At 38.7% G+C, this 112,500-nt stretch overlaps 6 protein-coding genes and 1 pseudogene across 6 annotated transcripts; 2 read left to right on the forward strand and 5 right to left on the reverse strand.

The window, feature by feature from the left end:
- Positions 1 to 30,999: 30,999 nt before the first annotated feature.
- Positions 31,000 to 32,257, reverse strand: LOC149016084 (uncharacterized). Its single transcript, XM_089156671.1, has 2 exons — positions 31,381 to 32,257; positions 31,000 to 31,244 (listed from the first exon to the last, which is right to left on the reverse strand). Exons 1-2 carry the CDS (start codon positions 32,255 to 32,257, stop codon positions 31,000 to 31,002), a joined length of 1,122 nt encoding a protein of 373 aa, XP_089012797.1.
- A 4,491-nt stretch (positions 32,258 to 36,748) lies between these two features.
- LOC149016085 (Tetratricopeptide repeat (TPR)-like superfamily protein) lies at positions 36,749 to 58,434 on the reverse strand. Its single transcript, XM_089157223.1, has 3 exons — positions 58,070 to 58,434; positions 53,271 to 53,629; positions 36,749 to 38,678 (listed from the first exon to the last, which is right to left on the reverse strand). The coding sequence occupies exons 2-3, from the start codon at positions 53,490 to 53,492 to the stop codon at positions 37,434 to 37,436; spliced, it is 1,467 nt and encodes a 488-aa protein (XP_089013349.1). The 5' UTR covers positions 53,493 to 53,629; positions 58,070 to 58,434; the 3' UTR covers positions 36,749 to 37,433.
- LOC149016086 (putative xyloglucan 6-xylosyltransferase 3 pseudogene) lies at positions 39,806 to 50,321 on the reverse strand (annotated as a pseudogene).
- Positions 58,435 to 66,693: 8,259 nt separating the features above from the next.
- LOC149016087 (syntaxin-52-like) lies at positions 66,694 to 77,000 on the forward strand. The gene is made up of 5 exons (XM_089157224.1): positions 66,694 to 67,034; positions 70,332 to 70,554; positions 76,193 to 76,395; positions 76,532 to 76,632; positions 76,749 to 77,000. The coding sequence occupies exons 2-5, from the start codon at positions 70,337 to 70,339 to the stop codon at positions 76,842 to 76,844; spliced, it is 618 nt and encodes a 205-aa protein (XP_089013350.1). The 5' UTR covers positions 66,694 to 67,034; positions 70,332 to 70,336; the 3' UTR covers positions 76,845 to 77,000.
- A 4,218-nt stretch (positions 77,001 to 81,218) lies between these two features.
- LOC149016088 (syntaxin-52-like) lies at positions 81,219 to 92,787 on the forward strand. The gene is made up of 6 exons (XM_089157225.1): positions 81,219 to 81,553; positions 84,850 to 85,072; positions 90,698 to 90,900; positions 91,035 to 91,135; positions 91,252 to 91,296; positions 92,288 to 92,787. The coding sequence occupies exons 2-6, from the start codon at positions 84,855 to 84,857 to the stop codon at positions 92,417 to 92,419; spliced, it is 699 nt and encodes a 232-aa protein (XP_089013351.1). The 5' UTR covers positions 81,219 to 81,553; positions 84,850 to 84,854; the 3' UTR covers positions 92,420 to 92,787.
- A 24-nt stretch (positions 92,788 to 92,811) lies between these two features.
- Positions 92,812 to 93,397, reverse strand: LOC149016089 (putative calcium-binding protein CML29). The gene has a single exon (XM_089157226.1). The coding sequence runs from the start codon at positions 93,384 to 93,386 to the stop codon at positions 92,910 to 92,912; it is 477 nt and encodes a 158-aa protein (XP_089013352.1). The 5' UTR covers positions 93,387 to 93,397; the 3' UTR covers positions 92,812 to 92,909.
- Positions 93,398 to 104,063: 10,666 nt separating this feature from the next.
- Positions 104,064 to 109,129, reverse strand: LOC149016090 (nitrate reductase [NAD(P)H]-like). The gene is made up of 4 exons (XM_089157228.1): positions 108,013 to 109,129; positions 107,714 to 107,854; positions 107,271 to 107,506; positions 104,064 to 105,779 (listed from the first exon to the last, which is right to left on the reverse strand). Exons 1-4 carry the CDS (start codon positions 108,965 to 108,967, stop codon positions 104,532 to 104,534), a joined length of 2,580 nt encoding a protein of 859 aa, XP_089013354.1. The 5' UTR covers positions 108,968 to 109,129; the 3' UTR covers positions 104,064 to 104,531.
- Positions 109,130 to 112,500: the final 3,371 nt, after the last annotated feature.

Below are 112,500 nucleotides of genomic sequence, written 5' to 3' on the forward strand. Positions count from 1 at the left end.
TTTATACGTGTTGTGCCAAGAGTCCAACTTGACCTTGAATCTCTTTCACGATATTTTCCACTTCCTCTACCCTCTGCTCCATTCGCCTTTACCATTCCCCCGGAATCGATGGCTTTGATGCCAAATTGATAAGACCCTAATCTCAAAAAACAATGAATAAGTTCACTCACAACGATAATAGCAACATTGAATAAAATAATCTCTACACAAAACACACTACTAGCAGGAGGTGAATCCTACGACTACCCAAGAGCTACCCAAGAGCAATAGCTCTCACTTAAACTTCCCCAATAACTCCAAAAACTGTCCCCTCTACTATTCCTTCCCCTATTTATAGCAATTACGTTCCTACAAGCATTAGTTAACGAATCATCCCAATTTGAATAGGACTCTTCAAATCTAATTCTAAAAAGTAATTCGAATAGGACTCTTCGAATCTAATCCTAAATGTAATATGACTCTTCAAATCTTCCAATCGTTTCCTTCCCTAGATTTTAGGGATTTGCTTTCCACGTTGTCGAGTGTAGACTCGTGATACAAGGGGCTTATCAATTGATCTTGTTGCTTATTCCTTAAAATTCATTACAAATCCATTACACAGTTATTGATGTAATCCACCACATCCATTACACAATTATTGATGGTGCCAACACTTCTTGTCACTTTTTATAAAAACAACACCAAAATCATATATGAGGGAGCTTAGAGTTTAGGACTTTACAAAAGACTAGGACTAGTATGGGGTTCATATTGGTCTGCTGTGAGGGGGATTTGTTGCTGGGTTTGGGGGAAAATCTAATGGCCAACAAGGCTAATAAACTAAGGTTCAAATGGGTAGTCAGTAAACAAAGAAACTGGTAAGGGGAAAAGGAAGAGGGAAGAGAGAAGGATCGAGTGAGGACTGTCTATGTGGTCAAGTTACTCAATCCTCGCCCAACTTCAGCAGCTTGGATATGAATCACCAAGGAGTGTTACTTGGATATTTGTTCACCAAGTCAGACAGGATATTACACAAAACCAGTCCCACAATGGAGAAGGTGGCATCAATAGCAGCAGCAGCAGCAGCTCTGGCAAACGGCAATAATTCTAATATTCGTCTGTCCTCTACCCAACCATGATAGGGGTTGAATAGGGCCCTTGAGAGCCAATTACAACTTACAAGAGTCCAGTAATAGAAATTTTTAACTCTTGCCTAGGACTGAGAAGCTAACATTCAGAGAATTAAAACCAACTCAAAATAAAACATAACTCCAGCCTACATGCATGAAGCATGAAGGGTCCTAACACAAACTAAAAAAATATTATTAACGAACTAAGTCCTGACATTACACACCACACCAGTCCCATAATAGAGAAGAAGGCATCAACAACAGCAGCCTCGGCAAACAACAATAATTCTAATATTTCAATTATTCTCCCCTCGATGGGGGTTTAAATAAGGGCTTGAAAGCCAAATTACAAGCAAAACTCCAGTAGTAGGAACTTTTAACTCTTTACAACCTAGGATTCACAAGCATTTAGGGAATTTAAACTAACACAAAACAGAACATAACTCCACTACATGTATAAGCATGAAGGGTCCTAATACACACTAATAGGCATACTGCCCTTGGCTTACATTGGACCATCATATGAACTAAATTAAACAAAATAAAAGAAGTTAAATTCAGAAGTATTAAAAGATGATTAAAAAGAAAGGTAGTATAAACACAATCATAAGTTAAGCAAAACATAATTCATAAAAACATATTATAATATGAGAAGTATAGATTCAGTCACAGCTAAGATCAAGTTGCCAGCAGAGTTAACTGGATCAGTATAATACTTATAAGAATTTTTTGAATGAAGTGCAAAATCAATAACATTATAAGAATTGTCAAATATAAGATGAAGAACAGCAGAATCATATTTTTTCAAAATCCAATCAAACTCCAAAAAATGTAGAAAAATTTACAAGCATTCAACCTCATATCCGATGCATAATCATATAAACCGACACTAGCGAGATGTTTCTCATTAACACCGAAGCAGGAAAAGATTTATGTAGTGCCTGGTATTTTGATGAGCTATTGATGATATAGTGATAAGCATGCATTTACCATTATTTATTTGATTTAATTCCCCATACTTATTTAATTAAAGAGAGCTAATTGAGTATTTTTGTGTATTTTTCAAGAATAAGGAGATTTTGGATATTAGAAATAATATGGAGTAAAGTTGGCAAATATATTAGATATTGGTGGATTTTAAATCATGGCATTCAATCTTGCTTCCCAAGAAATCATGAAAAGTGAGATCTTAGCCAAATTGGAAATAGGTGGAGGTCTAAGGAACAAAATTGGTAATAAATCTGAAAATCGGGTAAACAAACCTACCTTCAGTATTTTGGGCATATCTCTCTCTTATGAGCTTGGATTTCAATGATTCAAGATGCTGTGAAACGATATTGAAAATATCTACAACTTTCCAGTTTTGAGTTTTTCCAAATTCTGAAAGAATAAAGGTCAAATCGACGGGTAAAGAGAGGGAATTCATGGTGTGCGGGAGACATAAAAGACAAGCCAACCACAGAAAAGAGGACGGCGAATGCGGCTCTCATCTCTCATTGCTGAAGAAGAAGACCACATCTCTCTCTCTCCCTCCCTATGTTTCATCTTTATTTTTCTTATGAACTTTGTAGTAATGAGTAGCTAGTTCCTTTTCTTTGGGATGTAGATGAACCATGCTTATTTCATTAATTTGATTGTTTTATCTCTTCTAGTTGATTGTGTTTGAGTTTGGCCAAAGATGTTTTATAGCTCAGCGAACTAAGCGTGCCAAGCTTCCGCGAAGGACGATAGTCTTGCGAAGATAGGGCATACCTAGGAAGACCATCCCTAATTTGCTTTGAAGTATAGAATTATATCGGTTAGGGAAAAGCATTGGGGATTCGAAATCCCAAAGATCTTCACATATTCAAAGTTAACGTTTTACATTAGTGATATGGAGAGTTTATGATCAGACCGGGTTTTTACCGGGGGGGCGGCCCCCGCCCCGGGGGGGGGGGGAGAAAAGCGGCCCCGCGCGGGGGGGGCGGGGGGGGGGGGGGGGTTGGAGAAAAAGAGCGTATTCGGCTACAAGCGTGCCCTAATCTTACTTATGGATTAGGGTAATCACCCTGATGATGGCAGACTCAAACTGACGGCTACGGATAATCATTATCAAAGGGATAACTATCGCATAACCTAACGGTTATCTCAGGAGTCCTCTACTAGCCCAAACTAGTAGAAGTCTATCACTCAACGGATCTCACTGATGAAATCCAACGACTACCCGAAGAAGGCTCAAGTGCATCCAACGAAGGAGATTCGAAGGTACACTCTATATAAACCTCACTACCATACAAGGTGAGGGACGGATCAATCGATCAAAAAGAATACTATCTGAGACTCAGGTTCAGATACATACTGATAGACTTAGACTATCAGCGATCTGCTATCTAGATCACCTTTCCCGTTTCTTCATTCATTAGCTCTGTGCTTCTAGCAGAGCCGTTTGTGATTAAGTTCATCAACTGACTTAGCCTTCGGAGGTGGACTCCCGACCCCAGCGGTCGGGCCACATCTGACGCTTTCGCTTTGCAGACATCACGTGGAGATCCAAGGGCTGAGCAGATTTTGGACGCATCATTTGGCGCCGTCTGTGGGAAAGACTTGAAAAGCCATGGTGACTAGATCAGCAGCCGCTGCACAACGCAATTCCGGTGTTCAAATACCTGGAGTGAATAATCCAGATATTCCCCAGGAAAGCCAAAATCCTATCGAAGTGGATGATGGCCAGGGAGGACGTAATCCTCCTCCTGATACAATCAAAGATCAATTGGATCAGGTAAAGATTCAACTCTTGGAGGTGAGCCAAGCACTCCGCGTGCTCACCAGACGAGTGGTTCTACCACAAGAGCCTGATCAACGCGATTCAGGGAGACGTGCATTGCCACGTGACCAGAGAATGGCTGAAGACCGGAATGTTGATCAGAATTTCCGTGAAGGAGACCGAGGACTTCGGAGGATCGATGATCAACCGAGGCGAGGCGATCGGTTCGACAGACCGCAAGAGAGTACAACTGATTCAAATACAAGGTTGGATACAGGGGTAAGAACTCACTCACCCACTGTCAGAAGAACCGTTCGTGATGATCGAGCAGTTCATGACGAGAGGAATGTTCGGGAAGGACGGGCTGTTCGTGATGATAGAGTAGCACGGGATGATCGTGTTAATCGAGGTCGTGATCATATTGCTGAAGATCACCCGACCCAGATTGATCAAGAATTGGCCAACATCAATGAGAAATTAGGGCGCTTGGCTAAGGGAAGAATAATCGAGGATATTTACTCGGTCATTCGGAAGACTCCTTTTGTTGAGCCAATTGCGGGATATCGGTTTCCCCATAACTTCCGCGTTTGCCTACCTTCTCAACATTCGATGGCTCCGGAGATCCAACAGCTCACATCGGCTATTACCAATGAATCATGGCGGTTTGTAATTCGATGAAATTTTATGCTGGTTTTTGGTTCATCTCTAATCGGAGCAAAGCACAAAAGTGGTTTTCTAACCTCCCCTCCCGGAAGGATCGTAAACTTTGACGAACTGGCTCGCCAATTCATAGGACGATTCCAGAGTGGGATACAGGTCAAGAAAACGGAGGAAACCTTGTTTACTATTAAACAAGGAAAGAACGAATCGATCGGAGAGTTTCCCGAAAAGATTTAACAAAGTGACGATGGAGATAGAAAACTTGGATGAACAAGTAGCCGTAACCGCTCTATTAACGAGACTCACTAATCGGAAACTCCCGGAGTTATTACTACAGGATATACCCACGACTTATGCCGAGTTGGTACAGAGATGCCGTAAGCGTGCTGAAGTCATGGAGATTCTAGATGCGCGCCAAGGAGATAATAAAGTATCCAATAAGGAACAAAAGGCTCCCGAGAAGGTATGTAAGCCAAAGAAGAATGTTCGCGATCGGGTTGGAAAATCCCAGCCTTGGCGCCCAAAGATCCCCCGTAGAAGTGAGTACACTCCATTGAATGCTCCTCGGGCTGATATTTTGAATATCCTCAAAAGAAAAATATTTTGAAGTGGCCGCCTAAAATTCTTTTGAAACCCGGAGAGCAAAGCAGATCGGGAAAAGTATTGCCGATTCCACAAGGACTATGGTCATTATACTAATGACTGTCGTCATCCGAAGGCGGATATTGAGAGATTGATATCTCAGTGGACATCCATCCAGCTTTGTTAGCAGGAGAAGGGAGGAGCCACGTGGGCCACGTGCGGCTGCTCCAAAAAGGGATCGTTCGGTTAGTTCAGAACGATCGAGGGAGGCCCCAAAGTCTAAAAAAGGCAAGGAGGTGATTGAAGCTGCTACTCGGTCACCGATCCTTATCATCTTCGGGGGACCAGAGCCCGAATCATTCCGGAGTCTGAAAACAAAATCCAAATTTGTTGGAGCCGAAGAGGCGCAGAAGCGGAAAAAGCTGAATGGTGAAGATTCTATCACCTTTAGCGAAGAAGACGAAAGAGACGTTTGTTTACCTCATGATGATGCTATAGTCATCAAGGTAGAGATTGCACGGCGAGAAGTGCATAGAGTTTTGATTGATACAGTGGTCCGCAGCTGACCTAATTTCCTACGAAGTGTATCAAAAATTGAAGGTGGATCAGACTTGATGAAACCTTCATCTACACACCTATATGGCTTTGCGGTGGTCATCTCAGCAGAGCGGAAGGATCGGTTTAGTTGGATTTATCCATTGGAAGTTTTCCTAAGGAAACAACTGTCCGAATCAATTTTTTGGTGGTTCGAGAACTACCAGCCTATAATATGATTCTCGGGCGACCATCTTTATCCAAGATAGGTGCTATTGTTTCGACAAAACACTCGAAGATAAAATTCCCGATCGATATGGGAATTGGTCAAGTCTCCTCTGACCAGAAGATCTCTCGGCAGTGTTATGTTGCCTACTTAAAAGACAAGGAGGGTCCGAGGAAGGTAACTGCCCTCCCCATAGAAGTTCGAGATGATCGGGAAGAGACTGAGATGTAAAGGCCCGAACCAGTGGAGAAACTGGAGCAAATCCAGCTGTGTACCAAAGATGAGAAAACGATTACTTATATCGGATCTGAACAGCTGGAAGAGTTTAAAGATGAGTTGAAGTATTTTCTTCAACAGAATAAGGATGTATTCGCATGGTCTCGCCAAGGATATGCTCGGGATCGATCGGGCCATTGCAGAGCACAAACTCGGATAGACCCTAAGGCGAAACCCAAGTGATACGTAAAAGAAGAAATTTCTCTATTGAAAAGTATGAAGCCGTTCGGAGCGAAGTTGAAAAACTTAAGAATTCTGGTTTCATAGAACCAATCGAGTGCCCAACTTGGTTGGCCAACGTGGTGATGGTGAAAAAGGCGAATGGGAAGTGGAGGATGTGTACAGTACTCACACAGATCTAAACAAAGCTTGCCCAAAAGATTGCTACCCGCTGCCTCGGATTGACCTCTTGATAGATGCGATCGCAGGATATGAAACTTTAAGTTTCATGGATGCCTACTCAGGGTATAATCAGATCCTTATGAATAAGGAGGATGAGAAGTATACGGCTTTCATGACTGATCGTGAGAGCTATTATTACAAGGTCATGCCTTTTGGCCTAAAAAATGCAGGAGCAACATATCAGAGGGCCGTCAACAAGATTTTCAAAGAGCTGATAGGAAAGAATGTTGAAGCATATGTTGACGATATGCTGGTGAAAAGCTTTACAAAAGCAAATCACATTGCAAATTTGATCGAGGTTTTCTCAAGATCGAGGAAGCATCAAATGAGGTTGAACCCGTAAAAATGTGCCTTTGGAGTCTCCTCGGGCAAATTTTTGGGTTTCATGGTATCACAGAGGGGAATTGAGGCTAATCCTGCCAAAATACAAGCTCTGATTGATATGGAGGCTCCCAAAACCGTTCGGGATGTACAATGTTTGACAGGGAGAGTTGTCGCTTTAAATTGATTTATCTCCAAGTCCGGAGAAAAATGTTTGCCTTTTTTCAAGGCACTTAAAGACTTGAAGGGCAGTAAGGAAGCAAAGTGGATCGAAGAGTGCCGTAAAGCTTTTGAGGAATTAAAAGAAGCACTTGGACAACCACCGATCCCGTCTGTGCCGGAGAAGGGGGAAATATTACAGCTATATCTAGCGACATCCCTTTCAGGCGGTCAGGGCAAGACTTGTTCGGGAGAAAGATAAGAAACAAGTGGCCGATTTACTATGTAAGCCACGTGTTGCTAGATGCGGAGACGAGATATTCGCAGATTGAGAAGCAGTGCTCGGCTCTCATGATGGCCGCCAGAAGCTAAGGCCATATTTTCGTGCTCATCCAATTGAGGTATTTACAACTTTTCCTCTTAGTAAAGTTCTTAACAAACCCGATTTGTCCGGAAGGATGGTATCCCGGTCGGTTGAGCTCAGCCGAGTTCCAAGTGAGCTTTAAGCCCGGAACCGCAATCAAAGCTCGTGCATTAGCCGACTTTGTAGTAGAAACTACCGCACCATGGAACCCACCATTGAGGATCCCATTATACCAACCACTTGGGAGGTATATGTGGATGGTTCGAGTAATAAAGATGGAGCAAAGCGCTGGAATTCTATTAAAAAGTCCAGCAGATTTATTATTCGATATGCTTTGAGATTCGCATTTGATGCAAGTAATAACGGCGGAATATGAGGCCTCGATAGCAGGACTTCGGTTGTCAAAAGCATTAGCTATTGCAGATGTTACTATTTATAGTGACTCTCACTTATAGTCAACCAAGTCCAGGGGGAAGTATGGCATTAAAGAACCACGCTTGCAAAAATATCGGGAGATAGTGCAGGCATTTCAAAACCAATTTCGGAATTTGAAGATATCTCGATTTCGAGGAATGAAAATTCAGGGCAAGATGAGCTATCCCGACTAGCCAATGCCAAGGAAAAGAATCTAGACCCTTCGGTCTACATTGAAGAGATAACTTTTCCAAGTTATCATGAGAAAGAAATTTCTTATATTGAAGCTGTAACGTTGTCGGATGGATCCAATAATCGAGTATCTAAGGGATGACAAGTTACCCGAGGACCCAAAGAGAGGCAAGGTTGATCAAGATTCGATCAGCTAGATTTGTCATTCGTAATGGGAGACTATACAAAAGATCTTATGCTGGACCCCTTATGAGATGTATAGGCCCCGAAGGAGCAAAATCAGCTTTGGCTGAAGTTCATGAAGGAATTTGTGGAGCTCACATGGGTGGCCGAGCCCCCGGCCCACAAAATTCTAAGACTTGGGTTATATTGGCCTAAGATCCAAGAGGCTGCTATGGACTACGTTCGTCGATGTAGTAACTCACAAATTCATGCTACAAAGATCGAAGCGCCCGACGGAAACTATGACTTCAATTCTAAATCCCATTCCCTTTGCAATGTGGGGAATTGATATCATGGGCAAATTCACCAAGGCATCAGCGGACGGGAATATCTCGATAGTAGCAATTGATTACTTCACAAAATGGGTAGAAGCGTGCAATCGGGCGACAATTATCGAGAAAAAGTGGAGAAATTCGTGCTTGAATCAATCATATATCGCTTTGGGATTCCAAAGATTATTGTCACCGATCATGGTACTCGGCTCGATCGTCCACAATTTGAGCAATTCTGTGGAACATATATGATCGAGCATCGTATGTCCTCGTGGCATACCCCCAAAGCAATGGCCAGGTAGAGGTTACTAACCTAACGCTACAGGAAGGAATAAAGAGAAGACTCGAAGCTGACAAAGCTTCTTGGGTCGAAGAACTACATAATGTACTGTGGGCTTATAGAACTACGGTTCGAACACCTACAGGAGAAACTCCATTCAGGTTGGCATATGGATCCGAAGCATTAGCACCATTGGAGATAATGGCGGGGACATTACGGGATCGTGAGTTCGAGGAAAAAGCAAATGAACAAGGACTGCTTGATAGTCTTGATTTGTTGGACGAAGTTCGGGCAAAGGCAATAGCACGAACTCAACATTATCAAAGAAGGATAGCGTCTCATTATAATACTCGAGTGAAGAATCGTCGGTACTTAGCCGGAGATCTGGTGTTGAGAAACACCCTAGCTTCCGACCCGCGTCACCAAAGAAAGTTGGACCCTTCCTGGGAAGGACCTTATATGGTTGTGAAACCGGTCGGTTCGAGAGCTTACGAGCTGAAGAACATCAATTCCCAGAAAGAGTTGGATCATTTGTGGAATGCTAGGCATCTCAAAAAGTTTTATCCTTGAGGATGATTTCAATTTTGTTCACGATATAATCATTTTCAACTCAATCAATGCAATTTTTGGCTTTCAACAAACTATCTTTTGATTGGGGGGCATCATACACCACATTCAAGAACAAGATCCAACTATAAGGCATTGGATGAAAATTTGTATGGGTCCTTCAACACTTCAACACTTATGGAAATTTTTCGAACTTTCTTAAGTCGGGGCATCGGATGAAAATCCGAGTGAGTTCCTTTTGCAAGGCGTCGGTTTGAAACCCGAGTGAGTTCCTTCGAGACTTATTGAATTTTTGAATTATCCTTAAGAAAAGGCATCGGTTTAAAACCCGAGTGAGTTCCTTCTCAGACTTATTGTATTTCTCCGGAAATCCTTAAGTATAAGGCATCGGTTTAAAACCCAAGTGAGTTCCTTCTCGGACTTATTGTATTTCTCCGGAAATCCTTAAGTAAAGGCATGGTTTGGCACAACTAAGACCTAATACAACGGCGATTCAAGTGGCTAGCAAAGTTCAAGATAAAGTAATTTCTTATTTCTTCAGAAGATCCAAAGAGGCCAGTATCAAGACAATTACAAGAGCTGGATACAATCTTCGATCAAAAGAAGAAAGTCATTACAGGTGACTGTTAACAAGTTATACAAGATCGACGCGACTTTGCTAGAACAAACATATGAGTCAACCATTGGTGGGGAGTCAAGGAAAAGAAGAGAAGAAATGAGGATTACAAAAATATTTCGGTATGCATAAAATCCTCCGCAATTTCATACTCTTTGTCCTTAGTCCAGAGAAGAATGGTCCTCGACCAAACTCGCATTCAAGACAAGCTCGTCATAATTGACTTCTTCCAGCGGAGAATAAACAGAGAATCTTCCAGATATTGCATAATATCCGGATCGGAAGGTGGAGGATCAATCTTATCCTTGGTCCAGTCGGGAGGAGGAATACCCGTGTCGGTAAATACTTCAGGATGGCAAACAAAGCATCGTAGGGAGTCGTATCAAAATGAGGATCTTTCCTTAATATTGATTCCCATACTTCGTTCTCACCATCCCGAGACGCCCGCAAGTTATAAGCATTCAAGCATATCAACAAAAGGCTTACCGTGTAAATACTTGAAGACGCAGCTCTGCGAACATCGCTTGGAAGGGATTCGGGCAAAGGAACGACAGCCTTGCCTTTCGGGTAACGTTTCAGATCCTTTGGCTCGACTTTCCAACTGTTCGCTCCAGCCACCGGATCTTCTTCCCTAGCATCATCCAAGTCCGACCGAAGACGACCAATCATCGAATTTTTTCTCCCCGCCACCTCCCAAGCTAGATTCCGAAGGCGAGCAATCTCAACATCTTTGGCTTCAGAGATTTCCCGAAGCCTAGAAACTTCATTGCTCAACCTACCGAGTCTAGTAACCGCTTCCACTTGGTTGTGGAAGTTACCAAGTAAGACTCCCGCAAACAACTTCCGAGTTAGCGAGGAGCAGAAAAGTAATTTTTCAAAATCAGAGGATAATGAAGAAAAACTTACATCACCAAAGTGACTTCGTAAAAACTTCATCCGGAAGTTTGGAAAGAACCGTGCTCTCGTAAGTCATTCGAGCAGCAAGACACCATTCCAACGCTCACGTTAAACTCGTTTGACACTAATTCAAAGCGAAGGATGAGAAGGATGAACTACACCAAGCAAAGGATGAGCTTCATCACTTGTCACCCGACGGCGCTTCCTAGTGGCAAAATCCTCCAACTCAGAAGGAGAGGAGGAGGATGCCAAACAAGCACTAGAGTTAGAAATAGGAGCAGCACCTGCTGGGACCGCACCTTCATCAGACGCCAACATAGTTGCCTCGGATGCCCGACGAGTCTCCTTCGGGGGTGCACCAACAAAGCTCACCAGCCTGGAGCGCCGGCAGCACCATCGGCAACGGAGTGATCAAGATCTTCCGGGAAGGACGAGCGATCACTTCGGCAAAGGAGGCGCAGGGACGGCAGCAATAGAAGCTGCAGGAATCGACTTGAAGATTCACCGCCGATAGCCGCCTTATGCTTGGAGGATTCACTAGCTGAAACCACCGCACTGGCCCCAACCACCACCGACGGAACGCTTTTCTTGCAAGATTTCACTCTGATAAAGTTCAGGTTGATCTTGGGAGCCACTATGCAAAACAACAAAAAAAAAAAACAAGCAGTATTAGTACCGAAATAAACGACAACAACAGCGGGGAAACCCTAGTTTTCTACAGCTTCTGACAAACCAACAAAATAAACCCCAAGTATAACACGGGGGGCTTTTTGGGGGGGGGGGGGGGGGGAAGAGGGAAAAAAAAAAACTCACTCATAGATAGAAAGAGAGATCGGGGGGGGGGGGGAAGGGGGAAAGGAGAAGGGGGGGAAGAAGGGAGGGCAGCCTTGGGACTTTTACCAAAATAAAATCGGGGAGGAGGAGAGGAGCTGGAGGGACGATACAAACCAAGGAATAAAACAAGGTATAAGGCGAGTACGGGGGGGGGGGGGGGGGGGGGGGGGAGGAAAGAAAAAAGGGGGGGGGGGGGGGGGGGGGGGGGGGGGGGGGGGGGGGGGGGGGGGGGGAAGGGGGGGGGGGGGGGGGGGGGGGGGGGGGGGGGGGGGGGGGGGGGGGGGGGGGGGGCTAATATATCCATTGCCGGTTTGTACCGGTCAAACCAATCTCAATCGGGTTCAATTGAGAGATAAAGCTAAGATGATCGAAGACGTCCAAAGAGGAGCAATGATCTGATGGCCATGATTTAAAGAGTATTATAAGCGGGAAAGCCAGTATAAAAGCGAGGGAAGATCCGTGAGAAGGTAAGTCTCTAGAATCAACCAAAACTCTAAGCTCACTCTGATTGAACTCCATTACTAGCATTCCTAAAGCTCTAGAGAGAGCTCTGTGATCACCATTGACACCATACTGACTAGATCGTCGGAGACGAGACGCCGATCAAGACGATCGTGTCCGTTTCTTACTGTGATTCTGTTTTCTTTCAGGAGTGAGAGGTTGATTGATCAAGGAGCAAACCAGATCGAATCAGATCTGAGGAGTTCGGTGCGAGAAACTTCGGTTCAAGGCGATTGACAAAAGTAGCACCAACATTTGGCGCCGTCTGTGGGAATTCAAGTCAGAACAGAAGCTATGGCTCAATCACCTGAGCGAGAGGGGGAATTACCGATAGAAATGGCGGAAACAAGCCAGAGGGAGCCAAGGAGAGTAAATCCAAAAAGAAGAGCGAGAGAAGTGGTTCCGATGCCGCAAATTCCAGTTGATGCAAACTCGACAAAGGCAGAGAATGCTGGAAGATCATTCTCCATCTCGTCCAACTGATCAGTTTGAAAGGCAAGAGAAACAATTAGCAGATACATTGGCGACATCTCGTCCAGAGTTAGATCCAAATCTAATTGCTGAGCGGTTTGAGAGCATGCAGCATCAAATACTGGAGACACAAAATCTAATGAGAACCTTCATCAAGAAGATCGGAGTACATCCTGAGGAGAGAGTTCCGGTTTTGTCAGTTGGAAGATCTCGAACTCTTTCCCGAGCAAAAGCGACTTCTGTCCCAAACTCTCGAGTTCAAAAATCAGGAGGAAGTCGAAGGAGATCATTTCTCAAGGAAGGATCGTGGAGAAAGTGCAGATCCAAACTATATTCCACTAGAGACTGAAGATCGAGAATCGTCCAGAGATGATCAATTGAGTCATATCTGGAGCAAAAAAAGCAGGAGCGTTGGGAATTGGAGAGATAAGAGAGAAACAGAAGATCAGAGATTGCAGATCTGAAGTTTATGGATCGGAAATCAGCAAAAGATTTCGCGTCCTCGATGATCAGATCCAACGATTGGTGAATAAAGATGGCGGAGAAAATGCTCGAGGAAATAATGAACCGGAATCCATTTGCTAAAGATATTATGTCAGCACCATTGCCGCGCAATTTTAAACTTCCGACATTCACGATGTACGATGGAAGTACAGATCCAATGGAGCACCGGGCTCGGCTTCAACTCGTTATGATGCTAGCAGTAACTCGATATTTTAAAGTGTCGCTCATTTCCATCTTCCCCGAAAGGATCCGCAACGACCTGGTTCTTCAGCTTATTGCCGACTCCATTAAGGATTTTAAGGATTTGACGAAAGTATTCTTGTCAAGATTCCAAAGTAGCATGAAAAGCAAGAAATCGTTGATAACTTGGCCGCAATCCGCCAAAAATCGGGAGAATCAGTTCAAATTATATGAAGAGATTCAATCAGAGTCAATTCAAATTAAAAATTTGAATGAGGCTTCGCTATGCTCGAGGCCTAACAGATGAACATCTTCTCGAATTCCCGATTATGAATAAACCAAAGCAAACATAGCAGAATTGACGACTCATCAGAATCGGATGCAAATATGAAAGACATTCTCCAAGCAAGAAAAGAAACCGATAGCAAGGGGGAGTTAAAAGAAAAGATGATGGAGTTGTGAAATCTGATCGGAGAGATCAGAGAGAACGAAGGAACAAGCAGGAGCTTTTCAAGAAATATTCCTGATCGTCAATACGTAAGGGATATTCCCAAACCATTCCAAGAAAACTACACTCCTCTCAACGTAAGAAGATCGGAAATTTGATGCAAATTCAGCACCAGTGGATTTATGAAATGGCCATTACCTATGATAGCAAAGGCGGATGAAAGGAATCCGAATAAATTCTGTAGATATCACAAAGATCATGGTCATGATACCGATGACTGCAGAATTCTAAAACATGAAATTGAACGACTGATCAACCAAGGAAGATTAGATCAAGATGTTCAAAAAAGAAATGGGGGAAACAGAAGAAATGTTGCTGATCAGCCGAGAAGGTGGAACAATCGAACACCAAGCAAGAGAAGAACAAGCCAAGGGAGATTTTCAAGATAACTCTCCGAGAGGAAAATACTAAACAAGCAGAAAATCGGCAGATTCAACAGAAGCTAAGGCCCCCGTCATGACCATCCTGGGAAGTTTGGACTTAAATTCAATTTCAAAATCTAAGGCTCATGCCGGTATGTGAATTTCGTTGAATCTCATGTTATTCCTAGAAGAATCAAAATGATGAAGGAAATAGTCTTCACGGAGGAAGAAATGGAAGGAATTCAAGAACCACACGATGACGCAGCTTGTGATAGTCATTGAGGTGGCTAACAGAGATATTCATAGAGTTCGGTAGACACAGGATCATCTGTAGACATCATGTCTTACGAAGCTTTTCAACGATTGAAGTTGGATACGGTCAAGATAAAACCTTGCAAGACAAGACTATTTGGATTTTCTCCGGAGAGTCTACTTCGGTAGAGGGAACTGTGGAACTAACGATAACACTTGGAACACATCCACAAACGGTAACTACAGCTACCAAATTTTTGTTAATAAAAAGTCTATCAAAGATACAATATAATTCTCGGGAGACCAACGTTGAATACTATTGGTGCAATAATTTCGACAAGACATTTGAAAGTCAAATTTCCAACAGGAAGTGGCATTGGAGAATGCAAATCGGATCAGAAAACTTCAAGGCAAAGCTACACAACTTTTTTGAAGGACTCGAAAGCACAAGGTAAGGCACTTGCCTTTCATCGTTGAAGCTACGTATAATAGAGATGAGGAAAAAATTCAAAGAGGTGAACCAAAGAGAAAAGCTAGAAAAAATTTGTTTTGATTTGGAGAATCCGGAAAAAGGGACCATGATAGGAGCTGATCGTAAGCATCGAGGATAAGGAACAATTGAAAGAATTTCTCCAAAGAAAACGCAGATGTCTTTGCCTGGTCAAGCACAAGACATGCCAGTGTTTAAGCAGTGGAGGTAGCAGAGCATTGTTTATGGATAGATAAATCTATCAAACCAAAGAAAGGCGAGAGACGAAGGAATTTCTCATCGGAAAAGCATGATGCAATTAAGGTTGAAGTGGACAAACTTAAGAAATCTGAGTTCATTGAGCAAATCGAGTGCCCAAGGTGGTTAGCAAATGTGGTAATGGTGAAAAAAACATAATGGAAAATGGCGAATGTGTGTAGATTACACTGATTTGAACAAGGCATGTCCCAAGGATTGCTATCCTTTGCCACTGAATCGATCAGCTAATCGATGCCACATCGAGTCAAGCAGATGTTGAGTTTTATGGATGCTTATTCAAGTTATAATCAAATTCTTATGAAAAAGGAGGATCAACCTCACACGGCATTCATGACCAATCGGGAAAGCTATTGTTATAAAGTTATGCCTTTTGGGTTAAAAAATGCTGGTGCAACATACCAAAGGGCAATGAACAAGCTGGTCATTGATCAAATTGGAAGAAATATGGAGGTTTATGTAGATGATCTTCTTGTAAAAAGTCAATTTAAATCTGATCATCTCGCTGATCCGAGAGAATGCTTTGATGTATTGAGGAGAAATGGAATGAGACTCAATCCCGAGAAGTGTGCATTTGGAGTTTCATCTCGTAAATTCCTAGGTTTCATGGTCACACAGAGGGGCATTGAAGCAAATCCGAAAAAATTAGGGCTATCTTAAATATGACGGCTCCTCAAAGAAGATGAAGGAAATTCAAAGCTTAACAGAAGAGTTGCAGCATTAAGTAGATTTATATCCAGATCAGGAGATAAGTGTGCACCATTCTTCAAGGCTTTGAAGAATCTAAATGCACTCAACGAATTCAAATGGTCAGAGGACTGTCAAAATTCATTTGAAGAGCTGAAGAGGAGGTTGACCAGTCCACCAGTTTTATCTCGACCAAAGCCCGGGGAAAGCTTGCAGATATATCTATCTTCTTCAAAGGCGGCGGTAAGCGCGGTGTTAATCCGGGAGGAAGGTACTGTCCAAAATCCTATCTACTTTGTAAGCCATACATTGTTAGATGCAGAATCTAGATATCCTGAATTTGAGAAACAAAGCTTCGCCTTAATAATAGCAGCCAGAAGCTCCGGCCCTATTTTCAAGCTCATCCAATTATCGTTCTTACTAACTCGGCCTTTAAAGAAAATACCGCATAAACCTGATCCGCAGAGAAGAATGGTATCATGGGCAGAGAGTTAATAGAACATGATATAGATTATAGACCTAGAACTGCAATAAAGGCACAAGTTTTGGCTGATTTTATTGCTGAAAGTATTTCATCACCAGAGGAGGAAAAAGATTCTAGTAAGGTATCTTCTATATGGACCTTGCATGTAGATGGGTCAAGTCATTCGCAGGGATCGGGAGCGGGAGTGATTTTACAAAGTCCGTTCGGATTTGTAATTCAAAATGCACTTCGGTTTAATTTTCATGCTTCAAACAATGAAGCAGAATATGAAGCTCTTATTGCAGGATTACGACTAGCTAGATCTCTCTGTGTTCAAAGCATCGAAGTAAAAAGTGATTCAGAACTGGTGGTCGGCCAAGTCACGGGAGCGTATGGTGCGAAAGATGATCGAATGGTCAGCTATCTTAGAAAAAGTATCACAATGTAAGGAGTGGTTCGCACAATTCTCAGCCACAAGGATATCTCGAAATCAAAACAATGAAGCAGATTCTCTGGCAAAATTGGCATCCGCAAAGTCTGTTTCTATTCCACAAACTGTATATTATGAGGAGCTAGATATTCCGGCATATTCAGAGCCAGAGATAATGGAAATTGATGCAGAGATATCTTGGATGGATCCTATTATGCAATATCTAAAAGATGGTATTCTTCCTGAAGATAGAGAAAAGGCCAGAATCGTGGAAAAGAAGAGCTGTCAAAGTTTATTCTAAAAAATGAGTTATTATATAAAAGAACAGTTTCGGGCCATTGTTGAAATGTTTGGGACCCTCTCGATGCTCTTTTATGCCTCTATTTGAAGTTCATGAAGGAATTTGTGGAAACCACTTAGGTGGGAAAGCTTTGGCATATAAAATTTTAAGACAAGGATTTTATTGGCCACGAATGCAATCCGAGGCAATTGAGTATGTAAGAAGGTGTCATCAATGCCGATTCATGCACCAATTCAGTGAGCCAGCCAAGAGAGCAACTAACATCAATTCTTAATCCTCTCCCATTTGCTATGTGGGGTATGGATTTGTTGGGACCTTTTCCTGTTGCAGCTGGAGGGAAAAAGTTTGTAGTGGCTGCAATCGATTATTTTACGAAATGGGTAGAAGTAGAAGCCTTGGCAACAACTACCACGAGTCAAATTGAAAAGTTCTTCAGAAATCATGTCATATTCAGATATGGCCTACCAAAGATTCTACCGACCGATCACGGACCACAATTTGACAATGAGAGATTCAAGGAATTTCGTGCAGATTATCATATTGAGTGCAAACACTCATCCGTAGCATATCCTCAATGCAATGGCCAAATTGAGGTAACAAACAGAACACTTTTGCAGGGGATAAAAAAGAGACTGGATGAAGCGCATAGTTTGTGGATTGATGAACTACCTCATGTATTATGGGCATATAGGACTACGGTCAGGACCCCAACAGGTGAAACACCCTTCAGACTGGCGTATGGATCAGAAGCATTGGCTCCCAGGGGAAGTTATGGTGGGATCAAATAGATATGAAGGATTTGATCCAATAACTAATGAAGAGGGACTACGGGCAAACCTCGAATTTTTAGATGAAGTCAGAGAAAAGGCCTTATACCGTAATATGGAATATCAAAGGAGAACAGCAACGTATTATAATGCTCGAATCAAACATAAATCTTTCAGAGTAGGAGATTTGGTTTTGAGGAAAAAATCAGCATCAGATCCAAGGAACTGTGGAAAGTTTTCTGCAAACTGGGAAGGACCATATGTGGTAACAAAAATTGTGAGCAAAAACACATACTGGCTGAAGGACTCTCATGGAAGTTGTTTGAAACGACCGTGGAATGTAGTTCACCTTAAGAAATATTATCAGTAGAAAGAATTTTCTGGTATTCTTGGAGAATGCATTTTATTAAACGTGGTCATCCAAAGTTTCTTTCTCGTTATTAAACCAAGAGGCATCTATGCGAACCAGTTTCTTTTGATCAAGCCATATCAACGCTGATCCAGGATCATTCTTTTGAGGATGATCCCGACTTCCAAAGTCAGACCCAAGTGGTCAGCCTTCCGAGGCCTGGTCATTCTTTCCGAAGCTGATCACGGATCATTCCGTACCGAGGATGATCCCGACTCTTCGTGAGTTAGGCTCAAGTAGCCAGCCTTCCGAGGCGTGATTATGCTAGCTGATCCGGATCATTCCGTACCGAGGGTGATCCCGACTCTTCGTGAGTTAGGCTCAAGTAGCCAGCCTTCCGAGGCCTGGTCATGCTTTCCGAAGCTGATCATGGATCATTCCGTACCGAGGATGATCCCGACTCTTCGTGAGTTAGGCTCAAGTAGCCAGCCTTTCGAGGCCTGGTCATGCTTTCCGAAGCTGATCACGGATCATTCCGTACCGAGGGTGATCCCGACTTTACATAAGTCAGGCTCAGGTAGCCAGGTCACGCTAAGCTAATCACGGATCATTCCTTTCGTGAGGGTGATCCCGGATTGTTCCTTCCGAGGAATGATCCCGACTTTCCGAAGTCAGACCCAAGTGGTCAGCCTTCCGAGGCCAGGTCATGCTTTCCGAAGCTGATCACGGATCATTCCGTACCGAGGGTGATCCCGACTTTCCGAAGTCAGGCTCCAGTAGCCATCTTTCTAAGACAACATTTGGATCGAGTACGACGGAATTAATCAGTAAAATAACTCAAAGATCAGGTATTAAATCAACATCTCAAGCTATCTGATCAGGTATTAAAAATCCTTTTAAATACTTTTTCATCAGAGGTATTTCAGCAGTATATATAATATAAAAATATAATCACAATAGAAGGAGGGAAGAAAATTTCATTCACATAAAAGTTGAACAAGTTAAAAAAAAAAAAAAAAAAAAAAAAAAAAAAACTCATATGCAAAAGAGGTAGGCAAGAAAGAAAAAGGTAAGTCCATAAAGCAAAAAGAGTGTTTTCTTCATATGTGTGATTTTGTAGATGGATCAACATCTGTAGCATTATCAGACGGATCAACATCAACAGCATCATTAGCAGCAATATCTTCATCTCCTTGAGCAGGTAAGTTATCATCATCATTATCATCTGAACCACTAGCAGAATGATCTGGGCCAGAGCTGGAGGAGTCACTCATATCATTATCAGAATCATCTTCTGATGAACAATCAGAATTGGGATGCTTCAAATTCCTAAGATCAAAAAAGGTTCTAGAAGGGAGAAACTCTGGAGGTAACAACTTGAAATCTAAACCAGGATGAGTCTTAAGGATCTCTGAAAAAATTTGGTCAGAGCAGTCCTTTACCATATTTTTGCAAAACCCTAGGAAAGTCGGATTATCTCCAACTTCCTTCATAGAGGAGGTAACCGAGTTTAAAACTATCTGGCTCTCATTTTGTATTCTTCTCTTTTCAATTTCAAACTGTTTCCTCTCTGCCTCTAAGTCTTCATGCAGCAAAGTTTTAAATTTTAAAGTTTCATCCAGGAGTGCATGAAGGTTTTCTTTCTCCTTAGAAACCAAATTAAAGGAAGCATTGAGATTATCCTTTTCTGCTGTTATCTCATCGAGCCTTGACTCCAAACCATTACTCTTATCTTCCAAAGCAGACTTCTCCAGCAGAATTGAACTGAAAGCTTTCACATGATATTCTTGTGCCAACTCTAAAGCAGTATTTAGCTTCTCAATCTCATCAAACTTCTCCTGGAGTTCATTCTTTTCCTTCTCAATACTTTGTGACCAGACCAAAGCTCTGGTCAGCTTTCCTTTAAAATCTTCTCTTTCACCTGTGGCAATTTTGGCCCTGTCAAGGGCATCATCCTTTAACATTTTAAGTTGAAAAAGCTCATTCCTATGATTCAAAACGGCTTCTCTCAACATAGAAACTTCTTCCTGCAATTCAGACACAATGGTCGAGCAAATTTCATAATCATTATGCAAACTATCAAGATCATTCATCAAATCTATTTCTCGAACTCAATTCTTTGTTAATTTTCTCTCACGAAGATCCCAATTTTCTTCGAAGATCCTGTACCTCATTAACCAATTCGAAGTTCTTCTTGATTAGTTCATCATTTTCCTGAGACAAAGTTTTTTCTCTCTCCAACACTTCAGAAAATGCATTGAAGGCAGCTCCAAAACATCTGTTTATCAATCAATATATACGTATATATTAAAGACAATATAAATAATCAGATCAAAAGTAAATTAGTTCTAAATAAATAAAAAAAAGAGGTCTAATTCTTACCCCCACCCATGAGAATAAAGATCAAAATCAGACATCCGTGCAGTATTCTTCTTGTCACGAGGGATTCTGCCTTTTGTACCCCATTCTCTGGCAGCCTCCCAATTACAGTGGGTTGTGTGATTTTCTTTTAAAAACCACTCAGGGTGGAAAGGATTCCCGGAATCAGCATTGCTCATGGTATCATCAACCTGATCAGGGGCTGGTTGGAGATCAGCTATCTCAAGAATATTCTCAGGATTAACATTCACTGCAGCATCATTTGAACCAGTCTGCATGATGATATTTTCTTGGTCTTCATGACCGACATGAGGGTCAATTACCACGAGGGCTTCAGGAGGGACAGGATTATTCTCCCGGGAGAACTACTTCATGAATTCCATGGGAAACATTTTGGTTATTGTCCTCCAAGGGAGGAACATCTTCATTACTTTTCTCGGGAGGGGAACATTAATATACTGGAGGAGCAAGAACATCGATATCTGGGGACAGCAACATCCAACACAGGGATGGATAAAGGTAAAACGGAAATGGAAATTTCATTCACACGATCCTCGGCAACAACATCCAAGGGAGAGATAGGAACATCAACATTTTCATCACATAATTGATCGGCTATTTCTTCAATAATACCACCTGCAGCATGTGTTAGTATGTCTTCAGCAATTTTCTTCAGGTGGTCAGAAGAATAGTCAAATAAATCCTTACCTTGACCTTCGTCCTCAACCATTTTTTCTGGGAAGACGGAAGTATCATGAGGAATTTCTTCACATGGATTATCTTCAACAGTAGGAACTTCTATGGGGGCAGTATGAATTTCTTTTCTTCTTTTCTTCTTCTTCTTTGAGCCAGACGGGCCCTGGTCAGAGACTGGACCTGTAGACCTAAGTCTACATCTCAGTGTATTGGAGGTTCTGGAGGTCCTCATCTTGGGACCAGGGATTTCACTTGCAACTGTTTTCACAATTTGCACATCAACATCTTCTCGATGGCACTTTTCGGAGCCGGGGTAGTTTTCTCTTGATCAGGGGAATCTCTCTTAGCAGTTTTTCTCTTCGAAGGATGACGGGCAGTGTGTTTTCTTTTCTTGGAGGGTTTAATAACCCTAGAATCAGACTTCTTTTCCTCTGAAACACTTCTCCGTAGGTCAGCAACATTAAGGATGGGACGAGCAATTACTTCTGATGGCAAAAATATATGATAATGAGTAAGGATTACAAAAAGATAGAAAGGTAAACAATAGTTATTATCTTTACCTGGAAAAAGGCCGTGACTAATGAGACCTGCATCTGTCTTCAACTTGGCCGCATCTATGGGAGTTCCAGTCGGAATCATACTCCAGGTTATTCGGTCATATTCAGTAAGCACAGGACGTACTTTTAGAGGAGATAAGGATTCCAAGGAATGAAGACACCATCGAGACCGGAAGTTTGGATTTGGAATAGCGCAGAAGAAGTATTTTTCCCGCCATTGCTTATTGTCATGGGGAATGGAAGAATCAATGAAAATTTTGGATTCTCTTCCCAGTTCACCCAAAATGCAGGTTCTTCTGGCAAAATGAAGATATCCGCGTTCGCGGGATACTTTCAAGGTGTAATAATTTCTGAAGAGATCAACAGACGGGACACGATTCATCTAAAGAATAAACGCAAAAAAACAGTAAACCAGCCTCCAACTATTTGGAGTAAGCTGAGAAGGACAGACATGATAATAGTCCAATAAAGATTGAACTACGGGAATCAGCGGGATTCTAAAACCTGAATCAAGGTGATCAAGGTAGATGGTGATAACACCAGGATCAACTGAGTAAGGATGGTCGGAGGAGTCGGGAACCCATACTCTAGCATCAGAAGGAAAATGGTAACTTTCCAAATAAGAATCCAGGTGAGATTTCTTTATTTTAGTGGGATACCATTCAGGACCGGCATGCTTTGGGTCCATTTTTTCTCTGGACATGTTGACAGGAGTATAAGGAAGGATGGCTTTGTCATGAGCATACGGGACCGGTTTCCAGTCTGAAGGATTATGTTGAGAAGAGGAAGAAGCACCAGACACATTTTTCATTTGCTCTCTATTTGGAGGTATATCAGGTTGGGAAGAGATACTAGGTACTGAAGGATTGGAAGCAGGATCCATGGTGGAGATAAGAAAGGAAGAAGAAGGAAATTGAAAAGGTAAAATCTGAAAAGGAGTAATAAAGGAGTTAGCAGATAGGTATGTTGGTGTTCGCGAAGAAGAAGCAGTACGGAAAGGAAAAGGCGACAGTTGACAGATATATATAAAGAATGAGAGAGGATTTCTTGAAAGGAGGGGGAAATACACGATGGTCCAAAATCAATGGTCATTACCTTTCGTAACCGACGCGTGGGATTAATCGGCTAACACATGAAAAACATCAGTTGAAAAGAATGAAGATGATGTGTGAAAGGGCAAGGGAACAATATGATGGCAATGCATGGGAAAGAGACGAAGTCAGTGATCAGGCGGCGGTAACGTTAAGGAAGTTAAAAAGTTATATTTGAAAATTCAGAAAAGATCGACAAGACAAGTGATTTCAACGGTTTTAAGATAATTTGGGGGCTGAGTACAGTAATATAATTTCAACCAATACAAAGGACATGATTTCATGAGAGATATGATTATAAGCAGATTTTCAAGATAATGATGATATGATACGATAACTCGTCATCAAGGTTTTGAAGAAACCGAGGATTACCTGGGGAAAAGGCGTAATAGCTGGACAAGGAATACTGTGTGATTTTGATGAAAAGGATAAAACCTCCTGACCAGAGTCTCATACAAGTTCGACCTGATCAGCAGGCTTGGGGGCTTATGTTGTAACTAATATATCCATTGCCGGTTCATACCGGTCAAACCAACCTCAACCGGGTTCAATTGAGAGATAAAGGTAAGATGATCGAAGACGTCCAAAGAGGAGCAATGATCTGATGGCCATGATTGAAAGAGTATTATAAGCGGGAAAGCCAGTATAAAAGCGAGGGAAGATCCGTAAGAAGGTAAGTCTCTGAAATCAGCCAGAACTCTAAGCTGATTCTGATTGAACTCCATTACTAGCATTTTAGAAGCTCCGTAGAGCTCTGAAGACACCATCGACACTATACTGACTAGACCGTCGGAGACGAGACGCCAATCAAAACGATCGGCTCCGTTTCTTACCGTAATTCAGTTTCTTTCAGGAGTGAGAGGTTGATTGATCGAAGAGCAAACCAGATCGAATCAGATCTGGGGGGTTGGGGGGGGGAGAAGGGGGGGGGGGGGGGGGGGGGAAAAAAAAAAAAACATATATGACAAACGGTCACATAAGAATATTACTTGGAACAGGTCTATCTAGTTACGAGCTGACTCAATCTAATTTTGACGAGTTTTACCAAATGTTCAGTTGATATATAAATCTAATAACTAATTATCATGCTATATATATATGTGATATATTCATCCCTTCACCTGATTAATATTTTTTCAATACCCTTGTGCACATATTTATAATTTTGTACACAAATCTAAAAATTACTTAATTATCTTTTTTTCCAATATGACTACTCGTGCATATGCAGGTCGAAGTTTACTTGTCATATGAAGAATAATCAATCAGATTGTACTTTAGCCAATAGGATCTCAACCTGATTAGAGGTTCAACCTGACCAAGTAGGATCTCAACCTGAGTCGGTATTCAACTCTAGCCTAAACTTGAAAGGAACCAGAAATAAATGGGGTTAGAATCAGACAGATCACACACAAGATCTGCTCCATCTTATGTATTAAATTACAAAATTTACATGGTAGAAGAGATTGATTTGCTGCTTAAACTTCACTCGTTTCAATATAAATGTGTTTCTTGGTCATGTCTTACATTTAGCATTAATTATTTTGAGAAAAATGTTGTTTTCTGTTGAAATTTGTTGAGGAATCTGCACAAACACTTGAAAGGTTGTTGTAATCACAACACTTTGTCAGAGCTGAAACGTACCAGAGGTACTTTCTTTAAGGTATTTAGACACCCCGATTTGTGCAATACGGGTACCAATTGTGTCTTCACCCCAAGATCAATCAGGCAAACCTTTAAGGTTGCACCCCAGAAAGGTTACTTAAGGTGTAATCAGGTTATGAGAGTGAGAGTGAGAGTGAGAGAGAGAGAGAGAGAGAGGGAAGGAGAAAATTTAGAGTTAAAAATGAACTCGAAAATAGGTTTATATAGAGCCCTAAAGGCTGTGGGTGAAATGATAAAGTCAACTCTCTTTGTGAGGGTACCTATTCAGCTCAACTCTCTATAGGAAAGTACTTATCCAGCTAACATCCCTAAAAGAAAATGCCTCTCTCTAATGACATCTCCATGTTTTCACCCAGCAGTGGACTTTTTAGATTAGGGCCCATGACAAAATGGGCCTCCGGATCAAGGCCTATGACCCAAGTCCCAAGTCATATAGAATTATTAATATTAATATTAATATATATCTATATAACCATAACTGTGTCAGAACAGGGTTTAGGCTTTGTTTGCGTCACACAGAGTTCGATCCTTAACCCCAAAATAATATTACATAGGTCATTAATATAAATGAGATAAACAGGTCCTTTCAGCCCAATGTAGGACTAAAGTTTCCATTATAAAAACTATAGGATAAAATCATAAAAGACATAATTAAAACATATATTTATATAAAAAATATAAAATAATAAATATAATAGCAAATTGTACTGGCACCTCAAAATAGAGGTCTTAAAGCACTAATACCCCCACTTCATGTTTAAAAAGCACAGAGACCCCAAAATTGAATTTTCATTAGATATATTTGTCTAATTTATCATTGAAAACATTTTAGGCACTGTTTATTATAGGGATTTTTTTAAAAAAAAAAAAATAATTTTTTTTTTTTTATAAATTATATATATATAAAAAATAAAAAAAAAAAATTTTTTTTTTTTTTTTTTCTTTACATAAAAAAAAGTGGGGTTGGCTTTTTGTGTGGGTGTTGCCCCCCCTCCCCTCCTTCCTTGGGGGGGGGGCGGGTCACTGTGGAATTAGGTTCTGTAGAATCATATTCGTAAAAAAAAACTGTTTGGTTACCCTGATTCTGGAAAGTGAATCTATCTGAAAAACCATTTGGTTACCTTGATTCTGAAAGTGAATCTGTCTGAAAAACTGTTTGGTTACCCTGATTCTGAAAGTGAATCTGTTTGAAAAACTGTTTGGTTACCCTGATTCTGTGAGTAGATTCAACTTTGAATCACTTTGAACAACCATTTATTACTTGGGTTGAGGGCTAATGATATGACAATTTTTTTCTTTAATTTGGATACATTTTTTTCCCTGTTAAGTATAATATATAATTTTATATAAGTGTAACTACATAATATAAAACATGGCAAGACCAAAACTTTATGAGAGTACCAACCACCACCACCAACACTTCAAGTCTTTGGATCCAATGTTGCATGATATTGCACTTCTAAAATGTTTATAGTTGGTGAGAATATAAATATGGCTAAGAAGATTAAGTAAAAAATGTTTGTAGAGAAAAAGTGATTCAACCAAATTGAAGAATGTCCACGAAAGAAAGCCATCAATGGAGATCTCTTGGAAGATCCAATTAATAGTGATGGATGTAAATCTTTGGCAAATCTTGAGTTTTGATATATCACACCAGTTTTCTTTTATGGAGACCTCACAAATGCTTTGGAAAAAAAAAACCCTCTTGACGTTCTATAGATTATGACTGAATTACATTCCAATACTTAACCTTTTAAGTGGGTAAATGAATATTTTCTTTACTCATCTTTTCTTCTTAGAAGTTAGACCTTGCTTGAAACTGCTCACCCACCACTGGAAACTTGCTCTGTTAGTGATTACCGCTCTTATCTTTCTCTCTCTTATCCTTCTCTCGCCATAAATCACCCACCCAAAACCCTTCAAAGTTATAAAAAAAAAAAAAAACGTGCATGCAATCTTTGATATTGCACTAAATAGATATTATTGATGTGATTATCATAGAGCAGCTAAGTTGGTCTCATTTAGAGCTCAATATAATCTTATACAAAGACTTGTTATGGTAATCTCATCTTCTCTGAAATTTGAATGCCCTATACAATTTTTGTAGGGCATCGGAAACACCAATAGCAACATTTATCACAACAACAGCAAGCAACAACAACCGGCAACTGAGAAATACTAATGTACCCTTACAATACATGTTGAAAAGACAAATGTTTTTACCTATTTGTTGCAAACAAAAATACATAACAAGAAAGTAAAAAAACCCACACACATAAGAACAAGAATCCATGATACAACATTGTGATTCGATTTGACATAATTTCAATGTGCATGATATCAGTAGGGGCTCGGCACGCAACACCCAAATTCTTCTTGTTGATGTCATACGATGCTGAAGCTGTAGAACCCTCATCCATTGTATGAATCTCAGACATATTATCTAGCCAAATAAAAGAATTTGGATGGTTACTACCACTTGGGCACCTATAAAATCTTCGACCTGGATTTTTCCTAGTTCTTGAAGTCATTAGGATCATCCTTCCTTGCCTACAATAGCACAATGGAGGCTGTTGTTCCATTCCAGTTGAAGTTTGATCTTCACAATAGTAACCACCCATCACTTCACCTGTAAAACAAATCCAGTTGGTATATATCAAATAAAAAATATTTTAAATGGAGAATCTCTAGGCTGTAAGCTGAAAATATATTAAATAAAGTTTTTGATGTTCTATTTTCTTAATAAACTAGGTGATCCCTGCCACTAGCATGACATAAAACACGGAGAAAGAAAATGTTTTTGGAACTCTCAATCCATTCAACTGGTGGGGATGCCATATATAGAATCGAGGCCTTAATGGGGCTGGCTAGTTAAAATTTCAAAGCAAATTGATGGTTAGATTGGGAAAACCAAGCAAGGACAGAAACAGAAACTATACACCCAGAATTAGAAACTTGAGAGAAAAATAACTAGAATTCGCAGTCGCAAGTGGCTGGTTGGGTGAGCACCAGTCTTGAACTGAATCCAGATTGGAAGGAGTGCAACAACATACTAATAATTGTAGATTATTTGGCCATAGGTTAGAGATAAATGCATGTCTGCTCTGTGGGACACAATGGATGGAATACGAATCATATGCAAGTAATATAAAGCCTGTTGAATATCAGTGAGGAACAAAACAGAGATAGATATAATGGTGAGTAGAGATCAAAGTCTCCCAAAATAGATCTACGTTGGATGAGGAAGCTTGTTAGGAAACACTACATGGTAAAGGAACAAAGAGAAAAGAAGAAGATGTGAAGATGGAAATCAATAATGTCCAAAGGTCCATCTATGGGTATAGCAAAAGCTTCACCAGTTAGGAGCAGCTGATTCACCACAGCAGTCCACACTCATGTATGGCATAGATTCTCAAATATCCAATTTGTGGACAAGTGAGCCCTTTCTCTTAATCTATTGTTAATTTGTACATGGTACATCAGTTCTTAGTAGCTGTCACAATAAGGGGGAATGTCTGTTGTACTATGAGTTACTAGCTAAGTCTTAGAATTCCCTAATAATCTGTTTGCTCTCCTATAAATAGAACAAAGCGTCACCACAATAGACAAGTTGAATCTTTTGTGGTTCAGAATATCTCCTTCTCCAGTGTTTTCTGTTCTCTTCTCTGTCTTCCACTCTGCAAGTGATGGTGTCTGATCCTGATTAATTACAGGGGTATCATAACCAATCCTTGATAGTGGTTCTGAGAGTTGTCCAACGTTTCTGGTTTTTAGTGTAAATCCTCCAGCTATGTTTTGACTTCGCATTTCTGAAACTCTATTTGATTGAACAAGAACAAATAGCTTGTCAGAAGATTGATTTGTATGAAAATTATAACTGCTACTGCTGAAGTGAAAATAAAACATGTAAGCTTGGTCTTCATATCAGAAAGAATTCGAGTGGAGACTAAATCAAGGATCAATGAGGATCAATGAGGATATATCACCAATACCTAACCCCTCACACTGATAACAAACAGCATACCTTAGCTTTAACAACAACAGACACCATCTCTTTAAAGTAAAATACTTATGTGGCCCTTCCAACTTCTGCATGTAACAAGAGAGGTTCACATGATGTTTGTAATTCTCATTCCCTTCCAGCATAACTTCTGCATTGGCAGGGGATGTTCACATGATATTTGTAATTCTCATGCTCTTCCTCAAAAAGAATACATCCAGCAGAAAGTTAAGGCATGAGAACTGAAATCTAGGAGCAACCAATCTATATGATCTTTTACAGAACACGTGGGTATGCAAGCTCATCAGAAAACCCTACTACAGAAACGGCTAAAAATAAGAACTGCCACAAGAAAATGTTTTATCTGGAAAACCAGGAACATGAGTTTAGATCTCAGAATAGATACCCTTAACCCTGGGCAAATTCTTCCGTCTCATTAAAGAATGGGAAGAAATTACATGTTTAAATGACTAATTCACCCATTCACCCATTCACCAATACCTAACCCCCCACACTGATAACAAACAACATACCTTAGTACACACAGAAATCACTCAACAACCATTACAATTTTCACATGAGGATATATCTTAAGCTCCACTTTGCAAAGAATGTATTGGCAGGTGAGGCAATAGATACCAACAAAGGAATAGGAGTTTATGATTCTAACTTACTGAGCACCACCTTGTTGTTATGGCAAGACATGAAAAAACTAAGCAGTATAGCATAACCAAAGTCATAGCTATTTCTCTTTGACAGAAAGATACAGAACAGTCATCAATATCAATTGGTCTTCATTTAAATAAACACCTAAATAAAACCCAACTACCACTGCCATGAAGGAAAAAGGTAACAGCATAGTTGTCATAACAAGTAATTAAATATCCACATAGTTTTGTACCCGAAATGAAAAAATATCCACATAGTTGAGCTGGACCCAACTAAGTAAAATGTTAATACCCTAAATTAAAGCTTAAAGTCATGTTATCAAAACATCATGATTGTTGGGGTGATTCAATAGCACTAAACATCAGCCATATTTATCTAAGAAGTACTTGATGACGCTTGGCCTAGCCTCCTCTTTCTCTGAAAGTAGTGCATTCCTAAACCGGATGTGATTTCCGAAGAGGTCTTTTGCACGCAGCCGAGTCTCGAAGTCAAGATCTGCTGCATTAATGGCATTTTGTAGAAGTTCATCCTTGTCTTCAGCCTTCTCAGCAGAGCCTTCTCGCGGCAAAGCAGCGCAGCAGCCTTCTCATGGGAAAGTTTCACCATGTCTATGAAAGCAGCAGAGATATTCTCCAAGGGAGCCAATGCTTTATCAACTGCAGTTTTCTTCTTCTTCTTGTGGGAATCATGAGACTGCTCATCACCTCTTGGCCTACCTCGAGAACGACTACTCTCATGTGGTGTAGATTGGGTACATGACATGTCAGGTGTAGTAGTCCGAGGCTGAAAACTGGAGTTGCCAATGTCATTGTCATCCAATTGGATGTTGAACTCATAGGCTTCATGTGAATTCAGGTGGGAGTCATTGAAGTAGTCTGTAGCTGTTCCAGCTTCAGTGCCAGTTGCCATCTCATTACCTAGGGCTGCAGCAACCTCTAAGTGAATGGGACGCACTGAATGGTCCTTCCAGTATTTTTGCTCCTTCTACAAATACAAATTATACATTTTCAACTTTGAATCAACTATATTAAAACTTCACATTCACTCACTTTTTTCTTCTAATGTGCATAGCAGCGAGGAAAGTGTTTTAATCTATAAAAATTGATGGTTTGTCAATATAGTTGTTACCTTAACTTCAGACCAAAAATGTGGGGCAGCTTCAAACCTCTTCTCACTTGGATTCCATCCAAGTCCACTTTGTTTTTGCAAGTCTGATAATGCTCGCAACCTAGTTTTCCAAATCCTAAAATGGTTGCGGCATTGCTCCCAATCATAATTCGAGCCATGCTTTTCAGATATTTGTCTACTAATTCCCAACCAATGCTCTTTTCTGAGTCCATTGTCTCCTGCCCTACCACTGCCATGAATTTGTAGGAAAAACTCTAGTAATGAAAGAGACACCTCTATAGGCCATGAGGCTATGTCTCTTCCTCTTGAATTTGATGTATTTTGAGACTCCATCTGGTAAAATCATAATTGAGGGACAAAAGTAAATACATATGATGCATTGCTAGTTATGATCAATCAAATACATATGGTACAAACATAATTGCAGCAATCATATGATGACACTAGTATTCATGATCAGTTGCAATTCTAACATTTGAAGCTAACATTTGAAGCAATCAAAACGGAGACATGAAATAATACCACAAAGTTTGAGACAAAGTAAAACAAAATAAGGTACAATCCAAAGTCAAACTCAAATAGTTGGAGTCATACAAATTGAAGTACAATAAAAATTTAATCATTTCATTCTGACTCAGTCTCTGATCCCATGTCTTCATCATCTGCAGCATTTGTTGTTGCATATGCATTCCACATCTGTATTGCCAAGTCATTCCGGAATGCTTCTGCATCGAATGACTCTGCATGATTCTCTTCATCTTCATCAGAATCACTACTTTCCTCATCTTCCTCCAACGTGGTGCGAGAAGAGGAAGCGGTTGTTGGCCCCGACCCCTCCCTCGACTCCCGAGCAAGCCATTCCTCCTCTTCTTCCAATGAGTTGTGGTTTAAAATGTGGTTGTGAAGCAAGTACACAAGCTATCACAATCTTAACTTGAGTTCTGAAAGGAAACTCCGCTCGAGTTGCCAATATCTTAAAGCGACTCTTCAACAAACTAAAAGCACCTTCAATGACGTGGCGTAACCTTGCGTGCCTCAAGTTAAACAACTCCTTTTCATTTTTGGGTCTTAGATTTCCCCTCTTCCATTCCTTCAGATGGTACCTAACATTTCGATATGGCCTCAAAAAACCTCTTTGGTTGGCAAAACCAGCATCAGCAAGATAGAATTTACCATTTGGAACAACTAATCTTCCATCTCCTTCTCTATGGAGAGCATCATCCAAAATGCGGGAGTCACATGCAGACCCTTCCCAACCAGCAAGTATATACGTGAATTTTTTGTCATGGTCGCATGCAGCTAAAATGTTTTGTGTAATAAGACCCTTCCTATCTCGAAACCTCCTATGTTTTTCAACAGGTACCCAAGCTGGTATATGAGATCCATCAATGGCTCCAACGCAATCTTTGAAGAATGGGTAGAAGCTGTGATGGTTACCTGCTATCTTCGGATGTGTGGTGAGACTAGGGGGTTTTAAAAGCAACGGGTGCAGTTTCATCATTGCATTTAACACTTTATTAAAGTGTCGACTCACTGTCTCCCCAGAATGCCCAAAATGGCTCTTTAAAGTTGAATTTTTAATGTGGTGTCCAAGACAATGTAGAAACATCGTTACTTGTTCCTCAACTAACACCAATTTGTTGTCTTCTAAGTGCCCCGTCGTACGCAATAAATTCACCAAGTGGTAAAAGGATCTTTGGCTCATTCTTGTTTCTGAACGACATGTATTCTCGGTGCCACCAATAAAACGTTGGGTTTCAAGAAACCCACGTCGGGCATCTACTCGATATGGTTGCCTCTCACCATATGTTATTCTAATATATTCAATGATTGTGAGAACTGATGTTGCCACCATAAGAAGTATCAAGTCATCGTCATTCATGTTGATCTAGGTGAGGGTGCCTTATCTAAATTTATGCCCTGAAATAGATGACCCACCAACAAGATTGAATACCTTATTAATAGCAAAACATACAGATTAATAACCATTCAATCAAAATCAACCAATCCACCAATGATAAACTCATATAGTCCCCAGCATTGACAATAAAACCATCCATCCATTCCCCCCCCCCCATCAATAAATAAGAACTGAAACTGCATATCCCAATTAAAATAAAAGAACACAAGTCATTCGTTTGATTCCTGAATTTCAAATTAGATATAAAACTCAACTGCCAACACATAGCTCCGACAAGTCAAGTAACATGGCTAATGAATTGATACAAAACCACAAGTAAAACAAGCAAAACAGATGCATAGTGTTTTGTTGAAAGTATGAAAATATGTATACATGGTCTTCTAATTTCTTGGCTACGTACGTAAGACTCTAGAGCAAGCTACTGATCAGATAATGAGCTAGCTTAATTATACGCAGATCTATACCCGCAAAACCCACTTTAATTTATATGCTCAAATAAGATTTTATTATGTACGGTCTTTGGTACGCGAGCATCCACTTACTTTGTTCTCCAACATCTGTATTAGAAAGCAGCAGCAGCTAGGAATATATATGTTATTAATAGAATTTATGTATGTTAATTAAGGTAAAGGACACATATTAATCATGGGTTTCTTTTCCGGATTACAGAAGATGACCCATGTGTGGTTTTCAAATCTTATCCCAAAACCCACCCTTGTAATTCAAGCTTTCTAGTGATGTATGGTTTAAACCAATTGTCTATATATAGAGAGTCTCTCCTTGTTTGGAAAACTCATTAATTCATCTGCTGCTTTGATAGCTAGCTAGCTACAGAAGTTACAAGTTCGGCAATTACATAATTTTAAGTGTGAGGAGCCAAAAAAATATGGAGAGTACCCGCAAGCAGAAAGGTTTCATGGGAGGTAAGCTTCTCATCAAGTCTTTGTTCAACAAAACAGATGCATAGCCAAGGGATATTATTGTTTAGAAATAAGTCAAAAACCCTTCATTAAGAAACAAAAGAGATGGCCATTCTTCTGGATTTTGCATGTATAAGAAGGAAGATTAGTTCCACATCTAATCAAGTCTGTGAACCATAATGAGCCAACAGGAGTCAACAGAACTCATTAAATTGGATTTCTTAAACTTATGCAAGTAGGGGAATAAATTATGCAGGAGCCAAAGTAAGTGTCCTAAAGACCATGTGCAGAAATGATGCTGTAGACAATTAAAAGGAAGAAGCAGAGGGTTCAAATCCAGTGTACATCCTTTCAATGAACACAAACATTAAACACTTCTCTTTATGTATAATCTCTTATAAGTAAATAAATTTCCACTGAAGCAAATAGAGCCTCAAGTGATCGAAAGCACAGTTAACACCTATCATATTTGACAATGGTGACTGAAACAAAAGCAATAACCCCTTTGTTAATATTTATACTGATAAATCAAGTGTTATTACCATAGAACTCTAATAAGAACGTTAATGAATCTCTGTTGCTGTTGTGTATGTGATACTAAAAGAATTTATAAGCGAATGCAGCATCCATATTGAGAAAAAAATAGTTGTGCCAATATACAGGCAGGAGATTGTCAACCCGTCCTGCACTAATCAAGTACACCATATAATCAAATACAGCCAAGATTGAATCAGGATAACAAATCTTCTTGCAAACAGAGAATTAATGATCAGACATCAATCACCTAATACCTAAGTGAGCTCATTATTCAAGGCTTACAGATAAATGATTCACCAAACCCATTGATCTCACATCACTTAAGCTTGTTCCATTCCCATTTTCAGAGGGAAAGGGAGGGGGGAAGATATGAAGCAAATATTTCAGTCAGAGCAAATTTCCATCATAAATCATGTTATCACCTATCAATACAAAATGAAATAAAAGATGCAACCGCAAGCCAAAACCAAACAATGGATCGGATAACAGGACATTAGAGCTTAACAAAGAATAAATCATAGATTGCAGTGACGGCATATAAGAGAGAGATGTTACCTTTTTGTAGAAATGGGTGTGAATGAAGCTTAGAAGAAAAAAAACCAATGGAGCTCAACGAAAGACCAGTGCTCGACGACGAAACGGAAGCCGTAGCAGAGATGAAGAGGTGTTGAGACAAGCTGAGCCCTCGAAGCTGGAGATCAACAAGCTGCTCGCCGATGACGATGACGGAACGGAAGCCCTAGCAGAGACGAAGAGGTGTTGATCAAATTTGTTGTACAATGACTCAATAACATGAACCTCTTACCTATAAGACTCACAAACCTTACAGAACCATGCAAGAGAAGCGTGAATCTTCACTACAGAAATCACCAAAACACACAGAAGAAGAAGAGAAAAAACCCCTAGAAACAACACCCTAAACCCTTCAGTGCACAAGATTTTTTTCCCCAACAGGAAAAGCGATGAAAATGAAAATGAAAATGATCCAAACAACTGGGTACTATACTCTCTTCAATCAGAATAACTTGAAAAAGGAGACCCGGAAATGATGATCCAGGCAAGTTGGCTGCTCGACGATGACGATGACGATGACTGAACCGAAGCCCTAGCAGAGACGACGATGACGATGACGGAACCGAAGCCCTAGCAGAGACGACGATGACGATGACGGAACGGAAGTCCTACCAGAGACGAAGAGGTGTTGATCAAATTTGAGACCTCGAAGCTGGAGATCAACAACCTGCTCGATGATGACGATGACGGAACGGAAGCCCTAGCAGAGAAGAAGAGGTGTTGAGGATCCTTTCACGACAAAAGTGATTCTGAAAGTGAGTCGATGTTATTTATACCCCCGCTTCAAAACGATGAGTCTATTTGGAAACCACCTCAAGAGGTGGTTTCCAGTGGATTTCATTTTTTTAGGCAAAAACGTGGATCCGAGCTGATTCATGATCCCCTTAGAATCGGACTCATTTTTAAACCAAACGCGTTTTTTTGTTGGACTCATGATTCCCTGGAATTAGATTCCAGGGAAAAGGGGACCCAACGCCCCCCAAGGGGTTTTTTTGGGGGGGGGGGAATAAATCAAAAAAAAAAAAAAAAAAAAAAAAAATACAAAAAAAACGGGGGGGCGGGTGGGGGGGGGGCGCGGGGGGGGGAAGAAAAAAAATAAAAAAAAAAAAAAAATTAAATAAGAAAGGGGGCGGCCCTCGGGGCCCCCCCCCCCCTTTTGGGGGTTTTATTAATTTTTATTGCCTCCCCAAATCTTACTCAAAACAAACTATGTCAACATCCTTCATCATCAACCATCAGTGAATTGACTGGCTGAACTTCCCAGATGCTGCATATGTCCGGATCAAAGCTTCAAAGACCTCACTACCAAAGGAAACCTCAGCTTTGTTTAGAATCTCAACAAAACCTTCACCACCCTCGACATCCCTCTGCTGCTCAAAATGTGTCATGATAGTATGAATGGTCTCTTGCGATGGGACCCACTTACCACCATCCCCACTTCTAGTAGAAATACAAAATGCGAGATAGGGAGGACTGTCGGGTAGAGACCTTGATCATTAAGAAACAAGGTAGTCGAGATTTTGACCGAGATGTGCGATTCGACGACTCTAAATCTCGCTGAACAATTCAACGCATTTATGGCACTCAATTGAAGCAAGATCGGTAGAAATAGCATTGACAACACAATCAATGGAGTATTAAATGAGAATAATTAAGTAATTTAACTGTCAAAGTGCAATATAGTCATTTCTTGACTTACTTAACAGAATTTTAGTTTAAAACCTAACCATGCATAACTTGTAAATTAATAAGTGGATGACATGTATTTTAAGCCATAACGAGAAACCCAGAGTTTTTTTTTTTTTGGTAGAAAAGCTTCATTAAGGAAGGGCAAAGGCCAAGGTTGAGGAATACAACCAAGGAGAGGAGATATGCCAAAATGTCGAGCCCGAAATCGACAAGGCCTTCCGGGCTAGATCGTGAGCAACAAGATGTAAATTTTTGAAAATGTTTTGAGGAAAGTGGTTCACCTAAATTCAAGAAAAAAACCTGAATAATGATTGTTTTCAATGATCTTATGCCCCTCTTGTCTTATGGGGGAATTCTTTCTCCTCTCTTCTTTCCTCTCGTCCTTTTCGTTTAATAAAGAGGCTTTGCTCTTCATTTTTCTTTTTTTTCTTTTTTTTCTTTTTTTCCTGTTTCAGTTTTGTTTTGTTCTTCTTTTTATATCAGAACGATGCATAGAAAAGAGATCATAGAGTTAAATTTCTTGATGATAATAATCAGACTCTGCTTGAGCCAGTAGGATCTCAACCTGAGTAGAGATTTAACTTGCCTAACCCTGAAATTTAAATAAATAAATAAATAAAATTTAGACAGATTCCATATACGATCTGCTCCATTTTAGGTACTAAATCATGACATAAACATAGTAGAAGAGATTCCATTGCTGCTTACCCTGCAATCTTTCAATATGAAAATGTGTTTTCTACCTGGAACACATTAACCTTTTTTCAGTGGAGAACAAAGCCGACAACTTAAATATTGATCCCTAATTACAGGAATTTTAGCAGAAGGAAAGCCAAGCAAGTATCACAAGGGAGAAAAGAATCTTGTCAATAAACAACTCAAAGTTGGTACGAACTACAAAGATGATGAACAGCCCTCTACAAAGCTCATTTGTTAAGAAGTCCTCAAGAGGTTGGGCACAAGGAAAGCCATCCAAAGATCATATCCTTCATCTTCATAGCAGTTAACATATGCGAGCTCAATCATATATTGAACTCAGCTAGTTCTCACCAACCATATTTGCCAACAAACCCTCGCTGCAATTGCATTCCAAAACTGTCCTAAAGGACCCAGATTGAACAAATGAACAATCTCTTTCAAAACCAATACACCAACTCAAACCCCCCCAAAACCAGTCAGGTTTTATCTAGTTGGAATTAACTCAGAGTAGCACCAATTATGAAAAGTCACTGTTTGAGCCAATTCAAGTGTACATCAAAACCCTTTTGACCTTCACATGATCAAAGTCAAGTACAATGAAGGTAAATCTTATTATCAAAAGACAAACACAAAATGCTTACTAACAAGAAATTCAGGATCGCCGGAAAAACTTCTAAAAATCTGGATATAACATTGATCCTCAGTTGCCTCACCAAATCTTACTCTGGGCAAACTATCTCAAGCAAATGCTTAGTTTTCTCACTGACTTCAACATTCTCCATCTTCAACCGCCGGCGCATCGATTGGCTGGTCTTTCCAGAGGCTGCATATGTCCGGATCAAAGATTCAAAGACCTCACTATCAAGTGAAACCTCAGCCTTATTCAGATTCTCAAGAAAACCTTCAGCACCCTCAACATCCCTCTGCTGCTCAAAATGTGACATTATAGCATGAATGGTCCCTTGCGACGGGACCCACTTGCCACCATCCCCACTTCCAATAGAAATAGCATTGCCAACACAATCAATAGCCAATGCCATCTCTCCATTCTTCAAATAGTAATTCAAAAATATTTCCCAAGTCTTAGCATTAGGCTTTGCACCTCTCCTTCTGGTTTGCTCTTGAAGTTCTTTGGCCTTATCTAGCATTCCTTCTTTGGTATAGGCTCCTATTAGAACATTTGCAATCCTGATATCATATGCAGAGCATCCACACTCCCATTCATGGAAAGTTTTTTCAGCACCTGGCAAATCATTTAACTTCACCAAGACCTGGATCATATTCAGATAACTTATATTTGCTGTTTTTGGAAAGGCCAGCCTCAAAGAACGCCAAACCCGATATACTTCAATCAGATTCCCAGTTCGACCATACAGAGTGATCAGGTACTGAAAGGCAGAAAGATTCTGGTGTGCATTTAACTTCTCCAGTTGCTTTAGCGCTTTTTCTGCCTTCTCAATCTGCCCAGCATCAATATAAATTGAGGCTAGATTGCTATATGTCGTCCAATCTCGAGCAACACGGCTATCCTCCTTCATCTCCTCAACAACCCTCTCAACACCATAGATGTCATTGACAGCAGCAAGAGCCCTCATCCAAACATTGTATGTGAATGAATCAGGCTTGACGTTGTTTTCCTTCATTTCCTGTATTACAACAGGGATTTTATCATGTTGCCCAGTTTTCGTGTACAGGGTCATCAAGCTGTTGTAGGCCATGGAGGTTGAAGCAAACTTAAGTTCCTTCATCTTTTCCATAAGAGCTTCTGCTTTTTCTGTCATTAATTCCTTGCAGTAACAGTTAAGAAGGGCACCATAGCAAAGGTAGTTCTTTGACTCTTCAGGAAGATTTACGAAGTAGTTTTCTGCAGCAGCAACATCTTTGGCTTTAGCGACAATATCTAAATGGATAGCCTGATCACTGACTGTTGGGCTCATGCCTCTTCTGTGCATGGCTTCTGAAAGCTACATGGCAACAATCAAAGTTAAACAGTAAAAATTGAAACTAGTAAACTGTGAAACAACAGAGAGCAAAGACACTGAGAGATATGAAATAAATGGTCTGGAAACATACTTGTGACAATAGACCTATGCAAAATAAAGTAGGAATTCCAAAAATAAATAAAAAAAGCACATCATATCCTTTAATGCAAATCTCAGAAAAACGAAACGAAATAATTGCAACCTTTGGCAAGTAAAATCAGTTCGGTATGCTCCAGGCAGTACACCCAAATAAGCAAAAACATGTTTTCATACAATAGGCTCCATTAGCCATTCTTGTCCTCAACCAGAGCAATTTGCCAGTGAAACAAGGAAACTTAGGCCCTAGGAATTGACATTTGTTGAATATTCTTCGACCAATTATCAGAACACTTTCTCAATGCACCATGCATGTCTGGGACAGCTTCTGGACAGCAAAACAAACCAAAGTTGTTAGTTTTGAGCTGCCTCCCACCTCATACATCACAAATAAACCCCTTCTACTCCAGGTTCTTAGCTTTTGACATCGAGGAAGAGGTAATTATCCAAAACCAATTGTTGCCTATCAGCCCTGGACTCCAGAAGCATAAGCACCAGAAATCTGTAAAAGAAGAATAAAACTTGCACATAGTACAGCCCCATCAATTGATTCCTTCCTAATAAAATTCTGTCCAATATGAATGTCCCACTGCTGATCTAATGCGACGAAAAACCCCAAAAGGAAAAGGCCAAGATGCTGAACAGCCCCACATTACCCCTTTGAAGTACCCCAAGGAGGCAATTGCAATTGGCACAGATAACAGAAACAAAATGTGTTCGACAATTGACTGTACAAGGCTCCTGCTACTGCAAGTTCTCAGAGGGGCAACAGCATGCAGCCTTTCTCGTTCTGTGGAGAGGCTATCTCCATGCATTCAGATCCCCAACCTGTTGCTTGCACTGACACAACTTACTGCTGGGCCAAGGCTTGCCCCCTAAGAGGTCATGAGTTCAACTCTCCTTGGGGACTAACCCCCCCCCCCCCCCCCCCCCCCCCAAAAAAGAAAAAAGAAAAAAAGCAATTTAAGTACTCCAGCTAAAAGGACCAAAACAACTCTCTTCTATCCCTCAATAAAAGGCAACCTCCTACTCCCAGTCAGTCATCACAAAAGTAAATTAACTTCTCTATGGAGGGGTTAGCCATGGCCCTATTTGCCCCACTCTCGCCTTAATGTCTCTATGATTGCTAACTCCATTGCAATCCATGGTCCAGCTAATAGTGTGCCCTCCATAGAAACCTCCCTCTTGCCCCAAGTTAAGCCAAATTCCAAAATCTTGTCACTGGGAAAAGCATGACTCACAATAAACTCTAAAATTAATTAAAACCATAACTTTCTGGCAAGGGAGCATTCAAGCAGTGACGTTAAACAAAATTCTAGAAGTCATAACATGCAAAGAACTAGAGATGAGATTGATAAAGAGACTTGAAGTTCTGTGAGTATACTTATCGTCCTTCTTATCTCTAAGTAATAAGACTCCACCACCCCAAGCAAAATATGTGATGGTTGCTATGACTGTATTACCTATTAATTTCTTTTGCCATGCATGCATCATCCAACGATTTCATGTGATGGTTGCGATGACTCTATTACCCATTCAGCTGGATGTGCTGCAGTAGGACTTAGTCAATCTCACTTTCGTTTTGTTTTGATAAACTGTGGCTCTATCTGCAGGGAACATGCTGGTTCCTAACATCAAAAGCATTCTCCAAGGGGTTCAGCATTGGTGTACCAACGTGTTGGCAAAATGAGATGTAAACTGAGGGATTCTAAAGCTGGATGGCCTCTAGAGTAGTTTGATATTCTGTTATCTATATCATCTTTATTCAAGTTGTTGTCTGTAACCCTTACCTCTAAAGATACAGGCACCGTTGCTCATGGAACAAAATTCGACAGAAATTAACGAAATTTCAGTCAAAATGTCTGCACTTTTCTAAATCGAAACGAAATACAAGGATAGGAACATAAAGTGTCCCATATCATATCGTATCAACCGGTATTTCGGTCAATACGATACAATCATACAATACTTCGACCGATACTATATCGAGCCGAAACGACACAATGGTAAGTTATAAAATGTCCATTTTCAAGCTAATTTTCTACCTATCGTCATTTTCAGCCATTTCGAGCAATATTGCCTTACAGTTTTGACCCTATTCTGATTTTTATTTTTTTTTATTTCTTTTGTTTTCATCCTTCTTTTCACCTAATTTCTACAACTCCATTTCATTCAAACACTAGATTTGCTCCTCCATTTGTGCATTTCTCAAATCTTGCAAGGTGAGTAACCAACTTCCTCATCTTTTAATTTTTATTTTGTGTGTGCCTTAAATCTTCTTGGATTGCTTCCAAGTTTAAGTATGTTTACTTTAGAGTGTTGATCTATGAATTTGTAGTGTCAAAATTAATTTTTTAATCTTCTTACTATTTTTTTATTTTTCTGTTATTAAAAATTATTTGTAAATTATGTATATTACTAAAAATTTATATGTATAGTAGATGTATGAGCTTCAAATTAATGTATGTGAGAGTTAAGATACCATATTACTGTGATGGTGTTGAATCATTTTTTCCTGTTAATTATGTAATTTTAGTGTATATAATATATATTTAAATCATTTAAAATAGGGGAGTATTAGTGGAAGCATGTATGCAATTCTTGGAGCATGTTGTAGAGCTTTTTAAGATAGTGAGTATTTCATATATTTTTAAATTATTTATCTATTAAAAAATATTTATATTTTTTTTTATATTTAAAAATAGGAGGTTATTACTAGAAGCATGTATGTAATTTTTGAAGCATAATGTGGAGCTTTTCAAAATACTTAGTATGTATTTCTTGTATCAGGCACTCTCTTTCAAAGGTGTCAAACATAGCTTTGGTAACACCAGAGGCCACTGACAGCTGATAGGAGGAAAAGCGAGTGTAATTAGTGCAAGAAACAAATAGGCGGAGGTGGGGCCACTAGACTGAAGGTGCATCTAGTTGGTGGAAACAGGGATGTAGTAGGGTGTCAAAAGGTGCCCGCAGAGGTCAAGAAGGCAATGGCCTCATATACTAGTGGGGGAAAGCAAAAGAGGAAAGAGAAGAGAACACAGAGGTAGGAGTTCGAGGATGCATGCTTAGATGACCTTCCAGATCCCGAGGATTATGGTCTAGATGAGTCAGGAGAGTATGGATGTGACCTTGACCCAGAGGCCGAACAGATTAGGAGGGTGATGATGATGAGTAGGGAGCAACATAGGGTTGAAGACATGAGGAGGCAACAGAGGTCTCTAGGTTGTGGGTCCTCTAGAGAGTCAGCAGGTATGGGAGGCCCAGGCAACTCGCAAGTCCCTATAAGGAGGAGTCAGAGTGTGACACAGGAAGTTCCTATCCCACGGGCCCCTACAAGGAGTCGATTTCCGTCAGCACATCCTACAAATCCAGATCTAGAGATTCTTCGCAATGATCCGGCCCTATTTATGAGGCCTGAGCATAAGCAGAAAAAATTGAAGCACTAATGGGGGAGTGTGAAGGAAAAAACGGGGATGGCTTTCTCCAAATGGGCTTATTACCATAGTATTCCATCACATACAGCCCAAAGGCCCTATTATAGTATATGATTAAGGCAATAAGCAAGGCTGGGAGTGGTGTATAGGAACCCACTCCATACGAGATATATAATGTCTATTTTCCTAAGCATAGGGAGGACTTAAATGAGTATATTAATGGATTAAAGCCCATGTGGGCTCACTATGGAGTGACTGTGATGGCTGATGGTTGGACTGGTCCCACTAGATAGTCCATCATCCAATCATTTTAAATTGGAGGACAGTGTTCCTCAAGTCAGTAGATGCATATAGTGATAAGAAGGATGCAAAATATATTTATAAACTATAAAAGCAAGTGGTAAAGGAGGTTGGAGTGGAAAATGTGATCCAAATTGTGACTGATAATGGCTCCAACTGCAAGAAAGTTGGGTTGAACATGTAAGGGAACTCCAGGTATCAAAACATATAGTATTAATTTTCATTTTTAAATACATATATTTACATTACATGTACACTTTATGACTTTGTATTGATGCCTTGATGGATGGACAGATATAAGCTCTTTTGGACTTCATGTTGAAGGACATCAGAAAGGTCAAGCTTGTGAAGAAGACCGTGGAGCAAGCTCGACAAGTTAGCACCTTCATCTATAACCACGCATATGCATTACAGATGATGAGGGACAAGTGTCAAGGTGACTTAGTGAAGCCAGGCATAACCAAATTTGCTACTAATTGGATAGCACTACAGAGCTTTGAGAGTAAGAAGACTAGCCTTAGGAGCATGTTTGCATCAGAGCGGTGGTTTAGCTGGGAGGATTCTTCATCCGTGGGAGGAAGGAAAGCACAGTTGACCATACTCGATGAGACTTTATGGCATAATGTGAGGATAGTGGTGAAGATGCTTAAGCCTGTGGTGCATGTGTTGAGGATGGTAGATCAACAGAGAAAACCTACTCTACCAAACATTTGTTGCAATAAAGAGGATGAAGTAGCAAGTTGCTCAGGTCCATCCACACGGCAACAAGAAAGTCTTCGAAATCATCCAAATTAGATGGCAGTCTATGTTACAGCACCCACTACATAAGGCTGGTGAGTTGTTAAGTCTAGTATTCAATTTAATTTTCATTATGTTATCACACAATTAAGCATTAACTATTCCCTTTTATGACATACTTTTTCTTACACAACATACTATTTAAATCCCAAGTACCATTACAAGGACAATCTTGGGATGAGACAAGATTTGATGGATGCCATCCAAACTGTAGTGGAGAAGTTGGAATCGGATCCATCTAAACAAGAAATCATCCTTATGGAGGTAAGATAGTGATTTGAATCATTTGATACTCACAATTCATAGTTTTATACTAAGTCATTAACCTAGTAACTAGTTATTGGTTTTTCTCTTTATATATTAGATAAAGGCATTTAGGTATGCCACTGGGAGCTTCGGCCATTCCATGGCCGTATTGGGATGGGAATCCGCCCCTGGGGGTAAGTTCATTCATTTATTTCATTATACTAGTAATGACGCACGTGCATATGCACGTGTGATGTGTCCTTCAAATCATTTCTCATGACTGAGCTATAGGTGAGTAGTAGATTAATTGATTTTAAAGGAAGAAGAAGACAGAGTTTGATCTAAATTAATACCGTCCACATTGTGTTTAAAAATAGAGAGATGATTCATTTTCAAATAGCATTTTCAAGTCATGAAAAAATTCAGATTAAAGGATACAACAATCAACGGTTAGAGTTACCATGAACCAGAAATAGAAGAAATTCAGAAAAGAGCCAAAAAAGCAAGAAGAAGTCCGTACAATCAACTGTAAGATCGCATTTTTCCAAGATGATTTCCAGGGGTTTATCTGAGAAAATATCAATCAGGCTCAACCATTGTATTCCACCAACAAAAGCAACTTCATCTCTCTCAAAAAACCTAGTAACCTCGAGTTCGGCATGACTGGGTTTTTTCCTGCTCTGTCTGTGATTTCGTTCTCCACTAAATTGACCTCTTCTCCTCTATCCATACCATCATTGGGGATTACACTGACAGTGTAAGTAGAGCCACCGGTGGTCTTCGAGCAGCGAGAGAGAGGAAATTGTAGATGAACTGAGAAAGGATCAATAGGGAGATGGGTTTTGGTAGAGAAGACTGAAGAGGAGAAACAGAGCAACACATTTGCAAGTTTGTTAAAGAAGAATGAAGAGGATAAACGACATGAGAGAGGAAGATGATCGGTTAAGGAGACAGACTATCGCCAACGGCTTAATTAGATGGATCACATAAGAGCAGAGAGTTAACAATACGCTAAGAACTGTAATAATCGTGAAATAGAGAACATACATTAAACGATGAACAGATTGTAGAAGAATTTCCTCTTTGCAAAAAACTTGCAGTTAGATTAGATTAGGATTAGCAAAAATACCCTCTTTGCTACCACACTCCACCTATCTGAGATTTGCAGATTGTAGAAGAAATCCTTCTCTTGCATAGACGATTTCTCTACCAAAACAGGAAGAAATAAGAATTTAGACGATTTCATAATCTCCTCTTTGGCATTTGTTACAAGCAGGGCCTATCAAGTAACACAGTCACAGACCCTCCTTGCACAATAAATAAGTTTGAAAATATCCAACTTTTGGCTCCCATCAACTGACATTAAAGCGGTTGCTTCTGCTTTATTTCCTTTTGGTAAATTGGTTGGACTAATGAGAATCTAAAGCGAAGTCAACACTGCAGAAGGAAGCTGAACCCTGGCCCTGTTCTCCATGAGTTGAGTCAGAACGCAGTGACTTTACAAGGACTGGTCATGAACAGGGACTGTAGAAGAAAGTAGAAACCAAGAAAATTGGACAACAATGAATGCTGAAATTAAACTATAGAAACTGTGGCAAAAGAACAATCAGCCTGGTATGTCCCCAATGTCAAGGCATAAATTTCTTGGAGGTAAGCAAGCAGGTGAAGAAGAATTTGAATCTGAGTCTGGTGTCACATTAGTAGCAACCGGTGCTGGAACAACCTTCTCATTTCTGCATGAACCAACACATAAGAAACATACATACATGACAGCATAAGCATGTCCTTCTTTTGATTTGATGAACTTAACAACACAGACATAATACTAATCTTCCTAACATTACTTTCCTGTTAAAACCAAAATGAAGCCCTCAACTCCCAAGGAAATGCAATCTTAAATCCTTGGAAATGAAAAATGGGTTTGTTTAAGGTGTAGTTTGAGACACATTATCAGATCATCCCCCACAAAATGATATACATCAGAACTGGGAAATCAACCTTCCAGCTAAACTCGAATGTCAAGCAAAACAGTGTTGTTTTACAAAACAGAATCAATCCAATAACAGGATTAATGAACGTTGTCCAATATTCTTGGCTCAAGTCTTTTTCGTTCAAAGTTCAAATATTGGAGTGAATGAAGCCAAAATAAGAAACTGAAAATGAATGAAGAGATACACTCACTGGGATATCCAAAACAAGTATTGATATGTAAAAGAATTAGACAGTATTTTTCTCAGATTGTCCAGGACAGAATCATGAATAAAACAAATAAAAGAAAATACTGTTGTGCTTTGCAAAGCAGTATGCAACTATTTGTAGAAACAAAAACAAACAAAATCACTAACTTCCAAATGTAGTCTAAGTTTGAGACCTGAGACCTGCATTTTCACTGATGATACATTTAACTTACGATTTATGGAACAGGGAAGAACTTCCTCATGTGCCTTTGGATCGGTGTCTCTATGAGCTGGACGTCGAATATCAAACTGATCTACAAACTCCAAAGGAGTCGCTCTCTCATTTTTGATCCTCTTGATCTTGGGGCTCAACAAGCCCCTGTGCCTAAACCCATACAACTTTTGAACCTGGTTATCTGCAAAATTAAAAGCTCTCTCCATACTTTTCAAGCACCTCTCCACCGAATAATCACCATAGCTTCCACAGGGCTTGCAACCCATGAAATGGGTCACAAATGGCCATCTCTCATCACCCAACCCAGGGTGGTACAACATCGTCTCCTCATATGTATCCACTAAACCAGCCCAGTAACCGTGTAAGTAGAAAGAATTCTCAATGAAGACCTAATCCATCCATTGTTTCTGGGAGATGAGAAGGTAGATCAAGGCGGACTGATCGTCAGCCTCGAACGCCGGTCGCCCTTTCAAGTTAGCAGTCAAGATTTTCCCTGCTTCATCCCTAACAGGACCTTTGGGACCCATGGGAGCCCAAGCATCGAGCAAATCCAAAGACCACTGGCAATTCCAAAAGAGAAAGCTGCCGGTGTTCAGAGCAACCCAAGATTTCTGCTCGAACAGCAAATCTGGGTAACCATGGATTACCATATTATACTTGACATACTTAGACAGAGGAAGCTGAAACACCATATCCGTGAAGAGGGCATCGCTATCCATTCACCAGATCCACTCGACCTCTAGGTGAGACATCATTAGGTGTCGAATCAAGGGCAGCTTCGCCCAGTAACCGGCGAGCTCCTTATCGAGATGAGCCATATTGTAAATGATCTCAATGCCATGGATTCTGCAGTAATCGATCTTGTTCTTGATGGACTTGAGGAGATACAACAACAACAACAACAATAAGCCTTGTCCCAACTAAATGGGGTCGGCTACATGGATTCTTGCCCTCCAATCAGTTCTGTTCGAAGCCATGCTAGATACAAGGCCTAAGCTATACATATCCTTTCTCACCACTTCTCCTAAGGTTATCTTAGGTCTACCCCTAGCTCTTCTAGTTCCTTCAATATGGATTATATCACTTCTCCGTACAGGAGCATTTATAGGTCTCCGTTGAACGTGGCCGTGCCACCTCAAACGACTTTCTCTAAGCTTATCACTTATGGGAGCAACTCCCAGACCAACTCTAATATGATCGTTTCTTATCTTATCCATTCTAGTTTTGCCACTCATCCATCTTAGCATCCTCATTTCTACTACACTGAGTTTATCTATATGATTCTTTTTAACAGCCCAACACTCTGCACCGTACATCATAGCTGGTCGAACAACGGTCCTATAAAATTTTCCTTTAAGCTTTAATGGAATACGCCGATCACATAAGACCCCGGACGCACCTCTCCACTTCATCCACCCTATTTTAATTCTTTGGGAAACCTGATCTTCCAAATCACCTCTTTTACTTATGATTGAACCTAGGTACCTAAAACAATCACTCTGAGAAATCTCTTTATCGTCAAGTATCACCACCTCATCATCCCGCCGATCATGACTAAAGTTACAAACTAAATATTCTGTCTTCGATCTACTAAGTTTAAAGCCTTTTGATTCCAAAGCTAATCTCCATGATTCTAATTTGGTATTAATCCCCACTTGGGTCTCATCAATCAACACAATATCATCCGCAAAAAGCATACACCCCGGGGACCTCATCTTGAATGTCTTTGGTTAATTCATCCATTACCAGTGCAAATAGATATGGGCTTAAAGTTGACCCTTGATGTAGCCCAACCGTTATCGGGAATTCATTACTTTGTCCCCCCACTGTTCTAACACTAGTCACCGAACCATCATACATATCCTTAACTATATCTATATATTTACTTGCAACACATCTTTTCTCTAGTACTTGCCAAATTAACGCTCTAGGGACTTTATCATAAGCTTTTTATAGGTCAATAAATACCATATGAAGATCTTTCCTACATTCTCTATACCTTTCCATAAGTCTCCTAATTAAGTAAATAGCCTCCGTTGTAGATCTTCCGGCATAAACCCAAATTGGTTCTCCGTAACTGTAGTTAAGTGTCTCAAACGGGTTTCAATTATTCTCTCCCATAATTTCATCGTATGGCTCATCAATTTAATGCCCCTATAGTTATTACAACTTTGAATATATCCTTTATTTTTGTATATTGGAACCACAACACTTCTCCTCCAATCCACAACACTTCTCCTCCAATCATCTGGCATTTTCCCTGTGCTCATAATCTTATTAAACAACTTAGTCAACCAAACTAGTCCATGGGTTCCTAAGCTCTTCCATACTTCAATTGGGATTTCATCAGGACCTTGTGTCTTGCCGAGTTTCATTCTCCTTAAAGCTTCTTTTACTTCGGACATCGAAATTCTACGTATATAAGTTCGGACCTTGGTGCCTTGGTAAAAAGTGTAATCGTCCGAAACATAAGTGCTTGAAGAATGCTCATTTAGTAAACTAGAAAAATAGGTTTCCCATCTTTTCTTAATATCCTCCTCACAAACTAATACTTTACCATCTCCATTTTTAATACATCTAACATGGTCAAGATCTCTACTCTTCCTATCCCTCATCTTAGCTATCTTATAAATAGATTTTTCCCCTTCCTTTGTGCCCAATTTATTATACAACTCTTCATATTTCCTTTCCCTTGCTTTTCCTGCAATTTTCTTAGCTTCATTTCTATCCAACCTATACCTATGAAGATCCTCAACATCTTTAGTTCTTTGCCATGCCTTAAAACTAGCTTTTTTATTCCTAATGGCAACTTGAACCTCACTGTCCCACCACCACGTCTCTCTATAAGAATGAGTCTTTCCTTTTGATTCACCTAGAACATCTTTAGCCACCTTCTTAATACACATAGCCATCTCATTCCACATTGCATTGGTATCCCCTTTAAAATCCCATTTTCCTTGTTTGACTACTTCATTAATGAAGGATTTAGAGTACTCTCCTTTCAAATTCCACCATCTTATTCTGGGATAGTTTACCTTGAACCTTTTATGTGTTCTTGGGACTAAGCACATATCCAAGACCACAAGTCTATGTTGTGCAGTTAAGCTTTCCCCCGGTATCACCTTGCAATCCTTGCACAACAATCTATCAGTCCTTCTAGTTAGGAAGAAATCTATTTGGCTTCTATGCTGTCCACTTTTGAAAGTAATTAAATGTTCATCTCTCTTTTTGAAGTAAGTATTTAATATAGATAGATCAAAAGCAATAGCAAAATCCAAAATTGAAATCCCCTCCTCATTCCTTTCTCCAAAACCATATCCTCCATGAACACTCTCATATCCTCTTTGATCTTTTCCAATATGTCCATTTAAATCACCTCCTATGATAATCTTTTCTCCTTGACGAATTCCTTGCATTAATCCATCCATACTTTCCCAAAATTCTAGCTTTAGACTTTCATCTAATCCTACTTGAGGTGCATATGCACAAATTATATTTATGAATTCTTTCTCCATTACCAGCTTGATAGCAATAATCCTATCACCCACTCTTTTAACATCCACCACATCATTTTTTAAATCTTTATCCACTATTATACCCACTCCATTTTTATTTGTTTTATCCCCAGTATACCAAAGTTTAAAGTCATCCAACTCTTTGGCTTTTTTACCCCTCCATCTAGTCTCTTGGATGCAAGCTACATTAATCCTTCTTCTCCTTATAACATCAATCAATTCTAAGCTCTTACCAGTTAAAGATCCTATGTTCCAAGATGCCAATCTAATCCTACGCTTATGGACTAGCTTCTTTACCCGCACTCGTCCACGGCGCGGGAACCCTTGCCTACTTATCACCGCATCCGGGCGCCGATGCGACGCGTCGCTTACAGGGGACGCCCTAGCTAACCCTTGCCCACTTATCACTACACCCGGGCCATAGTGTAGCGCGTCGCTTCTTTTGTCGGGGAACGCCCTAGCATAGCTTTTATCATATAAGGTCGAATCCATGAAAAAAGGTTTGGCTAGATAACAATCCCCAATTGCATTGTCACAAGGGTTTGGAGAAGACCCGGTAACAAGCAAGATTCGAGCTTTACCTTTGACAAGATTTGGGTATGTGCCCCAACATTTCTCCTTTTCTTTTCTTTTTTTTTTCAGTCAAAATATTTCCTTAATTAATTAGATTTTATTACTTGATATAAGTGTATAACGTGTCTAATTTTTGGATCACATTTTTCTGAGAATACAATGAGACATCGAATAATGTATCAATCAATTAATGATTTATTAAAAAATGAAAAAAAGAGAGATTGAGAATTTAAATTTACCAGTTTAGACATCATTTATTACTAATTTGCTTATCTAACTGATTGAATACAAAAGGGTATTTGTGGAAAACAAAATGTAGCCGTGTCCATTGAGTTCATGCTTTTATAATAGTAGTATGATATTTAATTATTATATTATATCTTTAATTAGTTATTTAAGTATTAAAATGACTTGGAGTCTATGTTTGTTTCAGTTGAGTGGTGGTTGCAATTTGGACGTGACTCACCCCACTTGAGTGTGATTGCAAGCAAAGTGCTCTTCTAGACATGTTCTGCCACTGGTTGTGAGCAGAATTGGAGCACTTTCAGCCTCATTCACTCAAAAAAGCGCAACCGATTGGATGTGAAGCGTCTACAGGACCTTGTCTACATACACTATAATCTGAGACTAAGGGAGGATCCATGGTGGGAGATCTCGGCGAGATTTCGCTAGATATCTCGCTATTTTGACATAGAGAGACGAGATGAGAGGCGAGATCTGCGAGATGGGAGATCTCGCCACGAGATCTCGCCATATCTCGCTGCAACCATCAAAAATTGCCAGAAACTTGATTTTTTTGTCGGAATTTGTTGGGGATTCAACTTCTAAACATCTTTAATACATCTACAACATCAAATTATCATCATTCAAACCTATTTCAACTAGATCTACAACAAAGGTAAGATTTTCCCCCAAATTTGAATTTTTTCAAATAGAATATTCTACAATGGGTGTGTGAGTTTAGTGTAAATATATGTTGATCCACAAGCTTTGATCTAACTTTAATGGAAACCAATTTAATGTGACATTTAAACCTATATGTGACATACTATAGTGATGAGTTGACTTGGGAGTCATATGTGGCCACCGTTCAAAATCAGTTGATGCAGAATGTTGAGTGATACTCTTGCTTGTCTTGTAATCTTATTACTCACATACTATTGTGATTGTGATTGTGAACTTATGGATTATGATTTATGACTTACTAAAAGTCTAAAACTTTTTATGGTTGTAAAATTTTGAAGCCATTAAGTTATTTGATAGTTTGATGTGTAATGTATTTAATACTTTATAGTTGATAACATGAATTACTTGATATCTCTACATTTCAGTTTTACACATAGGGTTGACTTAGAAGACGTAGTTAGGGTTATTTTCTCACAATTCTAAGGCCACCAATGTCTTCAAAAGGCCTTAAATAAACTAAATGCCAAATTTCAGCCCAACCGGGGCCCTAAAACCCACCGAGATGGGTCACCGAGATTACGCAAAAATTTTGGTAGATCTCGACCGAGATCTCGCCATCTCGGTCGAGATCTCTCTATTTTGGAGTGGCAAGATCTCGCTCCCACCATGGGAGGATCATATTAGACAAGGGATGAACAAAGAGAGTAATAATATTGAGTTGGCCGACATATTTGAGATGGATGATGATGATAACCAATAGTTGACTAGATCAGGGACAGGGAAGGGCCATTGTTGGAAGAGGAGGGAGGTCGTCCCAGTAGAGACAGATTGTAGAGGAGATGGGGGCTGATGTGGAGGACTTCATGGCCTAGGAGGGGAGTGCACATGCAGCGCCGCCCGTCCCTTCGTGCCACACCCCAGTGCATCCACCCAAAGTGAGGATTTGATTGTCTAATCCGACACTGAGGATGATGTGACTCAGGCCTCCAGCAATGACGACGATGGTGATGATGATGACGATGGTGATGATGATGATGGAGGGGATGAGGAGCGTGTTGGACCTCGTGGTCAGGATTCAGCTAGAGATTGACCACCACCAGTAGTACGTGAGTCAAGGGGGGAGGACGACCACCAAGATTCACAGGCAAGAGTTAATTCACCCACACGACACAAGATTCAGACCATACTAAAGCTGCATCTCGAAGCCAAAATGTTTCCTCTACATATTCGAGGAAAGGGAAGGGGAGACAACACAGCTATAGCACAGAGGACACGCCATCATATGGGTCCTACCATCCGGCTAATGCCGAGAGCTTGGTGGGATCTATGAGATCGATGAGCATTAATGATTCTAAAGACTCCTCCACCTTCAGAGGATCCGAATGGCATAGGCCTGCAGGGTCCTCATATGATACTGCTGTGGAGAGTATTGGTTCTAGTGGGTCGACTTATGGAGCTTATGGTTATGGACCCTATGGTGTCCCTCTTGGCTATCAGACTCAGGGTTAGCCACTAGTGGAGCCTTATGGTGTCCCTCCCACTATCACCTATCGAAGTCAGCCACTGGAACCTTATTGTCAATATGGACCTTATGCTGACACTCAGGGTGCTCCTTCATTTGTTGAGCAGATTTTCCACTCTATACCACAACCACCATTGGCCTTTCCATATGCAGTTAAGCCAATTCCTTATTCGGAGATTCACAACTTCCCACCGTCAGGAAATCTTAGGCATGTGGATGAGGCCGCGTACAGAGCTGCAATTGCTAACTACGTTGACAACTATATGGGGCAAACATCATTGGACTTGTATTATCATTTGTATGGGGTGCAGACAGAAGAGGGAGACATGGAATAGAGTAGACTTGTAATTGGTAACATTCTCGCTTTTTCTCATATGTAGTATATACTTGGAAAGTTGGATGTTACATTTTCAATGGTTTTTTTTGGTAAATTAGTAGTTCTATGTGTTTATTATGCTTGAAATAGGTAGCATGCAAGAATCCAAATCATTTTGAGATCATATGAGGCCCGAAATTGAAGTTCCAAAAAAAAAGTGTCCAGTTTCAGTCGAAATTTGTTCCTTGCCGAGCATTGCTATTGCTGCTCTTAAGGTTAGGCAACCTAAGTTAACAAAAACAATAACTTAATGATGTAATTACTCTTTATATATGAATAGATCTTGATTTTTGTTTGCATTATAAAAAATCAGCAAATCAAAATGAAACAAAATAAAGCTCCAACAATCAAGCAGGATAAATTTTGATTGCTAGAGAAACCGTCCTTTCATCTTACCTTTAAAGCAGGGTAGTACAACTTCAACTTTCGAAGCCTCTTGATAGCAACACCCACCTCCCATTTGTATACTCTCTTGGATTCTTTCAGAAATTTATTCAGCTGGGTTCGAACACTGGTCTCTGAACTCCCTTCTTTGAACAACGTTTTATACAATGCATCTTCTAAATACTTCTTCGAACGTGTCTCTATATTTTTTGTCCTCCCACCACGTAGCGCCATTTTCTGCTATGAGGTAATTGATAGGCTGGCTAAGGAAAGAACTTGCTCACAAGTTTTAAAAAAATTCCTGATCAACAGCTGCTGGATTAGTCAAGCATAAGCGTTCCACCGCTAGGGCTCCAGTGCATGCCCTGAAACTGAAAGAGAATAGTTAGCGGTTTTGGAGAGCTAGAAGAGAAAGGATTGCCTAGTAATACAATTTGTTGGCCCATATTTGGGTGCAATGGCCATTAATTTTTTTTTATTATTATTATTTTCCCATTCTTCCCACCTTGACCCTCTTTGGGTAAAACAAAAAAAAAAAAAAAAAAAGAAGAACCAAACCCAAAACCAGAGACTTACCTTGCAAATTACTTACAGCAGGGTAATCTATCCAAAGACAGCGCCAAAAGCAAGTATCACATATTGGTCAGGTGATTTTAAGAGACGTTTCACTTCATATCGTATCATAGATGTGTATCAATAGAAGTGGAATTGAATGGAGATAATCAAAATACATAAGGAAATGGTATGTATAATTTAAACATAAAACAATAAATATAGCTAATAAATAATCATTCTATCATGCACCTATTATTTACACGTGCAATTCATAACCACCAACAAGACATCTTAAGACCAGATTTTATTCATTATGCTTGTGAAAGAACTTATTCTAGATAAACACATTCATTCAAGTTCAGTGACAAGCAAAAGCAACCAAGATTGTAATAATGAACAATTCAGCTGTGTTTTCTTTTTTCTTTTTCTTTTTTTCCCCTTTCCAATAAGAAGAAAAATACATAAAAACAGTGACAAAAGACATTACAGTCATTCAAGAGGTTCCTGGCATATAGTAGTGTTTGTTGAGTGGGCATATAGCTGTGCTTTTATATTCATAACAGTAATAGAGCTTTTCAAGTTACCCATCTTTTAGGTCCCCCCCCCCCCTTTTTGTAAAATGTAGTGACTAAATGATAATTTTTGGTAGATAGATGTGATGAATCATGGGTTGGGCTCCCCTAAAACTCAGCCCAAAAACCAGACCCCACAACGCATTCAGAGCTAGCCAAAAACCCCAGGGGTATTTTGGTCATTTTCCAAACCCCCTTTTGGGCTGAATATGGATCTTGATAGAATCCCCTCAATCCAAGGGTTAGGGATCTATCTTTCTTTTTTTTGTATGAGTTAGTACTTTAACAGTTATAGTCCATTTAAGTTAGCGTTGAGTTGTTAGGATAGGGTTTCCTAATTTTAGGAACTTTATCTTAAGGTAGTTCTATTATTTATTATTTCCTAATTTGGAGTCTGAGTAGTTCAGTTAAGTTGGTGTTGTTTGTGTGTGTGATTTCTTTAGGATAGTGTTCTCTAAATTAGAAACTTTATCCTAATTAGGGGTTTCATTTTAGTCAGGTTCTAGTTAAGTAATGTTGGATCCCAAATAGGTAAGGGAATCCTTTTTTAGTCCAATTCAGTTGTAAAGGCTATAAAAAGCCTAGTGCGGTATTGTAAACTTCAGTTTTGAGTTAATGAAATCATGACTTGAAGAAAGACTAGGTATAGTTGTGGGATCCCTGGGAGGGTGACATGCGGCTGGGTTTTGGGCTTTGTTTCTGCAATTTTCAAGTTGTTTCTTCTTCTTCAAGCACTCAAACAGCAATCCCAGCAACAACTACAAGCATTCCACTTCAGATCACTGCAAGCTTTCATCCACAAGTAAGCTCATAAGCTTCCCAAACCTTTCCCCTACATCTCCAGCCACTCCCCACCCCAACCTCAAGCCAACTGTAGCCTTTCCCCTTCTCCTTCTTCCCATGTTTTCAGATCCTACCCATCTAGGACTGCATCAACCCCAGCCCCTTATAGGCCCATTCAGCTTTATTAGGATTGCACAAGCCTTTGGAACCCATCCCTCCCCTTAGTTCTGCAGAAACAGCCTCCCTTCTGTTAGTTCTAAAAAACCTGCAATTCACCCTCTTCTTTGGATTTGCAGAATTTTCAGAAATTTCCAGAAATCTGAATTTTATTGAGTTTTGCCAATTAGACCATACTCTAGTTGAAGAAACCACTATAGAAGACAGTCTAATCTGCAAAACCAGCAAGCCTAAACCCCCTATTCTACCTTGGCCAAGACACCCTAGAAACCCTAATTGTGTGCTGGTTCCAAATTAGAAGATCCTTAAATCTAACCCTAAATTTCAGGTTTACATCAATATGATAAAAATATGTTTTAAACAATCAATCTGAAGTTCTGCCTCTGGAACCACATTACTCTTCGAAAGCCTAAATACAAGATTCGTGGAAACACTCCCAGGTAATCAACAAGGGAAACTAGTGCCCTGCAAATATATTCTTTGTATTCTCAAACACCTATACATGGATAAACCAATCAACTACAAATCAAGTTTTGGTCTGATTGGTCTTAGCCCATACTTGGTTTCTTTACTGGGCAATTACAATCAAATATCCCTTTGCCCTTGATTTTCAAAAGCTAGTAAATTAGGGGTTGTATGGCAATGACTCTGTGCCAAATTTTCCAATGCAGCATAGAATCCATTTTTTATGCTTCTGTGCCGAATTGGGCAAATTTGGCACAGAATTTGTACTGAAATCTTGTATGGTTGGACACAGATGGGCATGTTTCTCTCGCAAAATTGGCATAGAATCTTGTATGGTATGTACAAAGTCACGGTACAAAATGGGTAAGCTTTTTTTTTTAATAAAATAATTAAAAAAGGTAAATACACATCAGTTGATACACAATTGCTCACATAAAATCGGGTGGCTTAATCCCATTGCTACCTTAATCCCAACCACCCCTTCATGAGAGCTATTCAAGTGACAAGAACTGCATAGAAAACATGAACAAGCATACACAACACACTTCATGAACAAGCATAATCGAGGAAATTTCAATGCATGTGATTCATATATTTTTCACACTAGGTCTTCAATGGCTTCCAGCAATGCCTTATTTTGCAATTTCAAATCACCCACACTCACAAAGACTGGTTTATTAACATAGCTAGAAGCGCTAACAGCAATACTAATGGTAACAACAATATGACTTTGAAGACTCTGGTAGCAGTTAAGTGTTATTTACACATCCCATCAGAACAGTCCAGTGAAGCTCTATTTGGAGATGTTTCCAGTGGTTCATAGCATTTTGTTCTTTAGGCAAAACAATATACACTAATGAAAGAGGTTAATTCATTCAATTTAACCACTCTTGAGCAGGTAATAAAGCAGCAATAACAGAACTACTACTATAGGACATTGTGCTAGTTTTTGAACTGTCGAGATCAGATTGTTTAAAGTTCCGAGCACTAGAATTAGTGGGCAAAGCATGCACATCCAAACATGCTTATGTAGTTCTAACAATTGTGTTTAAAATTCAAGACTTCATAATCAAGCAGGAAATCAGTACTAGAACCTGGCCAGAGTTCAAAAGAAATAGAATTTGAACCAAAACTTTCAGAATGAGAGAGGGTTGAGGCTTAAGGTTTTTCAGCAGCAAAGAAGTATGGAATGTTGGACTTCATGGGATGGCAGAGTGTCAATTATTATGCAGAGCATGTCAATACTATGCATTTCATTACTTTCCAATAAAATGATAACCTTTCAGTTTCACAAGACCATGTCATTCCGTTTTTTTTATCAATTCACCATCATCCATCAATAAAAGACATTAACAACCAACTATCACAAGAAATCAGGAACCAACCACTAACATTTAACCATAAACACAATTAAAGTGCGGCATTATGTCCTAGAATCCAACAAGCCAGCAGTAGAGGAATCCAATAAAGATGGAAGCAAGAAAATAAAAGACTAAAAGTGTGAAAACTCATAAAAAGAACAGACACAAATTCCATTTACCATCAACAGCAGACACGATTCTTTGTCTTGATTTCCAAAACTCATAAAAAGAATAGACACAAATTGGGAAAGTATAGAACAATTCATTTACACATTTCCATTTGTTCTTTTAGAAACACTAGATATTTAAAGATGGAAGCAAGAAAATACAAATGGTTTGCTACCAACGGTTAGACGATTCAGGATACAAGACTACAAGTGTGAAAACTAATGGTTGCTACATTCAATTTTGTTACATGTTGTTTCTCCTTCAATTTCATGTCATCACATTTCTCATCCAAAATTTAAGGATTTTATGACCGTTTAGGTTGTAAAATCAGAGACAGAAGAAAACGCGAAACCATTTCTGCAAATTTTTGTACGACTCCATAGACACCGTGTGCTGGTAGAGAAGAAGAAGAAAGAACTTTTTTAAAAAATGGGAGAAACAAGCAATCCACAACCGAGCCAGAAGAACAAAGAAGCAGCAGAAGAGATTCCAATTGCTCAAAATTTGTTAGGGAAAAATACCACAAGCCAGAACGTTAAAACCCCAGGCTCCAATTGCTCAAAAATTGTTAGGAAAAAATAGCACAAGCCAGAATCGTTAAAAGCCCAGGATCCAATTGATCAAAAATTGTTAGGGAAAAATACTAACGGACTACATTTTGTAAAGAATAAACGCAGATTACGAAGATGAGAAGAACGTGGGCTACCACAGAAGAAGAAGAAGAAGGTACCTGGTGGCAATGGGACTTCTGGAATGTCGACGGAGAATAGAGTCCGGCTGAAGTGGCGAAAGAGAGTGCAGTCACGCTGGAGCTTTTCTTCCTTCGGTCCTTGAACGCTGGAGATAGTTGTGGCAGCCTAGCAGGGAGAGTGGGCGGTGCGGTAGCAGGAGGAGGAAGAAATAGCAGAAGGGAATGGGGGCGAAGAAGAAAAATGGAGTAGAGGAGGGAGGAGGCCACTATGTAGGAGAAATCACCGGAACAGCAGCTGACGAGGAGAAGGAGGCTGCTACTCTGCAACTCGTAGCGATAGAATATCGACAGAGTTGAGTTCCGCCACTGCGGAAAAACCCTTGGAGTTGGAGCTGATTCTTACATATCGGCATGTATCGGTTCAATACGACTTTATTCGCATCGATAAATAAACAATACAAGAGATACGTATAGCTGTATCGTATCATTCCGGTCCATACAGTCAGTTAATTAGCGATTTTTTTTCTCGCTCTAGAAATAAAATGTTTTTTAAGACATATTAATATCGTGTGGCCGACACCTTAAGAGACATGGAGGTGCTATGGAAAAAATATATATAAAATCTAGATACCTATCAAAGGCTTGCAATACTGGTATTTATTAACCCATAAAGTTTTGCCAACATAGAGTTTATCAAACCGTAAAACTCATACGTCTTAATAAAGAGATTCTAGATTTGACTCACTATAGATCATCTTCCCTGAGGATATAGTTAAGGTGCGTGCAAGCTGGTGTGAACCTCAACTCCTCCCCAAAAAAAAATTCATAAACATTATAAAACGATACTTAAACTCTTAATTTAACCAATCTTTTAAAGAAAAAGGGAAAAAAAGGAAAAAAACAAAACAACACCCGATACTTTGCCTCCTCCCCCCTCCAAAAAAAAATGCTTCAAATAGATGGAGAACTTTGAACCATTTGAGAGGATGCATCCATATTTGCATAAAAGAAACCTCTCGGTGTATTTCTTCTTTTATTTCTAGAGATAACAATATTTTCACTCACTAACTCGGGGTGTGGCTCAGTTGGTAAAAAACCAACACTTCCACGTAAGAGGCCAAAGTTTGAATCCCCTCGGGGCCATGGTCAAAGCTCTGCCATAGCAAAATCCCTTTTTGACCGATTATTATTTAAATAAATTACTTATTTAGATTAGTTTTCTTATTTTTATAAAATTTTTACTTGACATATGTGAATATTTTTCTAGATTTTCTACTAAAATATATACCAAAGTTGTTAAATTCTTAATTTGAAACCTAACCCTCACAAATAAAATGGTAAATGTGTCGAATGACTGTATTCAATCAGTATTCATACTCATTTATAAGATACTTTAAAAAAAAAAAAAGAATTATCCAACTATATATATTCGAAAACCAATAGATCATTATCTAAATCCGTCTGAATAAAGTAGGATGTTGATATGGTATTGCTACTATTCGACCCGGAATCGATCTGTTTACACCCCTATTGAGGATATCTTGGTTCATTCCTGCCCTTAAAATAAAGTATCTTTTACACTCAAAAAAATAACACATGGATAGGTTACGCTTTTTAAAATGCTAACCTTACATATTGTAACCTAATCCTAACCCTGAATCTAAAATTACAGTGACGAGTTGGCTCGGACCATATTAGATACCTAACCTTGTCCCTATGCTTGACCCTCATATCCATAGAATAATGCATAATTTTATATTAGTCTCCTACTTTATCCCCTATACATACACATTTAAGGGGAGAAAGTTGAGATGGGTTTTATGGGCTAGTCGTATTCAAACACTCAATCTTGATTTAGCATATCAATCATAACTACCAATCAAATTGATAAATAAGGTCAATTTGCAATTTAATTGACAATATAATTCTAAACGTAAGTTTGTAAATATAAAAATGCAATAGTGTGGTTGGTAAAAACTTGTATCATCCAGGAAAGTTGGTACTAAAAGAAGGAATTTGTTGGGTCAAAGTACTAAAAAATTTAAGGAGTAAACATAATAATATACAACTTCTGATGGTGTATATATAATTTTTTTATAAATTAAAAAATGTTTTGACAACTTTGAGATTATCTCCCTAAGAACTATCTATAGTGGATTATTCCATTGTCATTGACTTTCTCCGCTAATCATTGTCAATCAAAGAACAGTTTCTTTTTCACTCTTGGGATTCCCCCTAGCCAGTGGCTCATTTCTCTTTGGTTTCTCTTTCTTAACCCTCTTATTATGTTCCACCTCTTTGACCCCACTAGGTCTTTTAATGTTTCCCTATTCCTTTGCCTTTGATTTATGACAAAGTTTCCATGATATGCAGGTTTAATGCATGACCCTATGGAATCTCAACACCCAGATCCCCATCCGAATGACGATTTTGCTTTATTGTTGGGGGTGTCAGTGGAGATCACCAATGTTAATTGATCTTGCCACGTCGTTTAACTGGGATATGGTATTAGTTGAGAACCACCTCAACCAAAAAAGATATCTGCAACAACAGTGGTGAGATCCCTGGTGAGTGCATGGAATATCCCCAAGTGATTGATGTTTATTAGATCAGACCGCAAGCCTTTCTAATTCAAATGGCCACGATGGAAGAGTTGAATCGAGCTCGTACAAAAGGACTCTGGCTAGTCAAGAACTCTCTTATTGCCTTCCTCAAATGGAGCCTTGATACTCCCAACACTCAGTCAAAACTTCTCGAGTTTTCAAATCTAGGCACACTTCCATTATCTTCTTCCGGATATGTACAACATGTCGATTGCCTCCTTGATAGCAAAAGACAGTGGTTCTTTTGTGGATGCTTGACTCCCTCTTTGACTACAAGACTTCAGTTGCCCATTACCAGTTGGTCTTAAGCATCCCATCCTCTCCCATCTTTGACCAGGCATGATTCTAAATCGTTTAAACAATATCCTATTTGGGCAGGCTTTTCCTACTCAATGCTTCCATCCTCCAACTTTGTTTGTGGAACTGTCGGACATGAAACTAAGACATGCAACCTTAAAGATGGTCCCAAATGTAAGGTAATTTATAACTGTTTCAATTTTAGTCTAGGTTGGTAGATTAGAATTGGTCATTGGGTGCTCTTGCCCGTGAACAAAGATTGCTTGGGTGCTCTTGCCCATAAACAAGGATTGTTAAGGGGTGCTTTAGCCCTACTTGCTAAACAAAGATTGTAAAGGGTTCTCTTGCCCCGTAACAAAGATTATTGTAAGGTTTGATTTCTACCCATTGTATTGAAAGAGAATCATTAGTTGAATACTCTCTTGAGGTCAAGAGAGGAGTAGACGTAGACTTGTATGATCGAACCACTATAAATCATGTGTTGTGGTTGCTTGTTATTGTCTAATTCGTTTGAATTTTCAATTTACATTGTATTTCCACACAAACTGCAAAATTAATCCACTAGTTGCAACCGATTCACCCCCCCTCTAGGTTGCACCTACAATTTTGAAATTCTATTGTGAAATCCCTTAGAATCCTAACCCGATAAACCTTCATTCAGGTCCACAAACCCAGATCACTAGTAGAAGACAATTGAACCTATAGACAGAAAATGAAGGAGACGATCGGATCACCATTTTAAACTTCAAGAGGAGAGAGAAAGTCACGTTGAAATGCTTAAAAAGGAGATTTTAGCATGCAAGAAAACCAATGCAAGAAGACTCCAATGCCAAAGTAAAGTATACCATTGAGTCAAACATATTTAGAGGTTTCTATCCTTCAAAGTCTGCAGGAAACCATGATTGTATGAAGAAGTTATAGGGGTAGTTAGTAGAGGCGGTTGGTCAATTTGACTGCCTACCCCCTACCCAAAAAAGCGTAATTTCGAGATTTTAGCTTTGGAAACCCTATATTATTGCTCATATTGTTCACAAATGAATTATTTATGTTCTTTTGGAGGTTGAGATCTTGAGAGAAGAGAAAGGTGAAGTGTTGAGTCAAAACATTGGAGTTTAAGGTATGTTGAAGTGCGGATTGCAGTGATTATCGTTCATGAAGGTAAGAAAACTCTTTCTTTTCATTTTCTACGGATTATTTAAGTTTGTGGTTGGCATTTATGGGGGAGAATGTTGGTAGATATCTTTTTAATTGTTGTTGAATGGTTGTTGAAGCATTATTTCATGTTTTCTAGTCTTTTTGAGTGTTGGTCGGTTTCATTTCACCCATTTGAGATTGATTGATTCTCTCTGAGAGGCCCACGAGCGACTCTTTGAGAACAAAAATGTGGCTTTTGTGTTGGAGATTAGGGATGTTTAGATGGTGTTTTTAGGACATATGTGTTGTTCTATTGAAGCCCCCAAAAGTCCCCAAAAGATTGGGTTTCAAAATAGAGCAAAAGAAGCCATTTTTTGTTTGGAGCCCTAAGGGCAATCAATTGGTCCCGATGAGCTTGACTGACCGGCCATCCCTAGGTCCAATTGGTTGACAAACTTTTCTGTTCGCTCTTTACCCGATTTTGTTCCAATTTGTAATCAAGCTATTCTTCATAATTTTGCTTGGCCTTGGGTGATTGTTTGGCCTTTTAAATTTCACATTTTTTGTTCTCTTGGAGATTACTAATACCATGTAGATGAGGGAGACAATCTCATATGATCATTTGTTTTAAATTCATGTGCCATTCATGCTTATTATATTTGTGTATGATTGTGCGACTTTGTTATAGGGCATGCACGCATGGGTTGCAACATAAGTTTATATTTTATTTATTTATTGTTAATGACTTTCATTTAGAATTATAATGATAATGATGTGAAATCCAACCCTATCCTAACCTTGACCTTGACCCGGAAACCCTGTTGTTTGTAGATCCGAAGACCCGGAGTAAAAGAAGAAGCCAACTATGGGCCATCTCAGTGGAAGACATGGTGTTTGACCCAGAACCCATGGAAGTTGATGATGGTGTTCCATACTTGGAGGCTTGTTCATAACTAGAAAGGAAACTGCAGCTTGTTGAAGATGAGTCAAGTTGATGGACTTAAAGTATAGTTGGACATGATTCGAAGGCATTTTTCTATACTAGGTAAATCATATGTTGTGTTGGGAGAAGCTCATTAGGTTTGGACTTGAGTTGGGCCTTCAATTCCCTGTCTTGGCCTTGCTAACCAGCTTGGTCGACTGGGTGGTCGATTGGGCCAATCGACCAACAGAGCCAGAAATCCGAGAAAATCCTCTGTTAGGGTTTTTCTCTTTCTATTTAAGTGAACTTCGTATTTCTTAGTATCCTCTGCCTCCAAAACTCTCAGAGAACGTGGGAAGACTCTCTCAAAGCTTTCCTTGGTGAACTCAAAGAACTTTTGCAAGATCTCAAGCTTCTCATCTCCGATTCTTCAATCTAAGGTTAGTGATCTCTCTCGTGTCATATAGAGCTACTTCTTCTATGATCTATTCTTTATGATTGAGACTATAAAGATGATGTTGCATTCTCTGTTAGCAACCATCACTTCATTGATCTCCTTCCATTCTTAAGGTTTTATGATCAACATAATGATCTTAACCCTAACCCTTGTAAAACCCTCATGAAACCATGATCTCCCTTTTTGATTCAATTTCTTAGCATGATTAGATCTGTTTTTCATGATGGACTTGTGTATGACTTCTGATTATCTTCTACTAGAATGAGATTTAATCTTCTTTAGTTTTCCTTTGGATTTATAGTATATTTTTCATCAAAAACTATGGATTTTTACCAAATTAGAGAGTCATGATTTCAAATTGGTAAGTAATGTTTTTGATCATTGTTAGTGGCTAATTTATACTACTTTTGTATTAGAATACTGTTCTAGAGGTTTCCTCCAAGTTTCGTAGAGTTTCAAATCTTGTAGATTGAGTTTCGGATCAAAATTCACATTTTTGCTTCGTACTGACTCAGGTGGTCGACTGGACCAGTCTACCAACCAATCGACCAAGCAAGTCAGTAGCTCTTTTTTTCACTCAATTTGATTCGTTTGATTTCCAATCTTTTAGGCCTCTTTCCTAATGTTATATCTATGATTGTTTAGGGTTTATTTGCTAAGTTTGAAACCTCTCTCTTTGATATTTGGATATCCATCAAGCTATTTAAGGTAAGGACAGTTATTTCCATAATTACATATATTGCGTGAATCTTAGTTTCTATTTTGGATTATATTAGATTCACTTCTATAAATATATTTTCTTGTTATTCTATTACTGATGTAAGTATGTTGACTACAGTAGCATCATGTCTAAGTATTCTTTTGATTATGAATACTTATTATTATCAGTTACATATGCGATTGATCATATTTATGTGAATCTTTTTATGTGATGAGATATTGGTTGTGCATGTGGTGACTGATTTGAGAATGTGAATGATTAGGTATGATTTGGGATTGGGAAGTGTCTTTTTGACATTTCTGTCCTTGGACATCAGTGGGAATAATATGGGATGTTTCCAATGATACCCTTTGACATTTTCTCAAATTATTGATTGTCATACCTAGGGCTGTCTAGCAGTGTTTGGCTAGGATGTCCCCGATATATCATACCTGATTCAGAAGGATATTGAGACCGAACGACCCGTGGTAGCAATGGGGATTCATGGGCGCTTAAGACCGGTGACCAATCCGTGAGATGACATGAATTACATTGTGGTTACTCGTGAGAGACCATTTACTGGTAGGGTTGCAAATAGTAGACTCGGTCTCATGGGCGCTCAAAACCGGTAACTAATATGTGAGGGGACATGAGAGCTCCCGTCCTGTTATTTGTGGATGACCAGTAGGGTTGATGAGTCCGTAGTCATGGACTATATTGACTCTAGTGTGAATGATACCGGAAAGGATCGCAGGGGGCGAGGAATGGACGTAGCTGGATCTGAGTTGATATGACTAAGTAGATGACTTGCATTGGGCTTGGTTTTCCTTGACATGCGCCAATACTTAGACCAATGGTGATGTGAGAGAGCAGTGACTTATACCCCAGCCACGAATTGTCCTAAGGGATGAATGACCCACTACCAAACGACGTTGTATGATTGAGACTTTCCTAAAGAAGCATGGTGCTATGACTTAAAGCATGTCTGCCTATAGAGATCAGCATACATAGGATTAGATTCATACATTCATTGTTTGTTTCATATCGCATTGCATCATGTTATGTTCTACAATCATGTTATTTATGTTGTGGATTAACTTGCCTTGCTGAGTTATTTTGAATTCACTCATTTTTGTGCAATCTCTTTTGTTAGACTACTCTATAGATACTGAATACTGTGAAGAGCAATATGAGGAAGTGCAAGCTGAAGAAGCGTACTATACGCAAGGTGTTGGCTACAACGAAGATTACATTGCTGATTTCTCATTTGATCATGACACGTACCATGATTAGCCCTAATGTGGAGTGGGAATGTCCGAGTTTGATTGATGAAGTCTTCGTAACACGGTTTACTAAAGAACATGGAATGGATCAAACTAAGAACTAGTAATGTTTCGACATTTTCATTTTTGTCGTTATTTAGTTTAGTGGGGTTGAAGAAAGGGCATAAAGGTATTTTGGTCACAAAGATGTCTAAGTTAATAAGATGTATTTATTTGGTCTTTTTAGAAAACCACAGTGGAGCCAAGCACAACATGTCATTTCATTTTCAATTTTCCACCAATTTTTTTTTTCATTTTCAAATAAAAATAACTTATATCAAAGTCTCAAGAGGTCAAAATAAAAATTACCTAAAAATATTTATACTAGGCATATACATTCTCTTTCCAAAAATTAAAAAAAGAGGTATACCTTCCCACGACTACTGGGTAAGTCAACTTGATGCTCAAGAATATGAGTATGAGTAGTGAAATAGGATGTCATATATTATAGAGTTTTTTACTTGTGGGTCTCTTTAGTAGACCATAAACTAATATTGGATTCCCTTAATACAATATATTACGTGTACGTCTCTAGTAGACTAACATTATTATTCGCTGTTAAGTATATTAAAATTTTAAATGTGGATGGACAAAAATGTCCCTCAAGTTATTTAATACATTGTGTTATTTATTTATTTTTCTTTATATATATTTATTTATTTTTTAAAGCAAATAATTAACTTTAATGACCAATTATCTTTTTTTTTAAAACCATATATTAACACAATGTATTAAATAACACGAGGGACACTTTAGTCCCTTCACGTTTAAAATTTAAATATTCTTTACAATGATTAATAGCCATGATATTTTTGGTTGTCTGAGGTTTGTTCAGCAACTTTGAATGCTTTCTAATATAATGAATGATCTTTTCTTTACTTAAAAAAAAAAAACATGATATTAATCTGTTTGGGAGTTGGGATCCACACATAATATATTTTATTAAAAATATTTAATATTAATTTATGATTCTGAAGGGCCCACACATATCGAGTTTCAAATCTCATCGGTGACAAATTCACACTTGGAAATAGAATATTTGAAATAATTTTCGAGTATTTATGTTTCTTTTTGGCCAGTTATCTCTTCAAATGTTCCTTGAAATAAACAGATATTTCATTAAAAAAATTAAATCTTTTATTTATTTATTTTTAATATCCAATCATCGTTTAAGATAAGGTGTGATGGTGCTATCAACTTCAAGCGTGTCCGACGAAATCATGCTGCCTTCCTTTCCTAAAATTCGTGATTCGTGACGGGTACACTCTATCGGGGCCCTTCTCGTTAAACTTTCCCGGACACGCCACGCTTCGCTTCGCTTCCTAGAGTTTTTATTAATGTGAGACACGACAGATTAATTATGAATTGGTGACGGCGATTTGGATCTTTGCCTGTTTTTGCTTTTCTTTTCCCGAATTCGACGGCAAGATTCGAAAAAACTTGCCGGATTCCGGTGGCACACCTTGTGTCTTCGTCTCCACCCAACCTATCTGCTCAACAACAACGATAACAGCCTCTTTTTGACTTCAATAGTGCTTCGTGTGATCAGATTCGATTTGAATTTGAAAGGTAATTTCGCTGTTGTTTTCCTTTTCCAATGAGGTCTCAATTCGTTTCCAATGAGATCTCAATTCGTCTATGTTCCCAATTGGAGATCAATAACGATTTCTTGCATGTTTTGTCGATGGTGTTCTTACCTGTGTATCTTGAGGTTCAGCTTCAGTTTCTGTTTTGTTGGAATTGGGTTACACTTTATGGCTTTTTATTTATTTGGAGAATTTTTGGGAAAGTGATTGGTTTCATCATCGTTAGGTAAAAGGTGCATTCTTGCTGGTGTGATACAATTCTGTGATTCTTCTGTGGCATTCTGGTTTTGGTTTTGGTTTTTGGATACTGAGTTAAAAGTTAATTGACCCAACTTTTCTCACTTTTAACTAGGTTTTGTCTTTTTAAGATCACCTGGTTCTGTCAGGGGTGTGCTTATTGTGGTTAGCTAATTGGTAGTAAATTTTTTGATATTTGATTAGCCAAATTGAATTTTGACCTGGTACTGACATATAGGAAGCATCTAAATCTCAGCTTGGATTGTAGGATCCCAAATATCCTGGAATTGTTTGATCTATAGAGTCACTGTTGAATCCTCCTGCTTCAATTCCATCAACCAATAGGAATGTGGATATCCACCTAATGCTGTGGAGTTTGAAGTTTGGCTTCTATTCATATTCCAGAATTAGTTGCCTTGGCTGAAGTATAACCGGATAGTTTTGAGCTACTCATTGTTGCTGAATTCAATTCAAAAGTAGAGCAATTGAGTGCATTTGACTCTCATAATCGATACCAATCTTTAATTTATATGTGGTCAAAATTTGTTTTTTGGTCATTTTTATATTCTTCTAGATTTCTTACTCATTTTTGTTTTGGGACAATGTAGTGGTAAACTCAAACAAGAGAAAACCAGTGGAAGATTAGATTGCAACAAGAGTTCAGCTAGACGACAGATCAAGTATGATAAAAAACCATATAACTCGTCATAAACAATTCTAAGTTTCTAACAGCCTGAAATTCCAGTTGAATAAACAATTCATGCACTAGAATCCTTTTGTGGGTATGATTCTTAATAAATGCAGTAGATGAAGAATGTGAATTAGGGTCTGAGTTTGATTGACAGATCTGAGGTAACAGGGGAACCCTTGTGAAGGTATGATTCTTAAAACTCAAAATCTTACACAATTTGATATTAAAAATTCTATGCCTCTTAAACTGAAACAGAAATTGACATGCAATTACTGGGAGAAGATAAATAAAAGTATGATGATGAATAGCAACCTGATCTGCAGGCCTGGAGTCACCAAAAATGTCACCACAACAGGGAGGCTGCATTACCAACAATACCAAGAAAGCAATAACCAAATTCATCACTCATAGTGCTTATCTTTTCATCTCCCTACCTCATTCTCTGTTTTTGAGATCTGTTGATTCGTAGAAGAGAAGAGAGTATGCATGCTACAACTAAAAGCCTGCGGTAAAAGGCTTTGTGAAACAATGCATGGCCCTTAAATATGTCTAAGTTAAAAACTCAAAACATGAATCAAACTAGTCTGAAAGCTCCTCCACACAGTAGCTTGCCATGGACTCTTGGAGGTTGTCTACTGCCACTGAAACTTATCTGCCTAAATCAAAACTATACTCTCAGAGACCTTGTCTAACCCAATTAAAACATGACGATAACAACTAAATAAATAGGTCTCTAGCTTAACTAGCTGAGTTTATCCATATTCATTCTCCTTACCCATGTTTTAAGTCCAAAGTTTTTTACGTTCTGAAATTAACTTTAAGATCTGTTTTGAAGCCATCTAAATCTGCAATCCTAGCCCTTTTGTTGGTCTTCCACTGCAATGATGTTTTTTCTCATTTATATGCATCAATTCTCCCTGGCTTGGACCAAAATTGGACTACAATTGTGGAAATGACGCCAAATAAGATTCACAACAACATCTTTTGATATGGAGATGTTGACTTCCGTTGAAGTAGAAGAAGAAAATCAGCAACACTCATCAGCTTCTGTGACGATTACGGGGAATAAGGACAAACCAGAAGCAAGGGAACCAGAATATGATGCTGTATCAGTAGACTGGTCCATTGGATTTCACTCCGACCCCAAAAAGGGGTGCAGTGGTTTTGATCCAGCATCAGTTGGACTTAATTAAGTTAATTATTTCAGCTTTAATTCATAGTCTTTCTAATCGTTTTAGTTTTCCTATCTAGAAAAGAGTTAGATTTTGGTTTGAGTTTTGTCTTGAGTTTCATATTTCAAGTAGGATTTTCCCCCCCTTTTAAATACATGCTTGTAACACCCAGCAGAGTTTACAGTGAATTGAGAGAGAAATTGCGTGTTGTTTGAGAATAAAATTGTGGATTTCTTTCTCCCATCTCCTGCATATTTCCCTTCTTCCTATTCTTTTCTAGTTTTAGTTCTGCCATGGCTCACCGTAGCAGCGTATTCCTAAGGTTCACATCGAAATATCAAAATGTCAAGATATCAAGAGATCTCATCTGGTATATGGTTTGGTCAAACATGCAAATCAGTACAGGGAACAAATTGTAAAATTATAAAGCAATTCCAAAGATCAGAATTTAAAATGTTGAATTCTTCTTGAGATATGATATTGAACTATCTGACAGGGACTCAGAATCTGATAGGATGAAGTCAGGTAATTCAGATCTCAATCAGTCATGGTACTGATACCCTGATCAAGCATTAAGCAGATCCTTAACTGAAATCAGAATTGCAAGATAAATCGAGAAAATAGGAGATTTTCAACAAGCGGAAACAAACTTGGACTCATGAAAACAATTAAACAATAGGATATTTTATTGGGTATCTGGGTGTTGGAAACTGAAGCTAAATAGAAAGAGAGAGAGAGAGAGAAAAAAAACATATATATAGAAAGGGTATCATCAGTGACCGTCATAGCTCTACATATGCTTAAGAAAACTGAATACAGGAATTGAACTAAGTGTAAACTTTGTTCACCTCCTTAGGTTCAGTATATTGCTATTATACACATCCTAAAATGAAGGGAAACAGCTTAAAAAACAATGCTGGATTGTAGAGACCTAATCAACTCAACCAAAACTCTTATTAAAAATTAAATAAATGTGACTCTTAACTGAACTAATAAAGTACATCCTATATTCATTCTTCCTACCAGTATTTTGGGCTAATTAAAGTGGCTTCTTACGTGTAAAATCGATTGGACCAAAGGCTTGACATGTATTAAACCCTACCCAAGGCTTATTTCTGAATTAAGCCTTTTTCTTTGATTTATCTGCATCTGAATGAGTAAGGTGTCTGTTATCTTTCAGCTACAATGGCGTCTTCTGCAGACTCATGGATGAAGGAATTAAATGAAGCACAGAAACTTGCTGATGATATAAACGGGATGATTTCTGAAAGGAGTTCTTTTCCTCCATCAGGACCAGATACGCAACGTCATGCATCTGCGATTAGGAGAAAGATTACGATATTGGGGACCCGACTTGATAGTTTGCAGTCCCTTTTATCTAAGCTACCTACTAAGCAACCGATGTAAGTAATTTGGTTCAAATAGTTTCTGAATATTTAAAAAAAAAATGACTGTGTTTTGTAACTACATGAATTTTGTTCTTTTGTCTACTGTTAGTTTCTTCGAAGGTTTCCATACTCTTTAATGCTCTTCCCCATATTGAGGACGTTGGAACTGTACTATTTTCCTGTTGTCAAGACCATTAAAGCTACTATTGCTGGAAACCGTCACTATATAAGATCATTCTTTATTCAGACAAATTTATCTGTGGTGGTTAATGGTGGAATAACAGTTTATTTGATGATGGAAGAATTAGTAGGTACAAGTATAGCTGTAGAACAGCACAGACCTTAATAAGCTAGGCTTTAGGCCCCCAGTACAATCACAGTGGATAAAAAGGCTCTGTTCCAATCTTTAAAATGGTGATTTATTTATCTTTTCCTCTAGGGGCTCAGTGTGTTGGATCACTTCCAAAATGTAGCAGTTCAGTCACTTACACTTTTTTGTCCTTGGTAGATTCTTTATAATGAGGTAGTGGTTTTTAAATTTCTTGTTTTAGCTTGCTGAGATGTTTCCTGTAGGGAATTTTCCTTTAGTGATGCATTGTGGTTGCTATATTGCTGACATGGGCTCACAAGATTTTTGAACCTTTTAAGCTTAGAGCTTGATGGGTAGTCAAAGTAGAAATATTAGGTTATAAAGTTGGGAAAAGGGGAGGGGGTGTTCTTATGTTAAAGGGAGGTTTCTTGGGATTGCAACTGAGTGTGTGTACTGAGAGAACCATGAAATAGCATTTAGTGAAAGATTGTAGAATGTAGAAAAAATAAAGTTTTCTCAATGTTATGGGAAGAACTTTTGAAAATGGTGATTTCTTAATATTTTTCCTCTAGAGGTTCACTGTGTTGGATCACTTCCAAGATATAGCAGTTCAATCACTTAAAACTTTTTCCTAATAGATACTTTGTAATGAGGTAGTGGGTTTTAAATTTGTTATTAGCTTGCTGAGATGTTTCCTCTAGGGACTTATGATGATTGCTATACTGCTGCCACAGGCTCACATGGTGTTTTAGGGTTATAATTGATCAGTAAGTAAAGTAGAAATTTTAGGTTATATTAAGGGGGAAAGTCAGATCAAAGGGAGGTGTATTCGGACTGCAAGAGAGGGGATTCCTGTGATGAGAGAACTTAATAGCTTTCAGTGAAAGATTAGAGAACAATTAAGGATTCTTTGTGGTGTTGAAATTTTTTTGAAAAATGTCAGAGAATGTTGTTAGTAAACTTCTCTTTTAATTTTTGAAATTAGTTTACTTGGACTTCGATGGTCACCGATGAGGTTTAAGCAAACAAGTCATCAAGTCGAAGGAAAACTGCAAGCACAAGTAATGCTGTCAAAGGAAGGTTCTCAACTAGTGAATAATTTTTATGAACTATGGACAGAAGAATCACTGCTAAAACCTCAAAAGTCACCAATGGAAGAAAGCCTTTGCAAGTTTCCTGAAATAGAAAAATGTAGAACATATCATTTTCCTCTTAATGTGTCGAGATTGTTCCTCTAACTGCTTCCATGATAACAACAACAAGCTATGACCTCCAAAAGTGTGGTTAAAGCACATCTAGACAAATAAAAAACATAATTTGACCTGAATATTTCTTGAGGGGGAAGTTAATTAACTAATGAGTATATTAGTACTCCACACGCATACAGTTATGATTATTTGTATCATATGATGCTCTGAAGTGCAAAAATTTATCCTGCCCACAAGATGGAGGTAAAAACATTCCTAGGATAATCTTGTCAAATCCAGAAAGTTCCTGAAGCTTAGTGTCTAGTGTAGTTGTGTACACATCTGTACGCTACATTCAGCTTTTCAAATTTCACTTCATCCATTCTTATTTGCAGGGTTTCATGTATTGGTGTATCATACCTGTGGATACATGTTGATGTCAGTGAGTATCAATAGATTTGATACAATATGGGCTGGTACTTATTTTTAAAAACAGTTTGCAGCTTCCTTGTATGGACCATTACAGGTTAATACAGTCTAATTGGAATGCATATAGAGATACTTGATACCTGTTTAAACCTGCAAACCAGAAACAATGAGTGAGATGAAAATGACAGCAACTAAAAGCATTGGGAACTTGTTTTTCTCTTTGATATGAGTTTTTTTTCTTCTTTTCTCTCTCTCTCTCTCTCTCTCTTATTTTTTTCTTAATTTTTTTAAGGGGGGTGGTATATGTATAGATATTCTACAACAAAGGTTTTTATGCTTCAAACCTGTATTTCATATCTATCCAAAGCACATCCTTGCATTTCTTGACTATTACCATCTCTATCTTTGGCATATTTTGCACCTCTTTGATATGATGTCTCTTAAAATCACTCTTGCAATATGATACGATACTTAAATACTTGATCATTGTCTACAAAGATACTGTTAGGACCGTGGGAGAATGCCATGTGGAGGAGAGAGAATGAGATTATCATTATCAACTGCTGGTGGATGGATTATAATAGGAGGGAAGATTTGAGAAGAGGCATTGGATATTTTATGTAAGGTTTGGGCAGCCTTTGGCCGAGGACACCATAGGGTGTAGGGGGTGACTGGCACCATTGTAACCATGTTGATTGGTCATTGAGTTTGTCTTTGCTTATTAGTAATTAATGTCTGTATTTGATCGCGGTGTCATAGAAATTGATATCAAAGCGTGTTTCAATCCGCGGGAAGATTTATGGTGACTGCATTCTCCATATCTTCTGGCAAAGGAGATGCACAAGAATGGATTCCAGAGGTAATACACTCTGTTAGGCATACCAAATTGAGTATGATTATCAATTGGGTGTGGCACTTCAACACCTGGAAGGGGATGCATTGGAGTGTGTATTAGAGAAAATGGCTGTGAGTTTGATTAGAAAAGTTTTAACGAGGCCCTGCAATTTGATTTCCATGAAGAAGTTGAGAGGAGTACTGGTGCTGCAGAGAACAACAAGATCACAAGTTTTGATGGCCATGCAGGGGCCGATGATACGCTTGAGAGTGAGCAAAGAAGTTTTAATTTCAGAGAAGAGAAGGTTGAGGAAGAACCACCAGAACAAGAGGCTGGCGAAAATAAATTTGGAAAGAAGTAGGTGGGGTGAAAAAATGCTAGACTGTGGAACTGTTGGCAGCAGATGGGTTTTGGGCAATTGTGAATTGACAGCAGTGAGGCAAGAGGTCGAAACTCCGCATTTGGGGAAGGGGAGAAGCTACATTGATTCAGAGAGAACAACGGTGGGGCCACAAGGATTTCAGCGAAACCACCATGGCGGAGTATGGAGACAACAATGGGAGGAAGCGGATGGTTACACCACAGGAAGGAGGGGAATAACACTGTGATGTGCAGGCGGTTACTTAGAGACTCCATAACTGATATTAACCACCTCCATTTGATCACGACGCAAGGGGAAGAGGCAGTTGCAGAATCAGCAGTTAGGGTTCAAAGGGAAAGATGTCGCAGGAGAAGAGAGGGGTGGACCGGGCGGTGGTTGAACCCCTCCCCTTGGTCGGGTTGATGTACTTGGGCCAGCAACAGAAATCAAGAAATTGGGTCCTGGGAAGTCCAACTAACTTAAACGATGAAAGCTCAAGTCACGGGTCCATAAAAGGTTATAAATCCAGGTTCATTGCCTTATTTCTAAAATGGGAAACGAATAACTTATGAAATAAAGGGTTGGAGAAGGGTGTGCAGTGCAAAATTGATTTGTGGAGTTGCACCGTATTGTCATTTTGTTCAGTGGAACTTGGAAAATTCTCAAGTGATTCCACTATCCCGGCAGCTCATCATGTGAATCCACACTTTGAAGTTATATGCTCGCTTCCTTCTTTTCAAGTTGATGTACCCAATGATCACCAAAAAGTAGAAATCAGAGAACTAGGATAGTATAGATAGGAGCACAGAACTGAAATCTATAGTTCTGATTGCTTAGCAAGTTGACTGCATATCTCAAAAGGTTGATCTTTGTCAGCATCTATCACTTGTGCCACAAGCTACTGGAGAGGGGTTTTGTGTTTTTAATGCTATAATATGTAAAATATCTATTTCCAGAACCAGATTTCATATGGTTAATGTTTCATGAGCATAAAGCTAGGTGTTCATGGTATCTGGCTGACATGCCTGCTATTTGGGTGTTTGTCCAGAATTGGTATTAAATTGTCAAGGAGAATGGTGTTTACATGTTTTGTAGTTGTAGGTGATGCTACGATAATACTTGTAATAGTGGGGAGTCTTAAGAATTTGAAGTCTACATGTGCCAAGACTTGTGGGGTTTATTGTGCTAGTGGCTGGTTAGTGGGATGTTCCCAATGTAGAGAACTTCCTATTTGTAGGATGGTTTATTGAGACTGAGAAATGGGGGTACCCAGTGCACGAGGATCCCGCAACTGCAGGATATGGGGAGGGCCAAGAAGAGATCACTATGCTATTGTTCCTCCTGAACTCCTGGTTTCTTCTGTTCCCAGCTTGGATCTCTTTTATGGGTACCTATGTAAACTATGGATCTTAGCTTCAAAATCAGCCACGATGCATCTGTTTCTTAGTCCGAGAGATTTCTAAATGTAAAATATTAATCTGTCAGTTTGTACAGTATGGCATCATCTTCGTGCTTGGGTTTGCATTGCTCGTGCAACAACTAAGTGGCACTGATGCAATGAATGAAGTTCTTCATGTCTTTTATCATTACCATAACAATTTTTCATTGTTCTTGTATGTCTTTTGAACTCCAAACTATTTCCGGTTGACATTTGTTTTGACCTTCTTTTTTTACTATGCATGACTATAAAGAAGTTTTGCTTGCAGCTATCTATCTAGAACGAGATTTCTTTTGTAGCATCTCAGACTTTTAGTTTTGGCTAGGCTTTTCAGTGGCTCTACTTCTTGGCTTCTGGCCCAACTTTCGGGGAATATGGAAGTTAAAAGTGTGTGGCCAATGAAAACATTTGTTCATCTTCAATCTTTGCTGCTTTTGGATCTTATCTTGATAAAGATTCTTAACAAAATGTTTTTTTTGGTTGTCCCCATGATCCCCAGTACTTGGCCTTAGAAGCCAAGAGAAAGCCTTGAGAAGCTTAGTCAAATATAAACATTATGAAACCAATGTTAGCATTTTAAGCAATGATGTGTCACCTACTGGAAGGATTGGTAATGCTCTCTTCAACAATATCACCCTGCCCATTCCACAACAACCCCCCCCCCCCCCCCCCCTTTTCTTTCTTCTTCCTGTGCACCCTAGTAAACGGGACTTTGAAGCAAAGGCCATCATAGTTCCATACTTCCATAAAATTAATTTTCACTGGTTGAGTTTTCAGAATTTCATCAGAGGGGGCTAACATGTGAAAGAAGGCAATTCGACAGCCATTGATCTCCTCATTTTTTTTTTTTTGGGGAGGGGGGGGAGGGGTGGTGGGGGATGTCCAGCACAATTTAGCTCTCTTAGTATATTTATTTTCCACGAAATCCTTTCTTGAGGCTATTAATACTGTACATTGTTTTATTTTATTGGATTTGGATATACAATATCTGTATCAATACTTGGGGCTTTAAATTTGTATCACCCACAACTATTTTGTTTGATTACATCATCTGTTCCTTACCTTTGCTCAACTTTTTTCTTCAAAATCCCAGAACTGAGAAGGAGATGCATCGACGCCAGGATATGCTTGCAAATTTGAGATCCAAAACCGATCAGATGGGCTCTGCGCTGAATATGTCGAATTTTGCTAATAGGGACAGCTTGCTAGGACCAGATACAAAGACAGATGCTATGGCCAGAACTACTGGCTTGGACAACCATGGTCTTGTTGGACTTCAGCGGCAAATAATGAGAGGCAAATTTCTATTATATTAAAAGATCTTTCTTCTCTCTCTCCCTCTATCTCTCCCCCCCCCCTCCCGGCCGGTTTCTTTCTCTCTTTCTCTGGCATGCATGATTTGAATAGATTTATGGGCTCGTATTGGAAACAGAACAAGATGAAGGTCTTGAGAAATTGGAGGAGTCAGTTTTAAGCACAAAGCATATTGCATTGGCTGTGAACGAGGAACTTGGCTTACACGCTAGGCTTCTTGTATGTTTTCTGAAGATGCTTTTCCTGCCTTTTGTTTTGTTCTATGCATTTGTTATTTTCTCAATTCAATGCTGCATTCGTGAACTTTCATGTCTCGTTTCGCCTCAACTATGCAGGATACCTTGGACCAACATGTGGACTCGACAGACTCCAGACTACAGGTTACATTCAATTCTAGTTGGTCACAGAAAGAATTGCTTTCATGTGCATGAATACATCTAATATTGTTGAATACATACAACATGCACTAATAATATTGTGCTAGTACAGATACAAGGGCAGATTCTAATATACGTTAATATCCTAAAAGTTTGTCATAATGTAGTGATGGAATTTAATTAGACAGTAAAATGTTTTAAAGCCCAAACACTCCCCGCCCCCCCCCCCAAAAAAAAAAAAAGAAAAAAAGAAAAAGAAAAAAGAAATAATAATAAATGAAAAGAAAAGAAGGACAATAGTTCTGGAGTCATTTCGACTCCTGTACTTGTTGAGTATTACTAGTTTGCACAGCCAAAACAACTCAATAACTTATTATATCCTTGATTATTATCTCTGTTCTTATTGAGACTGTTGGTCATTATCTTTGACCAAGGGTCTAATTTGGTGGGATGATTCTTTTGACTGGGTAAAATAGTTATGCTAGGGCGTTTTGAAGTCATGTCAAAAATATCTCAATTTGAACAAACCTCGGTTTGACATAGGGGACCTTGATTTTAGTTTCTACAAATGTAGGGCTCTGAGACCAGTTTTGAAACTTGGGGGAACCAGTGCTTTGACCAAACAGCAGGGTTGCCTGTAGAAATTTATTCAATTTTACTACTAAAGGGGAAGAAATTACTGTACCCCAAAATGTTGCTGCTAAGGATAATTGCAAGTAACAGTGACAAGTATCGTTGTTTCATTTCAATTGATGTTAGCCTGGTGAAATTTATTCTTTTTGCTACTACAGGGAAGGTTTTTTTTTGGGTAGGACGGGGAAGAAAGTTACTAAATCGAAATGCTTTTGCCAAGGATAACTAATATAATCGCATTTAACAGTGACAATAAGTCGTCATTCCTTTTGTGGCAAATGTTAACCCTTGAATTATAGTACATCAGAGTTAAACAGTGTATCACTTGATGTATTTATTTTGGTCTTTTATTGGATGCGAAAGCGTGTGTAGAAGATTGTAATTCTGAACAAACATGCTAGAGGTGGTTACTCATATTCTTATGGCATTAATTGGGATTGTTCTTCTATTTTGTCATTGTTTGGCTTCTAATAAAATACTTGTAATACCAATGATGGTAAGCACAACCAATCTTCTATTCCAACCTCTTTTTTGATTGTATACATTTGGCATGAAGCACTTGTGCATGTTCACTGTTACGCTTTAAATCGGTACTTGAATTTCTTTTGTGATCCTACCAAATAAATAAATAAAAAAAGATTTCTTGTGATTTTGTATTTCTGGCTGTACTCAGCCCTCTTCTATATTATACAACAACCAGGTTTGTAAGTACATGTACAGCAGTAGCTGAGTTATGTCTGGCATCAGACTAATAGAAAGGTCCATCCGTTTGGGTATATGGCATGGTGTAAATATACAAGAAAGGTGTGGAGTCTTAATCACAGAAACCAGGACTTTAGATGGCACTGGTTTTGCTAAATGCTTAAATTGGATTATGATGAAAACAGAAGCTAGCCCAAAACCATTGGCCTTTATTACATATTCAATATCCTGTTTAGCATATGGATAAAATAGACAGAGAAGAAGCTAAAGGAGGGAGTTGACTCCTCCAAGTTTCGTAGAGTTTCAAATCTTGTAGATTAAGTTTGGATCAAAATTCATATTTTGCCTCGGATTAACTTAGGTAGTCAGATCTGGACTGGTCTACCAACCAATCGACTAAACACGTCAAGTAGCTCTTTTTTTCACTCAATTTGATTCGTTTGATTTCCAATCTTTTAGGGCCTCTTTCCTAATGTTATATCTATGATTGTTAGGAATTTATTTGCTAAGTTTGAAACCTCTCCTCTTTGATATTTGGATATCCACAGGCTATTTAAGGTAAGGACGAATTATTTCCATAATTGCATAATTGATGTGAATCTTAGTTTCTATTTTGGATTTATTAGATTCACTTCTATAAATATATTTTTCTTGTTATTCTATTACTGGATGTAAGTATGTTGACTTCCAGATGCATCATGTCTAAGTATTCTTTTGATTATGGATACTTATTATTATCAGTTGATATGCGATTGATCATATTTATGTGAATCTTTTATGCTGATGAGATATTGGTTGTGTATGTGGTGACTGATTTGAGAATGTGAATGATTAGGTATGATTTGGGATTGGGAAGTGTCCTTTTGACATTTCTGTCCTTGGACATCAGGGAATAATATGGGATGTTTCCAATGATACCCTTTGACACTCCCTCAAATTATTGATTGTCATACTTAGGTCCTTGTCTGGTTAGAGTGTTAGGATGTCTATATATGCCGATTCGAAGGATATTGAGACCGAAACGACGTGGTAGCAATGGGGATTCATGGCGCAAGACCAGGTAACCAATCAATGAGAGGACATGAATTACATTGTGGTTACTACGTGAGAGACCATTCTTGGTAGGGTTGCAAATAGTAGACTCGGGCTCATGGGCGCTCAAAACCGTAACTAATGTGAGGGGACATGAGAGCATCCCGTTTGTTATTTGTGGATGACCGTAGGGTTGATGAGTCCGTAGTCATGGACTATGTTGACTCTAGTGTGAATGCGGACTTCAAAAGAATCGGGGGGGCGAGGAATGGACGTATCTAGATCTAAGTTGACAGGACTAAGTAGATGACTTGCATTGGGCTTGGTTTTCCTTGACATGCGCCAATACTTAGACCAATGGTGATGTGAGAGAGCGGTGACTTATACACCACGCAATTGTCTAGAGGATGAAGGACCCACTACCAAAGCAGCGCTTGTATAATTGAGACTTTCCTAAAGAAGTATGGTGCTATGACTTAAAGCATGTTCCGCCTATAGAGATCAGCATACATAGAGTTAGATTCATATATTCATTGTTTGTTTCATATCGCATTGCATCATGTTATGTTCTACAATCATGTTATTTATGTTGTGGATTAACTTGCCTTCGTTGAGTTCTTTTGAATTCACTCACTTTTTGTGCAATCTCTTTAGTTAGACTACTCTATAGGTCTTGAATACTATGAAGAGCAATATGAGGAAGTGCAAATTTGAAGAAGTGTATTACACACAAGGTGTTAAGCTGTGAAGATTGCATTCGATTTCTCGTTTGGACATGACACGTACCATGATTAGTCCTAATGTGGAGTGGAATGTCAGGTTTGATTGATGAAGTCTCCGTATCATGGTTTACTAGAGAACATGGAATGCATCAAACCGAGAATTAGTAATGTCTCGACATTTTCATTTTTGTCGTTATTTAGTTTAGTGGGGTTGAAGAAAGGGCATAAAGGTATTTTGGTCACAAAGATGTCTAAGTTAATAAGATGTATTTATTTGGTCTTTTTAGAAAACCATAGTGGAGCAAAGCGCAACATGTCATTTCATTTTCAATTTTCCACCAATTTTTTTTTTCATTTTCAAATAAAAATAACTTATATCAAAGTCTCAAGAGGTCAAAATAAAAATTACCTAAAAATATTTATACTAGGCATATACATTCTCTTGCCAAAAATTAAAAAAGAGGTATCAGTATACCTTCCACGACTCTTTGGGTAAGTCAACTGATGCTCAAGAATATGAGTATGAGGTAGTGAAATAGGATGTCATATATTATAGAGTTTTTTACTTGTGGGTCTCTATAGTACCATAAACTAATATTGGATTCCCTTAAAAACAATATATTACGTATATCGTCTCGATAGACTAACATTATTATTATTGTTAAGTATATTAAAATTTTAAATGTGGATGGACAAAAATGTCCCTCAAGTTATTTAATACATTGTGTTATTTATTTATTTTTTATATATATATATATATATATATATTTTTTAAACCAAATAATTAACTTTAATGACCAATTATCTTTTTTTTAAACCATATATTAACACAATGTATTAAATAGTACGAGGGGACACTTTAGTCCCTTCACGTTTAAAATTTAAATATTCTTTACAATGATTAATAGCCATGATATTTTTGGTTGTCTGAGGTTTGTTCAGCAACTTTGAATGCTTCCTGTTATAATGAATGATCTTTTCTTTCACCCAAAAAAAAAAAAAACATGATATTAATCTGTTTGGGAGTTGGGATCTACACATAATATATTTTATTAAAAATATTTAATATTAATTTATGATTCTGAAGGGCCCACACATATCGAGTTTCAAATCTCATCGGTGACAAATTCACACTTGGAAATAGAATATTTGAAATAATTTTCGAGTATTTATGTTTCTTTTTGGCCAGTTATCTCTTCAAATGTTCCTTGAAATAAACAGATATTTCATTAAAAAAAATTAAATCTTTTTATTTATTTATTTTTAATATCCAATCATCGTTTAAGATAAGGTGTGATGGTGCTATCAAGCGTGTCCGACGAAATCATGCTGCCTTCCTTTCCTAAAATTCGTGATTCGTGACGGTTACACTCTATCGGGCCCTTCTCGTTAAACTTTCCCGGACACGCCACGCTTCGCTTCGCTTCCTAGAGTTTTTATTAATGTGAGACACGACAGATTAATTATGAATTGGTGACGGCGATTTGGATCTTTGCCTGTTTTTGCTTTTCTTTTCCCGAATTCGACGGCAAGATTCGAAAAAACTTGCCGGATTCCGGTGGCACACCTTGTGTCTTCGTCTCCACCCAACCTATCTGCTCAACAACAACGATAACAGCCTCTTTTTGACTTCAATAGTGCTTCGTGTGATCAGATTCGATTTGAATTTGAAAGGTAATTTCGCTGTTGTTTTCCTTTTCCAATGAGGTTTCAATTCGTTTCCAATGAGATCTCAATTCGTCTATGTTCCCAATTGGAGATCAATAACGATTTCTTGCATGTTTTGTCGATGGTGTTCTTACCTGTGTATCTTGAGGTTCAGCTTCAGTTTCTGTTTTGTTGGAATTGGGTTACACTTTATGGCTTTTTATTTATTTGGAGAATTTTTGGGAAAGTGATTGGTTTCATCATCGTTAGGTAAAAGGTGCATTCTTGCTGGTGTGATACAATTCTGTGATTCTTCTGTGGCATTCTGGTTTTGGTTTTGGTTTTTGGATACTGAGTTAAAAGTTAACTGACCCAACTTTTCTCACTTTTAACTAGGTTTTGTCTTTTAAGATCACCTGGTTCTGTCAGGGGTGTGCTTATTGTGGTTAGCTAATAGGTAGTAAATTTTTTGATATTTGATTAGCCAAATTGAATTTTGACCTGGTACTGACATATAGGAAGCATCTAAATCTCAGCTTGGATTGTAGGATCCCAAATATCCTGGAATTGTTTGATCTATAGAGTCACTGTTGAATCCTCCTGCTTCAATTCCATCAACCAATAGGAATGTGGATATCCACCTAATGCTGTGGAGTTTGAAGTTTGGCTTCTATTCATATTCCAGAATTAGTTGCCTTGGCTGAAGTATAACCGGATAGTTTTGAGCTACTCATCGTTGCTGAATTCAATTCAAAAGTAGAGCAATTGAGTGCATTTGACTCTCATAATCGATACCAATCTTTAATTTATATGTGGTCAAAATTTGTTTTTTGGTCATTTTTATATTCTTCTAGATTTCTTACTCATTTTTGTTTTGGGACAATGTAGTGGTAAACTCAAACAAGAGAAAACCAGTGGAAGATTAGATTGCAACAAGAGTTCAGCTAGACGACAGATCAGGTATGATAAAAAACCATATAACTCGTCATAAACAATTCTAAGTTTCTAACAGCCTGAAATTCCAGTTGAATAAACAATTCATGCACTAGAATCCTTTTGTGGGCATGATTCTTAATAAATGCAGTAGATGAAGAATGTGAATTAGGGTCTGAGTTTGATTGACAGATCTGAGGTAACAGGGGAACCCTTGTGAGGGTATGATTCTTAAAACTCAAAATCTTACACAATTTGATATTAAAAATTCTATGCCTCTTAAACTGAAACAGAAATTGACATGCAATTACTGGGAGAAAATAAATAAAAGTATGATGATGAATAGCAACCTGATCTGCAGGCCTGGAGTCACCAAAAATGTCACCACAACAGGGAGGCTGCATTACCAACAATACCAAGAAAGCAATAACCAAATTCATCACTCATAGTGCTTATCTTTTCATCTCCCTACCTCATTCTCTGTTTTTGAGATCTGTTGATTCGTAGAAGAGAAGAGAGTATGCATGCTACAACTAAAAGCCTGCGGTAAAAGGCTTTGTGAAACAATGCATGGCCCTTAAATATGTCTAAGTTAAAAACTCAAAACATGAATCAAACTAGTCTGAAAGCTCCTCCACACAGTAGCTTGCCATGGACTCTTGGAGGTTGTCTACTGCCACTGAAACTTATCTGCCTAAATCAAAACTATACTCTCAGAGACCTTGTCTAACCCAATTAAAACATGACGATAACAACTAAATAAATAGGTCTCTAGCTTAACTAGCTGAGTTTATCCATATTCATTCTCCTTACCCATGTTTTAAGTCCAAAGTTTTTTACGTTCTGAAATCCACTTTAAGATCTGTTTTGAAGCCATCTAAATCTGCAATCCTAGCCCTTTTGTTGGTCTTCCACTGCAATGATGTTTTTTTCTCATTTATCTGCATCAATTCTCCCTGGCTTGGACCAAAATTGGACTACAATTGTGGAAACGATGCCAAATAAGATTCACAACAACATCTTTTGATATGGAGATGTTGACTGCCGTTGAAGTAGAAGAAGAAAATCAGCAACACTCGTCAGCTTCTGTGACGATTACAGGGAATAAGGACAAACCAGAAGCAAGGGAACCAGAATATGATGCTGTATCAGTAGACTGGTCCATTGGATTTCACTCCGACCCCAAAAGGGGTGCAGTGGTTTTGATCCAGCATCAGTTGGACTTAATTAAGTTAATTATTTCAGCTTTAATTCATAGTCTTTCTAATCGTTTTAGTTTTCCTATCTAGAAAAGAGTTAGATTTTGGTTTGAGTTTTGTCTTGAGTTTCATATTTCAAGTAGGATTTTCCCCCCCTTTTAAATACATGCTTGTAACACCCAGCAGAGTTTACAGTGAATTGAGAGAGAAATTGCGTGTTGTTTGAGAATAAAATTGTGGATTTCTTTCTCCCATCTCCTGCATATTTCCCTTCTTCCTATTCTTTTCTAGTTTTAGTTCTGCCACGGCTCACCGTAGCAGCGTATTCCTAAGGTTCACATCGAAATATCAAAATGTCAAGATATCAAGAGATCTCATCTGGTATATGGTTTGGTCAAACATGCAAATCAGTACAGGGAACAAATTGTAAAATTATAAAGCAATTCCAAAGATCAGAATTTAAAATGTTGAATTCTTCTTGAGATATGATATTGAACTATCTGACAGGGACTCAGAATCTGATAGGATGAAATCAGGTAATTCAGATCTCAATCAGTCATGGTACTGATACCCTGATCAAGCATTAAGCAGATCCTTAACTGAAATCAGAATTGCAAGATAAATCGAGAAAATAGGAGATTTTCAACAAGCGGAAACAAACTTGGACTCATGAAAACAATTAAACAATAGGATATTTTATTGGGTATCTGGGTGTTGGAAACTGAAGCTAAATAGAAAGAGAGAGAGAGAGAGAAAAAAAACATATATATAGAAAGGGTATCATCAGTGACCGTCATAGCTCTACATATGCTTAAGCAAACTGAATACAGGAATTGAACTAAGTGTAAACTTTGTTCACCTCCTTGGGTTCAGTATATTGCTATTATACACATCCTAAAATGAAGGGAAACAGCTTAAAAAACAATGCTGGATTGTAGAGACCTAATCAACTCAACCAAAACTCTTATTAAAAATTAAATAAATGTGACTCTTAACTGAACTAATAAAGTACATCCTATATTCATTCTTCCTACCAGTATTTTGGGCTAATTAAAGTGGCTTCTTACGTGTAAAATCGATTGGACCAAAGGCTTGACATGTATAAAACCCTACCCAAGGCTTATTTCTGAATTAAGCCTTTTTCTTTGATTTATCTGCATCTGAATGAGTAAGGTGTCTGTTATCTTTCAGCTACAATGGCGTCTTCTGCAGACTCATGGATGAAGGAATTAAATGAAGCACAGAAACTTGCTGATGATATAAACGGGATGATTTCTGAAAGGAGTTCTTTTCCTCCATCAGGACCAGATACGCAACGTCATGCATCTGCGATTAGGAGAAAGATTACGATATTGGGGACCCGACTTGATAGTTTGCAGTCCCTTTTATCTAAGCTACCTACTAAGCAACCGATGTAAGTAATTTGGTTCAAATAGTTTCTGAATATTTAAAAAAAAAATGACTGTGTTTTGTAACTACATGAATTTTGTTCTTTTGTCTACTGTTAGTTTCTTCGAAGGTTTCCATACTCTTTAATGCTCTTCCCCATATTGAGGACGTTGGAACTGTACTATTTTCCTGTTGTCAAGACCATTAAAGCTACTATTGCTGGAAACCGTCACTATATAAGATCATTCTTTATTCAGACAAATTTATCTGTGGTGGTTAATGGTGGAATAACAGTTTATTTGATGATGGAAGAATTAGTAGGTACAAGTATAGCTGTAGAACAGCACAGACCTTAATAAGCTAGGCTTTAGGCCCCCAATACAATCACAGTGGATAAAAAGGCTCTGTTCCAATCTTTAAAATGGTGATTTATTTATCTTTTCCTCTAGGGGCTCAGTGTGTTGGATCACTTCCAAAATGTAGCAGTTCAGTCACTTACACTTTTTTGTCCTTGGTAGATTCTTTATAATGAGGTAGTGGTTTTTAAATTTCTTGTTTTAGCTTGCTGAGATGTTTCCTGTAGGGAATTTTCCTTTAGTGATGCATTGTGGTTGCTATATTGCTGACATGGGCTCACAAGATTTTTGAATCTTTTAAGCTTAGAGCTTGATGGGTAGTCAAAGTAGAAATATTAGGTTATAAAGTTGGGAAAAGGGGAGGGGGTGTTCTTATGTTAAAGGGAGGTTTCTTGGGATTGCAACTGAGTGTGTGTACTGAGAGAACCATGAAATAGCATTTAGTGAAAGATTGTAGAATGTAGAAAAAATAAAGTTTTCTCAATGTTATGGGAAGAACTTTTGAAAATGGTGATTTCTTAATATTTTTCCTCTAGAGGTTCACTGTGTTGGATCACTTCCAAGATATAGCAGTTCAATCACTTAAAACTTTTTCCTAATAGATACTTTGTAATGAGGTAGTGGGTTTTAAATTTGTTATTAGCTTGCTGAGATGTTTCCTCTAGGGACTTATGATGATTGCTATACTGCTGCCACAGGCTCACATGGTGTTTTAGGGTTATAATTGATCAGTAAGTAAAGTAGAAATTTTAGGTTATATTAAGGGGGAAAGTCAGATCAAAGGGAGGTGTATTCGGACTGCAAGAGAGGGGATTCCTGTGATAAGAGAACTTAATAGCTTTCAGTGAAAGATTAGAGAACAATTAAGGATTCTTTGTGGTGTTGAAATTTTTTTTGAAAAATGTCAGAGAATGTTGTTAGTAAACTTCTCTTTTAATTTTTGAAATTAGTTTACTTGGACTTCGATGGTCACCGATGAGGTTAAAGCAAACAAGTCATCAAGTCGAAGGAAAACTGCAAGCACAAGTAATGCTGTCAAAGGAAGGTTCTCAACTAGTGAATAATTTTTATGAACTATGGACAGAAGAATCACTGCTAAAACCTCAAAAGTCACCAATGGAAGAAAGCCTTTGCAAGTTTCCTGAAATAGAAAAATGTAGAACATATCATTTTCCTCTTAATGTGTCGAGATTGTTCCTCTAACTGCTTCCATGATAACAACAACAAGCTATGACCTCCAAAAGTGTGGTTAAAGCACATCTAGACAAATAAAAAACATAATTTGACCTGAATATTTTCTTGAGGGGGAAGTTAATTAACTAATGAGTATATTAGTACTCCACACGCATTCATTTGATGATTATTTGTATCATATGATGCTCTGAAGTGCAAAAATTTATCCTGCCCACAAGATGGAGGTAAAAACATTCCTAGGATAATCTTGTCAAATCCAGAAAGTTCCTGAAGCTTAGTGTCTAGTGTAGTTGTGTACACATCTGTACGCTACATTCAGCTTTTCAAATTTCACTTCATCCATTCTTATTTGCAGGGTTTCATGTATTGGTGTATCATACCTGTGGATACATGTTGATGTCAGTGAGTATCAATAGATTTGATACAATATGGGCTGGTACTTATTTTTAAAAACAGTTTGCAGCTTCCTTGTATGGACCATTACAGGTTAATACAGTCTAATTGGAATGCATATAGAGATACTTGATACCTGTTTAAACCTGCAAACCAGAAACAATGAGTGAGATGAAAATGACAGCAACTAAAAGCATTGGGAACTTGTTTTTCTCTTTGATATGAGTTTTTTTTCTTCTTTTCTCTCTCTCTCTTATTTTTTTCTTAATTTTTTTAAGGGGGGTGGTATATGTATAGATATTCTACAACAAAGGTTTTTATGCTTCAAACCTGTATTTCATATCTATCCAAAGCACATCCTTGCATTTCTTGACTATTACCATCTCTATCTTTGGCATATTTTGCACCTCTTTGATATGATGTCTCTTAAAATCACTCTTGCAATATGATACGATACTTAAATACTTGATCATTGTCTACAAAGATACTGTTAGGACCGTGGGAGAATGCCATGTGGAGGAGAGAGAATGAGATTATCATTATCAACTGCTGGTGGATGGATTATAATAGGAGGGAAGATTTGAGAAGAGGCATTGGATATTTTATGTAAGGTTTGGGCAGCCTTTGGCCGAGGACACCATAGGGTGTAGGGGGTGACTGGCACCATTGTAACCATGTTGATTGGTCATTGAGTTTGTCTTTGCTTATTAGTAATTAATGTCTGTATTTGATCGCGGTGTCATAGAAATTGATATCAAAGCGTGTTTCAATCCGCGGGAAGATTTATGGTGACTGCATTCTCCATATCTTCTGGCAAAGGAGATGCACAAGAATGGATTCCATAGGTAATACGCTCTGTTAGGCATACCAAATTGAGTATGATTATCAATTGGGTGTGGCACTTCAACACCTGGAAGGGGATGCATTGGAGTGTGTATTAGAGAAAATGGCTGTGAGTTTGATTAGAAAAGTTTTAACGAGGCCCTGCAATTTGATTTCCATGAAGAAGTTGAGAGGAGTACTGGTGCTGCAGAGAACAACAAGATCACAAGTTTTGATGGCCATGCAGGGGGCCGATGATACGCTTGAGAGTGAGCAAAGAAGTTTTAATTTCAGAGAAGAGAAGGTTGAGGAAGAACCACCAGAACAAGAGGCTGGCGAAAATAAATTTGGAAAGAAGTAGGTGGGGTGAAAAAATGCTAGACTGTGGAACTGTTGGCAGCAGATGGGTTTTGGGCAATTGTGAATTGACAGCAGTGAGGCAAGAGGTCGAAACTCCGCATTTGGGGAAGGGGAGAAGCTACATTGATTCAGAGAGAACAACGGTGGGGCCACAAGGATTTCAGCGAAACCACCATGGCGGAGTATGGAGACAACAATGGGAGGAAGCGGATGGTTACACCACAGGAAGGAGGGGAATAACACTGTGATGTGCAGGCGGTTACTTAGAGACTCCATAACTGATATTAACCACCTCCATTTGATCACGACGCAAGGGGAAGAGGCAGTTGCAGAATCAGCAGTTAGGGTTCAAAGGGAAAGATGTCGCAGGAGAAGAGAGGGGTGGACCGGGCGGTGGTTGAACCCCTCCCCTTGGTCGGGTTGATGTACTTGGGCCAGCAACAGAAATCAAGAAATTGGGTCCTGGGAAGTCCAACTAACTTAAACGATGAAAGCTCAAGTCACGGGTCCATAAAAGGTTATAAATCCAGGTTCATTGCCTTATTTCTAAAATGGGAAACGAATAACTTATGAAATAAAGGGTTGGAGAAGGGTGTGCAGTGCAAAATTGATTTGTGGAGTTGCACCGTATTGTCATTTTGTTCAGTGGAACTTCGAAAATTCTCAAGTGATTCCACTATCCCGGCAGCTCATCATGTGAATCCACACTTTGAAGTTATATGCTCGCTTCCTTCTTTTCAAGTTGATGTACCCAATGATCACCAAAAAAGTAGAAATCAGAGAACTAGGATAGTATAGATAGGAGCACAGAACTGAAATCTATAGTTCTGATTGCTTAGCAAGTTGACTGCATATCTCAAAAGGTTGATCTTTGTCAGCATCTATCACTTGTGCCACAAGCTACTGGAGAGGGGTTTTGTGTTTTTAATGCTATAATATGTAAAATATCTATTTCCAGAACCAGATTTCATATGGTTAATGTTTCATGAGCATAAAGCTAGGTGTTCATGGTATCTGGCTGACATGCCTGCTATTTGGGTGTTTGTCCAGAATTGGTATTAAATTGTCAAGGAGAATGGTGTTTACATGTTTTGTAGTTGTAGGTGATGCTACGATAATACTTGTAATAGTGGGGAGTCTTAAGAATTTGAAGTCTACATGTGCCAAGACTTGTGGGGTTTATTGTGCTAGTGGCTGGTTAGTGGGATGTTCCCAATGTAGAGAACTTCCTATTTGTAGGATGGTTTATTGAGACTGAGAAATGGGGGTACCCAGTGCACGAGGATCCCGCAACTGCAGGATATGGGGAGGGCCAAGAAGAGATCACTATGCTATTGTTCCTCCTGAACTCCTGGTTTCTTCTGTTCCCAGCTTGGATCTCTTTTATGGGTACCTATGTAAACTATGGATCTTAGCTTCAAAATCAGCCACGATGCATCTGTTTCTTAGTCCGAGAGATTTCTAAATGTAAAATATTAATCTGTCAGTTTGTACAGTATGGCATCATCTTCGTGCTTGGGTTTGCATTGCTCGTGCAACAACTAAGTGGCACTGATGCAATGAATGAAGTTCTTCATGTCTTTTATCATTACCATAACAATTTTTCATTGTTCTTGTATGTCTTTTGAACTCCAAACTATTTCCGGTTGACATTTGTTTTGACCTTCTTTTTTTACTATGCATGACTATAAAGAAGTTTTGCTTGCAGCTATCTATCTAGAACGAGATTTCTTTTGTAGCATCTCAGACTTTTAGTTTTGGCTAGGCTTTTCAGTGGCTCTACTTCTTGGCTTCTGGCCCAACTTTCGGGGAATATGGAAGTTAAAAGTGTGTGGCCAATGAAAACATTTGTTCATCTTCAATCTTTGCTGCTTTTGGATCTTATCTTGATAAAGATTCTTAACAAAATGTTTTTTTTGGTTGTCCCCATGATCCCCAGTACTTGGCCTTAGAAGCCAAGAGAAAGCCTTGAGAAGCTTAGTCAAATATAAACATTATGAAACCAATGTTAGCATTTTAAGCAATGATGTGTCACCTACTGGAAGGATTGGTAATGCTCTCTTCAACAATATCACCCTGCCCATTCCACAACAACCCCCCCCCCCTTTTCTTTCTTCTTCCTGTGCACCCTAGTAAATGGGACTTTGAAGCAAAGGCCATCATAGTTCCATACTTCCATGAAATTAATTTTCACTGGTTGAGTTTTCAGAATTTCATCAGAGGGGGCTAACATGTGAAAGAAGGCAATTCGACAGCCATTGATCTCCTCATTTTTTTTTTTGGGGGGAGGGGGGGGGGGGGTGGTGGGGGATGTCCAGCACAATTTAGCTCTCTTAGTATATTTATTTTCCACGAAATCCTTTCTTGAGGCTATTAATACTGTACATTGTTTTATTTTATTGGATTTGGATATACAATATCTGTATCAATACTTGGGGCTTTAAATTTGTATCACCCACAACTATTTTGTTTGATTACATCATCTGTTCCTTACCTTTGCTCAACTTTTTTCTTCAAAATCCCAGAACTGAGAAGGAGATGCATCGACGCCAGGATATGCTTGCGAATTTGAGATCCAAAACCGATCAGATGGGCTCTGCGCTGAATATGTCAAATTTTGCTAATAGGGACAGCTTGCTAGGACCAGATACAAAGACAGATGCTATGGCCAGAACTACTGGCTTGGACAACCATGGTCTTGTTGGACTTCAGCGGCAAATAATGAGAGGCAAATTTCTATTATATTAAAAGATCTTTCTTCTCTCTCTCCCTCTATCTCTCCCCCCCTCCCCGCCCGGTTTCTTTCTCTCTTTCTCTGGCATGCATGATTTGAATAGATTTATGGGCTCGTATTGGAAACAGAACAAGATGAAGGTCTTGAGAAATTGGAGGAGTCAGTTTTAAGCACAAAGCATATTGCATTGGCTGTGAACGAGGAACTTGGCTTACACGCTAGGCTTCTTGTATGTTTTCTGAAGATGCTTTTCCTGCCTTTTGTTTTGTTCTATGCATTTGTTATTTTCTCAATTCAATGCTGCATTCGTGAACTTTCATGTCTCGTTTCGCCTCAACTATGCAGGATACCTTGGACCAACATGTGGACTCGACAGACTCCAGACTACAGGTTACATTCAATTCTAGTTGGTCACAGAAAGAATTGCTTTCATGTGCATGAATACATCTAATATTGTTGAATACATACAACATGCACTAATAATATTGTGCTAGTACAGATACAAGGGCAGATTCTAATATACGTTAATATCCTAAAAGTTTGTCATAATGTAGTGATGGAATTTAATTAGACAGTAAAATGTTTTAAAGCCCAAACACTCCCCGCCCCCCCCCCCAAAAAAAAAAAAAAAAAAAAAGAAAAAGAAAAAGAAATAATAATAAATGAAAAGAAAAGAAGGACAATAGTTCTGGAGTCATTTCGACTCCTGTACTTGTTGAGTATTACTAGTTTGCACAGCCAAAACAACTCAATAACTTATTATATCCTTGATTATTATCTCTGTTCTTATTGAGACTGTTGGTCATTATCTTTGACCAAGGGTCTAATTTGGTGGGATGATTCTTTTGACTGGGTAAAATAGTTATGCTAGGACGTTTTGAAGTCATGTCAAAATATCTCAATTTGAACAAACCTCGGTTTGACATAGGGACCTTGATTTTAGTTTCTACAAATGTAGGGCTCTGAGACCAGTTTTTGAAACTTGGAGGGAACCAGTGCTTTGACCAAACAGCAGGGTTGCCTGTGAAATTTATTCAATTTTACTACTAAAGGGGAAGAAATTACTGTACCCAAAATGTTGCTGCTAAGGATAATTGCAAGTAACAGTGACAAGTATACGTTGTTTCATTTCAATTGAATGTTAGCCTGGTGAAATTTATTCTATTTTGCTACTACAGGGAAGGTTTTTTTTTGGGTAGGACGGGGAAGAAAGTTACTAAATCCAAATGCTTTTGCCAAGGATAACTAATGTAATCGCATTTAACAGTGACAATAAGTCGTCATTCCCTTTTGTGTGAAATGTTAACCCTTGAATTATAGTACATCAGAGTTAAACAGTGTATCACTTGATGTATTTATTTTGGTCTTTTGTTGGATGCAGCGTGTGGTAAAGAGATTGGCAATTCTGAACAAACATGCTAGAGGTGGTTGCTCTTGCATGAGTATGCTTATGGCCGTGATTGGGATTGTTCTTCTAGCTGTCATTGTTTGGCTTCTAATAAAATACTTGTAATACCAATGATGGTAAGCACAACAATCTTCTATTCCAACCTCTTTTTTTTTTGATTGTACATTTGTGTGAGCACTTGTGCATGTTCACTGTTACGCTTTAAATCAGTGCTTGAATTTCTTTTGTGATCCTACCAAATAAATAAATAAAAAAAAGATTTCTTGTGTGATTTTGTATTTCTGGGTGTACTCAGCCCTCTTCTGTATTGCTAATAACCAGGTTTGTAGAAAATACTGTGTACAGCAGTAGCTGAGTTATGTCTGGCATCAGACTAATAGAAAAGGTCCATCCGTTTTGGGTATGTGGCATGAAGTTGTAAATATACAAGAAAGGTGTGGAGTCATAATCTATGAAACCAGGACTTCAGGTATCAGCATAGTTTTGCTAAATGCTTGATTGGATTATGATGAAAACAGAAGCTAGCCCAAAACCATTGGCCTTTATTACATATTATTATCTGTTTAGCATATGGATAAAATAGACAGAGAAGAAGCTAAAGGAGGGAGTTGACAATGAGTCTGAAGTCCTCAAAACAGACAGCACCATCCCCATTCACATCCATGGAGGATATTATGTTCTGACAATCCTCCAAAGATAACCCAAGTCCCATATTTCCTACAAGTTCATGGAACTGCTCCCCTGTTAAGAGCTCATCGCCGTTAAGATCCAACGATTCAAAAGTGGTTCGAAGGAGGTTGCCCATGTCCCCGAGCTCCATGTCTTTTGTGTTCATCTCCAAGAACTCTTCAATGCTTAGCAACCCATCCTTGTTAGTGTCACCTTGCTCCATCATAGCCTTGACGTCTTGTTCGCTTGCACCATAACCAAGTGAATTCAATAGGCCACCAAGCTCTGCAGTTGTGATGAAACCATCATTGTCAGCATCGAAGGCTCTAAATGCCTCCACCAGACTGAAGACATGGCTTATTGCCTCTGTCTGTGAGGAGATTGATGATCTGAGCTGAGCCATGGATGAATAGACTTTGCCAAATATGTTGCAGTCATTGTTAGGTGTTTCTCTTTAAATAGGTTAGCTAAAAAGGCTCAATTTAGGGAAGTTCACTGTTCCTCCTTTATGTCTTTTTTTTTTGGGTAGAGTTCCTCCTTTATGTTGACATAAAGCAAAAGAGGAGAGTATCTTATTCCCTGAAGATAGATGAGCCTGACTTCTGTAAATACAGTGGTGAAAATTCTTATTCCCCATTATCCTCTACTGGAGAAAATTCCTTTAGATTATCCAAGGCTGGCTGGTGAGGTCTAACATCCTTCAGTTAGGATGGAATATGATCAACCGGAAGGGGGTTAACTATGAATCTATTTATCAAGAACTATGGAACAGGGCCAAGAGAAACCAAACAAAAATCATAGAGAAAGGCTAAAAGCTCATCATATGTCAGTCATGAGTGGTGGATGGGTGTGAGGAACAAGCTGTGATATCTGTAAAGGTAATAAGTTGAATCCTGGTGAGCTGATCTTGATTGTCAATAGAGTGAGCAAGTTCACTTGGATCCTGATGCATGTCTTAGCCAAATTAAACTGAGAAAACCAAATTGAACCGAATCAAATCAAAGTCGGAAATTTTCTAATGGTTGGATTTCGGTTTTCCTAAAACAAACATCAAAACCGAAGAAATCAAATCGAAACCTGACCAAACCGGTCCGTTGACACCCTTGCCTTTGGTGGATATCTTGGCAAAACAGAACTAGGTCTTTTCTCTTTAAAGCACTTGATCAAACAATTCTACTGCAGTACTGAAGAGACAGAATATTTCCTCCAGACTGTTGGTAGGCCAAAATAGGGTCCCCTCTATGGTCTTGGCTTTTAATCCTGGTTGACCATGGAAGCATAATGCTCTACTTTATGTTTTGCATTGATTCGTTTTCCTCATTATCCACTCTGCAACTTGGTAAGTAAAATTTGAAAAAAAGAAAAGAAAAGAAAAAGAATCTTGATAAGTAAAATGGTGTCTGTCTTTAATTAAACCTGTATGTTCAAATCATCAGGTTCAATATTGCATTTCTATAAAGAGATGAATTGCATCTTTGTGATGGCCATGCTTCTCATGGCAGGAGATCATAATCTGTCCAGGAAATCATATTCTGTATGGGAACCTTATTGAAACGTTCTTATGCTTCTTTTTTTTTTCAATTCAAATTAGACCTACATAACAACAATGAATGCTTTTGCTTCCCCTGTGATTAAAGAAGCACGAGTTCGGGCCCTCCCTCATTAAAGCCACTACACGATTTCAGTATAGCTGAGCAAGAAAACTCATCGCCGTTATTGTGCGTTTTTGCATTTATTTCAATAAGGGCCTGTTTGGTTACATGAATCCAGAGATTTCAAATATCTGGATTCATGAATTTGAGAATTATACCCATTTGGTTGTAAAAGTCTCTAAATTCATGAAATCTAGAGATTCACATTTTTACACTAAAAACGTGAATATGTAGATTTATGGGTAAGGGGTGAAATCCAAAGATTTCAAAAAAGCTATACATTTGCACATTCACAAAATTCACGTTGATCAAATAATTTTTTAGGATGAATTCACAGATTTCATTCCATAACCAAACATCTAATTTTATAAATTATAACTCCATAGATTTAAAATCTATAGATTTGAAATTTCTAGATATTTGAAATCTCCAGACTCACGTAACCAAACAAGACCCTAAACAAATTAAGCAGCGACTTGATCTTCACGTCCTATATGAGTGTGTTGGCGGGGAAAAAATGTGCAAGTAAGATGTGATCAATCAAACGATTGGCTAAATTCAATTCAGTTTTAACACAGAATCATCCATCTGCAGTCCATTTTCAGGAACACCCAGAATGCCATATGCTTTCAGATTGCTTGATACAGTGAATATATTGAGTTTAATACCTAAAGAACCTCTCATAAATTGTCCTTTCTAATTTCAAGGGTTATATTATAAAAGAAAGAGAAAAAAAAAGTTAGTCTTTTGTACTATAGTTTAATTATTACTTTTCTTTTCTATACTTTTTGAAATTACTAACCCAACCTTAAACTTCACCTGTAATTATTGTTACCTCTTGACCATCAAACTCCATTAGTTATAAGTGATGACTTGATAACTTTTATTTATTTAAAAATTTCAAAATAATCCTAAAGTTTTATTCTACTTGTTTATACTTTATACTAAATTACATTACCTTAATAATTAGGAAAAAAATCAGCCCTAATTATAAGACACAAGAACCTCCTCTTGAGTTACCAAAACCACCACCCTAACTTCCCAACACCATCTAAAATGCATTGAACCGGGCAGACTGGTTTAGTGATTCGGTCCAACCAAATTTAGGGTATAAACAAATTCTAGTAACAGGTTTTTTCTGAGGATCAATATTTAGTCAGATACTCTACACAGTAGAAGCATGCCAGAACCCCCACCTCCCATTCCAATCCATAAAGATGAGTTCGATGAATTCTATTTTTTATTGAAGCCCTTTTCATTAAAAAAATTTTCTTTTAGAATACCCAGTGTCACAAGGCTTCCAGCTTAGAGCATTTTTAATATTGAAGTTCTCCTTTCCAGGTAATCTAGTATCCCAATTAAGACATAATTTATTTTTTCCATTGCACAGAATTCATCAACCCAGATAAATTTCTATACCATTTCACATGTTCTGAATCATTTTTTCCCCAGAAATTCTTTCTTTATACGTAAATCTCATCCCAAAATCCGATCCAAACCCAAGAAGTTCATGCCCATTTCCAAGCCGCCAAACCCCAGAGGCGCAAGCCTAGCTAATCCTGGTATGGCTTCATTACTGGTGTAAATACTAAATTATTACTCTTTGAAATCAAATGGTGTGATTACTGCTGGGTTGTATTATATATATCTTGCCTTTATAATCAGTAGAGATTAATGCATGTTTTGCCTCCAGCAGAGTCAATAGTAAAAAAAACACACTCAAATCCACGCTGTGTTTGGCATTAGTCTCTGGTGTTCATCGTTCAGATGGTACTCTATGTTTGAAGAAAAACAATTCTAACGACGAATCATTGGTTTCTGCATGGATTTATAGGTTAACTTTGAAATTCAAATTATGACCGTTACATTAAATTTTTAGACGTTTTTGTAGAATATTCAAGTAAGGGATCAAACGAGGTAGATACAAAGAGATCAGATGAAAGCTTGTTCGTTCCTATCGATCAGCTTATTTTTTAATAAGAAGCATCGTGTTTGGTTAGGTCAACGTGTTTGGTCAAGTGACCTTTGCATAGCTGAAGAAACACAAGAGCAAAGTCAACTCCTGACCTTTGCATGAACGATGAGACACAAGCGTACCGTCGCGTCCGTAGAGAAAAGTCGTCTTTTTATGAGATTGTCTCTCAGAAGCTCATGTGATATCGAGGGATTCAAACATTACTCATAGAATATTCTTTTCTTTTCTGTATGTACTTTCCCTCGCTTTCTAATGGGTTTAGGAGTTTCAGAGGAATAAATGAACATGTTAGTTAAACAACCACTTGAGCTATTCTTAGAGTAGGTAGATATTGCTCATTTCAAGGAAAAAAATTCTATCAATATTTTTGTTTGATGGGGGCACAAGAATCTTTCGTGGAGTTTTTGAGATCTAAGTTCCAACTACTATAATCTTCTCTATCCTTGTAATCACAACTATTGGATATATATATATATATAAATGTGAAGACTTGGTGAGAGATACTTGTGTGATGTAGCAAATTGTCTTGATTCTTCTCTATTTATTATTTTTATTATTTTTATATTGTGAATAAGGTGGCAAAATTTTTTTTTTAACAAGAACGGGGCTGAGATCCAAAAGGAAAGCAAGAAGGCTAATCAGTGGTCAGGCTTACGCAATCCATTTGAAGGATCTCCTCTAACTTTGGCGGAAAATTCGGAAAGAATGTCAAAGTATTTTACAACACTAGAGTCACTCTAGACATCCAATCAACAGCTGGAAAGAATGTCAAATTATTCTACAATACTAGAGACGCTCTCAACATGCAATCAGTGGCATTATTTGAATCTCTATGGATATGCACGCACTATCTTAACATGCTAAGTTAGGTTCATCAATGTTTTAATATTGTCTACTATCCTGGCTGGCCCACCATGAAACACCTAATCAATAGAGAGGCGAGAAACAACTTCTACGGAATCCATCTCCATGAAAAGTGGACCAAACCCCTTCTCAACCATGAATACTAAACTTTCAAGGAGAAGATTCTATCATTATTTTTGGATATTCTTGTTTGATGGGGGCACAAAAATATTTTGTTTAGCCTTTGAAATGTGATACGTGGTGTTTTTGAGATCTAAGTTCCAACTGCTATATTCTTCTCCATCCTTGTAGTCACACCAATCGGATTTCTAAAGCACGATATACGTATCATGATGTGAAGACTTGGTGAGAGATACTCATGTGATGTAGCAAATTATCTTGATTCTTCTATTTTTTTTATTTTTATTTTTTTTATATTTTAAATAAGTTGGCAAAACCTCTTTTTTTTTTTTTCTAACAAGAACGGGTCTGAGATTCCGAAAGGAAAGCAAGAAGGATAATAAGTGGTCAGGCGTGCGCAATCCATTTGAAGAATCTCCTCTAACTTTGGCAGAAAATCCGGAAAGAATGTCAAACTATTTTACAACACTAGAATCACTCTCGACATCTAAACAACTGGAAAGAATGTCAAAGTATTCTACAACACCAAAGACACTGTCAACATACATTTAGTGGCATTATTTGTATCTCTATGGATAGGCACGCACTATCTTGACATGCTCAGTCAGGTTCATCAATGTGTTAATATTGTCTACTATCTTGGCCAGTCTTCCTTGATAGAATGCAGCTTCACTTTCAGGATCGGCAAATTTCACCAATAAAAACATGGAATCAATTCTCCGTTAGGCTTGGAAACACCTCTCTTTCTTCTACTTCTTCTTCTTCTTCTATATGACTCTCGAATGCTATAATTCTCATGATACTACTTTTTAACTCAAGGTCAACTCGTTGAACCTAAAATCGAGCTTTGAACTTATGCATCTACTCTAAAGGGTTTCTGAAGTGATGACTCCAATTAATCAAACATTTGTTTAATTTTTATGTGAATTTTATTTGTTCTATAAAATATAAACGTTTAAAATTCATATCAACTTCTCCACCATTACCAATTTCTTTGTTAAAATTTATAAGGTAAATATCACTTACCACTCCTCTTAGCTAGACAAATAGCACTTACACCCCCTCTTACTTGGATAATATCACTTACCTTCCCTCTTACCTAGCAAATATATCAAACACCTCCCTTCCGTTAACTTTCTAGGTTAACTTTAACGTTTATTATTAAATATTTTTCTAAAACCCCAAAATACTCTTAGCTGAAAATATTTTTTTAATTAAAACCCTAAACTACCTTAATCACCCTAGCAGCTAAAATACTAAATGATCCTCAATTAAATAATTGTTAAAATCCAAAATACCATACTTAAAACCCAAATTATCCTTAATTATTAAAACCCCAACATACCTTTTTTTCTTCTTCTAATTTTATCAAACAACTAAAAATACACGAACGACTTGATATCAAAATGCAATTTCAATACTTTGAATTATCAAAAGAGTATCTTTGGGCTTTTAATAATTAAAGATAATTTGAATTTTAACTATAGTGTTTTGGTTTTTAACAATTATTTTAATTGAGAGTAATTTAGTATTTTAACTGCTAGGGTGATTACAATAATTTAGGGTTTAAATTAAAAAAATTATTTTTAGCCAAGGGTAGTTTGGGATTTTAGAAAAATATTTAACGGTAAAAGTTAAATTTAATCGATAAAGTAAATAGAGGGGAAGTGTTTGATATATTTGCTAGGTAAGAGGGGACCCAAATTTATATCATCCATTATCATTTTAGCTAACTCTGTAGCTCGTCAGGCTGAAATGTTAGAATTAGACTCAAGGATTCGAGAAGGACAAGGGGGGAGAAGGCTAGTTGATTGTGTGAGTAGTTTTGTTGATTTTTTATTATTATTGGATCAGAGGTTCTTGGACTAGCTTATGTGTAACTTAACTACATTCTTAAGGTGGCTTTTTATATATAATTTAAATACATTACTTTGAGAATCTGTAACAGTCAAGGAAGCTAATCTCCGTCTGATCAATTGTTGGGTAACATTACCGAAAGGCAAGAGCTTCTTCACCACTTTTGTTTATGGTGACCCATACAAAGAACTAAGATATGTAGTTTGGAATTCTCTACTTGAGTTAAGTAAGGAGAGAAAAGAGAGCTGGTTTTGCACAGGAGATTTTAATTCATTTTTAGCTTGGCATGAGAAGAGTGGGGGTTCATGCAGAGGGTCTAGAGATATACAACAATTCCATGACATGGTAGATGGATGCAATCTAGTTGACTTGGGATCCCATGGAGCTCAATACACTTGGAGCAACAAGAGGCTGGGACAAGAAAACATAAGAATCAAGCTGGATAGGGCCATGGCTAATCCATATTGGTTGTTGAAATTCCCTGAAACAGCAGTGTATGTGGAAGCAGCTATAGCATCGGATCATGCCCCCCTCACCATTGACACTGAAGGATGGGTGTCAAAAGGCAAAAGACCCTTCAGATTTGAAGCCATGTGGCTCCGTAATCCATCATGTGAGGCAGTTATACAACAAGCCTGGAATCGAATAAGAGATGAACAAGAGCAATCAATCTTGTTCAAGAAGTTGAGCTGGTGACAAGAAGACTTGCAAAAGTGGAACAAGGAATGTTTCGGCATCTACACACTAAAATTCAAAAGTTGCAAAAGAAATTGGCCCAACTTCAGAATCAGAAGGTAGAGGAAGATACACAATGAGGAGAACAAACTATCAAAGGAACTTGAAGAGCTCTTGAAATGCGAAGAAATATTTTGGAAGCAAAAATCCATAATTGATTGGTTAAATAAAGGGGAAAGCAACTCATCTTTCTTTCATGCAAAAACAGTGACTCGAAGGAGATTCAACAGGGTTCTCAAGCTTAAACAAGGAAATGGTACATGGTGTTCTTCAGAGGAGGAAGTCTATGACTTATTTGAAGAATATTACCAGCAGCTATTCACATCGATGGAGGTGGAGGACCAACACATTGAAGCTGCTATTCATGGGATATCAGCAACAATTACTGAGGAGCAAAATACACATCTTATCTCACCACCATCGGAAGAGGAGATTAAGCAAGCACTGTTCGACATGGGTCCTTTAAAAAGCTCATGTGTGGATGGTTTCCCTCCCTTGTTCTTTCAGAAATTTTGGGACCTAACACATGAGGAATTGTGCGAGTTTGTATCAAATTTCTTTTCTACAGGTTTCTTCCCACAAGGAAGCAATGACACTCAAGTGTGCTTGATACCAAAGAAAGAAAATCTAGAGGGAGTTGAAGATTTTCGCCCAATCAGTCTTTGTTTAGTAGCAGTTAAAGTGGCAACCAAAGTGCTAGCAACAAGACTTCATCTCGTGCTCCCGGATATCATTCCATCCTCACAGTCGGCCTTTGTTAAAGGAAGATTGATCTCGGATAATATCTATAAAGCTCATGAGGCCTTCCATTACATCAAGGGGAGAAAAAAAGGCAAAAAATCCTTGATGGCCCTAAAGTTAGATATGAAGAGAGCATATGACAGAGTGGAATGGAAATATGTGGATGCCATTCTTACAAAGTTAAATTTTGGAGTCAAGTTTAGAGATTTGGTGCTAAATACATTGTCATCGGTGAAGTATATATTTTTGGTGAATGGAGGGGAAAGATTTGAGATCATTCCTGAGAGAGGTCTAAGACAAGGTGATCCACCATCCCCTGCTCTATTTGTGATATGTTCCCATGACCTCATCAATATGATCAATCAAAGAGAGCTTTCACAAGAAATCAAGGGGATCAAAATCAAGGGAAGAATATCACCGCTCTCCAACCTCATGTTTGCTGACAATTGCATCTTGTTTTTAGACGTAAAGTTGGAAAGTGCTTATACATTGAAGGAGTGTGTGGAGATGTATTGCAAAGCATCAGGACAAGCTAACAACTTCATAAAATCCTCACTATGTTTCAGCCCCAACACACTGTCAAGGTTCAAAAGATGGCTTTCAAAAATTCTCAAAGTCAAATATGGAGATGGCCCATAGAAGTTCCTTGGATTACCCATGGACTTTGGAGTTTCAAAAGTGGAGTTATTCCATTCTTTAAGTGACAACATGGAGAAGAAGTTCAATGGGTGGGCGAAAAAATTGTTGAACCAACCTAGTAGGGAGGTACTACTCAAAGCTGTGGCACTACCCTCCACCATCTATGCCACTTCACATTTCAAGATCCCAAAAAACATTCATGATAAAGTAAAAGCAAAGGCATCAAGATTTTTTTAGGGGTGGTGATGAAGACAAAAACCCAATTTTTTGGATGTCTTGGAAGAGGTTGAGTAAGGAAAAGAAGAAAGGTGGTATTGGTTTAAGAGATCCTCTATTACATAATCGTGCTTTACTTTGCAAGGTAGCTTGGAGGTTATTCTCACAACCGGAAGTGGATTGGGCTAAATTCCTTAAAGCCATCTACTTTCCTCATTGTTCTTTTCTTGAAGCCAAACCAAGGAACAATCCATCATGGGCATGGAGGAGCATATTGGAAGGAAGAGAGGTCCTCAACCAAGGGTTATTATGGAAGGTGGGCATGGGAACACAAGTGAGTATATGGAATGCAAAGTGGGTGCCGGGGTTGGATAACTTTAAAGTCGCATCTCCTAGGCCTGAGGAGTGTGACATCGAGATGGTAGCAGATATCATTCATCCCCAAAGCCGCACATGGTTAGAAGAGAAGATAAAGAGGTATTTCTTACCACATGAGGCTGATGCAATTCTTAGCATACCATTAGCTCTATTTCCATCTCAAGACACTCAAGTATGGGGGGCTAGCAATGATGGTAGATTCTCCGTCAAATCAACCTATAGATTGATTGAAAAAATCCGAGAGAAGAAAATAGAACTCCATCCTCCTCAAGAGTGCACAATTGGGAAGAAATGAATTCAACAAGCTGGATGGACATTTGGGATTGCAAAACCCTTCCCAAAGTGAAGAACTTCTTATGGAGAGCATGCAACGACATTTTAGCCATCTCAAAAGAGCTAAACAAAAGAGGAATGAAAGTGGACCAACTTTGTGGGGCTTGAGGGATGGAAGAAGAAACCATTACTCATACTCTTCTCCATTGTGAATTTGCCAAAGCAGTGTGGTTTGGTAGTCCTTTATCATGGAGAAGTTCTGAAAGAGAATTCTCTACATTAGCCGATTGGATGAAATCTTGGGCAGATTAATAAATACTAGAGAAGGAGGGAGAAAGAGTGAAAAGCTTGATATCTTTCATCTTATGGTCCTTGTGGAAAGCAAGAAACTCCAAGGTAATGGGTGAGTCACTAAAATCACCAGTTGAAGTAATGCAAATGGCAACCCAAGCACACTCAGAGTTTTGGTCATCAGTCAAGAAGGTAAATCAAAATGCCATGAATGAAAATAGAAATATTGGGGAGGAAAGAGTGGAATGGAAGCTCCCAAACCATCCTTTCGTTAAGGTGAATACTGATGCAACTTGGAAACCGAAGACAAAGAAAGGAGGTATGGGGATCATCATTAGAGATTGGGAAGGAAAGCCTCTAGTTGCCGTATCCATCCCCAAACCATTCTCATCAGTGATTGAAGGGGAGGCCGAAGCTATGTGAGTAGGGATGTTATAAGCTTTGGCCAATGGATTCGAATTCGTGGAGATAGAATCCGACTCTCAACTACTAGTGAGTTACTTATCTGAGTCAACCTTAGCCCCTACTTTCATACTACCTGTAATTGAAGACATTAAGTTTATAGGTAGTAGATTCCTAGGCTTCAAGCCTATTTATGTTCCTAGAAGATCCAACAATGTTGCGGATCAGCTAGCACGGAAGGCCTACTCGGTTCAGGGCTCGAGTTATTGGTCATGTTCCTTTGATTGGTTACTGAACTTATGCTCACTCTCCATCCCCGCCCTGTTTCTTAATGAAAGCTTGGTTAAAAAAAAAAAAAAAAAAAAAAAAGAAGATTCAAACTCTTGACCTTCATCAATACCATGAGATATTGATATTTTATGGAGCCAACCTTCTAATCCTACTTCTTATATTGGAATCATAATAATGATTACTGAGTAACTAAAGTTACTTCCTTTCATCAAATTATATTTTTATAACAGGTTTGCAATTTGAATTTGAATTTAGATGTTTGTCCTTTACAAATATGTCATAGCTAAACCACATAAATTACTCACCAAGTCTCTAGACATGCATTTAATTTTCATGTGAATTTTAATGGCTCTATAAACTATAAACATTTGAAATTCATATCAACTTCTCTACCCTTACCAATCTCTTTGTCAAAATCTATATCAACCATTATCATTCTGGCTAACTCGGTAGCTCATCAAGTTGAAATGCTAGACTTAAAGATTCGAGAAAGAGAAGGGGGAGAAGGCTAGTTGATTGTGTGAGTCTTTTTTTTCTTTTCTTTTTTATATAGAAGTTGTTTGCAAGGTTTAAAGTATCCCACGATACCATACGATACTAGCCGATACGTATCCATATTTGACCAAACCTATACGATACATCTCAATACGTCTCTCCATTGAATTACACTAAAATACATCAGCCAAAACTATACAATACTCGATACAAGACAAAACTTCTCTTAAAATCACTTGACCGATACAATAGTCGATACCTATACTTCAAACCTTGGTTGTTTGAGTATTAAAGTGTAAGTTTATGTACACCTTAATTACATTCTTAGAATAATTTTTTATGTATAACTTGTCTCTATCCTCAAGAAAATCCAAACTCCTACCCTCATACCATGAGATGTTGATATTTATGTAGCCAACCTTCTAATCCTGGACTGAATTCATGCGGACTTTAAGTAATTAAAATTACGTACTTTCATCAAATTTTTTTTACACCTGTTTGCAATTTGAGTTTTTTCCACTTAAAAAACACTTTTACATTTAAATCAAGATTCTTTTCTTTCACATTTCTTGCTTCTTTTGAGGAATTCTGCAAATCTGGATCTTCCACCTTTGTTACTTCAAAACACAAACAAGGAGTTGTTGAGACTGTAGTTCATCTTCTCCAAGTTCGGTGTCACTGCAAACTTAATCATCACCGGAGGTCCACATGCCAACGCCAACGTTTCAATGGATCCTTCCGGCAAATGTTCTCTAAGAACACTTTCTGTAACAAATCCAGTACTGTATTTCCAATTTTCCCTGATTGATTCTCCTACCACATACCATACCTTCAATCTCTCATGCTTAGCAGACCATGAATCCAACTCATCTCGCAGCAAGATATCATCTTCAGTACGATTTGCATAGACCAAATACATCTCTGTTTCGTCTTCTGGATCGTTCAAGATTGCTTGAATAACTTGATAAACCGGCGTGATTCCAGTTCCGCCGGCGATCATGGCAAGCCGTCTTGCATGCTTGTGGTTGCCGTGGATGGTGAAGTGTCCTCTGCCGGAATACTCTATACGTCCCAATGGACCTTTGATATCTAGGGTTGCACCCAATGGAAGAGATTCCAAATACTGTGACATGATTCCTCCATTGGGAAAATTAGGGTTTACGCCCTTGAAGTAAACCTTGATGACGAGATCAAAGTAACCCACCTTATCAATGGAGCTTGTTGGAGTATATGCACGCATGCAAAGCTTTCCATCTATGGCAGCATAAATGTTAATGTGTTTTCCTACTGGCAATCCAAGGACTTGATCTTCAGATGGTAATGCGAAACGGAAGACACGAACATCGTGAGAGATTGAAGTCTTCGCCATGAGCTTCGTTTGAATCTTCTTGCATGGTATGAGAGCTACGTTACCTGTGTTATTGATTGAAAGTAGAGGCGAGTCATGAAGTGATGATTTTGAGTCGGAACTGAGTTTGCCAATTCGATACTCTTCAAGCATTTTCCTTGCTTTCTCAGAATGAATTGCATCAAAATCTTCGGTGCAATCAGTGCCGGCGTTGATGAGAATGCTATCGGAGCCACCAGGGTGGTCGTTGAGGAACTTGGTGCAGTCATAAACATAATCATGGACGACGATCCAAGCCGAGTCGGCCGAGTTATGCTTCTTCACCACGGACATTGGTATCATGTCCAAGGAGGTGATTGGCTGGTTAATCTCAGACGTCTTGACTTGCTTTTGATGGGTCATCCATCCACCCGGTTGGTTTGCCGGTTGGGTCGGATGCTCGAACATGATACAATTGTCACCATTCTCAGACTTGTACATGTTCATCTTCACTCTGAACCAGCAATTGTTCATCATTCCCTGCACAAAACATTAATTCATAGGAATATGTAAGACTCAAAAAGGCTCATAAAGTGTCGATGTTGATTGAGTTGAACCATATATGCTCAACTGTTATTTCTATCGAGCTTGTTGGCTTGGCCTGGATTACCTTGGTTCGATTGGATCAAACCGGTTCAACCTCTCTATAAATTCTTTTTTAAAAAACTAAGTTTTTCATTTCTTGACGTGCCAGCAAGGATATTAGGAACCCAAGTAAAAATTAGGATGCTCTGCCTCGAATCCGGATCATCACTCCGTCAGGGGTGCACTCTGTGCTCCCCGGCGGCTTTACACCACAAATCCTGTGGGACCTACAGGTAAAAAATAATAAATCCCATCACCCAACTCCTGGGTCCCCCTGTATTTATGGTGGTAAAGTCGTCGGAGAGTACTCAGTGCTCCCCGGATGGGTAGCTGATCCGGACTCCTGCACCTCTACCCCCTCAAGGTAAAAGATAACGAATCCGAATCAGCTCTTTGTCGATGGAACATTTAATGTTTTTTCACTACCCATAATGTGTGGGATTCATGTGGGACTCCCTTGAAAGTCCTACCTCTGACTTATTTTAATACATTTGGCAGTTGTGGCCTCATACGATATATGTGGTGAAAAAAATGCGAAAGTGCTTTCTGACAAAAAAGTGATGTAGACTCCTCTCTTTATGCACTCTTTATCGAGTCAGAATCTACAGCTCATCAGGGGAGCACTTTGTGCTTCCCAACGCCTTTACCACCACAAAAACATGTAGGACCCACAAGAATTGGTGATGTTTTTATTTTTTATTTATATATTTTATTATTTTTTCTGTGAATTCCACATGTTTTTGTGGTGGTAAAGACGTCAGCTCCCCTGACGGGATGCAGATCCGGACTCTCTCTTCATCACCCATTCCGTAGGGGATCTATCACTCCGCACATTAATAAAGTGGAATTCTAGCTCCAAATATATGATGACAAGGGTCAGAAAAGTGTTCTTGCAAGACCCATAAGCTTGATGGATAGGGATTGAGAGAACGAAAGGGATAGCACCATTCAAGATGCTAAACTGACATTCCAACCACCAAGAGAAGGTCAAAATTCAAAGCAATTCACATCATCAGTTTTTCAGATAAACATCACATACTCTTATTCTTCTAGCTAGCAGAAGGCCACAGCCCAGTACACGTGTCCAATAGAATGCGAGATTTTTATTTGGAAAAAATCCATATTAGTTAGACCGGTTCAGGCAAAGAATCTTCCACTTTTCCGTCGGTTCAAGTGCAACCACCATCCTAAAGTTTTATGAATTAGATTCCATTCTTTTGGATGGAGGAATTTGCCCATGATTCTCTATATAAAATAAATTTGTTCAATCCGATGTAATTCAAAGTGAATAAATCACGATCAACATGGATACCGATCCTGATGCCAGTACCGGTACCGATACCGATATTTATGTCTATTAAAAGAAGACCATGCATAAGGACTTACCATGACATTCCATATGAGATTCTCTGGCTGAGTGTTGAGGCCCTCATCCCAAGCCCTTAGAGCAATCTCCTTGGCATCAACTAAGTCATGTAGCTTTTCCAACTCAAGGGACCAAAAGCACCAGCACCAATATTTTCCATATTTGTTTGGCTTTTCTTTAATTTCCAAATGGCAAATCTTCCACGTTACCCCACCATCGAATGTTACTTCAACACGCGTTATCTTCCTCCCTCCACCTATTAAAGTTAGGTACAAAACATCAACTACACGACTTTGCAGTTCTCTTGTTTCCGAGAATTGCTAAATGAACACATACTTTTCATTATACTTTTCGAGTTAGGAGAAATATTCCATCAATCATAACTACTAAATATATATTAATGTAAAACACTAGATTCAAAACTATATCAAGAAAATGGTTATCCAAAAACAAAAAAAGTAACCTGTATATGCATAGCCCTTCAACGTGAATGGCTTTTGAATCGTCGTAGAATTTGTTGATAATGTTTCTCCGTGACAAGGTGTTGTTATGACGGAATTAATGTTCAACTCATTGATAATGTACTCAGGCTTGTACCACCATTCTGCATAAAATCAAATCAGAATCAGAATCAGAATCTAAATCTTTTTTTCAAAAAGTATATTTTTTGAGGTAGTTGAACAAAGATTCCCCTTCAAAGCATAAAACAACAAATTCTCCAAGGAGGTCCTGGGGTATAGAGAGTAGGTGGGCGTAGTGTACCTTCGGCGTTCGCTAGCTCCGCATCCACGTGGGAGGGAAGGACCCTGTTGTCATTGTAGTGATAGTAACTCTCCGACTCCTCTGTGGTGACGATTACACGCTTTAGCCATTTCACCATTCGCCCTCCGATGAAACCCGGTATGATCATCCGTATCGGGAACCCATGGTCGGGCGTTAATAGCTCTCCATTTTGCATATACGCCAAGATGATATCACGCGATGGATCCATCGCTATCTCCTTTTTGATGCTGGTGCCATATTTGGACCCACCACCACCAGGCAGATCCTCAGCTCCTTCAAAACACACGTTCAAAGCTCCCATCCGACGGCTATAAATACCGCACCGCTTGAGTACATCTGTTAAGCGTACACCGCGCCACACCGAAGTGGAAACTCCCGCTGCACCCCAACTGAAACCAATGGTTTGCTTCACCATGTTCTGTTCTTTGCGACGGTTGCCGGCGCAAACGAGTGTGACTGGGAATTCACAGTTAGGAAAATCGTTCACGAGTTGGTCCATGGTGAACCGGGTCGGTCTTTTGACCAGTCCGGTTACTTCCACGGTCCAATCTTTCCAAGTTCCTTTAGGAACATAGCCATGGTTGCGAACGTAGTGGAGAGTAGCAGGAGTTATGAAGCCATGCTGTACCAAACGAGTCAAGGGCGGTTCGCAGTTGAATGGGTGCTTACCGGTGAGTCGAATCAGCGACGGGTTACGCTCGACCCAGCTATCTGCCGTTCCCTGATCACGGGAGTCGAAAATTGACGGTTCGACCTCACCGTTAACATCTCTGAGACGGTTCGACCACTCAGAGCCAAACTCCGCTTCGTCGTCGCTGGAATATTCCTCTGCTGAAACAGAAAACCGAGGGAACGGCGAGTAGGGGAGAGAGTTAGAGTGAGTTCGGTAACCGGGTTTGAGGTACTGCTGCCGGTTACTAACAGAGGCAGACATTTTGGAGACTGACAGGTGGAGAAGGGTGGGGGGAGACAAGAGAGATCTCTGTTCAAGTTCTCACTTTTCTTCTCTCGCTTTTAATTCTCAGTTTTGTGATCATATGGAAAAAAATGGAACTTTGAGCGAGTATTTATGGGAGGAAGAAGCCCAGAAGCGGAGCCGGAAGCTAAGGGCGCCGCCATCTAAAGCGCAGAAGAAAGCCCAGCCCAGAGCGGCTTGGCTTTCTTTTCGGATCACGGGTAGAATGGATCATCCATCGTACGTACGCTCATAGTTTGACTTAAACATTGACTCCACGTTGCGCCAAGGCAGGGTCAACCTCAGAAAAATATAATAAATAATTAATTAGAGAATTTGGATCGGACAGAAAAAAAGGAAGGTCATTTTGATGAGGTGGTGCGCTCTGAGTGTTGTTGTGCCTGTGCATCTGAGATAGTGGTGCTTGTGGTTCCCTGTTAGATATACTGTACATCATGTGAATTTTATTAAATTTTATTCAAACAAAAGTGCACGTACAAAAACTATTAAGTATTCAATGTAGGGTTGGTAAAGTGGTAAGATTCATATTTTTTTGTGGAGAGGTCATGAATTCGATCTTTATTGTGAATGTAATCGAGGTGCGCACAAACTGGCTGGATAAACCTCAAAAACTCAAAAAAAAAAAAAAAACACTAAGTTAGACCCAAGGTGCACCTACCATTGGAGAATTTTAATTGATTTTATTTTCTATCTTCTTGTAAAATTATAATGAGTGTGATGGGTAAAATAGTAAATCAATAATTTTGTGAAAAAATAAAATATCATGGTGCCCTCACTGCTTGCCCCCACAAACATCATGACAAACCCTTCTCACCTAATTTCGGCCTCTGTCTTTGTCTCTACATTAGGACCACCTCTCCTAAGAATTTTTACTGTACATGCTTAGTGGAGAAAGAAGAAGAAAATATATAAAGGCGGATTACATGGGATGCATTCAGTATTCCAGTTCAAAGCCAAAACCCTAGCCCACCTCAGCTTGAGGAGTCAGGATCTGAAAATTTTCACCTAACCTAGTCTTTAGGTCAAGACATTTCAACTTAGTCGTGGTTGTTCAAGGTCAAGGCAATTCCGTGACTTCAAAGGTCAAATCTGCACCGTTGATATTTGGAAATAGATCATTTATTAGATCTTAGAGGTAAGACTATCGGATTTTTATCTGCTCCTATCCTCACACGCTCCAATTTCATTCAGTTTACTGTTGGATGATGAACACGTGTCATATTCTAATCACATGGTTGATATTCTTCCATTCTTAATCATTTCATTTCTCTCTCCTGTTTCTCCCTTTTTGACTTTGGCACCACCGACTCACCACTGCCACTTACTTTGTTGCGCTGACTGAAGATCCAACATCTAAGAATGAAAACAGAGAGCTTGAGAATGATCATAGTTGTCACATGATGAGTGAACGTCACAGGAGAGAGAAACAGAGGCTCCGTGTTCTATGCTTCCTCCTCAAACAAAAGTCCTTGACCCATCGCCTTTGTCTCTATGTGGGTTTTCCTTGGTAATGTATTTTCTTTAATGAGTTTCTCACTTTTCAACTCTTATTATTGCAAAATGATGAGAACTCATAGCGGTACATCTGCAGGAGCTCAAAAACGAAACAAAAGATCTGAAAGGGCGAAACCATGAACTTAAGGAAGATTAGAATCCGAGTGAAAAATCCATCTTCTGTGATTGATTATGTGCTGGTGTGCTTAATTTTTGTGTTTGGTTCCTTGAAAATCAATGTTTATAGTTTTGTCTTCTAACCTAATTTGTTCTTTAGCTTTTTAAATTTTCTTTAATAGTGAGTGTTAACTTGGGTTTTCTTGCTACTGGAGATAATTTTTCAAGGTTGAGGCGTCGAAAATGAGAAAAGCACTCCAAAAGGCTCTAATGGAGGTTGAAGGAAAGCTCGGAACTGATCATTTCATGAAAGAATAGTATTGTTCTTCGATTTTTTTTTTTTGTTTTAGGTTAAATGATTTGATCTTCATTTTTTTGATTAAATGTGGTTGATGGAGCTCGAATGGGGCAGTACCTCCTCAAGAAGGATTAAGAGTAGGAGGTGGTGGTGAATCAGTGTTTCCGGAGCTGAAGAACCATAGGATTAGAATATGACATGTGTTCATCATTCGACGGTGCACTAGATGAAACTGGAGCGTGTCAGGATAGGAGCGGATAAAAATCCAAGACTTCCAACCCCGCTATGTGGTGTAAAACTATTCAAACTCTCCACTTGCAAATAGTTGACTTAAATTACAATATACAATATCCAGACCCACACATTAAAAAAAATTTCCTTCCCTAGAATATATCAATTAAAATAAAATCAAATTATGCAAGCATATTATATTATAATATATAAAAGATAAATGATTTCTTCTCCCCTTCTTTCTAGGTACCTTATATTGGATATATAACAACAAATTGCTTATTAAATAAAAATTAAATTATTAAGAACAGCCCGAAGTCAAACAACCATGGTGGTGACTACATTAAATTCTCTCTACCAAAACAATGCACAAGATTCTACCAATACATGGTGGTCAATCGTATTTATTTTTCTATTTCATCGATGCAAGTCAAAGTTGATCTAGTAGAGGTGAGAGTGTCAATTTTAATCCAAACTGCTAAGAGTCTTAAGAATGAATCAAACTGGCTGTTATGGCCTAAACAGAATCAATAGAGACTCATTGGAATGGCTACGTGTTGAGGGTCAAAAACTAAATAGTTTTGTGTTGGTCTGGTCCAACTCGTTAATTCCAATCATACCAAACCGAATGGACTGAACCATTATCTAGATTCGACTGTTATAAATGCTCAAACTGTTATAACTTGTTATAATTACATTGGCTAATTAACTTGGTTAGAGTGATAGTTTTTTATGTTTCTACATTGATTACTCATGTGATTCTTTTTAAAAGATGCTGAGTTTATTTTATTCTTTAAAGAGAGATTGTTTTGATTGGACCTTAAGAGGAAGAGGCAAGATATAAGATTCATATAATTTTTAATTTGTAACGAGCTATAGCAGGTTTTTTTTTGGGTCAAGAAATAAAAGGCATATCATTAAGTAAAAGAGTATATATAAGCCACGAAACCTGGACAACAACAAAGAAACATCAACCATGAATAGAGGTGGAATATTTAACCATGATCGAGGGAGGGAAAAATAATGTGCCCCCTTAGAAAGAAAATCAACAAAAACATTACTAGTCGTAAAAACAAAATTAAATAGAACTACATTAAAGTCCATAACAATCTTAAAAATTTAAGAAACTAAATTAAGACTAGACCAATCTAAAGAAGAGTTAAAGCCTTGAAGACCCAAAACTATTGGTAGGCAATCAGAGTTCACTTGTATATGAGATACTCTTAAAGAAAGAGCTAGAAGTAAGCCATCTCTCACTGCAAGGAGTTCCATCAAAGAAGCTGAGATTCCAAAACTATGGTTGCATTGTGCAGCAATAAAAGTTCCGTTGGTGTTCTAGAGAATGCAGTTC

This window comes from Hakea prostrata, chromosome 5 (assembly GCF_041222555.1).
Source record: "Hakea prostrata isolate BN-2017 chromosome 5, UWA_Hpros_2, whole genome shotgun sequence".
NCBI lineage: Eukaryota > Viridiplantae > Streptophyta > Magnoliopsida > Proteales > Proteaceae > Hakea > Hakea prostrata.

What these genes read in the sequence shown, in the direction of transcription:
- LOC149016084 (XM_089156671.1), bottom strand. Translation starts at nt 32,257, where the DNA reads ATGAATGACGATGACTTGATACTTCTTATGGTGGCAACATCAGTTCTC. An exon ending in GTTACGCCACGTCATTGAAG is followed by an intron (nt 31,245 to 31,380) that starts GTGCTTTTAGTT and finishes ACTCATTGGAAG; the next exon opens with AAGAGGAGGAATGGCTTGCT.
- LOC149016085 (XM_089157223.1), bottom strand. Translation starts at nt 53,492, where the DNA reads ATGGCGCTACGTGGTGGGAGGACAAAAAATATAGAGACACGTTCGAAG. An exon ending in TGTACTACCCTGCTTTAAAG is followed by an intron (nt 38,679 to 53,270) that starts GTAAGATGAAAG and finishes GTTGCCATGTAG; the next exon opens with CTTTCAGAAGCCATGCACAG.
- LOC149016087 (XM_089157224.1), top strand. Translation starts at nt 70,337, where the DNA reads ATGGCGTCTTCTGCAGACTCATGGATGAAGGAATTAAATGAAGCACAG. An exon ending in CTACCTACTAAGCAACCGAT is followed by an intron (nt 70,555 to 76,192) that starts GTAAGTAATTTG and finishes TCAAAATCCCAG; the next exon opens with AACTGAGAAGGAGATGCATC. An exon ending in GCTTACACGCTAGGCTTCTT is followed by an intron (nt 76,633 to 76,748) that starts GTATGTTTTCTG and finishes TCAACTATGCAG; the next exon opens with GATACCTTGGACCAACATGT.
- LOC149016088 (XM_089157225.1), top strand. Translation starts at nt 84,855, where the DNA reads ATGGCGTCTTCTGCAGACTCATGGATGAAGGAATTAAATGAAGCACAG. An exon ending in CTACCTACTAAGCAACCGAT is followed by an intron (nt 85,073 to 90,697) that starts GTAAGTAATTTG and finishes TCAAAATCCCAG; the next exon opens with AACTGAGAAGGAGATGCATC. An exon ending in TCAGCGGCAAATAATGAGAG is followed by an intron (nt 90,901 to 91,034) that starts GCAAATTTCTAT and finishes TATTGGAAACAG; the next exon opens with AACAAGATGAAGGTCTTGAG.
- LOC149016089 (XM_089157226.1), bottom strand. Translation starts at nt 93,386, where the DNA reads ATGGCTCAGCTCAGATCATCAATCTCCTCACAGACAGAGGCAATAAGC.
- LOC149016090 (XM_089157228.1), bottom strand. Translation starts at nt 108,967, where the DNA reads ATGTCTGCCTCTGTTAGTAACCGGCAGCAGTACCTCAAACCCGGTTAC. An exon ending in GAAGGGCTATGCATATACAG is followed by an intron (nt 107,507 to 107,713) that starts GTTACTTTTTTT and finishes TAACTTTAATAG; the next exon opens with GTGGAGGGAGGAAGATAACG. An exon ending in ATCTCATATGGAATGTCATG is followed by an intron (nt 105,780 to 107,270) that starts GTAAGTCCTTAT and finishes TGTTTTGTGCAG; the next exon opens with GGAATGATGAACAATTGCTG.